This window comes from Hemitrygon akajei, chromosome 14, assembly GCF_048418815.1.
Source record: "Hemitrygon akajei chromosome 14, sHemAka1.3, whole genome shotgun sequence".
Lineage (NCBI taxonomy): Eukaryota > Metazoa > Chordata > Chondrichthyes > Myliobatiformes > Dasyatidae > Hemitrygon > Hemitrygon akajei.
Window position 1 is genome coordinate 21,649,236 of NC_133137.1, and position 144,179 is coordinate 21,793,414.

Here is a 144,179-nt window from a genome sequence, read left to right on the forward strand (position 1 = left end):
GGGCGCTTAGTGCAACCTGAGTTTTGGCCGGTTTAAGCACTGGGCCAGATTGAAAAGTTCAGGGTGTCGCGTCTGGAGGTGAGAGATGGGCCGGCGCTCGGCTCACTGATCCGCAGGGTTTACTCCTCTCTGCACCGAACGGAGGAAATAGCCTGCAACCAATGGGCTCCTGAATCAGCTGCAGAGATGACCAGCTTTGTGTCTGTGGGCTCACTTTCATGAATTCTGAATGCTATTTACTTACTTTCATTGTTTGCACAATTTGTTTTTTTCACTGGGTGTCTGATGGTCCTTTTTTTTAACGTGTCCCAGTGCGTTTCTTTGCTTTGTGGCTGCCTGTGAGGGGACAAATCTCAAAGTTAAATAAAGTGTACAAACTTTGATAATAAATGTAGTTTGCACTTTTTAAACTTTGAGTCAGGGATCAAAAAATTTTAAGTTCTTAGGCTTTGGCTGCATTGGACTGAGCTGATTGTTTATTGCTAAAGGGTCAGAACTGTGGTATGCAACAAGGCTATTTTCAAGTAGCCAGGACATCTTTGAACTACAAGGGGAGAAAGCAGGAAGGTGGTGTTGAGGCCAAGATTTGATCAGCTATGATCTAATTAAACCATGGCGCAGATTGACCCACGCCTGTTCTAATTTCTCATCTTATGTTCCTATGAATGCAGGTAAATTAGAAAGCAGTTACAAACAGGAGGAAATCTGCAGATGCCGGAAATCCAAAGCAACACACACAAAATGCCAGAGGAACTCAGCAGATTGGGGAGTGTCTCTAGAAAAGAGTACAGTCGACGTTTATGGCCGAGACCCTTCATCAGGAATGGAGAATAAAGAAAAGAAATCAGACTAAGAAGGTGAGGGAGGGGAGGAAGAAACACAAGGTAGTACATGATAGGTGAAACTGGGAGGGGGGAAAGAATGAAGTAAAGAGCTGGGAAGTTGATTGGTGAAAGAGATAAAGGACTAGAGAAGGGGGAATCTGATAGGAGAGGACAAAGCCATGGAAGAAAGGAAAGGGGGAGGAGCACCAGAGGGAAGTGATGGACAGGTAAGGAGATAAGGTGAGAGAGGGAAACGGGAATGGGGAATCATGGAGGAGAGAGGGGGGAGCAATTACTGGAAGTTCAAGAAATTGATGTTCACGCTTTCAGGTTGGAGGCTACCCAGACGGAATGAAAGGTGTTGGTCCTCTAACCTGAGTGTGGCCTCGTCGTGGCAGTAGAGGAGGGCACAGACTGACACGTCGGAATGGGAAATGGAATTAAAATGAGTGGCCACCGAGAGGTCGCTCACCTTTGGTCCCCCACCAGACACTCAGCTCTCATCTATGGCTCCAAGTACATGCTACATGCGACAGTGGCCACACCCCAGTACACTGCCTCGACAGGCCGCTTAAACCAGGTGAGTGTAGCCAGTGGCCGCGTACCCTGGCGAGAGAGGGACACACCTGTCCTAGCGTGCGAAGTCAGCTCCGGCGGACTGGGCGGATGAGATCTACAGTGAGATCCAACGGTCAGGAAGGTGGTACTGCAATACTCCATGGAGAGTGAAGGGCAGAAGATTAGTTTTCTGTTCCTTGTTTGTACCACCGGACCCGGACTCTGAGGTCAAGGGAGTGGAACAACCCCACAGCAAAGGCTTTTCCACTTTTAAAAACACTGCTGGGTAACCAGCACCACCTGACCCTAGCAATCTAACTCAGGCCCAACGGGATCTGACTATATGTGATGGGTCAGGTTGGGTTTAAATCCTTGGGCCAGTTTGAATTTGGGTTGGTTGCGGTCATGTGAAGCTCAGGTTGAATTTGCATTTTGTATCAGAGTAGATGCCTAAGGCTCATCTCGTATTTTGTGATCCATAGTTGCCTTCTGAAGGTCACTGAGACTCAGTAAAAGCAAAAAGACAAATGCTATCTCCGCTTTTGTCAGAGGAAAACTGGTGCTGTGTGGACCGGTTTGCAAGGAAAACGGACTTTTTCGTGGCTGCAGAGTGTCGTTGAATGCACATATCTGACTCTATAGGCACTCCATATCTACTCTGTCATCACCTGAACCAAAAAGGATGTCAGGCCCTCGAGTGTAGCTGGTGTTCGACCACAGGCAGCACATCGCGTACGTCAAAGTGTGATATCTTCAGGCAATCACATATTTGCTGCTCTTCTCTCGATTTCAATCACCACAGTAAAAGAACTGCAGATGGCGGAAACCTGAAACTAAAGTAGAAAGTGCAAGAGTCGCTTAGCAGGAAGGGTGCTTTCTGTGAAGTGAGGGAGAACTAACACTTCAGATGCTGCCTGATTGTCTGCTCTGCTGAGTGTTTTGTGAGAACTGTGGTAGTTATTGAGAAAGGCAAAATTCTTGGCCATGAGAAATCTGACACCTTGTGGTTCTAAAACAATCATTTAGGAGAGGGGAGCGGCTTTATGACTGAGTCAGTTTAAAGCATTGCATAGTTTATATCCTTGCTATCACAAGAAAACATCTGGCCATTAATCATCAAAGTTTATCACACTCCCAGGCCACTAATCCTAAAAGTCAGGCTGTGAGGCTGGTGGGACCCCACAGAAACTCCCTGGAACAGTGGCTTCCAGAATCGTGACCGCACTATTCTGAGCTTCCGTGTCAGAAAGCTGAGATGGTAAGGCAAAGCAGCTATTGTACATGGGATCAGAATCAGAATCAGGTTTAATATCACCGGCATATGCTATGAAATCTGTTAACTTTGTGGCAGTACATGATAAATATAGGAAAAAAGACTAAATTACAGTAGATGTATACAGTATATATGTATATTAAATAGTTAAGTTAAAATAAGTAGTGCAAAAACAAATAAATTTAAAAAAAGTAGTGAGTTAGTGTTTATGTGTTCAATGTCCATTTAGAAATCAAGTGGCAGAGGGGAGTTCCTGAATCACCTTGAATGTGTGTCTTCAGACTTCTGTATCTCCTTCCTGACAGTAACGATGAGAAGAGGGCACGTCCTGGGTGGTGGAGGTCCTTTATTTCATTTTAAAATCTTTTTTTATTAACTATTATTGAAGATGAACAAAAAATACATTAAGTCAATATGTCATTATATACAATAAGGAATTAAATTAGCAAATAACTGATTAATGAAGCTAAGCAATGTAGCAATAATAATAAGAAAAAATAAAGTGTTAAGAATTTTCTTTTGAAAGAAAAAGAAGGAAAAAAAAGAACCCCTACTAACTAAAAACAAACAACCCCCCCCCCCCCCCATTGGGAGCACAACCCCAGAGCTATACGTCATACAAGCTTCCATTTAAAAAAAACATCAATCTGCCAACTGAAATCCATTTAAAGAAAAATCAGAAGGAAACCATATTAATTAACTCAAATCAGATGATAATAGCAGACGAATGAACCCCACCTTTTCTCAAAATCAAATTGAGGATCAAAAGTTCGACCTGATTTTCTCCAAACTATCTGAGAAAACCATTGGGTGGTGGAGGTCCTTTATAATGGATGCCACTCTCTTGAAGCACTGCTCCTTGAAAATGTCTTGGATACTACGGAGGCCAGTACCCATGACTAAGACTGCATTATAGTTGGCTCCACAGATTCTCTGTTGGAAAGGGTGGACTGCCAGCTGTTGGCCATGTTAGATGAACTGATGGGGATGCCTACAGATTCTCTATTGAAAAGGGTGATCTGCCAGCCACCGGCCATGCTAGTGTCAAATTCTTCTGGATATTCATTAACATTAAAGGAAGGCATCTCTGTGCATCATATTTACTTATATAAGATTCAATGTTTCCATTTAATATCAGAGAATGTCTTCTTCTTTGGCTGTCCATCAATTTCGATGTTGACTGAGGCCTGGGCAAAGTTGTATGGAAGATTGGCAGTTGCCCATGCTGTAAGTCTCCCCTTTCCACGCCACCGATGTTGTCCAAGGGAAGGGCAAGGGCCAATACAGCTTGGCACCAGTGTCGTCGCAGAGCAATGTGTGGTTAAGTGCCTTGCTCAAGGACATAACACACTGCCTCAGCTGAGGCTTGAACTAGCGACCTTCAGATCACTAGACCGACGCCTTAGCCACTTGGGCCATGCGCCAACAGAGAATGTATACAGTATACAACCTGAAATTCTTACTCTTCACAGATATCCGCAAAATAGAAGAAAACCCTAAAGGATGAATAACAGAAATATGTTAGAACCCCCAAAGCCCCCCCTCCCCCTCCCATGCACAAGCAACAGCAAAGCGTCAACCCTCCCCCTCACCCACTTGTTCCAGCAGGAAGTAGCAGCCCCCCCCAGCCCACCACCCACCATGCAAGTTATAGAAAAAGCCCCCAGAGAGACAATGAAGTAGATCCATCAAAAACTGCGGTCCATAACCCAGCACTTTGGCATGCCACAGACCCTTTCTTACCAACGAGGGAGGGTGAGCTATCATGCCTTTCATATCAAGAGGGGAGACCAACAGCGTGCTGTTTATGATGTTACCCATCAATCGTCTGTTTCTTAGCCTATAGAAGTCATCATCTGAATTCTCGAGGAAATCTGCAGATGCTGGAAATTCAAGCAACAACAACACACAAAATGCTGATGGAACACAGCAGGCCAGGCAGCATCTATAGGAGAAGCACTGTCGACGTTTAGGGCCGAGACCCTTCGTCAGGACTAACCGAAAGGAAAGATAGTAAGAGATTTGAAAGTAGTGGGGGGAGGGGGAAATGCGAAATGATAGGAGAAGACCAGAGGGGGTGGGATGAAGCTAAGAGCTGGAAAGGTGATTGGCAAAAATGATACAGAGCTGGAGAAGGGAAAGGATCATGGGATGGGAGGCCTCGGGAGAAAGAAAGGGGGAGGGGAGCACCAGAGGGAGATGGAGAACAGGCAAACAACTAAATATGTCAGGGATGGGGTAAGAAGGGGAGGAGGGGCATTAACAGAAGTTAGAGAAGTCAATGTTCATGCCATTAAGTTGGAGGCTACCCAGCCGGTATATAAGGTGTTGTTCCTCCAACCTGAGTTTGGATTCATTTTGACAGTAGAGGAGGCCATGGGTAGACACTTCACCTGTGAGTCGGCTGGTGTGGTATACTGCGTCCGGTGCTCCTGGTGTGGCCTTTTATATATTGGTGAGACCCAACGCAGACTGGGAGACCGTTTCACTGAACACCTACGCTCTGTCCGCCAGAAAAAACAGGATCTCCCAGTGGCCGCACATTTTAATTCCACGTCCCATTCCCATTCTGATATGTCTATCCATGGCCTCCTCTACTGTCAAAATGAATCCAAACTCAGGTTGGAGGAATAACACCTTATATACCGGCTGGGTAGCCTCCAACCTGATGGCATGAACATTGACTTCTCTAACTTCCGCAATGTTTTAACATTCAGTGCCCTAGCAGTTCCTTTATAATCCCATTTTTGTCCAAAATAGGCCTCACTCCTCCATGGATTACCTTCTCCTATTTACATGCTGTTGGAATCAGAATCAGGTTTGTTATCACCTGCATGTGTTGTGAAATTTGTTAACTTAGCAGCAACAGTACAATGCAATACATGATAATATAGAAAGAAAAAAAATCAATTTTATATTAAATTGAATAAAATAGTGCAAAAACGAAGTAATATATATTAAAAAAGTGATGTAGTGTTTATAGGTTCAATGTCCATTCAGAAATTGGATGGCAAAGATGAAGAAGCTGTTCCTGAATCATTGAGTGTGTACCTTTAGGCTCCTGTACCTCCTACTTGATGGTAGCCATGTCCTAGGTGATAGGTGTCCTTAATAATGGATGCTGCCTTTCTGAAGCACCACTCCTTGAAGATGTCCTGGGTACTTTGTAGGCTAGTATCCAAGATGGAGCCGACTAAATTTACAACCCTCTGCGGCTTCTTTCGGTTCTTTGTCATAGCCACCCACCCTCCACCCCCCCCCCCCCCACACCAGACAGTGATTCAGCCTGTCAGAATGCTCTCCACGGTACAACTATAGAAGTTTTCAAGTGTTTTAGGTGAATCTCTTCGGTAAAACCGAATCTCTTCAAACTCCTAATGAAATATAACCGCTGTCTTGCCTTGTTTATAGCTGCATCGATATGTTGGGACCAGGTTAGATCCTCAGAGATCTTGACACCCAGGAACTTGAAATTGCTCACTCTCTCCACTTCTGATCCCTCTATGAGGATCAGTTCATGAACTGTCATTCATTCTTTGGAGCACTCCTCTGTTTTCACGGATGTTTGCAAAGAAAAAGAATTTCAGCATGTATATTGTATACATTTCTCTGACATTAAATGCACCTATTAACCTACTGACCTATTGAATGGAGGAGACCCTCCTGTAGGTGATCTGATAGCAGAGTAGAATTGCACGGCAGGTGATCCACTAGTCTCTCCAATTCCCTTTCACTAAACCTCCTCACCCTCATCAAGCCAGCCTTGTGGAAGTAAACAACACTCTCCAGTGACTGGAAGAGTGCTGGTGGTGTTTGACATTTGTGACTGTAGGGACCAGCAACATGATCACAACTGTGTGCCTATGTGCTGTCACCTGTCAGAAGCACACTGGTGCTTTTCTGTAGTACTTACTGTTTCTGAAGCAGTGTAACATTACAGAAGGAAGCCTGGTAACACTGCCTTTAAATAGAATTCTGCAATATTATAACCTTCCAAAGTTTTAAAGCACCATCAGAGAGACATGCAATACCAATTTAATGGCAAAAAAGAGTACAAATGAAGTTCTAGCCCTGAGTGTCAAATTTTGTTTAATACAAATTCTTGTGAACGTTGTCAGGCATTTTGCTACGCTTAATATCACTGCTGAATATGTTGTGAAATTTGTTGTCTTTGCAGCAGCAGAACAATGCAATACATAATAATAGAGAAAAACTGTGAATTACAGGAATACACACACACACACACACACACACACTAGTTAAATTAAATAAGTAATGCAAAAATAGAAATAAAAAAAGTAGTGAGGTAGTGTTCATGGTCTTAATGTCCATTCAGAAATTGGACAGTAGAGGGGAAGAAGCTGTTCCTGAATCACTGAATGTATGTCTTCAGGCTTCTGTACCTCCTTCCTGATGGTAGCAGTGAGATGAGGATATGTCCCGGGTGATGGGGTCCATAACGATGGATGCCACCTTTTGAGGCATCACTCCTTGAAGATATCCTGGATACTACAGAGGCTAGTGCCCTTGATGGAGCAGACTGAGTTTACAACTCTCTGCAGCTTATTTCGATCCTGTGCAGTAGCTCCCCCCCACCCCCCAGCTCCCGTATCAGACGGTGATGCAGCCAATCAGAATGCTTCCCGCAGTACATCTGTAGAAATGTGCAAGTGTTTTTGGTGGTGCTTAAAGGCTATTTAATTGCAGGCTGTTTTATATTTGATCAAAAACTCACACTTGCACAATACCTTTAGTTTAAAGAAAGACCTATGGTGTTCACAACTATGTGTGAAGAGTCCAACCATTTCTAAAGTAACTTTTATTTGTTTCAAATCTTAATAAGTGACTACATTCCAAAAAAAACCAGATGCTGCCAATGTTGTAAATCTGAAATGAAAAAAAAAGGTAACAAATGCTAAGCAGACCAAGCCATACCTGTGGGAGAGAAACAAAGTTCATGTCTCTTTTTTCCCCTATGGATGCTGCCTGATTTGCTGAGCAATTCTATCATTTTTTTTTTATTTAAATGGTTGTATTTGTGTGAAAATAATTAATAATATTGAGGTTTGGAAGTTAGAGCATTCAGGGTGTTTAAGAGAACAAATTTCTACCAATCATAACATTGTATTGCTGAAGAACCGTTCGTGCTTTAGACAGTTCAAAAAGACACCAATCTATTACGTTTAAGGTTTTGTTCCTCTTGCCTTGCATGAAAGAGTACTAGCCAAAAATGTGCTTACAATGCCCTGTTTTCAGAGAGGTGACTTGTGAAAGGGATTAATGGTGATTTATTGGTTCAATTTGCCAGCAACACTTGAAGTATGGACAATATTTAATGTAGTTAAGCATGACGGTCAACATCTGTGCAGTAAGTTCCCACAAATCGTAACTACTGTAGCTTGGGAATAAATTTCTGGAATCACAACCGTGTCACAATGTCACATAAGTTTAGAGCAAATTTCTCTAAAAATAGCAGTCTCCTGACAATAGAACACTTTGTGAAGGTCCATAATGTGTTCCTTCTAACCCAGGCCTTATACTTGCTCCTTGTTATTGCCCAAAACGACCTAACTTTTGGAAGCCCCATAGAATAAGTTAGGCTGCGGGCATCACTGCTGCAGCTGTTCTATCAAGTGAGTGTTGGGTCGTCTGCCAACATTTCCACCTCCAATCTGCCGGGTGACTTTTTTGACAACTTTAAAGGCTTCTAATAATGAAGAGCTTTTCAGAATAACAAAACAATTTACAAAGTACATTTATTATTAAAATGTACAACCTTGAGATTTGTCTCTTTACAGGCAGCCACACAACAAGAAACCCGAAAGAACCCATGAAAGAAAAGACCAGCAACCATCCAACGTGCAGAGAGAGAAAAAAAACACAAATCATGCAAACAGTAAAAGTGAGCAAATAGCATTTAGAATGAAAATGCGTCCGCAGGCATGAAGCCCGGAGCAGGCCACAGCCTGAGTGCAGTGAAGGGCGGAGTAAAGGTCGTGGAGCAGCAAGCTGAACCCTCGCCTCTGGTCCAGACACCCTGTCTTTTCAATCTATCTTGCTCAGTGCTTGGATTGATCAAACATCACTCCTCATACAGGTGGAAAGGCCCGGAACCTGGCTCTCCTCCGCCTCCAATTTTGCTCTGCTCACCTCTACTTCACCTCACACTATGAGCAGAGAGTACTGCAGCACAACTTATCTCATGCCCCATGCTGCACAGAACATCGCATATCTTTTGTGAAAGAAGGCTCCAAGCCAAGGGTGTACAGCGCAAGCTCACGATCAAGCATACTTCCTTCAGCCAATGATTGGTGTGTCAAGGTCGACCTGGATGGGAAAGGCAGTTTCCCAGAGCAAATAGCTTTCACCACATTGTGTCCAGATATAATCGTCTGGTCTGACACCAGTACAGAAGTGGTTATTGGTGAACTCACAGTCCCCTGGGAAGACAACATCGATGAAGCCCATGAGTGCAAGTTAACCAAGAATGCAGAATTAAGTTCAGAGTGCAGAGACAGAGGTGAAAGGTCTCATGCTATCCATTCGAAGTAGGTTGCCGTGGCTTTATTGCGTTCACTTTCCAGAAGTGGCTGCGTGACCTTGTCTTCACCAGAAAAGAGGTCAAGTCAACCAGCAGGGCTGTAGCTGAGGTAGCAGAGACAGGATCATCATGGGTGTGGACCAAGTACGTCCAGAGGGTCAGATAGTCGGACAGTGTATCCATCTTTTGCAAACCCTTCAGTAGCTGCATAGACACCTGAAGAGTAGACTATCTGTTGGATGGAAGCGACCAACAACTCTGATAGAGGCAGATGCCAAGTTGTTAAGCTCATCAGTGGGAGGTGGTGCTTTAGCACTGCTGGCCCACCACCTCGAGGGAGTCTTGATCATAAGCGGGCCGAAGCTCCTGAAGACAGGTGGCTGATCAACTGATGATCCCACTGGAGATAGCACAGGACAGTTAACATCTTAACAGCATATATACATATAACACTAATTAAAACATGAATTTTAAATAAATTACTTGCATAAACCTTTCCGGTTCAGTTGGTCAATAGGGTTGATCTACATAGCTGGCACAAAGATAAGGGGTCACACGGAAGAGTACCAGCTCCCCGAGCTCTGAGCTGTCTCTAGACTTACTGCACCCGTGCCTTCCTGATTTCCTCACCACAATGTACAGGCGTGGAAGTCAGGAACACGCTGACCGATAGTGCTATCGACTAACATCTTCCGGTGTAACCACGAGCTGCAGTTCAGAATCAGGCTTAATATCACCAGCACACATCGTGAAATTTGGTAACTTTGCGGCAGCAGTACAATGCAATATATAATAATGGAGAAAAGTACTGAATTGCAGTAAGTATATGTGTGTGTGTGTGTGTGTGTGCGTGCGTGCGCGCGTGTGCGTGCGTGTGTGTGTGTATATATATATATATATATATATATATATATATAGTTAAATTATATAAGTAGTAGAAAATAGAAATTAAAAAAAAGTAGTGAGGTAGTGTTCATGGGTTCAATGTCCATTCGGAAATCTGATGGCACAGGGGAAAAAGCTGTTCCTGAATTGTTGAGTGTGTGCCTTTGGGCTTCTGTACCTCCTTCCTGAAGGAGGCAATGAGAATAGGGCAGGACCTGGGTGATGGTGGTCTTTAATGATTTACACCACCTTTTTGAGGCATCATTCCTTGAAGGCGACCTGGATACTACGGCGTCTAGTTCTCACGATGGAGCTGACTAAGCATAATCCTCACTAATACTTTATTGGTCAATTTTTATTCAGAGAAGTTCATTTTCAACTACAATTCAGGTACAATTGGTCGATGCTAAACCTGCATTCTCTTTCATTTGGGATCTGTCACGACAGAAAATTCCAGGATTTGTAACATAACCTTATGTAGTTCTGTGATTCTTGCAGGGAAAGCTAAGAACAAATCACCAGATGGCTTGAACAGAGAAAGATATAAATTATGCAGTGAAAATTCTGTAAATTGTTTATTCACTGAAAGTAAAGCCAGATTAAAATCCACAGTTCATGATTACATGATGTAAGAGGCGGAGACATTTATCCATTGTAATTCAATGAACTAATTTTGTTCAATAATTCAGATAAGTCTTTCAAACAGCAGTGCATTATTGTGATTGATGTCTCAACATATTAGATTTGTAAGCTATTTAATTTTATATCTTTAAAGCCTTTTATGTATCCTCAACTCTCCCCTTACAGAATAAGGGAAACGTGCCCAAGCTGATTAATATCTAAGAACCTATGGCAGAATACCCTTTCCACAACAAAAGAAATCTTAATAACAGCTGAAAGGATAATTCGTCCTGTGAGCTCTGACAAACCACACGTTGAGGGTTAGCCATCCACACTCACCAGTGCTGTAAATCCCACTGGACAGCAAGCCTGAATGCAAAGCTAGTCCAAATGTCCAAATCTCCTGCCTTCTGATTCAGAGCAACCGATGAGTTAATGGCGTGCTAGATGTCTGCACTTTTTAATTATAAAAAAAAAGTCAACCGCCTACCAACTACCAAAGAAAAAAGCTGATGGATGATAATGGATAATTAGAAAAAAAAACATATTCGCTTAAGAAGAGAAGATAAAAATATACACAAAAGTCTGTGCACTGTTAAACTTTATAAATTGGAAAAGTAATTTAGGAAAGGTCCCCAGATATCGTAAAAAGATTGTTTCGAATTTAAGACTGAGCAGCGGATCTTTTCTAAATTTAAATAAGACATAATATCACGTAGCCATTGAAGATGTGTAGGAGGGGTAGACTCCTTCCATTTAAGCAAGATGCTCTCCTTGCTAAAAGAGAGGTAAAAACTAAAACCTGTGGGTTAGGAGTATTTAAAGTTATATCTTCATTTGCAATAATACCAAACAAGGCAGTAAGGGGATTTGGGTCACTACACTTAAGGTGCTGTTTGGAAGATCAGTTCTTTGTTATCAGAATCAGGTTTAATATCATTGGCACATGTTGTGAAAGTTGTTGACTTTGCAGCACCAGTACAATGTAATACATAGCAATAGAGAAAAAAACTGTGAAGTACAGTAAGCAAATATTGATATCAAATAGTTAAATAAGTAGTACAAATACAGAAATAAAAATGTAGTGAGGTAGTGTTCACATGTTCAATGTCAATTCAGAAATAGGATGGCAACGGGGAAGAAGCTGTTCCTGAATCGTTGGGTGTGTGCCTTCTGGCTTCTGTACCTCCTCCCTGATGGTAGCAAAGGGAGCAAGACATGATCTCGGTGATGGGGGTCCTTGATGAAGGCCTTAGATTGCGGTTCTACCTCCCAATAATACATCTTCAGCATCCCAGTCTCCTTTTGTTAATTCAGCAAATCTATATAATTTCCTTCCAAGATTGCCATTTCTGCTTGGAGTTGAGGAAACAACCAGTTGAGAAGTATTAACCTGAAATTGATCTCAGTGAATGACCTCGAGAAGTAAACTCGCACATGGCTCGAGCAAACTCGATTTCTTGGGCAACAAACAAATTGCTCAGTCAAGCTGCATCTGGAGAGGGAACTAGGCAGACACTGCTTTGGTTTGAGGCCCTTCATCTGGATTGAATCTGCTTGTTGCCGCAGATTACGGCATCTGCATTCTGGGTATCTCCATGCTCTGTTTCTCATCTAGGTGTCCAGTTTTCTGTGTTGTCCCTGATTATCAGCTCTCCACATTTGCAATTAAAATGCAGTGAAAATGAGCTGCCAGTCCATAAGACTAATTACAGGATAGGCATTCCTCAGATTTTACCTCCTTTTTTGCATCAGACAAGTTTTGTACTCAATGCAGACTGAGTGCAGATGAACAGTCTGCCCAATTCTCTCATCAGATGCTGCCTGGCCCATTGGTTTAGAAAGACCAGAGATTAAAATACCTTGGTGTTTACAATGTGGAACCATACTGCTTGAGAATGAGAGTTTTAAGGGAAATATTGCCAAGTATATCTATGGAAAAATTCACGTGTACAATACTATGCAGAAGTATATAGAACTAGGGTACCTAAGATTTTTGCACAGTGCCGTATTTATCAATGTGGAGCAGAGACTGAGTTTGTAAACCTCGCGTGAGCAAAGAATATTGGGAATGGTGAGGCTGGAGTGCCACGGGAGGGTTGTGGGACAGGTGGCAGAGAAGGAGTGCCAGGGGACGGGGAGTGGGTGCGTGGTGATGTGGATGCAGACACAATCAGCTCTGAGACACCAGGCAAGGTCATTTGATTCCAAACAATTGGTTTATTAGTCATTACAGAATGTCTTTCTGGTCCTTCCTGCTCCCTGCCCCCTTCCCACTCCCTGTCCAAACTAGAGACTCATATCAGAATCAGGTTATCATCACTCACATACGTCATGAAATTTGTTTTTTTTTTGTTGTGGCAGCAGTACAGTGCAATACATAAACTTACTACAGTACTGTTCAAAAGTCTTAAGCACACTAGCTACATATATGTGCCTAAGACTTTTGCACAGTACTGTACTTGCCAGCATGCTCTGCTCCATTAGATTTGTAGATTCATGGAATCATACTGCATTGAAACAAGCTTTTGGCTCATCATGTTCGTATTGACCAATTAGAATCAGAGCAAACACGAGGAAATCTGCAGATGCTGGAAATTCAAACAACAACACACACAAAATGCTGGTGAAACACAGCAGGCCAGGCAGCATCTATAGGGAGAAGCGCTGTCGATGTTTCGGGCCGAGACCCTTCGTCAGGACTAACCGAAAGGAAAGATAGTAAGAGATTTGAAAGTAGTTGGGGGGGGGGAGGGGAAAATGCAAAATGATAGGAGAAGACTGGAGGGGGTGGGATGAAGCTAAGAGCTGGAAAGGTGATTGGTGAAAGTGATACAGAGCTGGAGAAGGGAAAAGATCATGGAACGGGAGGCCTCAGGAGAAAGAAAGGAGGGAGGGGAGCACCAGAGGGAGATGGAGAACAGGCAAACAACTAAATATGTCAGGGATGGGGTAAGAAGGAGAGGAGGGGCATTAACAGGTTAGAGAAGTCCGGCTGGGTAGCCTCCAACCAGATAGCATAAACATTGACTTCTCTAACTTCTGTTAATGTCCCTCCTCCCCCCTCCCCTATAGATGCTGCCTGGTCTGCTGTGTTCCACCAGCATTTTGTGTGTGTTGTAATTAGAATCAGAATCGGGTTTACTATCACTGACGTAAGTTGTGAAATCTGTTGTTCTGTGACAGCAGTACAGTGTAAGACATAAAAATGACTATAAACTCCAATAAGTATGTAAATAATACCGGGCAAACGAGGAATAGTGAGGTAGTGTTCATGGACCATTCAGGAATCTGATGGCAGAGGGGAAAAAACTGTTCCTAAAATGTTGAATGTGAGTCTTCCAGCTCCTGTGCCTCCTCCCCGTTAGCAGTAACAAGATGAAGGCTTGTCTTGGATGGAGATGGAGGCATGGCCCCTTGAAGATGTCCTCAACTGTGGGGAAGCTTGTGCCCAAGATGGATCTGGCAGAGCCTACAGCCTTCTGGGACCTCTTTCGATCCTGCCCATTGGAGCCTTTGTACTAGGCAGGGATACAACCAGTCAGAATGCTCTTCACTTTGCATTTGTAGAAATTTTGGAAGTCTTTAGTGACGTACCATAAGAGGTTCAGACATAGGAGCAGAAATAGGCCATTCAGCCCATTGAGTCTGTACTGCCATTTGGTCACGGCTGATTTATTTCCCCTCTCAACCCCATTCTCCTACCTTCGATGCCTGTACTAATCAAGAACCTATTGACCTCTGCTTTAAATATACCCAATGACTTTGTCTCAACAGATTCACCACTCTCAGGCTAAGGAAATCCCTCCTCATACCAAAAATACCAAATCTCCTCAAACTCCTAATGAAGTATCACCACGGGCATGCTTTCTTCGTGAACGTATCAATGTCTTGGGCCCACAGGTAGATTCAGTGGTGACCAAGTCATAATTAATCTTGTTTCCAACTCTTGGCCCATAGTCATCTATTCTCAGTTATCTATCAAGACACTTCATAAATGCTGTGAGTGATTTTGCTTCCAGCACTCCCTCACGCAGTGTATCCCTGGTATTCACCACTCCCTCAGATCTTCTCAGAATCTTTTACCCCCTACCCTAATTCCACGTCCTCTAGTTTTGATATTGGGAATAGTTTCCTGTTGTCTGCCCTATCCATAAGCCCATAACATTACATACCTGAATCACATCTCCTCCTAACCTTGCTCCAGGGACACAGATCCGAGTTCTCCAATCTCTCCATAAAACTGAAATGCATCATTCCAGGCAATGTTCTGTACCCGCTAGAGTACATTCTTTCTAAGCTGTGATGACCAGCACTGCCGGAAGTACTCCAGGTGAGGCACCACCACCTTTTATTAAGTTAGACCACATCCTCACTGATCTTGTATTCAACTCTTGTTAATACAAATAATCCTCCACCCAGTGTCTTGGGCAATATTTAACCCATCATCAAGGGAGCATAAATTAAATCATTCTTTGGCTTGCTGTTATTTGTGGTATTTTGATCACATTAGGATGCACAAGCTCTTTATTTCCAATTTTAAGCCTAATTTGCATGTTTTCTATACTTGCAACTTCTCCCGTTTTCTCACACTCCTTGTGATTACTTCAGCTAATCACACTTATTTTTCTCTCTTTCCATTATGATCTTCAAGACAGTTTAAAGATCATTTAATTGGACTCTACCCCACCTGATGTATGGGGTGTCTACGGAGGGGAAGCACCTCTGGTGAAGGGGCTTGTCATGTCCATTCCGGGGGAGCTCACTCACCTTTGGCCCCTACTGGACACTCAGCTCTCACCTGGTAGCTGTTTGCTCATGACAGCGGCCACACCGCTTCAACAGGTGGGCTAAACCAGGTGAGGGTAGATGGCAGCCTCATACCCCAGTGAGACAGGGACACGTCCATCCTAGCATGCAAAGCCAGCTCTGGCGGACAGGGCGGGTGAAATCTACAGAGACATCCAACAGCCAGAGGGTGGTATTACAACTCTCCTTGGAGAGAGAAGGCATGACGGGGCATGGAAGGCCATCCACTGCAACCAAGGAAGACACCAGTTTGTGACACTGGTTCGTACCAATGGACCCATAATTCCGGGGTCGAGAGAGTGGAACTCACCCAGTGCAATAGCTTTTCCACTTTAAAAACTCTCCCGCACAGATTTCCATCAAACAGAATTAGGCCAATTGGCCCATCAAGTCTGCTCTGCTATTTCATCATGGCTGATCCATTTTTCTTCTCAGCCCCAATCTCCTGCCTTTGCCATTTATCCCTTCGTTCACTGATGAATCAAGAATCTATCAACCTTTCCCTTAAATATACGTAAAGAATTGGCCTCCACCTTTAGGGAATCCTGTCTCTTTGTACCTCAGTTTTTTTGAATTTTCTCTCCAGTTAGAAAACAGTCTACCTTTTTATTTCTTCTACCAAAGTGCCTGACCATACACTTCCCGACACTATTCCATCTGCAACTTCTTTGTCCATTCTCCTATCGTAGGCCATTTAGTTGATAAGTCTCTGGATATTTTTCATAGATATATGTGAACAAGAATAGTCTAACAGTAAATTATTTCTTGTTGGGGATCTCACATGGTCTGTAGCACCAATTCATCAATGATTAACCACTTCTGACACTATTGAGGGACAGTGCAGAGCACACCAAGACGCCAGCATGCAGGGTACTCAACTGAACTTTATTGATAACGCTGCTTGTACAATATGTGAACTCCTCCCATGTGGGAGTGGCTAACTGAGTGTCATACCACTGCAAACATTGATTTCTCCTTCCAGTAATTTTATTTCCCTCCCTTTTCCTCTTCTACTATTCACCACTCTCATCTCTTACCTCTTCTCCTCACCTGCCTAGCTTCTCCCACTGGTACCCCCTCCTTCTTCCCTTTCTCCCGTGGTCCACTCTCCTCTCCCATCAGATTCCTTCATCTTCAACCCTTTACCTTTCCCACCATCCTGGCTTCACCTATCACCATCTACCAAGTCCTCTTTCCCCTCCTCCCACATTTTTATTCTGGCGTCTTCCCCCTTCTTTTCCAGTCCTGAAGAAGAGTCTTGGCCTGAATCATCGATGATTTATTCATTTGCATCGATGCTGCCTAACCTGCTGAGTTCCTCCAGTATTTTCTAAGTGTCCCTGTGGATTTCCGGCATTTGTAGAATCTCTTCTGCTTAGATTAGACCAGATTAAGGTTTATCCTCCTGAGACAGGAAAATGATCTTGGGGATTACAGAGAAGGGGAGAAGAAAGAGAGAGCAAGTCACAGTGACTTTAAGACTAATTCTGCGATATGATATGGCTGACGACTAACTAGAGAGATTCAAATTCAAAGGGACCAGGCAAGTAAGTTTAGTGGACAGCATGGTGTTCTGGGACTTTAGTGATATAAATTACCGGAGGGTTTAAAGTCCAAGAGAATGACTGCAGGTTTATAGATAACTGGGGTGGATAATGACACAACCACAAGACAGCAAACTGAGCAGTCCAGTCCCTAGAGTGTATGAGAAGATGAATGAGGAGGATTAACAAAGAGCAACATACCAGTATACGCAACCTAAAATATTAATGAGCTCACCACCAACAAAACTGTGGAAGATAAATGTCCACCTGATCCTTGAATGACAAAACAATCTGGAGGGAACTGCAGGGGGATGGAATTATTGAGGTTATTTTGAAGGATGATATGGTACAATGATTGGATCTTTATTTCAGGAAGTATACAAATGCTGAATTTATCTCAAACAATTTAATAAAAGCCCAGTGATGTAATGAGAGAATTCTGGCCAGGATTCACTGCCTGATTTTCGCAGCAGTTTAGACTTGAGAAAAGATTGAATTCTCCATTCAAAATTCACTTATGGTTAATGGGTCTGACATAACAATCAGATAATATCCCTGTGTGGGTTATTATTATATAATCAAATTATGATTAGACACTAATCTGAATTTTTCAAAAGGGTAAACTCAATAAGTGCTTCCTTTGGAAATTGGATTCATTAAAATATATTATTTTTGTTGCATAGACTGCTGAGGACTGGCCCTGCGGTGTTCGGTCCAGCATCTCTCAGGGTCCTTGGTGAGGTGGCTGCTCTTTGTTGCAGAACATCACTTTTATTGGAGATATCCACTGCCATTGGAGTGGTGACTGGTTGAGGGCCTGGGGGAGAAGGAGGCTGATATACATTTGAGAAAAATAAACCAGGAAATTATAGGCCGGTGAGCCTGACATCAGTAGTGGATAAGTTGTTAGAAAGTATTCAAAGGACCAGATATATGAGTAATTGGATAGATTGATTAAGGGTAGTCAGAATGGCTTTGTGCGTGGTAGATCATGTCCAACCCATCCTATACAGGTTTTTGAGGAAGTTACCAGGAAAATTGATGAAGGCAAGTCAGTGGATGTAATTGACAAGGCCTTTGACGAGGTCCTGCATGGGAGGTTGGTCAAGGAGGATCGGTTGCTGGGCATTCAAGATGAGGTGGTATTTTGGATTAGGCATTGGCTTTGTGGGGGAAGCCAGGGAGCGGTGGATGGTTGCGCCTCTGAGTGGAGTGCCGCAGGGATCCATTGCTGTGTCCATTGTTGTTTGTCATCCAGATCCACGATCTGGATGATAATGTGGCTAACTAGAACAGCAAATTTACAAATAACGCCAAGATTGGGGGTGTAGTGGACAGTGGGGAAGGCTATCATGGATTTCAGCAGGAAATTGGGCTGAAAAATGGTGGATGGAATTTAATGCAGACAAGTGCTAAGTGTCGCACTTGGTAGGGCCAGCCGGGGTAGGTCTTACACATTTAACAGTAGAGCGCTGAGGAATGTGGTAGAATAAAGAGATCTGGGAATACACGTCCAAAATTCCTTGAAAGTGGTGTCAGGGGTAGATAGGGTCATAGAGAAAGCTTTTGGCACATTGGCCTTCATAAATCATTGTATTGAGTACAGGAGGTGGGATGTTATGTTGAAGTTGTATAAGACACTGGTGAGGCCTAATTTGGAGTATTGTATTGTGTGCAGATTTGGTCACCTACCTACAGGAAATATGTAAATAAGGTTGCAAGAGTACAGAGAAAATCTACAAGGATGTTGCTGGGTCTGGAAATCTGAGTTACAGGTGCTCCCCCCCCTTTACAAAGGTAGAGCGTTCCTACGAAACCTTTCTTAAGCCGAAATGGCATAAAGTGGCGAACCATTAATTTATATGGGAAAAATTTTCGTAAAAGCGAAAATCCTCTTTGTAATGTGAGAACAGGTTACTAATGTAGGTTTTTTGTAAAAGCGAAGTGACGTAAAGTGAACATTCGTAGAGCGGGGGATACCTGTATAAGGAAAACTTAAGTAGGTTAGGACTTTATTCCTTGGAGTATAGATGACAGAGGAGATTTGATGGAAATGTACAAAATTCTGATAGGGTAAAATGCAAGCAGGCTTTTTCCTCTGCGGTTGTGTGGGACTACACCTTGAGGCCAAAGTTTAAGGGTGAAGGGTGAAAAGTTTAAGAGGAACGTGATGATAAATTTCACTCAGAGGGTTGTGAATGTGTGGAATGAGTTACCAGCACAGCTGGTGCATGCAAACTTGATTTCAACGTTTAAACGAAGTTTGGATAGGTACATGGATGGTAGGAGTATGGTCCTGGTGAGGAGCTACTCTCATGGTCCGAATGAGAGTAGGTAGCTTAAATAGTTCAGCATGATTAGGAGGGCTGCAGGGGTTGTTTCTGTGTTGTACTTTTCTATGACTCTCTAAGGAAGAATGGAGAATGAGGAAAGGAGGGGGGAAAGCTATTTAGTTCCTTCCTTGCTGGCTGACTCATAGACCTGTCACCCTCCTACTGGGCATGACAGCATCCATGGCCACAAAGAAGAAGGAAAACCTCAAGTATTTTAAACAATAAAACGGAAAGGTAATCAAAGCATGTCATATAACATAGAAACCAGCCAATCACTCTGGAATAATTCTCTACATCTGCTTTCCAAGTACCTCTGCCTGCCCTGGTGCCCTTACACCACGCGTCACCAGGAATCGAAGCGTGGCTGGTCCCAACGAGTAGACTTTCGGTGAGTAAGAGCGCTGTCACCCTTCGGACAGACAGCTCCAGAATTTGAAGTGTGCAGCAGGGATGTGGGTGGGCTGGTTTATGGGCAACAATAAAAGCAACGATTGTGAGTGTGGGACTGACAAGTTTGCAGATGACACAGAAGATAGTGGTGGTGTTGTACGCAGTGAGGAGGGCCGTCTTTGGCCTTAGAATGATATTGATCAGTTGGCAAGAAATTAGTATGGACATACATGATGGCTGGTTCAGATACAATAGGCTCAACAGCCTTTTTCTTTGCTGGATGACTGTGCTATGATTAAATCAAATAAACGTTGCTGGACCTACCAAATTTTCCAATATTTTTAGCTTTTATATTACAGTTAAACATAGTTCAGATTATGGATGGGTTTGATAAATAAGAAGAGTAAGAAGTTCCAGTTATCCATAAAATTTGTTCGTTTGTTCTGCTCCATGTCAAATGACGTGGGCGATCATGGTCTTTCAGTGACCATGATTGTTCTTGCAGAACTGGTTTGCCATTGCCTTCTTCTGGGCAGTGTCTTTACAAGATGGGTGACCCCAGCCAGTGTCAATACTCCTCAGAGATTGTCTGCCCTGGCATCAACGGTCGCATAACCAGGATTTGAGATATGTACCAGCTGCTCATATGATCATCCAGCACCTGCTCCCATAGCTTCATGTGACCCTGATCTGGGGGTGGGGGGGTGGGGTAAGCAGGAGCTGCACCTTGCCCAAGGGTGACCTGCAGGCTAGCAGACAAAAGGAGAGCCTTACATCTCCTTTGGCAAAGACGTGTCTCCAGCCACCCACCCACCCAAACTTGAAGTAGTTTAATCAATTGGTCCCTGAGGGATACATCCTAGGTGCTGAGGGAAGGAAGGATAAAAATTGCAGAGATATTAGCCATATTCTTACAGGTATTCCTTGATACGTTTATGGCTGTCTGAGGACTGGAGAATTGTAAATGTTGCACTGTTGTCAAAAAAAGTGCAAAAATACATGCAGCAATGACGTTAATCTGTTTCATCCTAACGGTGGAGAAATGCTTTGAAATAATTATGGGGCAGAATGAGCATTGAATGGACAAAGGTGGATTGATTGGGAAAGCTGATATTTTTGATGAACTTGGTAGTTTTTTTGAAGAGGGCAGGTGACCAGGGTAATGCAGAGGATACAGACTTTAAAGAAGCATTTGCTAAATTGCAACATGGTAGGCTTATTATGAAGAATTAATAATAACGGGACATCAACTGTGTTTTGCAGAAGTGGATTTACAGTATGTATGAGTCTGTGCTAGAGCCATAACTATTCAAATTGTTAAAACTAGCATTGATGTCAGCCTAGGAACCCACATATACAAATCGCTGATGACACAAGGACTGGGAGTATTGTAACTATTATGAACAGTAGTGTTAAATAAGAGATATCAACTGATTAAGTGAATGGAGAAAACTGCGGCCAATTGATTTCAATGTGGGCTTAAGAAGGACAGAACATTGTACTTTCTAAATGGTGTATGGCTTGATGCACTAAATATCAAAGAGATTTAGGGTTCAATGTGTCAGTACCTCCAGTTGAACTCTCTTTTTGTGTGACTTCCCCCCGAGCTGTCAGTCTCTGGTTTTGTATTGCCATGTGCTCCTGTCCCCGCTCCTGCTCTACCCCGACCCCTGTATCACTGAGTAATACAGGGATTTGTTACTCTGTACTGTCAGGACGCTGGAGCAGGGATCCAATCGCAAACCCAGTACAGTGCACACAGTGATATTAATTGAGTAACAAATCCTGAGGTGCAAACAAAGTGGGCATCAAAGTTCAGGCAGAAATCAAAACATCCAGAGGAATCCAAAGACCTGAATCAGGATATGGGCAGAGTTGAGATATATATATATATATATATATACAGACAGACACAAATGCTGAAAAGACTCAAGAAGATTCACTGGCACAATCTGGCAACAAACAGGTGAAAACATAGGACTGAAATACACTGAGCGATAGATAGATAGATAGATAGATAGATACTTTATTCATCCCCATGGGGAAATTCAACTTTTTTCCAATGTCCCATACACTTGTTGTAGCAAAACTAATTACATACAATACTTAACTCAGTAAAAAATATGATATGCATCTAAATCACTATCTCAAAAAGCATTAATAATAGCTTTTAAAAAGTTCTTAAGTCCTGGCGGTTGAATTGTAAAGCCTAATGGCATTGGGGAGTATTGACCTCTTCATCCTGTCTGAGGAGCATTGCATCGATAGTAACCTGTCGCTGAAACTGCTTCTCTGTCTCTGGATGGTGCTATGTAGAGGATGTTCAGAGTTTTCCATAATTGACCGTAGCCTACTCAGCGCCCTTCGCTCAGCTACCGATGTTAAACTCTCCAGTACTTTGCCCACGACAGAGCCCGCCTTCCTTACCAGCTTATTAAGATGTGAGGCGTCCCTCTTCTTAATGCTTCCTCCCCAACACGCCACCACGAAGAAGAGGGCGCTCTCCACAACTGACCTATAGAACACCTATAGAACATCTTCAGCATCTCACTACAGACATTGGTGGAGCACAATGAGACACAGGTGGCAGCAATACAGGTAATAATGAGAAACAGATGAGAGACGGAGTACTCAGTGATACAGGGGCCGGAGTAGAGCAGGAGTGGGGACAGGAGCACACGGCAATACAACACCACAGACTGACAGCTCGGGACAAACACTCAAAAAGACAGAGTTCGACTGGAGGTACTGACACAATGTACATAAATAATTACACTTACATAGAGAAGTAGTCAAAATAATTAAAGGGGGTAAAAGAATACTGTTCTTCAAATCTTGAGGTCCAGAGTACTTGTTACATTACGGTGATAAAGACTCCTGGAGTGCCAGGGGCATTTCTGTATGGGAAGTATAGGTTGATCTTCATGGGAAAATCAGATATATTTACCAGAATGACACCTGTTTAAATGTGAAGAAAATCTGCAAAAACGATGCAGCAAACTACGTGCTGGAGGAACGCAGTGGGCTGAGTAGCATCTGTGGGAGGAAACAAATTGAGTCCTGATGGACGGTTCTGCTCTACGGGGCAGCCTGTGCTTTTAGCTTTGAATTACTGCTTTCTATTTACATTAAGAACTGAAGACTGGTTCCTGTTTGAATTAATTTCTGCTATATTCACAAACTCCCTGACAAGCCCTTCCTTTGATTTTCGGGTAGTATGGATAATAAATAAGAACTTGGGTGTAAAGTTAGTGAAGACTATTGCTTGCAGAGGATGGTGTAAACTTAGAACCCTGTAAAACACAATTAATGCCAATCCATTGTTAATTTTAAACCTGAATATTTTCCGAACTAAACACGAGTATGTGAAGGCAAAAAAAACAAGCCTGTGGAATTATTTCACAGAGCAGTCAACATACTAAATAGTGAAATGTCTCCAGGGGCTAATTAGCCTAATCCTCTCGCAGTATTCTTAACTTAGAGCTCTCTGTAGTCTTTACATTGGTAATTTAGTTTCTCTGTTAAAATTTGCATATACATTAGATTAGTATTTTCACATCCACAATATTTACAGCGATGGATAATTTGAAATTCTATCTGACCATTCGGTGACATCCTGGGTACTGTTCCCATACACACCAAGGACATCTGCAACACACAGTAGTACTTAAATTTAACAAAATGTTGTAATGATACATAAAGGAAGGTTTTGAAAGCTGCAGTTTCTTTAGTGCTGCACTATCAAACTCTACTTATAATGAGATCCCGTAGTCTCTCCACAGAAACAAGTTCTCTTGCACACTGATTCTTCAACCTTTTGGTTACCATGGTCACTGTGGAATGGAAGGCACAGATGGTCACATCATAATGGCCCAATAATGATGGCAACAATGAAATTTAATATCTTCAAACCTTGAGAGGAAAAGAACTTCTACTTGTGAGATCTTTCAACTTTATTTCTCTCCCTTTATAACAGGGTTTAAGTAAGTCTTTCCAATGTGATTAGAATGTTTGTCATAATTTTATCTTCCAGACTTCTGAAAGAATGTTTTGTTGATAAGCTGAGACTACGTGGTTCAGACCAGTAGATGATAAGTAAATAACAGCTGAGTTAGTCTTTTTATGTGAATTGATAAGGTGAAGATGTAAATGAAATGAAATGTTGTCTGCACAAAGATTATTTGCCCCTCACACATAATGGCTTTTCTGATGGTTATCGCATTGCGCAATGACAAAGACAGTCATTGTTATGTGGTTCCACTGGACTTCAACTGAGTGTTTGCTAACAATGAGAGTCCTGTAAACTTGCATGTCACTCAACCTGGGAAAAGAATTGCATTGGACTGTTAGCACCGATCTTGTCCATTGTAGAGTGAATTGCATGGTTCAACGACCCCTTCTTCACATTCTCAGTTTTGGACTCCACATTTAGAAAAATCTTTTCCATGTAACTTCACTTGCTAGATCTCCTCACTCCCTTAATTGCTGTATTCCTTGTATTAAACACAGCCGCCTCTATTTTTTTTTGTTTTCCAAACTTTATTTATTCTGGCTTCCAAATTGTCTCCCTGACTTTCTGTTTTCCATTTCCAACTATTCTTTTCTCTTTTCTAATAGTCGAGAATTGAGAGCTTGGGACCTGGTTTAATTGATCACTATGATAATGATTTGTGCAGTTGACCATTTGTGTTTTTTTTTGTGACAAGATGTTATCTGTGAATTACACATTGAATGGTAAATAGGTACAGTTTTTTTTTCAAGAAAGTAATAACCCCACGATGATGTCATGTCATTGACAGTGCCCCATCTGTTGTACAAGCAAGAATGTCACTAAAGTGGAATGTAGTCCTCTTTAAAAAAAATTGCTCAACAACCAAAAATGTTAATTCCCCCTTCATATTTGTTTCTATTCCCCTTGCAAATAACAACTCTTGAACCAGGCTTTCATCTTTTATGAACTGAACATAAATAAGATGTGCTGCTTAGTAAATATTCATAGCTTGGAAAAGTTGACTCGTCCAACTGCAGAGCAAATTCTGCTATGCTGAATATGCTGCACAATGTGTCTCAGACATTTCATTTATTCATCTTTGAACAGATTTGTCACTGAGTGGAATCATTTAATTATTTGGTCTGGTGACTTATGTGAAACCATACTCAGAACCTCTCTTTTTGCTGACAGAGTCAGTTATTCTCCAATTTTATGGGCCTTCCAGATTTAACAATGAGTGATGAAATGTTGTATGAAGCACGGAAAACAATTTTGTTGTGAAGTGCTGGCAAATATGCTTTGAAATGCTTTCCGTTTCTGAAAGTTTTCAAGAATTGACTGAAGATAAGCCAAGTTCTCGTTTGCTTTATCAGAGTATATTCCCTTTAAGTGTCCAAGGAGTCTTCAAATGTGGTCAAGACCATTCGTAAAGGCAGTTTCTGAACTTTACCCCGTTGAACAAATTCCGATTACCGAATTCACAGGATTAGAGAATGGGAATCGTTTTAGCTAACTTTACTACAGTAGTGAATGGCAATAATGCATGGGTGAGGGCCAGAAATAATACAATTTCTTCAGTTCAGGTTTCTCACAATATGCCAAAAATGGAAGTGTCACATTGCTTTTCAACAACTATAATACGATTCAAACGAAGTCTAAGAGAGTGGTGGGTCAGCAAGAGATGAGGTGATTATGTAATCATTGTAATCAATTCTGAGGCGCTGAGGATCAAATGCTTATAATAAGCGATTCTTTTCTCAAATTGAGTTGTAATCCCTTAGCTGCCCCCTTTTGCTACCGAGCCCCCCCCACCGCCCCCTTTTTCTTTATTGTTCCCTTCGAAACCCCCACCGCCCCATGGGGGGCAATATTGCCCACTTTGGGAACCACTGATATAGAGCCATTGAGTGATAGAGCACAGAAACTTTTCCTTTGGCCCAACTCATCCACGTGGACCGAGATACCCACTTACGCTAGTCAATCTTGCATTTATTTGTCCTTAAATCCCTTGAAACCTTTCCTATTCACATTCCTGTCGAAGTGCCCTTTAGAAGTTATTATATTTCTGTCTAAACCACTTCTTCTGGCAGGTGATTCCATAAACACACCACCCTCTGCATGCGTAAGTTGGCCCTCAGATATCTTTTTAAATCCTTCTCACCTGAGGAAGGATTTCTAGCTTTTGATGTACTTCCTTGGGAAAGAAGTCCATGTGCATTCATGCTATCTATACCCCTCATGGTTCTATATGCCTCTATGACATTCCATCTCAGTCTCCTACGCTCCAAGGGACAAACTCCTGAGGAGGGGTCTCAGCCTGAAGGGTCAACTGTTTATTCATTTCCATAGATGTTGCCTGATATGCTGAGTTCTTCCAGCATTTTGTGCATGCTGCTTTGGATTTCCAGCCTTCTGCAGACTTCCTTGTGTTTATAATAAAGTCTCAGTCTGCCAAAACTCTGTCTGTAGTTCAGGCCCTCAAGTCCTGGCAAGAATCTCATACTCTCCTTCTGGTTCAATGACGTCTTTCCCATAACAGGGAAAACAAAACTCCAGGTGCATCCTCATCAATATCTTGTGCAATGTCCCAGTATACCAAACACCTTCTTCACCATCCTGTTTACCTATGATGTCACCTTCAGGGAACTATATAATTAAGTCCCACTGTAACACAACACTCCACAGGCCCCTACCATTCTCTGTGAAATATTCCTTCCAGAACAGACTTAGAGAACTGAGAGGCCCACTCTGATATAACCTTTTATTCTTCTATAATTGAGACGTGTTTTAAATAATTATTCTGTGCAGCTGTAAAATTAACTCATCTTCTGTGAAGAAATAGTGAAAATAAGAATCAAAATCTGTCTAGCATATGTTAGTCTTTTGTTAGTTAGCAGGTTACCAGCTTTCGAATTATTCACCAGTAAAATGCATTGAAGTCCTGATACTCATGATGTTCAATGTATCTGTCACAATACCCTATAAAATGACACAAATGTTTATTGTTATATAAGCGGTGTTTCCAAGGTACTATTGAAATATTGATTGTTTGGTAACATGTCAGTATTTTATAATGTCCTAAAGCTGGGTTGGATGTTACCTGTGAAAACAAGCATATCACCTTACATTCAATCCAGACATAGAGAACTTGCTCCAAAGAAATAGAGATCTGTGACAATGAACAGATCAAAGAGGTAACCTACTGTACAACTCGTTCAGATGGGTTTCTGAAAGGGCTGAGGTGGCTGTAGTGATAAAGGGCACAAGAAGGAGATTCCTGACAGAGGTCTGCTGGTGAATTAAGTCCACGAATGGTGTGGGAATGGAGGTGACTGTTATGTTTTGTAACTTAAAAAGCATTAAGGAAGACAAGGGAGTCCGGGAATGCGGGTCTAACTTTGCGCTAATTGAGGAGCGCACGTATCGTGTGTGATGGTGTATGCAGTCTGCGTATTTATACATATAACCGTAATGAATTACTTTAATGAACGAGAATGCCTAATCAAGCAAGATTAATCAAATATTATTGAAATATTAAATGCACAACAGCGATGGCATACACAAGGACTGAGTTTTGTGGGTGGAAGGGGGTAAGATGGGGGATAAGGAGACGTATGGGATAAATTATAGAGATGGGAAATGACAAGGCTGTAGTGCAATTTAAAGTAAAATAATTAAAAATTTGATGATTGAGGAGCTTGGAGCTGAACTATAGAACAAAGAAAGATAGGAGCACCAGATGACTGGAACTGCAACAAGTCTGCAAAAAGAGTGCATGTTTTAGTACCTACGTAGGTAAAGATAAGGACTAGCAAAGGTTAGTGTGGCTGACATACAGACTTAACCGGGAGATCTGACAGAGAAAGGAAACAAACATTTCATACCTGCATTTGTAGAAGAAGCCATTGAACATCTCCCTTCTCCCTTGGAGAGCAAAGGATTTGGGGGAATGAGTTGATAGGAATTGGCAATAGGAAAATGTCTGCGGAAATTAACGGAACTGATAAACCCCGAAGGATGGTCACCCTGCATCCTAGGCAGCCAAGTACACAGTGGTTTATCGAGTGGCCACAGCATTTCCTACAGACTGGAGGGTAACAAATGGAACCATGCTGTTAAAGAAATCGAAACAATGTGACTTATAGAGCACTTGGCTTGACATGTATACTGGGAAACATATGGTGTAATTATAAAGCAAGTGATAATAGGGGTACTTGGATAATAAAAGGATTAGGGAGTGTCACCTTGGATTTATGAATGAACACCCTTGGAGAGAATAAGCCTATAGAAAGGGCAACACTGAGGCAGTAAAAACAGGTAAAACTGTTTCAGTGGAGAAGCTGAGGTGGGGGGTGGAGAAATTTAAGGTCAGGATTGAGTTACAGGTTGTGATCAAAGTGAAGGCACCATGAACTAGCAGCCTGAGAGTAGATTCAAAGAGGAGGTCACAAAACCTCTGTTCTTAATATTTAAATATAGAATATAGGTCATAGAGCAGTAAGGCACAGGCCATTCAGCCCACGATATTGTGATCACCTTTTAACCTACTCCAAGATCAATCTAACCCTTTCTTTTCAACGAATCATCCATTTTTCTGCCACCAATGTGCTTATCTCAGAGTCTCTCAACTGTCCCTCATGTGCCTGGCTCCACCACTCATCCCCGGTAGTGAGTTCAGTGATGGCTATCTTTTTTTCCCCAGAAGTTACGAAGCTAGGAAAAGGTTATGAAGTTAGGAAAACGGTCCTCTTAATATCAAAATTGAGGAAAGGCCAATAGAAATCTCGCATCCTTTTCTGTTGACACTTCCATTGCATGACGGTGAACTGTATTAGTGCTATCGCTCGCAATTAAAAACAAATTCAATAAAAGTTTGCTGGGCAGTGTTCTAATTAAAAAACAAAAGAATTTATTGAGGTACAGTGCCGAATAGGCTATCCCGGCCCCTTGAGTTGTGCCACCCAGCAACCCCCCGACTTAACCCTAGCCTAATCACAGGACAGTTTACAATTTACAACCGACCACCCAGTACGTCTTTGGACTGTGGGAGGAAACCGGAGCACCTGGAGGAAACCTACACAGTCACAGGGAGAATGTACAAACTCCTCACAGGTGGCATTGAGAATTGAACCCAGGTCACTGGTACTGTAAAGTGTTGTGCTAACCCCTATGCTACTGTATATCGGCAAATTTTGATTTACTGACATACATGACCAATAAATTCAAAAAACTAGACAAAATTAAGAGGGCCTAATAGCCCTTTCCCCAGGCTTTGGTGTGGACAGTTGAAGTGGTTGGTGGAGATTTACTCAAAGAGTCCTGATAAAAGGTCTTGACCTGAAACAGTAACTCTTTATTCCTCTCATAGATGTTGCCTGACCTGCTGAGTTCCTCCAGCATTTTGTATGTTGTTGCTTAATCAGAGGCACTTCCAATGAAGAGGCATGGGTCCAGGTATATACTTGTGGTAGTTTGGGAACTGGCAAGGTAGTTAGTGGGGTTTGATGGGGTTTATCCAAAGATAAACAGTGGTGGATGAGTTGAGGGTTTATGAGCTCAGTTACGGTGGCTAAGACTGAAGGAAAAATGCACCTCCCAGTCTACACACAGATTAAACATGAGAAAATCTGCAGATGCCGGAAATCCAAAGCAACACTCACACAAAATGCCAGAGGAACTCAGCAGGTCAGGCAGCATCTGTGGACCTGAATAAACAGTTGCCATTTTGGGCCGAGATCCTTCTTCAGCACTGAGAAGGAAGGGGGAGGACGGCAGAATTAAAAAGTGGGGGGGGGGGGGGGGGTGGAAGGTGATAGGTGAAGCCAGGTGGGTGGAAAAGGTCAAGGGCTGGAGTAGAAGGAATCTGATAAGAGAGGAGAGAGGGCCATAGGAGAAAGAGAGGAAGGAGGGGTCCCAGGGGAAGTGATAAGCAGGTGAGAAGTGGTAAAAGGTCAGACTGGCAGATTGAGGAAGTGGGTGGGGGAGAAATCGATTTTCATGCCATCAGGTTGGAGGTTACCCAGATAAGGTGTTGCACCTCCACCCTGAGGGTGGCGCAAGAGGAGGACATGGACTGGCGTGTCGGAATGGGAAGGCGGCAGGAAGATGGGCTGAGTGCAAAACACACAGAGCTGAGGAGGCGCTGCCCGCACACACAGTTCCTATTGCCTCTTTTCACCTGATAGGTTTCCTGGGCTTCAGAAAAAGTTTTTTTAAAAAAGCCTAGCAAGCTGTTGGTCGCAAGACATAAATGACAAACCCAGTTCCTGCAACTGAACTGATAGCCTCACCTTGCCTTTGGTAAAACCAAATTAGTTTAAAGTGGGTTGGGTTCCGTTTCAAATACTTGGAACTTTAACCTTTTGTCCAAACCTAACACACCCAGTTAAAATTCAGTTTGATATTGTACAAAGTGTAGTTAGGCAAATTCTTTAGCTGAGTTTTTAGAGCCGTAGTAAGACACAGCATAGAAACAGGCCCTTTGGCCATTCTGGTCCATGCCGAACCATTTGAGCAGCCTACTCCCATCGATCCACACCGAGACCAAAACCCTCCATATCCCTCCCATCCACGTACCTATCCAAACTTCTCTTAAATGTTGAAATTGAGCTCACAGGAACCACTTGTGCTGGCAGCTCGTTCCACACTCTCATGGCCCTCTGAGTGAAGACATTTCCCCTCATGTTCTCCTTAAACATTTCACCTTTCACCCTTAACCCATGACCTCTGGTTGTCCCACTCAGTCTCAGTGGGAAAAACCTGCTTGCACTTAAGCTATCTGCACCCTTTATAATTTTGTTTACCTTTATCAAATCTTCCCTCAATCTTCTATGTTCTAAGGAATAAAGTCCTAACCTATTCAATCTTTCTTTATTACTCAGGTCCTCCAGACCTGGCAACATCCTTGTAAATTTTCTCTGTACTCTTTCAACCTCATTTATATCTGTCCTGTAGGTAGGTGACCAAAGCTACACACAATATTCCAAATTAAGCCTCACCAATGTCTTATACAACTTCAACATAACATCCCATCTCCTGTACTCAATACATTGATTGATGAGGACCACTCTGCCAAAAGCTTTCTTTATGACCCTATGTACATGTGACGCCACTTTCTACGAATTATGGACCAATATTCCCTTTGTTCCACAGTACCCTACTGTTCACTACGTAAAATTTAAAAGCTAAGAAGTTCCAGAAGTACAGCTCTAGTGTGCACAACAGCAAAGTATTTGAATTAAGTACAGAAGAGGAAGGAAATCCAACTCAGGATTTGCCTAAGGGATAATTTTGCTTTTCTGTTTTAGTACCATAAGCAGCATGCAGGCAGCTGAAAGTTTGCTGTTGGACACCGAGACAGAAACAGAAGCGATAGCAACCACGGTCAAAGACAGACTTTTGTATCAGCTACGCAATTTGGAAGGCGACCAGAGGGCTTATCGTGAAGAGTCTGAACGTACCATCACAAGGCAATTGTAAGTTCTTCTTCAATTTCACGCAAGAGAGAGGAATTCATGATGCATTGAAAGCGAGGTAACCGATGTTTAAAGTTAGCATTGACAGAGTGCAACTGTTTAACAATGCTGACAGAATTAGTTCTCACTAGGGATGATGATGGCGCTGTTACAGTCTGTTGCATTTCCATGGTAACAGGTATCATGACTAATACTACCATCTGACAGCACTGAATGAGGACGTGATCATTCAGGAGAATATGGGCAAAGAGCAACTTACACAGCGCTGCAGCAAAATCAAAACTAAAGTCGAGGTTTGTAGGGCAGGTATAAGACTTAGGAGCAGAATTAGGCCTTTTGGCCCATCGAGTCTGCTCCCCCATTCCATCATGGCTGATTTATGAATATACTCAACCCCATTTGGGTGGTGGGGCAGAGACAGATCTCTCCCAAAGGAGGTGTTAGGTCCTCCTTCCCTCCACTAGCCTGCAGGTCACCCTTGGGCAAAGTGTAGCAGCTGCTTAGCCACACCCCTCCCCCCCATTCAGGGTCACATAAAGCCATGGGAGCAGGTGTTTGATGGTCATATGAGCAGCTGGTACATATCACTAGTTCTGGTTATGCGACCACTGACGTCAGGCAGGGAATCTCTGAAGAGTTTTGATAATGGCTGGGGTCACCCGTCTTGTAAAGACACTGCCCAGAAGAAGGTAATTGCAAACCAGTTCTGTAGGAAAAATTGCCAAGGACAGTCATGGTCATGGAAACACTATGACCGCCCACGTCTGATGACACAGCACATAATGAATGAATGAACAAACGAACGCCTTCTCCCTGTAATCTTTGCCACCCTTACTAATCAACTTTCACTTAAAATACACCTAATGACTTGGCCTTCACAGCCATCTGTGGCAATGAATTCCACAGATTCATCACCCTCGGGCTAAGGAAATTCCTCCCCATCTCTGTTCTAAAGGGTTGGCCCTGTTTTCTGAGGCAGTGTCCTCTGGGCCTAGACTCAAGATGGCTTCTCGGCCTAACACCGACATCTCTACAAGGTGCATGCTGTTCCTTCAGGGAACATCTGCATCAAAGTATATATATGTCACCATATACTACCTTGAGATTCATTTTCTTGCAGGCATTTACAAGAGAATAGAGACATAGAGAATTTATGAAAAGCTATCAATAAACAAAGATTGACAAACTATTCTTCCTCATAACCTCATTCCACTCCTGAAGAACTTCCAATTCCATCCAGGAAGGAAGCAAATCAAATAAGAGGGAAGAGAGAGAAGTTTTATGACAAGGCTAATGTTATGTTTGTTCTTAATAAAGACAAACAGCCTGGGTAAAAACGATAACACATATTTATTCGCAGGACACTCCTGAAGTCATGGCTTCAGCTTGACACGAGCGCACGCCACCAGCTCACCAATGCCACTTCCGGTTCCGGGTGAACCGCCCACATTGCACACTGGAAGCTGAAGTTCTTTATTGAGGACACACATAATATCGCGGTTAATTCATATGCTGTAATGCTGGAGCATCCAGCTGCCAACTGGCAGTACTACCAGAATCCTGGGCACTCCCTTTTCTTACAGGGCATGGATGACCAGGCCTGATGGTCAGCCAGGCCAGTGACCCTTCCCCCCACCCCCACACACGTGTCCACTTACCAGAATAAGAAGAAGGTCTTCACCGAGCTGCAGGGAGCAAAGAGCGTCCATTGCCAGAGATCCAACTTCCACTGAGAATTTTCAGTGTGGCAGGGGACTTCCTGCTGAGTGATTCTGATTTCCAGTCTGCAGTATCTGGATCAGTCTGGGACTTGGAAAGGGGCTTGAATGGTGGAGAGCTAAATAACTCCCTCTCCCTTTCCCTCTCCCTCTCCCTCCCCCTCTCTCTCCCTCCCTCCCTCTCCCTCTCCTTCTCTCCCCCTTTCCCTCCCTCCCTTTCCCTCTCCCTCTCCTTCTCCCTCTCCTTCTCTATCTCTCTTCCTCTCTCCCATTCTCCCTCTCCCTCCCTCTCCATCCCCTTCTCTCTCTCCCTCTCCCCTTTCCCTCTCCCCTTTCCCTCTCCCCTTTCCCTCTCCCCTTTCCCCCTCCCCTTTCCCCCTCCCCTTTCCCCCTCCCCTATCTCTTTTCCTCTCTCCCCCTTTCCCTCTCCCCCTTTCCCCCTCTCCCCCTTTCTCCCTCTCTCCCTCTCTCCCTCTCTCCCTCTCTCCCTCTCCCCCTCTCCCCCCTCTCCCCCTCTCCCTCCCCCAATCTCTTTCTGTCATGCCCTGCCTGACCGGCTCAACTTATCCCCTTGCTCTGCATTTTGCAACTTCCACATTCTTTTGTCCGCTCTCACCCTCTAACTGGTTCCACTCACCCCTTAGTCGGATAGCATCATTGACAGCTTATCCCCATGGCTATCCCGGTGCAGCCCCAACAGAAGCATCCCCTCCCCCTCCCCAAAACTCCCTGCCGGAACAGCACACACACAAATGCTGGAGGAACTCAGCAGATCAGGCAGCATCTATGGAGAGGAATAAAGAGTCGATGTTTCCTGTTGCAGCTTTACCAGCTTCCTTTGTCTCCCTAATCTGATGAAAGGCTTCCAATGTGAACATTCTCTCTGTTTCTCTTCCCTGAATTGCTGAGTATTACTCATCGTTCTCTGAATCTTTTTTAGAACATAAAATTGCCGTCCAAAAAGGTTTTTGTTGCAATTACCACTCTGTATGAGGGAGTTGCATTTACCTGAATCAAAAGTAATACCTTACTCATCGAGCTGTTAATATCACGTTTCAGAATGAAACAGCATCGCGCAGAAAAGGACCAGCTGACGGCGAATGGAATATAAAGCTGACAACATTGCCTGGCTGGTATCTTCTGACCGATGTTCTAACCAAAGTGTGCTAACTTTAAAAGCAAAGATGAAAATGGCCGAGCTTCATTTGTCAAATGTACATCGAAACGTACGGTGAAATGCGCCAGCGGCCCACACAGCCCGAGGCTGCGATGGGGGCAGGGTGCAGGTATCACCGTGCTTCCAGCACCAACGTAGCATGCCCGCAATTTACTGACAGCGTGTTTCTAGAATGTGGCCGGAAACCCGAGCACCCAGAGTGGTCAGGGAGAGCTTACGGACAGCGGTGGGAATGAAACCCTAATGGCTGATGCTCTAAGGTGTTGCCCAAGCTGCTGCACAACTGCACCGCTTGGCTTCCATTAAATGCTTCAGTGCAGTGCTTCCACTGAATACGCAGAGCCAGGTCAGGCTGTGTATGAGAAAGGGTTTAAGTCCTCAGGCTCTAGGTGGAACAGGCAGGTTTGCAAGTTTCAAGGATCAAGAACATTTCTTTGACAACAGAAACATGCACAGGCATGCTCCGCTGTATTAACGCCCTGCATTTCCAGTTATCCAGCCAGGCCTCTTCACTCGGTCGAAAGCGGGGGTGGAGGTGGGTTGCTCCCCCGGGCGTTGCCGCAGGTGCCCTCTGCCTCACGCACCCTCCGAGTTCCCTTCCTCCACAGCGAGGCTTCGATTGGCTGCGTGCGGCCAAAGCCTCTGTTTTCACTACCCTGGTGGTGCCGTACCCTGTGGATCGAGTGCTTTATGTTGTTACTATGGTGACACCTCCGTCACCAGACAGGGCATTTGGAATGAATACTTCTTGGGGATTGAAGCCCAGGGCGTTCAGACAGACACTACATTGCTTCTGGGAGGGGACCGATCTTAATGGCTTCCCTTAAGCACATGCAGCCTGGTACGTGGGCATGTGAGTGATATTACAGTGACAAACACATACTTTTTTTAGCATTTCTCTTTGCAGATCTTTCCAGTACCAGGTATTGTTTTTTTTGAATAGGCGCTGCAAGTCTAAACTCATTCCCCACACAGCTGCAAAGTACAGAAGGTGAGGCGGATTGTGCCTGTTTTAATAACCAGAGTGGTGAAAATATACTCGGTGGCCCCTTTATTAGGTACCTCCTGTATCCAATAAAGTGGCCACTGAGTGTACGTTCGCGGTCTTCTGCTGCTGTAGCCCATTCACTTCAACGTTCAATGTGTTGCACAGTCAGAGATGCTCTTCTGCACACCACGGTTCTAACGCGTGCCTGTTTGAGTTACCTTCGCTTTCCTGACAGTTTGAACCAGTCTGGCCATTCTCCTCTGACCTCTTTTATTAACAGGACATTATCGCCCACAGAACTACGTTCACTGGATGTTTTTTGTACTTCACATCATTCTCTGTGAACTCTAGAGACTGTTGAGTGTGAAAGACCCAGGAGATCAGCAATTTCTGAGATACTCACACCACCCAGTCTGGCACCAACTATCATTCCATGGTCAAAGTCGCTTAGACAACATTTCTACCCCATTCTGATGTTTGGTCTGAATAACAACTGAGACTACATCCACACTACGCTGGATAAATCCATAACCGAAGCTTTTTCTCTTCGTTTCTACCCTCCGTCCACACTAAAACGGCGTTTTCATCTCCTGAAACCAGAGCTTTTCAGAAACACTTTCCAGGGTGGGTATTTTTGAAAACGCTGCTCAGGCAGATCCGTGTGGACAGCGTAACTGGAGACTTTTGAAAACGCTGTCAGACGGCAGCGCGCTATTTCTTTGTTTTCTTGAACACAACCGAACAATTTCAGAACAGACGGCAACGAGACTGAAGCCAGAAGAGTTAGGAATGTACTCACCAAATACCTTGACCCATAACTTACTGAATAAATAAGTATACTCACTTTGCTGTTTTCTGTCCTTGCTCGTATGAAGGTGGTTTACCTATTTATGCAAGTACTTCTCTGATAATAGATGTGTAACAGCCTAATGTAACATTGTATGGAAATACAAGATAATACTGATGCAGACATGCTTTATACATTTAACAAAGTGCTTTATTAATACAACAGAGTTAGTCAGTTTTTCAATGTTCGTCGTCAGCTGGGTCAATCTGTCCATGAACTCCCTGTCGGTTGCCTCTGTATGCTCCAGTATTTGTTATTTTTTACTTTTAAGTTCTTCTGCGTGAAAGCCAACAGCTGCCCATCGTTTAAAGTTTTTCTAGTCTGTAACTACACAAACACGCACTTTTACGGTGAGATTCGACACCAAACATGTCGCTTGTTTTCGGTAGATGTGTCCTGCGCATGCGCAGCAGGAGGAGATTCGCCGAAATCTCCGTTTCAATGTGGATAGAGATATTTTCAAAAACGCATAGTGTGGATGCCTATCGTTTTTACACAAAACTGGCGTTTTCAAAATTATCCGGTCTAGTGTGGATGTAGCCTGAATCTCCTGATCATGACTGCATGCTTTATGCATTGAGTTGCTGCCACATGATTGACTGATTAGATATTTGTTTTATTGAGCTGGTCCTAGAGTCATAGAACACTACAACACAGAAACAAGCCCTTCGGCCCATCTAATCTGTGCCGAACCATTAATCTGTCCAGTCCCATCAAACTGCACCCAGACCAATACCCCTCCCATCCACGTACCTGTCCAAATTTCTCATAAAAGTTGAAATCGACCTGCATCCACCACTTGTGCTGGCAGCTCATTCCACACTCTCACCACCCTCTGAGTGAGGAAGTTCCCTGTTATGTTCCCCTTAAACATTTCACCTTTCACCCTTAACCCATTATCTCTAGTTGTTGTCTCACCCAACCTCAGTGGAAAAAGCCTGCTTGCATTTACCCTATGTACACCCCTCATAATTCTGTATACCATTATCAAATCTCCCCTCAGTCTTCTATGTTCTAGGAAATAAAGTCCTAACCTATTTAACCTTTCCTTATATCTCAGGTCCTCCCGTCCTGGCAACATCCTCGTAAATTTTCTCTGTACTCTATTAACTTTATTTACATCTTTCCTGTAGGTAGGTGACCAAAGCTCCAAACAATATCCAAATTAGGCCTCATCAACATCCTGTACAATGTCAACATAACATCCCATCTCTACTTTGATACATTGATTTACAAAGGCCAATGTACCAAAACCTTTCTTTACAACCCTATCTACCTGTGACACCACTTTCAAGGAATTATGTATCAGTATTCCCCGATCCCTCTGTTCTACCCACTCCTCAGTGCCCTACTGCCTACCATGTAAGATCTACCCTGTTTGGTCCTACCAAAGTGCAACACCTCACACTTGTCTGCATTAAATTCCATCTGTCATTTTTCACCATTTTTCTAGCTGGTCCAGATCCTGCTGCAAGCTTTGGTAGTCTTCCTCGCTGTCCACTGCACCTCAATCTTGGTGTCATCTGCAAATTTGCTGATCCAGTTTATCACACTATCACCCAGATCATTGATATAGATGACAAACAACAGCAGACCCAGCACCAGCCTGCGGCACACCACTAGCAACAGGACTCCAGCCAGAGAAGCAGTTTCTTCTGCGAATTCAATATCTAATCCAGTTTACGACTTCATCTTGAATGCCAAGCGACTGAACCTTCTTGACTAACCTCCCATACGAACTTTGTCAAGTGCCTTTCTAAAGTCCATGTGGACAACATCCACTGCCTTGCTTTCATCAACCTTACTGGTAACTTCCTTGAAAAACTCGATAAGATTTGTTTGACAATTGATCAACAAGGCCATATTGACTAACACTAATCAGTCCCTGTCTATCCAAATCCTTACATAGCCAGTCCCTTAGAACACCTTCCAAGAATCTTCCCACTCCTGAAGTCGGGCTCACTGGTCTATCGTTTCCTGGCTTATTCTAGTGGGGTGGTGCTGCAGCAACAACCTGCCACTCAAAGTTAGTCAGACAGAAGAGCTGATTGTGGACTTCAGGAAGGGTAAGACAAAGGAAAACATACCAATCCTCATAGAGGGATCAGAAGTGGAGAGAGTGAGCAGTTTCAAGTTCCTGGTTGTCAAGATCTCTGAGGAGGTAACCTGGTCCCTACATATTGATGTAGTTATAAAGAAGGCAAGACAGTGGCTATACTTCATTCGGAGTTTGAAGAGATTTGGTAAATATGCTCAAAAACTCCTATAGATGTACCATGGAGAGCATTCTAACAGGCTGCATCATGGTCTGGTATGGTGTGGGGGGGGGGGGAGGGGGTTACTGCACAGGACCGAAAGAAGTTGCAGAAGGTTGTAAATCTAGTCAGCTTCATCTTGGGTACTAGCCTACAAAGTACCCAGGACATCTTCAGGGAGCAGTGTCTCAGAAAGGCAGCGTCCATTATTAAGGACCTCCAGCACCCAGGCCATGCCCTTTTCTCACTGTTACCATCAGGGAGGAGGTACAGAAGCCTGAAGGCACACACTCAGTGATTCAGGAACTGCTTCTTCCCCTCTGACATCTGATTCCTGAATGGACATAGAATCTTTGGACACTACCTCACTTTTTAAAATAGACAGTATTTCTATTTTTTGCTTGTTTTTTAATCTATTCTATATACATATACTGTTATTTATTTATTTATTCTCTGCTAGATTATGTATTGCATTGAACTGCTGCTAAGTTAACAAATTTCATGTCACGTGCCGGTGATGATAAACCTGATTCTGATTCTGATTAGAGCCTTTCTTAAGCAATGGAAGAACATTAGCTATCCTCCAATCCTCTGGCACTTCACTCATAGCTAAGGATGTGTTAATTATTTCTGCACTAGGTGCCCACAGGTTATGAGGGAACACCTTGTCAGGCCTTGGGGAGTTATCCACCCTAATTTGCCTCAAGACAGCAAATACCTCCTCCTCTGTAATCTGCAGAGGGACCATGACCTCACTGCTGCCTTGCCTCACGTCTGAAGACTCTGTGTCCATCTCCCAAGTAGATACACATGCAAAAAATCCGGTTAAGATCGCATTGGCTTCGCACGTGGATTACTACTCTGACCTGCCAGAGAACATTTTTTTTTTTCCTTTGCTGTCCTTTTGTTCTTGATATACCTGTAGAATCCCTTCGGAATATTCTTCACCTTGTCTGCTAGTGAACCTCGTGCCTTCTTTTAGCCTTCCCGATTTCCTTCTTAAGTGTTCTTGCATTCCTTATACTCCTCGAATACCCATCATGGGCACTAGCCTCACCAGTGTCCTGGACATCTTCAAAAAGGCAGAATCCATCATGAAGGACCCCCATCACCCAGGTCATGCTCTCATTCTCATTGTTGCCGTCAGGGAGGAGGTACAGGAGCCTGAAGGCTCACACTCAGTGATTCAGCCACAGCTTCTTCCCCTCTGCCAGCAGATTACTGAATACACATCGAACCTATGAACACTACCTCACTACTTACTTAATTTAACTATATATGTACACTCCTTACTGTAATTTACATGTTTCTATTATTATTATTATTATTATACAGTATTGCAATGTACTGCTGCTGCATGACAACAAATTTCATAACATATGCCAGTGATATTAAACCCGATTCTGATTCTGATTCTCATTCTCATTTGTTCCTGCTTTCCTATTCTGTTTTCTTAACCAGGGTCTCAATATCTCTTGAAAACCAAGGTTCTCTAAACTTGCTATCCCTGTCTTTTATTCTGCAGGAACTTTCAAGTTCTGTACTCCCAAAATTCAAGTACACTCTAGTCAGAAAACGACCTGAACCAACCCACTCTCGGCAGATCCTTCCTGGTACCTTCAAAATTATCCGTTGTCCAACTTAGAATCTCAACGCAAGGACCAGACCCCATCCTTTCCCATAATTACCTTGAAACGAATGGCATTATGATCACCAGAAGAAAAGCCTTCCCCTACACAAACTTATGTCACCTGCCCTGTTTCACTTAACCTATCATGCACCCTCCCACTTAACAATGCTGTTGAATGGATCCAAGATGTCCCTGATCCTGGCATCCTGGAGGCAAGATACCTTCTGGGAATCTCGTTCTCATCCACAGAACCTTTTTTTCTGTTTCCCTAACACTACAACTCACCTCTTCTCTCCGCTTTTCTTCTGAGCCACAATGCCAGAGACCTGACTACTGTGGCTTTCGTCTGCTCGATCAATTCCCCCCATACCTGTTGCTGAGGGGAATGGCCACAGGGGTACCTATCCCCTTTCCCCCTCCTGATGGTCACCCAGTTACCTGTGCCCTGCACTTTGGGTACAACTACCTCCCTGAATGTCCTATCAACCCCCTCAACCTCCCAACTAATTCAGTGTTCACCCAGTTCCTGCTCCAACTCCTTAACAAGGTCTGCCAGAAGCTACAGCTGGATACACTTCTTGCAGATGTGGTTGCCAGGGACACTGGAGGTCTCCCTGCCTTCCCACCTCCCACAAGAGGAGTATTCCAGTATCCTGCCTGGCATCCCCACTGATCTAAACGTGCAAAATGGAAAAAAAGATCGAATAAATAACGAAAAGAAAATCTGCTTAGGACCTACACCTCTCCTCGCCAAAGTCTTGATAAATCAACTCCATCTCTCTCCCTCTGCAACCCCCTGGGGAACGTACCTATGTACCTAACAAAGTGGTCACTGAGTGTAGGAAAAGTATATAATCACTTTGCAATCCTTTGGCTGTATATCATATGGTATCAATAAGACAAGTAACAAATAAAACAGCAACACTGGTAGTATAAATTGGTGAAGTAAGAGCAAATAATTTTGACTCTGATTTCTCATACTGCATGTTAAAGCTGCAATTTCAGACAAAGTTGTAATTAATCTAGAATATTGATCTTTTGCTAAGGAAGTATGTTATTCATTTAGCTTTAAGCTGAACTGAGATAAATTAGTCATGGCTCATACTCCCTGCTATTTTTAATCATACAGCAGAATCCAATTATATACTGTATTTCTGTTTTCGATTACTGACATGCAGTACTATCTAGTGTGACTACATATAATCCAAAGGGGGTAATTTGTATCGGTATCTCATGTTTATTCTGGGTTTCTTGAGCTGTTCCTAGGCATTCAGTTAGTTAACTTGAAATGGATCTTATCTAACAAGCTGCCGATTTGGATTGCCTTTGGCTTTTCAGGGCAGCAGGGAAAGAAGTAAAGAACGGATAGCATTTATGAACATTTTTCCTTTGCTATTTAGATCTCTGCAAATAAAGGAGACAGAATATTTAGACTATAAGACACATCAATATATTAGGCCACTCGGCCCATCGAGTCTGCTCCACCATTCCAGTGGTCCCTAGTTCCCATAGAAGATAAAAGCGTCATTGGAGTGGTAAATTTAAATGAGTAAAGTTTGGTTTTGGAACTATAGAATAGGAAAATGTAAGAGCAGTGGAAAGTCAGCTGCCTTTATTCACAGTAGTATTTTGTTAGTTACGGTTCCAATTTGCATTTGGATTTTTATGCATTAAAACGCTCTGGTTTCCATGATTTAAGGTTACAAGGATTAATGATAAGGTGATGACATTAATTTGCTTCAAGTAGTAAGTGAATTGGTAATAAGAGAACGTACGTTTCAGATCTATGTCAAAGATGTGGGCGTGCATCACATTATACTGAGAGTGGTCACAAGCATTGTTCATCAGATCTTGTAGGGGAATAAAATATGATGAAGTACCAATGACAGGAAAACACTGAAATACTCAGCAGATCACCTAGTATTATGGATTGTTGGCTAAATGAAGAAAGATTGCAAATTGTCAAAGTAGAGAGGGACCTCGGTGCTTTTCTGCATGAATGGTCAGCTCAGAAAGTGGTAAGTGAGGAAATGGCACATTGGCTTCGATTGCATGGTTTGGGGCTGGAAATAGGGAAGTAATGTTGGGAGCAGGTTTTGGGCCCCACACCTAAGAAAGGATGTGCTGACATTGGAGAGGGTTCAAAAGAGGTTCACAAAAAATGATTCTGGGATTGAAAGGCTGGTCATATGAGGAGTGTTTGATGGTTTGATGGCTTTGGACCTCTACTCACTGGAATTCAGAGGATGATGGGGGATCTCAATGAAATCTGTCGAATGTTGAGAGTCCTTGATAGAGTAGATCTAGTGATATGGTGAGGGAGACTAGGACCAGAGGACACAGCCTCAGGATGGAGGGACATTCATTTAGAATGGAGAAAAAGAGGTCAAAGAGTGGCAAATCTGTGGAATTTGTGGCCACCCGTGGCTGTTGATGCCAAGCCAGTGGGTATATTTAAGGCTAAGGTTGATAGGTTCTTGATTAATCGGCATGAAGGGATATGGGGAGAAGGCAGGCGATTGGGACTAAGACAGAAATGAATCGGGCATGATGGAATGGCGGAGCAGACTTGATGGGCCAAATGGACTAATTCTGCTCCTATATCTTATGGTTTTATGGTAAGTGTGAAGGGTATTGATGTGGTTACAGTCTGGATCCCATTATTAAAAAAAATATAGGGGGGGACGTCACATGATGACGTAGGATCGAGACGTGGAAATCCAGCTAAAAACCAGTAAAATAACGTTTAAGTGAAGAAAAGTTAGTAAATACTTTTTAAAAACTACTTATAAACTATTCAGGATCGTCTTAAGATATGCCTCCTAAACAGAAGCAGAAGAAAACTACTACTTTGAAGACAACACAAGTTGGAAAAGAATCGAGGCCGGTCGCTATGAAAGAGCCCTGGGCTCAACTGCATTTTGCCTCCGGCGATACAGAGCAGGAAACTGCGGCAACATCAACCGTTTCCAAAAAAAAAAGAGCAACAGGAATTGCGCATGCATGAAGGAAGGGGCATGTGCAAACACGAGCAACCCAAACTACAATTCCCAGCTACGATCGGAACTGAAAGTGAAAGTGAAGATGAGGTGGAATCAGATTCTCTGGATAAATCAGATGAAGATGAAGAGACAAACAAAGAAGAGCAACAGGAAGAGGTTGGAGGTGATGGAGACATAAGAAAAACTTTGGTGCAAATAATGCATGAATTAAAAGCATTAAAAGTAATAAAAAAGATATTAAAAATATGAAGATTATGTTTGATAAAATGATGAAAAGACAGGACAAAATGGACAAGAAAATTAAAAACTTGGAAGAAACAATGGGAGACACCATTGATAGAGTGAATAAAATGGAAGGTAATATTTCTGCCTGGACATCAGAAAGAAAACAGTTGTTGGAAAAAGTGGATGTGCTTGAAAATTTTAGCAGATGAAACAATATTAAGATTGTTGGACTTAAAGAAGGTATAGAGGGAGAGGATCCAATAAATTTTTTTCAAAAATGGATCCCGGAAATTTTGGAAATGGAAGAAGGAACCCAGTTAATTGAAATTGAAAGGGCTCACAGAGCCTTAAGATCAAGACCTCAAGTTGATCAAAACCCACGATCAATTTTGATAAAATGCTTAAGATATCAAGATAAAGAAAAGATCCTGAAGGCGGCTGCCCAACGTGCCAGAAAGAGAAATGGGCCATTGATGATAGAAGGGAAAAATGTTCTTTTCTATCCTGATATAAGTTATGACCTTTTGAAGAGAAAGAAGGAATTTAACCCAGCGAAAAAAGTTTTATGGGAAAAAGGCTATAAATTTATATTGTGCCACTCGGCAACCCTGATAATTTTTTTGGATGACGGAAAAAGAAGATTTTTTACTGATTATCGGGATGCAGAAGAATTCGCACAAGAACTCCCAAATATTCGCTAATTACAGTCAAAGATTTAAAGGTGAAACAGATTAAAGATGAAGATAGGGACAGTGAATGGAACTGATGGAATTTTAAGGATAGAAGAATATTTAAATATATTCTTAATTATATGATACAGGGGGAGAAAGGTTAAAATTTCAGAAATATTAATCGAGAGTAATGATATTATTTTTTCTTCTCTTATATATTCTTTTTTATGTTACGGGGGAGCTGGGGGAACTTCGGATCGATTGCTATGGGATTCACGTGTGTAATCATGGCGATTGCCATCACCCGTACAACGGAGGGGGGTAATGTTGTGTTTTTTTTCATTCACAACATTAGTAGGGGGGTATTTTGTTATTTTTTTCTTTATAATCTATTTTTCTTTTATCTTTCTTTCTTTGCCTGGACAATCGGGGGGGAGACACATAGCAACATGAAGAATTTAAAAAAGATTCCCCAAGGTACTACGAAAGTTGAAAGATTATGTATTATTATAGATTGGAGTAACCCTATTAAAAATAATGACTAATTTACTGAATTTTTAAAGTTTTAATGTTAATGGGCTTAATGGACTGGTGAAAAGAAAAAGAATTTTAACATATATTAAGAAAATGAAAATAGATATAGCTTTTTTTACAAGAAACACACTTAACAGAGATAGAACATCAGAAATTAAAGAGAGATTGGGTCGGAAATGTTATCGCAGCTTCATTTAACTCAAAGGCGAGGGGAGTTGCAATTTTGGTTAATAAAACTTTACCAATTAAAATACAAAATGTATTAATTGATTCTGCGAGGAGATATGTAATTATACATTGTCAAATTTTTTCAGAACTATGGACTCTTATGAACATTTATGCACCAAATGAAAATGATGTAAAATTTATACAAGAGGCCTTTTTGAATTTGGCTGACGCATATGACAAAATATTAATAGGTGGAGATTTTAATTTTTGTTTAGACCCAGTTTTAGATAGATCAACAAAGGTTGTTACAAAATCAAAAGTAGCAAAATTAACTTTATCATTGATGAAAGATTTAAATTTGATTGATATATGGAGAAGAATTAATCCAAAAGAAAGAGATTATTCATTTTATTCAAATAGACATAAAACTTATTCAAGGATAGATTTTTTTCTATTATCAACGAATATTCAAGACAGAGTGAAAAATATGGAATATAAAGCAAGAATATTGTCAGATCATTCCCCCTTGATAATGACAATGATAATGATGGATAAAGAGGAATCGATTTACAGATGGAGATTTAATTCAATATTATTAAAATGTCAAGATTTTTGTGATTTCATGAAAAAGCAGATTCAGTTTTTTTTAGATACAAATTTACATTCAGTTGATGATAAATTTATAGTATGGGAAGCAATGAAGGCATATTTGAGAGGTCAGATAATGTTATACTTCTAAAATTAAGAAGGAATATATGGTAGAAACAGATCAATTGGAGAAAGAGATTACAAAATTAGAAAAAGAATCTTAAAGATATATGACAGAAGAAAAAAGAAGACAACTTGTTAACAAGAAGTTACAATATAATACACTTCAGACATACCGAACAGAAAAAGCAATTATGAGAACTAAACAGAGATATTACGAACTAGGTGAAAGATCACACAAGATTCTTGCTTGGCAGTTAAAAACAGACCAGACTTCCAAAACGATAAATGTAATTAGAACAAGTGTAAATAAAATTATTTATAAACCTTTAGAAATTAATGAAATTTTTAAGAATTTTTATTCTGAACTGTATCAATCAGAATCACGAAATGATAATGTTGAGATAGAAAGGTTTTTATCACAAATAACTCTTCCAAAATTGAATTCGGGAGAACAGAAGGGATTAGATATGCCTTTTACATTAAAAGAGGTCGAAGAAGCTCTAGGATCACTTCAGAGTAATAAATCCCCAGGATAAGATGGTTTTCCGCCCGAATTTTACAAAAGTTTAAAGATTTACTAATTCCTCCTTTTATGGAGTTAATATACCAAGCGGAAAGAACGCATAAACTTCCAGAATCTTTTTCGACAGCTATTTTAATAGTATTACCAAAAAAAGATAGAGATCTTTTAAAGCCAACATCATATAGACCTATTTCTTTGTTGAACACTGACTATAAAATAATAGCAAAAATTTTATCTAATAGATTATCTAAATACTTACCAAAATTTATACATATGGATCAAACAGGATTTATCAAAAATAGACAATCGGCAGATAATGTAACTCGGTTACTTAGTATAATTCATCTGGCACAAAAGAGGGAGGAAATGAGTGTGGCAGTTGCTTTAGATGCAGAAAAAGCATTTGATAGATTGGAATGGGATTTCTTATTTAAGGTATTGGAAAAGTATGGGTTAGGAAAATCTTTTATAAAATGGATTAAAACCTTAAATACTAATCCCAAAGCTGAAGTAATGACAAATGGTCAAATTTCAACATCATTTCAGTTAACAAGGTCAACTAGACAAGGTTGTCCATTATCACCTGTTTTATTTGTGTTGGCGATAGAACCATTAGCTGAATTAATTAGAACAGACCCAGATATTATGGGTTTCAGAGATAACCAGGAGGAATATAAGATTAATTTATTTGCTGACGATGTTTTGCTTTATTTAACAAACCCATTGTATTCGCTGCGTAAATTATCTTCTAGATTGGAAGAATATGGGAAAATATCAGGCTACAAAATAAATTGGGATAAAAGTGAAATTCTACCCCTTACTAAAGGAGATTATAGTCAATGTCAATTAATAACTCAATTTAGATGGCCGATAAATGGTATAAAATATTTAGATATAAGAGTTGATAATGATATAAAGAATTTATATAAATTAAATTATTTACCATTATTGAAAAAATTCAAGAAGATCTTGATAAATGGATGATGTTACCAATAACATTAGTAGGCAGAGTAAATGCTGTAAAAATGAATGTATTCTCTAGATTACAATATTTATTCCAAACACTACCAATACAATTACCGCAGAAGTTTTTTAAAGAGTTAAATAAATGTGTGAGGAAGTTCCTTTGGAAAGGTAAGAGGTCAAGAATATCATTGGAAAAATTGACATGGAAATTTGACCTAGGAGGGTTACAACTTCCAAACTTTAAAAATTATTATAAAGCAAATCAACTTAGATTTATTGCATCTTTTTTTGATGAAGATAAACCGGCATGGATTAGAATAGAACTAGATAAAATAGGAGAAAATATACCAGAAGATTTTATATATAAGTGGGAATCTAAATGGATACAGGAAAAGAAAGAATCTCCTATATTAAAACATTTGATTGATTTATGGAATAAGATAAATGTTGATGATGAGATAAAGAAATCTTTATTAGCAAAGAGACCTTTAATTCAAAATAAACTTATTCCTTTTACAATGGATAACCAACTTTTATTCAACTGGTTTCAGAAAGGGATTAGATATATAGGAGATTGTTTTGAAGGAAGTATATTAATGTCATTTGATCAATTAAAGAATAACTATAAAATATCAAGCAACACTCTTTTTTGTTATTTCCAATTAAGGGCTTATTTAAGAGATAAATTGGGTCAAACAATGTTATTGCCGAAGCCTAATGAAATAGAAATTTTAATTCAAAAAGGAAAAATTAAAAAAAATTATTTCTTGTATGTATAGTTTGATTCAAAAGCAGGCAATTAAACAAGGAATTCATAAGTCAAGACAAAAATGGGAAACTGATTTGAATATTAAAATTGAAGAAACAAATTGGTCAAGACTATGTCTTGACAGTATGACAAATACAACAAATGTCCGGCTAAGACTAGTGCAATATAATTTTTTACATCAATTATATATTACGCCACAAAAAATAAATAAATTAAACCCAAATTTATCTGATCAATGCTTCTGATGTAATCAAGAAATTGGTACTTTTTTACACTCTACTTGGTCTTGTTTTAAAATTCAACCTTTTTGGACAAATTTAAGAGTTTTACTGGAACAAATTATTGGAATACAACTTCCACATAATCCAACATTATTTTTACTAGGCGATATTGAAAGGATAAAATCGAAATCCAAATTGAATAAATATCAGAAAGAATTCATAAAAATTGCATTGGCAGTAGCCAAAAAGGCTATTGCAGTTACTTGGAAATCGGATTCATACTTAAGTATAGATCATTGGAAGAATGAAATTTTTAGCTGCAATCCACTTAAAAAATACTTATAATTTAAGAGATAAATATGAAATATTTCTGAAAATTTGGCACCCTTATTTACAAAAGATAGGATTAAATACATAGGTGCTCTGAAGATAAAATTATTGGTTATCTGGGGAAAGAAATAAATATACATATTAAAGCTATTATGAACTCCATGGAGCATGTGGGGATCTTCTGATATCCAGGCATTCATTCTTTCTTTCTTTCTTTCTTTTTTCTTCTCTTATTTTTCTATAGGGATATGTTAGGGGGGTGGGGTTAAGGGGAGGGGGGAAGGGTTGATAATTTTTTTTCTTTCTGTAACCTATTTGAAAATTCAATAAACATTAAAAAAAATACTAGCACTAGAGGAGATCCAACAGAGATTCATTAGGTTACCTCCTGGGGTGAGAGAGTTGTCCACCATCAGTGTCTCAAGAAATCAGAACTAAATTCTTTGTAGCTTAGAAGAATGAGGTATAATCTTATTGAAACACTTAGGATCCTAAGGAACCATAACAAGGTAGATGCTGAGATTTGTCCACTACTTGGAGCATCTCAGACAAGGTGACATACTTACCCAATGGTCATTTAAAATTGAGGCATGTAGAAGCTTCTTCTCAGAAATAGGGAATTTCTGGAATATATGTATTTAATGAGGAAGTAGATGAATATTTTAGGGAATTAAGGCTACAAAGATCTGGCACAGAGGAGGAGATGAGACCCAATATTGGTCATTATGATATATTGAATGGGTAGGCTTCAGAGGCTTAGTAGCCTACTCCTTGAGAGAGAAGCAGGGAGGAGGTAGTTTCAAGTAATTAGAACTGGGAAAATTTAAAAGTGATAAGTGAGAAGTTGCTGGGGATGTTAAATGGGTTATTCTACTCTCTTCCCCTCCAATTTCTTTGCAATTTTTAGCTAATTTCATCTCTAAAACTTTTCCCATTTCCCTAGAAAGATCATAAACACTGGAGCATTCACATTCTCGCGCCTGATGGCCGTGGATATCTAGTGTTTCCTGCTTGTTATTTCAGATCTCCAACACCTACATTATTTTGATTTAGGTTGTCATTCAATGATTTTACAAAATCAGTAAAGAAAAACTTGTATTTAAATTATCACTGGGTTACCCGCATTTTTGAAATTGGGGGCCAGTGTTGAAGTATTTCCCTGAATGTGATTTTTAGTTAAGTTTTACCTATTATTTTCTGTTCTGAGAAGCTGGTGGCAGACTGTCTCCTTGAACTGATGCAGTTTAGGAGGGCAGCCCACAAGGACCAATAAGACTGACTTACTGCCCATTACGCCCCTAGTCTTTAGGGTAGAAATGACGGTCCTCCATCTCTGTCCATACCAACACACACAGGTATAGAAGGATTCTTCATTGCTGTTTCCATAACAATTTTGTTTTACCAGTCAGGGTGGTTAGCCTCGAGCTGAACCCCCCAAACCTGGAGGACTGGTGGACCACTCTTAGTCTGGTCTCTACCCTTTGACCTGTTTGGCATGGTTGACCCTACCAAGAGCCAAAGCACAAGGCCCTGACTCCAGCCAACATAGCTCTCTGGGCCATTGAGGCATGCAAGCCTCTAAACCATGACAAGGTCGTGGTCCTCTAGGAAGATGGCAATAATGGATGATCAATAAATACTGCATTTGCCACAGACATCTGTGCCCATTGTATAGATAAATAAAAAATAATCTCTGGAAATGGATGCCTTACAATGTTTATTTCTGAGCAGAAAATATAACAGATTAAAAAAATCTTTATATGCACTTGAGTGATTTTAACTTCAGACATGTTAAAAGAATCATGGACTTTAAGATGGAATTTAAACAGGAATCATTGTACTATATATAGAATTTTATTGCAACAATTAAAATTCCATCTCTCAATAAAGCCATCCAAGGACTGTAGGGAACAGAAAACAAGAAATACTCAGCCAGAAAGCAACCTGTCCCGGAGAAATGGGCTGAACACGTTGGAAATCTGACTTTGCATTTTTGTATACTGCACTGTAGACCAGAAACTTGGGAAACCTTTCTAAATCAGCTTTGTTTTGGGGCCTCAAAGGACTACAGCAGCAAATAAATTCCCAAAGGAGATTGTGCTCCACATTAATCAGAAAAAGCAACTCCTGGGTTAAAGACTGTGGCCATACTGTGAAGTTTTGCACCAGCAAGATCCAAAGCTTTCTCTAAAACCATTTTTTGCTCTGTGTATAGGCAAAATGTAAGGCTGCTATTTGAAAAGAGGAAAGAATTTTGTCCCGTGTACAAGCAAAATGTAAGGCTGCTCTGAAAAAAAGAGGAATAATACTTTCAAGTTTAGTTTCGGTCTCTAAAATGACTGTAGTATTGTCATACTCCTGAATCCATTTAGTAGAACAGTAAACTTACATTTTTATGTAGCATAAACAACTGTCAATTAGCAGGATGCTTGGCATAGAACTGCAAGTTTATAGGTTTAAGATTGATTCTAGAGACTTATACCTGTACCTCGTGTATCTCCTCCTTGAGTAAAGGGCATTGCGAAATGAATATTACACTTTTATTTTGGGTATAAAACTGTATTAGCTGCACTGCAATCCTTCATAATAATTCTGATGTGCATTATTTGAATAGGCTTCTGTTAGGGACTGGTTGGCTCTGATCCCCCTGTATCAGAATCGGCAAATGTTGTGAAATTTGTTGTCATGCGGCTGCAGCACATTGCAATATATAATAATAAAACTGTAAATTACAGTAAGTAAATAAATAGTGCAAAAGAAAAAAGGTAGTGAGGTAGTGTTCATGGGCTCAATGTCCATTCACAAATCAGATGGTAGAGGGGAAGAAGCTGTTCCTGAATCACTGAGTGTGTGCCTTAAGGCTCCTGTACCTCCTCCCTGATGATAGCAATGAGAGGAGGGCACGTCCTGGGTGATGGGATCCTTGATGATGGATGCCGCCTTTTAGAGACGTTGCTCCTTGAAGATGTCCTGGATGCCGGGGAGGCCAGTGCCCATGATGGAGCTGACTGAGTTCACAACTTTCTGCAGCTTCTTTCAATCCTGTTCAGTAGCTTGTCCATACCAGACGGTGATGCGGCCAGTTAAAATGTTCTCTATAGTACATCTGTATAAATTTGGGAGTGTGTTTGGAGACGTACTAAATCTCTTCCAGTGAAATATAGCTACTGTAGTGCCTTCTTTGTAAGTGCATCGATATTCTGGGCTGAAGATAGATCCTCAGAGATATTGACACCTAGGAACTTGAAATTGCTCACTCTCTGCACTTCTGATCTCTCAACTTATCCTTTTCAAAATCTACAATCAATTCTTTGGTCTTACTGACACTGAGTGCAAGGTTGTTGCTGCAACACCACTCAACCAGCTGATCTGCCTCACTCCTGTACGCCTTCTCATCACCATCTGAAGTTCTGCCAACGACATTAGCATTGTCAGAAAATTATAGATGGCGTTTCAGCTGTGCCTAGCCACACAGTCATGGGTGTAGAGAGTAGAGCAGTGGGCTAATCACACATCCCTGAGGTGTTTCACTGTTGATTATCAGTGAGGTGGAGATGTTATTTCTGGTCCGCACAGCCGGAGTGAGGAAGATGAGGATCCAGTGCAGGGGGAGATACAGACATCCAGGTTTTGGAGCTTTTGGTCAGATTTTGTTAAACACTGAGCTGTAGTCAATGAACATTGACATAAGTATTAGTATTGTCCAGGTGAATCCAAAGCTACATGAAGGGCCAATAACATCATATCTGCTGTAGACCTATTGTGGCGATAGGCAAACTGCAGTGGGTTGAGGCCCTTGCTTAGGCAGGAGTTGATTCCAGGCATAACCAACCTCTCTGAGCACTTCTTCACCGTAGATGTGACTGCCACTGGATGCTAGTCGTCAAGGCAGCTCACACTACTTTTCTTGGGCACTGGTATGAAAGTTGCCCTTTTGAAGCAGGTGGGAACTTCCGACTGTAGCAATGAGAGAATGATGTTGTTAATATCATTACCATTAATTTCAAAATGTATTTGGAACGTGAAAGTACAGACACGAGATACAGCGTGGCATATCAAAAAAGAGGATCGAACGGGTGCTAAATTTAAACTTGAGATACAGAGTCTGAGCTTTTCAGCTTTTGTGGACATGTCATAGTTTGCAGTCGGTGTTGTGAATTGGGGCAGAACACTGGATCAGCAGGAACATGCTTGGATGACACTCACCAGTTTAGAGTCATAGAGACATAGGGAGATAGAGCACAGAAACACCACTCAGTCTCATGAGCTCAATTTGCACTATTCCTACCCTAACTCATCTTAATCCCACAATATTCCCAGTAACTCCCTCTGCCCACACTGACAACCCACATCTAGGTTCTCCCGACTCTTCAAGCAATCCCCCGATCCAACCCTAGCCTAATCACGGGACGATTTACAATGACCAATTAACCTACCAACCGGTACGTCTTTGGACTGTGGGAGGACACCAAGGCACCCGGAGGAAACCAATACAGTCATGGGGAGAACGTACAAACTCCTTCCAGGCAGCGGCGGGAATTGAACCTGGGTTGCCTGTACGGTAAAGCGCTGTGCTAACCACTACGCCACCATGTCCAATTAACCCACAGGTTATATACAGGCCTTATGGTGAGAGTTGGTCAACTTGATTACCAACGTGCATGTTTTTGGGATGGAATGTGGTTAGTGGTGCAGCCAGAGGAAACACTCATGTGAACTCCACACAGACAGCACTGGAAGGGTTTGGCTTGAACCCAGGACACTGGAGCAGTGAGACAGTGGCTCCACTGGTTCTGTCACTTGTCTTCCAATTTATTATAAAAACTGGATGTTGTTGCCTTGGTCACAATTAGGAGATACTCTGCAAGTGCAGGAAATCTAAGTGACACGCACAAAATGCTGGAGGAACTCAGCAGCCCAGGCTGCATCTATGGAAAAGAGAAGGGTCCTGCCAAAGAGTTTTAGCATGAAATGTCGACTGTACTCTTTTCCACAGATGCTGCCTGACCTGCTGAGTTCCTCCAGCGTTTTGTGTGTGTTGTTGCCTTGGCCTAAATCTTTGTTCAATAACAAAAAAAATCCCTGATTTTGCCAAACAACAATAAGAATGGAAAAAAAAACCTAGAACTCAAACAAAACTACAAAACTCCCACAAGAAGTGGTGGATACGGCCCAGTCCATCATGGGTAAAGCACCCACCCACCCCCAAACCATTGAGCACATCTATATGAAGTGTTGTCGCAGAAAAGCATTATCATCAGTGAGCCCCACCTCCCAAAACATTCGCTCTTCTCACTGCTGCCATCAGGAAGAAGGTACAGGAGTTTCAGGACTCACACCACCAGGTTCAGGAAGTTATTACCCTTCAACCATCAGGTTCTCGAATCAAAGGGGATTACTTCACTTAATTTCACTTGCCCCATCACTGAAATATCCCCACAGCCTATAGACTCACTTCCAAGGGCCCTTCTCTATATTTATTGCTTATTAATTTATTATTATTATTATTTATTTCTGTATTTAGTTTGTGTCTTTTGCACATGGGTTGAATGCCCGAGTTGGTGCTGTCTTTCATTGATTCTTTTACGGTTATTATTCTAATTTGGATTTATTGAGTATGCCCTCAAGAAAATGAATCTCAGGGCTGTGGTGACACACATGTACTTTGATAATAAGTTTACTTTGAACTTTGAAAACTAATAACAAGATAAATCCAAATGGATTATGATGTCATGAGCTTTCTGGTATTGTCTAGTATTTGCTAGTATTGTCTCATAAACTGATCTATCAATTAAATCTCAGTCTGAACTTTCTAGGCATATTTCTGTAACTTTTAGATAAAAGTGCTATTAGAGAGGGAAATCATGGAAATCATCTATGCAGGAGTAAGGTTAAATGTCATGACCTTACGGAGGTATATAAAATCATGAAGTAGGTGGGGTGAAAGCCTGCTTTTCCCCCCAGGGTAGGGGAAACCAGGGGACATAGTTTTCTGGTGAGAGGTGAAAGATTTAAAAGGGATCTGAGAAGCAATTCCTTCATTCTGTGAGGGGTACGTTTGCTATGTGGAATGAGCTGCCAGGTTTAGCAATAGAAGCAGGTACAGTATCAGTAACCAAAAGATAGTTGGATAAGTACACAGATTGGAGGAATTTAGAGGAATAGGGGTCAAAAGTGGGAAAATGGGATGAAAAAACAAGAGAAAATCTGCAGATGCTGGAAATCCAAGCAACACACACAGAGTGCTGGAAGAACTCAGCAGGCCAGGCAACAGCTATGGAAAAGAGTAATGTCAACATGTCAGGCTGAGACCCTTCAGCAGGACAAGGTTATGAGCTTGGATGAGGCAACTCAATCAGCATGGATAGGATGGGCCAAAGGGCCTGTTTCCCATTTGTATTATTTCATGACTTTGTGACTCTAAATCAAGGGGAGCCTGTGCTCCACCGTTAGTTACTGAGATGATGACACACTACTGATCTTCAAAGGTTCAAAGTGCATTTATTATCAATGAATGCATAAAGTATACAATCCTGAGATTTGTTTGCTTACAGGCAGTCACAAAGATCCTGAAAGAACCCAGTTAAAAGAAATTAAGACTCTATCTCAGTTTAATTTCAGATGGGTGTCAGTTGGAATGAAGTATCTAGGGGTCAAACTCAGTCAGAATTTGGATGAAATAATTACTTTAAATTATGATTCATTACTGAGTAGGATAAGAAATAATCTGGATGAGTGGGGGGTCACTGCGACTGTCACTCTGGGGTTAAGTCAATGTAGTTAAAATGGTCATAGCACCTCAGTTTAACTATCTTTCTATGATGCCTCCTTTAAATATTTCAGATTTGATCTACAAGCAATACAACAAAATTATTAGTGACTTTCTATGGGATAAGAAGAAGCCCAGAATTAAAATGAGTAAGATGTGTATGTCCAGGGACATGGGTGGGCTCAGTCTACCGGACATCAGGGCATATAAATTATCCTTCGAAATGACCAAGTTAGCTAAACATTGGGACAGGGCTGATGTTGATTGAGATTGGGTAGTTATAGAACGGAGCCTGGCTGCACCACATTCTCCCCTTAACATTCTCTCACGACATGTGGAAAACAAGACTAATCTAAATACTATACTATTTCACTCAAAGAGTGTGTGGAGTACAATTCATAAAGCTTGTAAAATGTCACATTTAAATCAGTTATACTCCTCGTTCTGGAATAACCTTGCGATACATATTGGGAAAAGAATGGTGTACTGGAAAGAATGGAAGATTAAAGGTGTAAATACAGTAGGTGATCTCTATGAGAATGAGATTTTTATGTCATATGTGGATTTACAGAGGAAATATAACTTTGTAGATAAAGGGAATTTCTGGAAGTATTTACAAATAAGACATTGCGTTAGTAGCATATTCAAGAATGGTGGCCCACAAAGTAACCCTTTAACTGAATACTTTACACTACCACAGGAAGTTTATAAAGCATCAGTGTTTTATAAAATGTTCAAGCACTCTGTTGGTGAACCGTGTAACAATCTCAAAGCAGTATGGCAGAAGGATCTTGGAAGTGATATTGAAGATAATGAGTGGTCAAATATTTTATCAAATGTGGGTAGACATATTAGGGAAGCGAGAGGGAAATTTATTCAGTATAAGATAGTACACAGATATTATTGGACACCAACTAGACTCTACAAAATGGCGATTGTTGATAATCATATATGGTGGAAATGTAAAAATGAGGTGGGCACATATTTTCACATGATTTGGGAGTGTTCCATGATTTGTCCATTTTGGGGTAAAGTTCTTGATTTGTTGGGGAATTGGTCGAGTTCTACACTGCTCTTGTCTCCTGGGTGATAGGACAATGATACATAATGTAAACAATGACAGATTTACTATTTTAAAGGTGGGTCTCATCACAGCTGCAAGAATTCTATTGCAAAACTGGAAAAAACCTAGATGTCCCACTGTGAGGGAATGGACTGAGGAAATGGTTAAGATTTCATCATATGAATGCATGTTGGGAAGAATTAACAGTGAGGGAAAAGTGCAAGACACATGGGATCAATTTTGGCTGTATGCTAATTTAAACTTAAATTAGAAGTTTTTTTCTGTTTCTTAGATTTATATGTTTTACTATCATGGGATGGCTGTATAAATATGCTGTACTGTATCTGCTCTATGATATGCTGTGCTGCTTTGTAAAATAAGAATAAATAATAATAAAATTTTGAATTACAAAAAAAGAAATTAAGACTCCCACACAGAGAGAGAGAAAAAAACCAAATCATGCAAACAATAGAAGCAAGCAACAACAACAGCATTCTGAACCAAATTGAGACCTTAGATCCAACTCCCCAGAGAAGCCTGGAGTAGGCCCAAAGCCTCGGTATTCAGTTCATCATTATTAGCAGGGCAAGTTGCCACAATTTTCACAGACACAAAGCACAGCAGTCAGGGGGCAGTCTTATAGACTTAGCGTCGTGAAGAGAGGAGCCCACAGAATATCTGGGCCAGCGTTTAAATTGTCCAAACCTCACACTGGGAACTGGGCCCTGCCATGGTGAGTTGCTCTGGGCCGAGAATTCACTGCTAAGGAAGCAGTTCTCAACCTCTCCAAATCAGCTCAGCGCCTTGCCTGACCCCTGACGCCCTGCCATTCTGGGCTGTTGTTTAGATTGTCCAAACTGCGTATTGCACTTCACATTAGGCCCCAGGCTTTGCTGCGGTTGCAAATTGTTCTGTGTTTAGAACGTGTCACCCAGTGATTTGATTCGGGCCTGGATTTAGCTGCTGAAGAAGCTGTATTTGACCTCTCCAAATGGACTTGGCGCTTAGAGCCATCTACCCTCACACCTGAGTAAATCGGACGGGCATCGGAACTCCCCCATCTTGTCTTTTCCTCTCCGAATTGTCCTCTCCAATCAGCACGGCTCCCGCTCCAAGCACGTTGATTTTGCAGCACCCTCTCGAATTAGCTTTGCCCTCACTCGCCTCGTCATTGTTTGCGGTGTAGTTTACCATAATTTACTTCAAAAAAAAAACTGCTGTTAGTAATGTTTTTGATCAAATTCCTTTGCTTTTGAACCACAAGTAAGCTGTTGCAAGTCTTCAGTAACGCCATCTTAAACCGTAATGTTCCAAGAGCTGGAGCAGAATGGTGGCGTTTCCTTTGCTGTGCACGACAGCTTTGAAAAGGATTAATTTATCTTTTTACACAAGGGAAAATGGCATGGTGTTGTGCGGTTAGCTACATAATCAGGGTTCAATTCTCTCCACTGTCTGTGAGGAGGTTGTGTGTTCTCCCCGTGACTGCGTGTGTTTCCTCTAGGTGCACCAGTCTCCTCCCACAGTCCAAAGACGTACCGGTTAGTAGGTTCATTGGTCTTATGGGTGTTATTGCACAGCACAGGTTCATTGGGGAAATGGACTTCAGTAATAATTAAACATACTTGCCATGAAATGGGTCAGGTCTCACATATACAAATGTACCTGTATATAACACAATGCAGTCAGTGCAGAAGACCCACGTAAGGGACCAGCGGCTTGTATTACTCCTGGCTGGTAAAATGAAGCCCTTCTTTCCGAAATTACCTTCAGACTTTTTTTTATGTAATTAGTTTTGCTAAAACAAGTGTATGGGACATTGGAAAAAATGTTGAATTTCCCCATGGGGATGAATAAAGTATCTATCTATCTATCTATCTATGTTTTCTTTTACAGACGAGAGCTAAATCAATTGCAGCATGACCACAACACTCTAGTGACAAACCTGGCCCTTGTCACATCGTCTCAGAGGGTACAGAAGGACATTAACGATTCAGCGCTGATAAGGACATTGATTCAAAGCAAAGAGGAGTATGACTGCCTTGCTGAGCAGGAGAAGAATCTAATTGCTAGGCTTGATGCTCAGGTACATTTCTAGGATGTGGAAGGAATGTCTCAAGGTTTAGAAACGATGCCAAAATAGCGGATCCTTTATGGGTGAAGCAGAATTAATTACAAGCTTCCTTTAGTTGATTCTGGACATCATTTAGTGGTGAATATTGGCAGCTTGGGTTGAGGCATTTGATGTTGCGATATTTGCCGAGCTAATAGGCTAAAGGTCAAGGTCAAGTTTATTATCATTTCACTATATACATGTATACTGTCAAATGAGACAACTTTTCTCCAAACCGGGGTGTAAAGAACTGTAATGCGCAATGCACATAATAACCTTTGAAAGTAAGGATGACACTCCAGATGGATTACACATAAACAAGCTGAAGTGCAATTAAATATTGTGAGCTACAGAACAGGTTAACCAGTGACACTTTGAAAGCGATGGGGAAGGGTAGTCGATCAGGACCAAGGCAAACGGGTGGGGGGTAGCTCTATAAACGCGAGCACTCCCAGAGAGAAACACCAATAACTGCGCACTGAGGATGTCACCTTGACTGGCGCTGAAACGTATGCAGGCTAATTGCCAAACTCGGTATAAACACCCCAACATCAAATTACATTGGATCTTTGATGCAAGGTGCCTTGAATGAAGTGGAGAGGCATAAAAATGTTTCTAGAGGTCTTATTTGGAAACAGAAGACATTGGAAATAAGTGGCAGATCAGGCGTCGAATGAAGGCGAAACCTACATACACCTTTCAAGTGAGACTATTTTTAAAGAGGTGAAGATTTTTATAGGGTGGCGGGGGAAAAAATACCAAAGGAAGTGTAGGGCACTCCGTCCCTCTGATAGCACGCAGGTCACCCTTGGGCAAGGTGTAGCACCTGCTTAGCCCTTCCGAACAGGGTCATGTGAAGGCATGGGAGCTGGTGGTAATGGTCGTATGAGCTGCTGGTGCACATCACAAGTCCTGGTTATGCAACCACTGACGCCAGGCAGACAGTTTCTGAAGAGCATTGATAATGGCTGGGGCCACCCGTCTTGTAAAGACACTGCCCAGAAGAAGGCGATGGCAAACCACTTCTGTAGAAAAATTTGCCAAGAACAATGATGGTCGCCTATGTCATATGACACACGATGGTGATGAAGATTTTTATAGAAGTAAATTGAACTTTACTTTAGAAATAGTGAATTATTTATTACAGTTAAAGCAGGAAGGATTTTATTAACTTCTTATTGTGTATTGCTGACTTAAAGAAAATAAAAAATACATAAAAGTGACCAAATTCTGCTGAATTTCCAGTATTGGTCAAACCAATATATTAAGGGAACACAGTACAGGGTGCTTTACGGTACATTATGAGACATAAAAACAAATTGAAACATCTACGAGTTTGTAATAAGGAAAAGAATTGCAAATGTAACTGTAGGGCCCTTATAGACTGAGCTGGGAGAGATTATTTGGAGGACTAAGGATACAAATATTTTAGCTACAAGTCTGGATGAGCTGCACGGCTGGAAGAAATGATCAGTCGTAAGGAAACTGGAGAAAGTAATGCAACTGAAAGCCAATGAGTTCCTGCGCCCAGATGATTAGTGCCTAACGGTTTCGAAGGAGATAATGGAGGCATTCTCTGTCATCTTCAACAGACCCACATCTGCTAAAATGATTTCCACAGATAAACAAAAGGGGGCAAAGAAGGTCAGCCAGCCAAGACTGAGATGAGAAGAGATCTCTTCACTTGGAGCAGGGGCTTCCCAACCAGGATCATGGTAAGGCTCCGTGACATTAGAAAGGTTGCGAACCCCTGGCCTAGAGAGAAATGAACGCTTATGGAAGTTCATCCAAAACAGAGACTGATAAATTTTTAGATTTTAAGGGAACCAAAGGATTTAGGGTTAGTTTAGGGAAATAGCACAGGGTACAACATCAGTCATGGTCGTCTTGAATAGGGAATGAGTACAAGGGTCAGAATCGTCTCCTTGTTTTTCATAGGTCTGTCATTATAAAACAACATGTGGCCTAACCACTTTTTAACCTGTTGACAGCAAACGTAACTAGCTATTTCACTTGTTACTTTGGAACAATTGCGGCCAGTCAGCGTTCGCAAGAATAGGCTGAGAATTTAAATAGTGCACCTTCAAACGTTCTATCAGGTTTGTTCTATCCCGTTGAAAGTTGGATCACCCAGAGAAGAGAAAATCCACGCACGTCTCCAGGTATCCTGTTGTTTGGAAGTGCATCTCCCTGCGTTGTGTCACTGGTGTCTTATGCACCTGCAAAAGCAAAGAACTTGGGGAAGAACGTCAACCTGAAAGGTTCACATTTTCTCTGGTGGTGTGTGAATAGCTGGCTGTCTCCAGCATTTCCTCTTTTTACTTACAGTATGTCTTTCCCTGACTGCTTTGCTCCTGAAGGTCAAGGTTGAGGTAATGGCCACTCTCAGCTTCCTGACCTTGGTCATCCCAGGCTGCTGCTGATCACAGGTTGCTGCTCACAGCTGCCTTAGGAAGTTCACCCAAGGTCCATCTTGAAGAAGAGGAGCTCCCCTGAGTTTGCCCCCAGCCTGTTGGTGCAGGCAGGGTGGGCAGGGTACTGGTCTGCACTGAAATCTTCCCCAAAGTGCAGCTGTCCCCAGGTGTCTTGCACCAGGCAAGATCTCACTTACAATATATTCATTATTAAAGAGATTGCGTCACAAATTTTCTTTAAAAAGTCTGCTTTCAGGCCGCTGAGATAAGCAGAGGGAGAGAGGGGTGCCTGCGGCTCACAGTTAGCGGGTTTCCCCCCAGTTCTGGCGCCCTGGGTTGCTTCTGCTCAGCTCAGTTGTGAGACCCACGCTTGGGACTTTAAACCAGCTCTTCCTTGGTTTAAAGTAAGTCAATGGTGCTTCAGTGCCATTTAGTTTTAGTGAGGGTTGAAAATCTGCAGATGCTGGAAATCCAGAGCAACGCACACGAAATGCTGGAGGAACTCAGCAGGCCGGGCAGCATCTATGGAAATGAGTACAGTCGACATTTCAGCCTGAAACGTCTGTATCCACAGATGCAGCCTGGCCTGCTGAGTTCCTCCAGCATTTTGTGTGTGTTGTCCCTCTCTATTTCTGTTTATCTATATTCGTTTAAGGATTGCAGTGTAGGCTTGATTTTAATCTCTTATCTGCTGATTTGAAAACGATACCTGAAAGTTTAGCCTTCTTGTTGTCTATGGGAAGTTGCCCTGGACACGGCTTATTGCTTGGCAATAGTAGCACGACTTAAATCTGGTACTAACAAACACTGGTGTTCGAAGATGCATCCCACCATTAACATGCACCGTTCTATAGTGCCTTACACTGAGATAATCCATTTAGTGGTCTAATACGTGCACATAAGCTGCATTTCATTCATATGTCTGGTTGCCATCTTCCATGTTCAGCAATATGAAAGAAAATATTTCATTTCTCACCCATTATATCTACCGAAAATGCACTTATTCTGTGGAAGTGTTTGCAGCCTGGCACGCAACGCATTGATATAGAAACAAGTTAAGATGCTTTAGTGCAGTTGCATATGAGATTCTTGTTATGGTGCAGATAAAAGAAGAAGAAGAAAAAATTATTAAGCACAAGATGTCCATCGGCGGCATTGGGAAAGTTCAACAACGGCGAAGACATTTGCAGAAACAGATACAAACTTTGGAGAGTCAACTAAACCTGGTAAGCTTTAGTTATGATAAACACTTGTTGTTGTAAGAGCTTCAATGTTTTAAGAAATTGTAACTTGGCTACAAGCAATCCTTGTATCTGAACATTAGATGATGCTGATGATGGCTGGTTGTGATATAACTTTGCCTTGTTTCAATTGACTTTATTACTTACACCCTTCATATACATGAGGAATAAAAATCTTTACATCTCCGTCCAAATGTGCAATGTGCAATTTATAGTAATTTGTAATAGTATGTACAACAGGATAGTCAATATAACATAGAAATACAGTTGTGTCAGCATGAATTAATCAGTCTGATGGCCTGCTGGATCATCAGGCCCGAAGCCTGTTGGTCCTGGCTTTTATGCTGTGGTACCATTTCCCAGAAGCAGCTGGAACAGTTTGTGGTTGGAGTGACTTGAGTTCCCAATGATTCTTTGGGTCCTCTTTATACACCTGTCTTTGTAAATGTCCTAAATAGTGGGAAGTTTACTTCTACAGGTGCACTGGGCTGTCCGCACCACTCTCTGCAGAGACCTGTGATTGAGGGAAGTACAGTTCCCATACCAGGCAGTGACACAGCCAGTCAGGATGCTGTCGCCGCGTCGCTAAGCGATGTCTTGCGTAGACAGTGTTCACCGGCCGCTGGTACTTTTGAGGGCGTCCAGTGCCCCTTCGTAGGTCGGCAGGTCCCTGATAAGTGAGTAAACTTTCGGGGTGACCCTCGAAAGGAGAATTCTGTGCATAATAGCGGGCTCAGTCGCACGAACCTCCTCCAAGTATGATTGGAAGCATGCAAGCCAGAGTTCAAAGGCAAGAGCTGCTTCTGAGTTTTGAGGGTCCAAGTCTAATTTTTCCGGACGTAAAATATTCTCCATGTTTTAAAACTTCCAGTCAATAAAATTGATGCACCATCAATAACTCTCTGAGACGTGAGGCGAGATATCGGCTTTTATTGACTGGAAGAAAGAACAAGCAGCAATTGACCACCATGCTACATGGTCTCAGGCCCCAATCGCCTTTATACCGGGGTCTGTGGGAGGAGCCACAGGAGCAGTCAGCAGGGGGGGGAGTGTCCAGACAGGTATATGTAGTTCACCACAGCCGGTATGTACAGACCATGTGAGATCCTCGGTGATGTGTATCCCGAGGAACTTAAAGTTGTTCACCCCTTCAATCCCAGATCCATTGATGTCAATAGAGGTTAGCCTATAGGGAAGAAAACTGAGTCAATACTTCAATGAAACTGTGTCACATCTTTCCTGATGTGTCATATTTTGCCGGAGATTCTGGATAGATACTTGTGAGTCTCTGGTTTGACTCAACAAGAAGCAACCTAACAGAAAAGGAGGAGGGAAGAGCATGGAGCTGGCTGGTTTAAATATCGATGGGAGCGAATCCAATTTTGCTGCACATGTGTGGACCCTGCATTACAAGGGCTGCATACGATGGGTTATATTGCAATTATCCAAAATGCAAGACTGCATGGTCTGCGCAAGGGTCAAGAAATGCAAGTTGAAATATGATGTTTCTTTTCACTTACAATTTGCAAGAGCACAACTTTTATTTCATGTCTCAGGTATTTTTGGTAGCATTTTACAAGATCTATAAGGATGAATTGAAGTTAACATGTATTAATCCTGCAAGTGGGAGAGAGCTGCAGCCTTTGAAGCTGTAATCCTCTGAAGACCGACACTCCTTGGACTTCTGAAAAACTATGAAAAATGACTGGGCACTTAGATCTTTACAGCAGCTGCAGGTATCTGACTGGTCAAAACATAGAAACCGGCTTGACGGGCGTCTGGCCTGGATGTGTTCATCTTTTTCATCTGGGAATGTTTGCTCTGTGGTAAAATGTAGGTACTTGTCAAACCAACATGGAGTGAGATGGAGAATAGCAAGTAAAGTCGTAAAAGGTGTCTAACAAATCTTTGCACTCAACAAACTGCTTTAACATTGCAAAAACAATCCTTCCTATTGCACTTAAGTACCTTATTCCACCAATGAATGGCACTTGTTGCTTTTAAATAAATAGAAATGAAAAATTGTGTTACATGAAGACTGAAACCTTGGTGAGGCTGGTCCAAGAGGTGGGAACAACTACCGCAGCCCACCAGTTTTAGTGGGGGACTGATACTATGGAGTGGTGCTACTTACACTGCTTTAAGTTGTCAGGTTTCCATTGTTTCTGCATTGTTGTCCTCAGCCCTAGTAACAAAGACATTTTATTGGCAGTGTTGGAAGGAAATTGAAATTAACTGAACCACAAACAAGCTTTGGCAGGCTGAGATACGATCTTGTTCAGCATGTTTACATACACGAGGTAACTTGGCTGGCTGTGGAAAGTGAATGGGCAAGAATACAGGTTGCAGAATCAAAATGTTAAAAATATCTATTCATGCTTTAAATTTATTGTCCTGCCTGGGTCATCTGTATAATGTTGTACAGTATCCTTCCAGAGCAATCGTTCATTCTTTATTAGTACATTTTGTCATGTGAAACTGCTTGATGTGCAAACTTAACCACAAGAGATTCTGCAGATGCTGGAAATCCAGAGCAACACACACAAAATGCTAGAGGGACTCTAGATGCTATTTGGTTGCTTTTATTGTTTGCATGATTTCTTTCTCTCTCTCTCTCTCTCTCTCTCTCTCTCCCCACTCCCCCCCTCCCCTCTCCCCTCTCCTCTCTCCCCTATCTCTCTCCCCCCTCCCCTCTCTCTCTCCTCCCCCACACAAACACGTTGGGTGTTTGTCAGTCTTTTTTCTATGGCTTCTTTCAGGTTTCTTTGTTTACTGCCTGCCTGTGAGGAGACGAATCTCAAGATTGTATAATGTGTACAAACTCTGATGATAAATGTACTTTGAAGTCAGGCAGCATCTAGGGAAGGGGATAAGCAGTCGATATCTTGGGCTGAGACCCTTCATCAGGACTGCAAAGGAAGGGGAAAGAAGGCAAAATACGAAAGTGGGAGAGGGAGTACAAGCTGGGAGGTGATAGGTGAAACGAGGTGAGGAGGAAGGTGGGTAGGTTGAAGTGAGAAGCTGGGAGGTGATAGGTGAAACGAGGTGAGGAGGAAGGTGGGTAGGTTGAAGTGAGAAGCTGGGAGGTGATAGGTGAAACGAGGTGAGGAAGAAGGTGGGTAGGTTGAAGTGAGAAGCTGGGAGGTGGTAGGTGAAACGAGGTGAGGAGGAAGGTGGGTAGGTTGAAGTGAGAAGCTGGGAGGTGGTAGGTGAAACGAGGTGAGGAGGAAGGTGGGTAGGTTGAAGTGAGAAGCTGGGAGGTGGTAGGTGAAACGAGGTGAGGAGGAAGGTGGGTAGGTTGAAGTGAGAAGCAGGGAGGTGATAGGTGAAACGAGGTGAGGAGGAAGGTGGGTAGGTTGAAGTGAGAAGCTGGGAGGTGGTAGGTGTAATGAGGTGAGGAGGAAGGTGGGTAGGTTGAAGTGAGAAGCTGGGAGGTGATAGGTGAAACGAGGTGAGGAGGAAGGTGGGTAGGTTGAAGTGAGAAGCTGGGGGGTGGTAGGTGAAACGAGGTGAGGAGGAAGGTGGGTAGGTTGAAGTGAGAAGCTGGGAGGTGATAGGTGAAACGAGGTGATGAGGAAGGTGGGTAGGTTGAAGTGAGAAGCTGGGAGGTGATAGGTGAAACGAGGTGATGAGGAAGGTGGGTAGGTTGAAGTGAGAAGCTGGGAGGTGATAGGTGAAACGAGGTGATGAGGAAGGTGGGTAGGTTGAAGTGAGAAGCTGGGAGGTGATAGGTGAAACGAGGTGATGAGGAAGGTGGGTAGGTTGAAGTGAGAAGCAGGGAGGTGATAGGTGAAACGAGGTGAGGAGGAAGGTGGGTAGGTTGAAGTGAGAAGCTGGGAGGTGGTAGGTGTAATGAGGTGAGGAGGAAGGTGGGTAGGTTGAAGTGAGAAGCTGGGAGGTGATAGGTGAAACGAGGTGAGGAGGAAGGTGGGTAGGTTGAAGTGAGAAGCTGGGAGGTGATAGGTGAAACGAGGTGAGGAGGAAGGTGGGTAGGTTGAAGTGAGAAGCTGGGAGGTGATAGGTGAAACGAGGTGAGGAGGAAGGTGGGTAGGTTGAAGTGAGAAGCTGGGAGGTGATAGGTGAAACGAGGTGAGGAGGAAGGTGGGTAGGTTGAAGTGAGAAGCTGGGAGGTGGTAGGTGAAACGAGGTGAAGAGAAAGGTGGGTAGGTTGAAGTGAGAAGCTGGGGGGTGGTAGGTGAAACGAGGTGAGGAGGAAGGTGGGTAGGTTGAAGTGAGAAGCTGGGAGGTGGTAGGTGAAACGAGGTGAGGAGGAAGGTGGGTAGGTTGAAGTGAGAAGCTGGCAGGTGATAGGTGAAACGAGGTGAGGAGGAAGGTGGGTAGGTTGAAGTGAGAAGCTGGGAGGTGGTAGGTGAAACGAGGTGAGGAGGAAGGTGGGTAGGTTGAAGTGAGAAGCTGGGGGGTGGTAGGTGGACAAGATAAAGAGCTGAGACGAGGGAATCTGACGGAAGAGGACAGTGGACCATGGGCAAAAGGGAAGGAGGAAGGACACCAGAGGGAGGTGTTGGGCAGGTGAGGAGAGGAGGTTTTAAACAAATCATTTATTCCTGAGTGTGTATTGCAACATGCAAAATGTCAATATTTGATGAAATGTGCAACAAAAGCCCTGCATTCAAAATCATTGAAACTATGTTCCCCTATTCAAAGGAGAGCAGAGGATTCTCCTTACAGCAACCATGGATTGCAGAATACTTTGAGGGCATTTGGATGGGTATGAATACCAAACTATCATTTTGATATTCCCGATGACAAACTTTATGCGCCCAGGGGCTCACTCTAAGTGTCTTTTCCCAGTAAAACTCTTATTTCTTCCTTGAGGTCCTGCTCTACGTCACGTTGTTCCTAACTTTTTCACCTCCAGGAATGTTCTCTGTGTTCTGTGTTCTATGTTTCTATGATATTTCTTTATCCTCCACACAATGACTCTTGAAATTGTCTAAAGCAGGGGTTCCCATCCTGGGGTCCATGGACCCCTTGCTTAATGGTATTGGCCCGTGGCATAAAAAAGGTTGGGAACCCCTGGTCAAAAGGATCTGTCCTTCCTCATCTGTGCATTATTGCATAAAATTATCCACTGATAGGGATCGAGCCTTCATGTAGACAGCTGGCATCACCTCACCATTGACCACTACCTGATTGCAGGATCTTGTTCCTGTGCAGGTTTTTCTCCAGGAGAAGTGTAGACCATGCTCCTTATTTTATTCCCTTTCTGAGCCTCGCAGTGCAGCTGAGGGATCCTCGGCGAGGTCAGGCGATTTCGTGAACTGAGAACCCGACTTCCAAATTTCTATTTATCTCCAAATCACCTTACTTCCACTCGGATAAACATTGCCACCCTCCACTCCCAGTCAGTTATACTGCAACTGTTGTCAAAACTCTCATCAGTGGTTTTGGTTCTAACATGCCGGGGTCGTCCATAATCCTGCACCACCCTCACGTCGAAACCTTTAACGATCTGCCACTTTAGCTGAGTTCACCCCTCACTTGCCCTCCCTAACCTGCCTTTGACTTGCCAGTACATTGATCTTAACATCCTCGGACTCACCTTTCTCCCTCCTCTTAAATTAGGAAATGCCTGAAGTGTTTTAGAAATCAGGTTTATTGCCACTGACATATATCACGAAATGTGTTGTTTGCGGCAGCAGTACAGCCCAATACATAATATAAGTTACAACAAGAAATATATATTAAAATATTAAATGAGAAACATTCCCATAGGCACATGAATGTGAGGGAGACGGAGGGGTACGGACATTGCACAGGTAGGAGGGTGTTGTTGATTTGCTTTTTAGCTGGTTCAGCACAACATTGTGGGCTGAATGGCCTGTTCCTGTGCTGTACTGATCTATGTAAATAAGTGGTGCAAAAACAAGAGCAAAAGTAGTGAGGAAGTGTCCGTGGGCTCATGGACTGTTCAGAAATCTGATGGCAGAGGGAAAGAAACTGTTCCTCGAACATTGAGCTTGTGTCTTCGAGCTTCTTTGCTCCCTATAGGTCAGTTGTGGAGAGCGCCCTCTTCTTTGTGGTGGCGTGTTGGGGAGGCAGCATTAAGAAGAGGGACGCCTCACGTCTTAATAAGCTGGTAAGGAAGGCGGGCTCTGTTGTGGGCAAAGTACTGGAGAGTATAACATCGGTAGCAGAGCGAAGGGCGCTGAGTAGGCTACGGTCAATTATGGAAAACCCTGAACATCCTCTACATAGCACCATCCAGAGACAGAGAAGCAGTTTCAGCGACAGGTTGCTATCGATGCAATGCTCCTCAGACAGGATGAAGAGATCAATACTCCCCAATGCCATTCGGCTTTACAATTCAACCGCCAGGAGTAAGATATGTTAAAGTGCCGGGGTTAGGACTCAATGTATTTAAGTAAACTACTTAAGAACTTTTTAAAAGCTATTATTAATGCTTTTTGAGAGGGTGATTTTAGATGCATATCATATTTTTACTGAGTTAAGTATTGTATGTAATTAGTTTTGCTACAATAAGTGTATGGGACATTGGAAAAAAATGTTGAATTTCCCCATGGGGATGAATAAAGTATCTATCTATCTATCTATATCATCTAGATTTCCAGCTTAGTCATTATCCTCTTACCCCACCACCTCTACCAGGCCTCCCCCTCTGTGCCAAATAAATCATTCACTGTTTCTTCCACAAGCTGCTTCCTCTGCCCATTCTGATCTTGAAACTCCCATTTTCCACCAAGTAATCCATCAAGTCCCCCCACCACTGCAAAACAGAGCAACAGACACAGAACGCCGCAGGAACTCAGCACTCAGCAGGTCAGGCAGCATCTGGGGTGGGGGGGACGGGGTTGCGGGGAATAAACAGTCCACGCGGCAGGCTGTGGTCCCTAATCAGGAAGGGAAGGGGGTAGAAGCCAGAGTAAGAAGGTGGGAGGTGGGATGGGGAAGGTGTAGAGAGAAGTAAAATAACTTTTGTATGATGGCCAGAGATGTGATATCAAAAACAGGCTGTTATTACTGAGCACCTGTTCCAGCTCTGACTCATCTTTGCTCTTTCATTAGAATTAAGCCTATACAGTGTGCGTAAACATAGAATGAGAAAGAACCATTAGTCTTATAACTGTACAAACGTTAACCACTTCAAAAATTATTTGCTCAAGTTTAGCTGTTGTTAAATGCGGTGAAGGCACGCAGAGGAAGGAACCACCACAGGAATCCCGTCAGTGCTCATTTCCACATTTCCTTAGTCGTCACAGCCCTGATAAAGGAGGTCATCCTGAAACGTTGACTGACCCACTGAGTTCCTCCTGCATTCTGGATATCATGCTCAATTTCCTGAATGATCCCTTTGCAATAATTATTTCAGAAAGCGTCTAATACTTTGACGAACTTCCATAGATGTGTAGTGGAGAGTGTATTGACTGGCTGGTATGGAAACACCAATACCCCTGTACAGAAAATCCTACAGAAAGTAGTGGATATGGCCCAGGCCAACATGGGTGAAGCCCTTCACACCACTGAGCACATTTATAAGGAGCGTTGTTGTAACAAGGAGCAGCATCCATCATCAGGGACCCCCACCAGCCAGGACATGCTCTCTTCTCGCTGCTGCCATCAGGAAGAAGGTACAGGAGCCTCAGGACTCACACCACCAGGTTCAGGAACATTTATTACCCCTCAACCATCAGGCTCTTGAATAAAAGGGGATAACTACACTCACTTGCCCCATCATTGAAATGTTCCTACAACCCGTGCTCAGTTCTGGTCGCCTCACTACACGAAGGACGTGGAAACCATAGAAAGGGTGCAGAGGAGACGTACAAGGATGTTGCCTGGAGGGGGAGCATGCCTTATGAGAATAGGCTGAGTGAACCTGGCCTTTTCTCCTTGGAGCGATGAAGGATGAGAGGTGATCTGATAGAGGTGTATAAGATGATGAGAGGCATTGATCGTGTGAATAGTCAGAGGCTTTTTCCCAGGGCTGGAATGGCTAGCACAAGAGGGCACAGTTTTAAGGTGCTTGGAAGTAGGTACAAAAAAGATGTCAGAGGTCAGTTTTTTATGCAGAGAGTGGTGAGTGCGTGGAATGGGCTGATGGTGACGGTGGTGGAGGTGGATAAGATAGGGTCTTTTAAGAGACTCCTGGACAGGTATATGGAGCTCAGAAAAATAGAGGGCTATGGGTAACCCCGAGGTAATTTCTAAGGGAAGGACATGTTCGGCATAGCATTGTGGGCCGAAGGGCCTGTATTGTGCTGTAGGTTTTCTATGTTTCTAACCAAAGATCTCACTGTAAGGACTCTTTATCTCAAGTTCTCATATTTATCGCTATTTATTTATATTTGCGTTTGTGCAGTTTGTTGTCTTCTGCACTCTGGTTGATCTTTCATTGATCCTGTTATAGTTACTATTCTATAGATCTGCTGAGTATGCCCATAGGAATTGAACCTCAGGGTTGTACAGTATATGGTGACATATATGTACTTTGATAATAGGATTTACTTTGAACTTTGTACTTTGTAATATTTCTTGACAAATTCTTTTTCAGGCGACCATGAAATTTAACTCTATATTGGCTGAAAACTGCAAACTCCGTGAAGAAATGAATAGCCTGAGAGCTAACAAAGATATTTACACAAAACTATATAACAAACTCAGTGCAAAATTACAGGAACAAAAGAAGATAATGAGAGATATTGTTGAGGATTCTATACAAGCTTATGACCAACGGTGAGCAATCATTTCATTAGTACTGTATTAAGAAGGTAAATGGAAGCAAATTGACATGTTGAAATCTTTGGAATTAAGTGGTTTATTAATTATCTGTGCTTTTCATGTAAAATGGATCAGTTCATTCTTTCAAGCACCAAGATAAAGATTTTCACAAAATTTAGGAAGTTTTTACAGCCACATCAATTCTGAAGTAGCAGGTTTAGCCAGCACTGCCAACCTGAGTTACAGTACTGTCGCAAAGGCTGCTGGCAGGACCGATTCCAGTTTCGGAGGAACTGCAGGACTCTGTCACAGTGAGCGCTGGCCACGAGTCAACCCAGGAGCGGAGCAGTGGCAGACTCCCAATTAAGAGGCGGAAGCACGAAGTTATATATCGGAATATCAGCAGAGTATTGGAGGAACCACCAGATCATCCTTCACAAAAACACAAGGACTCTGCTCCAACGCTAAATGAGAGTCCCCTTTAAATGATCATAGGATGCGGGAAACCCGCGCCAGTCACAATTGACCTGACAAGATTAAACTGAAAGCACTAGGGCTTAACGGCTCTAATTAAGATAGTAATTAGTAAATACAGGCACCAGAGAAACCTCGAATTCCAACGTGGTCTATGACAAGCCATGGAACTCATGACGATTACTGTGTCTTCTGCTCTCAGCTTTCAGTCAGGAATAAAAGGTGAAAGTTCAACGTTGCTGGTTCATTGCTTCGGAGAATATAACAAACAGAAAAGGATACCCAAAGTATGGGTAAAGAGATATAACTTATTTCAACATTTTACTAGCATGTTTGGCCTTGCCTTTCTGTGTAAAGGAGGATACACCTTGCCTTGAAAGGAATGACTGAACTGATTACTGAGTTTGATAAGTTCGGGCGGAGTTTAGGAAAATGTCAGGTGACGTTCTTAAAACATAAGCTACTCTAAGGAGGCCTTGAACTATTGGAGTCTTGAGGAGGTCTCTCTGATGGGACAGTTTAGGAGTTGGGACCACTTTCTCAGGAGGCGAGTGATGAGGTGGGATTTGTTCCTTCGGGCTGTTGAGACATTAGGATTGTGCCTGGCTGAGGCAGGTGATGTCTTAGGTCCCACACCTCAAGTTTCAAGAACAATTGTTACCCCTCAACCATCAGGCTCCTGAACCAAAGTGGATAAACTTCACTCACTTCAATAATGAACTGATTCCACAACCAGCGGCCTCACTTTCATGGGCTCTACAACTCGTGTTCCCAATATTATCTATTTATGTATTTATTTATTATTACTTTCTTTTCATATCTGTACAGTTTGTTGCCTTTTGCTCATTTGCTGTTTATCTGACTGATTCTGTGCAGTTTTTCATTGATCCTATTGTGTCTCCTTGGATTTACTGTCAATGCCCGCAGGAAAATGGATCTCAGGGTTATATATGTATACCTTGATAATAAATTGACTTTGAACTTTGAAGAGTGATGGGAAGGAGATGGAAGTGGAGTTAGGGATGATGATTAGCTGGATCATGATTGTGCTGAAGGGTCGCTCCACCTTCCTGAGTTTGGTTGCCCTGGTTATTTTCACAAGTGTCAATTGCAGAAACATACCTTTATTTTTTTTCATTTTGAATCTGTCCGTGTTTCCAGAGCACAATGAATAATGAATCTTCTCCCCAGCTTCATCCTATACGTACTTAATTCAGACACCAACTGTTTTGTTCTTTATATTCATACATACCGTGGGTTACTAATAAAGAACCATGTTCTGGAAGAAATAGAACTTTTATTTAACAACAACCACAACGTGTTTACAATACCATGTTTCTTGATCTTTCTTTCATCCCTGCACCTGCTCAGAACACCCTCCAATCACGTTTTACACGTCATATCACCACATCTTCCTGTCCTTAAAAAAAAAACAATTAGCAACATTGGACCAGAGCAAATGCATAATTTAACATGTCTCTATCAGTCTCTCTGGGGGTTTATGAACATGAGTAAACCTTCTAAGTGGTTCATACAGTTCTTGTGTTTCGTTGTTATTTCCATGTTTTGTCTGGTCTGCATCAGGTAACTAATACTCTGAAGTTGGCTCTTTCTTGAGGTCTTTGCAATTTCTCCCTCCTCTGTTTGGACCATGTATGATCGGGGTTGTACTTCTTCAAGTACTGTAGCTTTCTGTGTCCACGTGTTCAGTTTGTCGTGTATCCTTACTTCATCTCCTTGGTGCAGTTCAGGTAATGGACCAGAACATCTGTCAAAGTATGTTTTCTGCTTTGCTTTGTGTTCATCTTTCCACCTTTTCCCTTGTTGACCTCCCTCTGTTCTCAGAAGGCTCTCATCCATTGGCAGATTAGACCTGAAACAACACCCAATCAAGAGCTGAGCAGGTGAAAATCCACATTCAAGTGGAGGACTGCGATAGGCTAACAATGCTTTATAAAAATCATCTCCACTATCTTTTGCTTTGTGCATCAGTTTCTTGATAATTCCTACTGACTTCTCAACTAATCCATTGGACTGAGGGGAAAATGGACTAGATGTTGTAAGAACAAAGCTCCATTCCTGAGCAAAATGTCTCATGCATTCACCATTGAATTGTGGACCATTGTCTGTGAACACTTCATCAGGTACACCATGTCTGGATAAAAACTAATTTCATGCATGTAATTACATTCTCTGCTGTTGTTCTGCTCAGACCACACACTTCAGGATACAGTGAGTAGTAATCTGTTATTAATAGATAATCTTTGTTGTCAGTTACAAAAAGATCAATGCCTACCTTCTGATAAGGTTCCTGAGGACTAGGATATGGATGCAGTGGCTCCTTAGGGTTGCTAGGTTGGTATTTAAGGCATATTTGACAAGAAGACACCATTCTGCAATTTCTTGATTCATCCTGATTCATCACTTCCCGCGCCCTTCTCTTACACTTTTCAATACCTCGGTGGCCTTCATGAATTTTCCCAAGCATTTCTTTTCGGAGACAGACAGACAGACAGACATATTTTATTGATCCCGAAGGAAATTGGGTTTTAGGAATCACAATTCTGCTACCTTTGTACAATATCTCATCCACAACAGGAAGTTCTGATCTGTGGTTCCAATAGTCTTGAACTTCTGAGGAACAGTCATGCTTATTATCTGGCCATCCATCCATCACCGCTTGTATTTCCTGACTGAGAATTTTGTCTTTCTCTGTCTCAAGACGTAGCAGTTCCAACTTTTCGGGAGCAACAGGTGCAGTCTCTATGATCATATCAACAAATACCTGAACATCAACAGCGTCCCTGTGACTGTCTTTTGTTGTTGGATCCACAGCTCTGGAAAGTGTGTCAGCCGTGTACATGAATTTTTCGGGTGTGTATGACACATTCAATACATACCTTTGCAATTTGATCATCATTCGCTGAATTCACAAAGGACAGTCACTTAAAGGTTTGTGGAACAATGCAATCAGAGGCTTGTGATCAGTTTCAACATCAATAGATTGCCCTGACACAAACTGATGAAATCCCTCACAAGCAAATGTAATGCTGAGCAATTCTTTTTCAATTTGGGCATACCTTGTTTCTGGATCAGATAATGAACGAGATGCATATGTCACTGGTAGCCATTTCTGATCATGTTTCTGGAGTAGTACTGCCCCTAAGCCTGCTTGAGATGCATCACATGAGATTTTGGTGGGTCTCTCAGCCTCATAGAATTTCAACACAGGTTCTTTGGTGAGCACTTTCTTGAGATTTTGCCATGCCTTCTCCTGCTCATGGTTCCAGCTCCATTCGTTTCTCTTTTCTGTTTACTGCCTCAACAGAGCAAGCTGTTCTGAAAGATTGGGTATGAGTTTTCCTATGCAGTTGACCATTCCCATGAACCTTTGAACATCCTTTTTACATTGCGGTCTTGGCATGTTCTCAATAGCAGGAACTTTCAATGGATCAGAATGCATACCCTCATTGCTGATGATATCACCCACAAAGGTAAGTTCAGTCACTTCTGGCTGACATTTGTCTTTATTCAACTTCAGGTTTCCTTGCATGTTGCCTCAAAGACTTGTTTGAGTCTGGAGTCATGCTCTTGTTTAGATGATCCTCAAACAATAATATTGTCCATGGAAGTACCCACGCCCTCAATGTGCTCGTATAACATGTGAATGGTTTTATGGTACACTTTAAAAGCTGATGCAATTCCAAATGGAAGTTGAAGAAAACAGTATCTGGCAAAAGGAGTGTTAAAGGTACACAACTTTGAACTTGGTTCATCTAGTTTAAGTTGCCAGAATCCAGAGGATGCATCTAATTTACTAAAGTATTTTGCATTAGCAAACTGTGACATTATTTCTTCACAAGTAGACAATTTGAAATGCTCTCTTTTAATGCTTTGATTCAAGTCTCTTGGATCTAAGCAAATCCTCAGTTTTCCATTTTCCTTATCAACAGTGACAAGTGAATTGATCCATTCATTCGGTCCATCAATTTGTTTTATGACTCCTAATTGTTCCATTTTGTCAAGCTCTGTTTTCAGTTGATGACGTAATGCAAAAGGCACTTTTCTACATGGATGTTCTACGGGTGGCACTGTGTTGTCAATTTTAATCGTGTGCTCTCCTGGAAGACAACCAAGCCCTTTGAACAAGTTCTCATACTCTTTCATCAAGTCACTTTATTCTGACTCTAATGTCACTGTCCAGGACCAAGTCTCTTTTCACCAAATTCAGTCTCTCACAGGCAGATAAACCCAGTATTGACTGTACATTCCTTGGCACCACCACAAATGAAAGCGTGTGCACCATATTTTTGTGTGATACTTTTGCCACACATGCTCCTTTAACTGGAATGTCTACACCTGAATACCCAGTCACTTTTATATTTGTCTGATGTAACTTTGGTCTTGGCTTTAATGCATTAAACTCAGATTCTGCAAGAATATTTATGTGTGCTCCAGTATCAAGTTTAAAAGAATATTGTTTCAGTTCACTTGCAATGGCATAGTCCAGTCATTCTTACTTAGTTTATTTTCACAAAGCACATCGATATAAAACTCCTCACGTTCATTTTCAAGCACTGCATTTACTTGTTTTATTTTCATTCTACTTCTGCAACAGCGTGAAAAATGATTACTCTTATCGCAGTTGTTGCACATTTTCCCATACGCTGAACGCAATTTTGGCCGATGCTGCTGCCCACAGCGATCACATAGCTTTTTTCTCTCAGATGACGTCTTGCTCTCTGACGGTTTTGTTGTCGTATTATTATTTTTTCTAATATGTTCACACTTCCTCACAGTATCTACGTTGCAGCTTTCAATGAAAAGTTCTTTAGCCGGTGATGTCACGGTTTCCAAAGCTTTGCAGAGCATCAAAGCTTTTTCCAAGTCTAAGTCTTGTTCCCGTAACAGTCTTTCTCTCAGACCATTATCCAGAATGCCACAAACAATTCTGTCTTTAATGAGAGAGTCTGTCAGTTCTCCAAACTCACATGTTTTACTCTGGTGTCTCAACTCAGTAACGTATTGATCAATAGTTTCACCAGGTCTCTGTGTACATGTAAAAAATCTGCGCCGCTCGTTCGTCACATTGCATTTCGGTATACAAAATGCTTCAACTTTGTCCATCATCAATTTTAACTTTAAATTACCTCCACTTTCAAAAATAAAATGATAATATACCTCAATTGCGTCGTCATCTATTATGTGGAGTAGAAGCGCACCTTTCGTTTTTTCCGGTTTTCGATTGGCATCGATCGTCGATAAATATAATTCAAAATGTTGCTTAAATTTTCTCCAGTTCTCAGCTACATTCCCAGGCGACTGAAATGTTGATGGAGGCTGCAAACCTTCCATTTGTAAAACTGTTAGCAAACACCAAAACAGTTCAAACTCTTTTTTCAGAAAATTATCTTCAATTCTCCCGTGTTAGGAAACATATTATTCTTCCAGACTGACTTCTGACACCTTGTTGTGTTCTTTATATTCATACGTACCACAAGTTACTAATAAAGAACCATGTTCTGGAAGAAATAGAACTTTTATTTAACAACAACCACAACGTGTTTATAATACCATGTTTCTCGATGTTTACTAGTAACCCACAGTACGTGTGAATATAAAGAACACAACACCAACTACCCTGATAAATAAAGAGCCTTAAATGGAATTACTTTGCCCCAGTTTTTAAACCTCTGATCTCTATAACATTGTAAGATTTTACAGCAGAATCAGGCCTTTTGGCCCATTGAGTCTGCTCTGCCATTTCATCATGCCTGATCCATGTACTCTGTCAGCCCTAATCTCCTGCCTTCTCCCTGAGTCCCTTCATGCTCTGACTAATCAAGAATCTATCAACCTCTGCCTTAAATATATCTGATGACCTGGCCTCCACAGCCGTCTATGGCAACGAATTCCACAGATTCACCAGTCTCTGGCTAAAGAATTCCTCCTCATCTCCATTCTAAAAGGACACCCCTCCATTCTGAGGCTGTGTACTCTGTTCTTAGACTCCCCCACCATAGGGAACATCCTCTCCACATCCACTCTATCGAGGCCCTTCAACATTCGATAGGTTTCAATGAGGTCACCCCTCATTCTACTGAATTCCAGTGAGTAGAGGCCCAGGGCCATCAAGCGCTCCTCTTAAGACAAGCCTTTCAACCCCGGAATCATTCTTGTGAATCTCCTTTGAGCCCTCTCCATTGCCAGCACATCCTTTCTTAGATAAGGGGCCCAAAACTGCTCACAACACTCCAAGTGAGGCCTCACCAATGCTTTATAAAGTCTCAAACATTACATCCTTGCTTTTATGTTCTAGTCGTCTCGAGATGAATACTAACATTGCATTTGCCTTCCTCACCGCCGACTCACCCTGCAAATTAACCTTTAAGAAGATTACCTCTCCACTGTTGCCTCTCACTGGAGTGCACCTTTTGCTGGAACCAGCTTGTACCTGGCCGTTTGTTGGACTCTGTCTGTGGTCAGCATGGAAAATAGTTTTGAAAAACATTGGGCACGAGCCACCTGGTTTCTAGCTCCTGTTCGGAAAATGCCACCAGCAGTGTCTCCACATAATCCTCCAATTTCACCGGAACTTCATCAAGGTCTATGTCTCCTCTCCGTACTGAGGCACCTATCATGTCAACACAAGCTGGCAGACCTTGTTGCTCATGTGCCCATCAGCCCGTCACCAGTTTCCCAGACAGACATTCTGTATGGGAATACATGACCAGGTGGACAGAGGAAAAAGTTCAAGGCTTGAAGCCTCCTTAAAGAAATGTAATATCCCTATCAACTACTGGCAATCGCTGACTGATGGCTATTTGACATTCAGACAAAACAATTGGGGTAGCTATTGAGAATCTCGTCATGATATCCTGTGTAAGCAGTGGAAGCTGTGGACCACTCATTAAGATCCACCCAATTGGTCCATCAGCCACCTCCTGCCCCACCATGGAAGAGTCTGCAGTTCTAACAGTGGCCTCACGAGACACCCAGAACCCACAAAACCAGAGGGGTAGAAGGTTATCTTGGATCCTGAGGGACTGTCTAAGATGAAGAGCACTTTGATATGTGACTGATTTGCAGCTTTAGACCAAGGGCACTCAACCACTCTTCTTCTGAGTTCTGTCCGCCAGTTGGAACCGATCGAGGGAAATCTGTGCCTTGTGCAGTTCAGTTGCCCACCAAGTATTCCCACAGTTGCACTTACAACTGCACCACTAGGAGGAGCTGGAACGTAGCGATACCGAAGATGATTCCTGTTCTAAACTGACTGCAAAAGGTGACCAATTATTTTCTTCTGTCCGTCTACTGTCTGAAGTCAGGAACCAGGTTACTTTGCCAGCTGTAAAATTTAGAATTTCTCTGATGTAACAGTGGGAACCCTTTATAGAAACAGTCTTTTTTTTTGCAGGTCAAAATCTTTTGCCTTCTTTTTTGAAAGGAAGTTATTCAGAGCTCACCAAATCAGAGACGCAGCCTTGCCCCTGTTGACATGATACCAATTGAAAGGGGGGGATCTCCTTGCCAGGTATTCTGTGCTGAAGCTGTGGTAAAAGACTGCTACAACAGCAGTGCCGATTAAAGTTTGGCCAATGCATTATTATTCAATAACTCACAATCTGCATAATTTTTTAGTGTTTCGGAGGTTCCAAAGATAAATGGATCTTTTTCCTTCCCAGGATGGAGGCAGAGACTAGGATAAATGCTGTGAAAGAAAAAAGTGCAAAAGACTTCCTCCTGTACAACACAGAAATAAAGGAACTAATGCGTATTATTGATCACGAGACAAAACTTAAGGAATTCATGCTGATTAAATTCCGACAATTTTCAAAAGAAGGTAGACTATTTCATAGCCTATAAAGTTGAAAAATGTTATATGCTGAAGGGAGTATAATATCCAATATCTGAGACAGTAGAGCACTGCTTCTAATCCTTGTCTAAACTCTTTGCTAATTTTGCTTATGGATAGTGAGAATTGTGGACAGAAATGACGCAGAACTTCTTTAACCAGAGGGTGGTGAACCTGTTAACTAAAGTGTGGTGAACCTGTTAACTAGAGGGTGGTGAACCTGTTAACTAGGGGGTGGTCCACCTGTTAACTAGGGGGTGGTGAACCTGTTAACTAAAGTGTGGTGAACCTGTTAACTAGAGGGTGGTGAACCTGTTAACTAGGGGGTGGTCCACCTGTTAACTAGGGGGTGGTCCACCTGTTAACTAGGGGGTGGTGAACCTGTTAACTAGAGGGTGGTGTACCTGTTAACTAGGGGGTGGTGTACCTGTTAACTAGGGGGTGGTGAACCTGTTAACTAGAGGGTGGTGTACCTGTTAACTAGAGGGTGGTGTACCTGTTAACTAGGGGGTGGTGTACCTGTTAACTAGGGGGTGGTGAACCTGTTAACTAGAGGGTGGTGTACCTGTTAACTAGGGGGTGGTGAACCTGTTAACTAGGGGGTGGTCCACCTGTTAACTAGGGGGTGGTCCACCTGTTAACTAGGGGGTGGTGAACCTGTTAACTAGAGGGTGGTGTACCTGTTAACTAGGGGGTGGTGAACCTGTTAACTAGGGGGTGGTCCACCTGTTAACTAGGGGGTGGTCCACCTGTTAACTAGGGGGTGGTGAACCTGTTAACTAAAGTGTGGTGAACCTGTTAACTAGAGGGTGGTGAACCTGTTAACTAGGGGGTGGTCCACCTGTTAACTAGGGGGTGGTGAACCTGTTAACTAGAGGGTGGTGTACTTGTTAACTAGGGGGTGGTGTACCTGTTAACTAGGGGGTGGTGAACCTGTTAACTAGAGGGTGGTGTACCTGTTAACTAGGGGGTGGTGTACCTGTTAACTAGGGGGTGGTGAACCTGTTAACTAGAGGGTGGTGTACCTGTTAACTAGAGGGTGGTGTACCTGTTAACTAGGGGGTGGTGAACCTGTTAACTAGGGGGTGGTCCACCTGTTAACTAGGGGGTGGTGAACCTGTTAACTAGAGGGTGGTGTACCTGTTAACTAGGGGGTGGTGTACCTGTTAACTAGGGGGTGGTGAACCTGTTAACTAGAGGGTGGTGTACCTGTTAACTAGGGGGTGGTGTACCTGTTAACTAGGGGGTGGTGAACCTGTTAACTAGAGGGTGGTGTACCTGTTAACTAGAGGGTGGTGTACCTGTTAACTAGGGGGTGGTGCACCTGTGGAATACATTACAACAGACAACGTTGGGTGTATTTATGTTGGAGGTTGATAGGTTCTCAATTAGTGAGAGCATCAAAGGTTATGGGGAGAAGGCAGGAAAGTAGGGTTGAGAGTGGAAATAAATCTCATCCTCTATATGTGCTAAACATTCGTTGATACAGTTTAAAGTAGTGCATAGGGCCCATATGTCTAAGGATAAATTAGCTTGTTATTATTCTCATATAAGTCCAGTGTGTGATAGATGCCATTCTGAGACAGCCTCTTTAACCCATATGTTTTGGTCATGTTCCTCTTTGAAAAAATATTGGGAAGATATCTTTGACATTATTTCAACTGTTTTGAATATTGATTTACAACCTCATCCTATTACTGCAATTTTTAGTTTATCAATGATAGAACCACATCACTTAACCTCTTCAGCGCCTCGGATGATTGTATTTCTTACATTAATGGCTAAAAGATCTATTTTGCTGAATTGGAAAGAGATGAATCCTCCCACCACATTTCACTGGTTCTCTCAAACTATGTTATGTTTAAACTTAGAAAAAAATCAAAAAATCCATCCATTAAATTTGAAAAGACTTGGAGGCCTTTTATTCAATATTTTCATATGATGTGATTTGATCTTTTTCCAAACCTATTCTCTTGTTTTAATATATGCAGGGAGGTTCGGAGTTAATGACACTAATGGTTCTTTCTTTTTTTGATGTTACAAACAGCCCACGTTCTTTTCTTTTTCTTAGTTTTTGGTTCGTATTGTTAGTTTTATTTTGGGGATATATATATATATTTTTTATTTTTTTTATTTTTGGATATGTTAATCCTTTCTTCTATGTATACTATATTTGTACTTGAACAATTTTGAGAGGTTTATTACCTTTGTATTAACTGAATATATATTTATATATGTTAACCATTAACAATGTAATCCCAATAATTGTGTAGCAATATTATGTTATATCCATTATTTTGATATTAATAAAAAGATTGAAAAAGAAAGAGTGGAAATAAATCAGCCATATTTGAATGAAGGAGCAGACTTGATGGGCCAAATGGCCTAATTCCATGTTTTATAGTGATATGGTGTAATCCTGGCTGGACCTCTTTGTCCTGAGTAAGTAGTGGTGCATTTTCTCCAATAAAGCTACAGTCCTGAATGCAAAATGTGAAAACACAATAGAGTTGGGAATGCCAGAGCGCAGACGGCGTTATGCTGTAAACACCGTGTCTGTGTCGGGGAGCTGTAGCTTGGAAGTGAGGTTGATGGCAATGGTGGCACAAGTGGCAGCAGTCGTGGAAGCCTGGAAACAGAAAGCGCTGGCAGAACTCAGCCAGTCAGTCAGTCAGCGTCTACGGAGGGAAACGGACAGTTGATGTTTTGGGTCAAGATGCTTCAAGAGGGTTGGAAAGGAAATGGGGAGATGACCAGTACAGAAGGGTGGATGCAAGAGCTGGCAAAAGGGGATACAGGTGAGGGGGTGAAGGTCAGATTAGGGAGGGGTGGAGTGGGAACGGCACCAGGCGCAGGGAGGTGATAGGCGGTAGTGGCGAGGGACTGACGATGAAGAAATATGATAGGACAGGACCATGGAGCATGTGATAGATGTGGGGAGTGCGTTGGTGATGGGCAGATGGAGAGCGTCGGGAGAGGGAAGAGATAAGTTTGAGAATTCGCCGTTCATGCTCCTAGACTGTAGACTGCCCAAGCAGAATACAAAATGCTGATCACAGTTTCCAGATGACTTCAGTGCCCTTATCCATCTCACTGCTCGGGATAGCCAGAGAGGGAAGTGGTGCTAAAGTAATCTCTGTACGTCCTTGTAGGTTGCAAACAATAACACCAAAATGTGCGAAAGATGCAGAGGTGAATACTGAATCTACAATTAAAGCACGATAAAGTATGTTTTTTTAAGCATCTTCCTAATGTATGCTTAAATTTGATTCTTTGCATGTAGATTGTAGGTCTAGCTGGTGAGCTACTTTGTAACCTTGTTTGCACGTCCGATTGTTTGCATGAGGAGAGCTTTTTTTAGTGTGTGAACGATGTCACAGGTCACAGTGCTGAAGCTAGAGTAACACACACACATACAAAATGCTGGAGAAACTCAGCAGGTCAGGCTGCAGCCGTGGAAAGGAGTAAACAGACCATGTCTCTCTTGTGTTAATGATGGAGTTATACCTTCTATTGAACTTATTGGTTACTGTTCTATTTGTTTTGTTTCAGGATTATAATTTGTGAGCGTTCCAACCAGGGTTTGCATAGGTGATGCTGAGCAGGTGGACCTCCAACCTGCATCTGGCTGATCTTCTACAGTCATCTGGGAGTGCTAGCCACTGACACTTGTTACTAGAAATAGAAATGTTTAGTTCCCTAAACACTTAACTAATACCTTTGACTGCAAAATAATTACACACTGAAGCAGGTGATGTAGAAGTCCTTATTCAGTACAAGAAGTGGGCATCATTCTGGAGACAGTCCCATAAACCCAAAGGAACATCACATTTTTATACACTTGAGATCAACGATAACAGTAGCTGATACAATGACACTGTTTACTTCAATATTTTGGGTTGACATTGCTTCCTTTGAATTACATATCTACAGTGACAGACACTTCTGAATGTTCAAACACCTTTGTCACAAAGTAATTCACACAAATAGTCTAAAAGCTGATGGAGGCAGAGAACCAGACACCCAAAATCAATGTTCTCAGGGCTCCCCCCGAGTACACAGATATCCCAAGGTGCACTAAAACTCAACTGTGCACTGATGATGGCTTCTCAATTGGAGCCAAAACATCTGCAAGTGTTTTGCCAAGCTCGGTGATCAACCCAGCTTCCAAACACAAAGACTATTGATTGCCTATACCCGTGACCATGTTTGATATGCTAAATGACAGCTTCAGTCTGGTCTGCCAGCTTGAACTCAGTCACAATGGTATTAATAACAGCCTTGCTGTGTAGTTTGATGCAGGCCAATTTTCACAACCCCATTGTCTTAACTGATGCCTATACAATCTCTTAGCCTGTGGGCCAGTTTAACTGCTTGCAATTTCCAATAAAAACTGAAGAATGGATCTCGCTTGAATTAATATCTGCTTAATTCACATAACTCCAGGATAACTGACAAAACAAAAGTAAGCTGGGATATCTACTCAGAAATGAAAATTCACATTTGTGCAAATGGATCTCAAAAGATAACTGCACAAATGAAAACTATAATTAAAATCATTTTTTACTGCATTTTTAGATCAATCTCCGGATAAGGTTAGTAAGAAAACTGCTCAAGAAATTGAATATGAGGCATATGAAGAAGTGTTTAACCAACTTAAATATCTGACTGGCAGAGACGGACTTTACAATTTGGGCAATGAGTTTATCGCCAAGGAAGAGAAAAATTATGCCCTGTTTAATTTTATAAATGAAATTAATATTCAATTGGAACACATGCAAGAGAAGATCCAGAATATTAAGGTTTGTAAAGTTGCAAAAGATACAGAAGAAAGCACCTCTGTCCAGGGTTCCTTTGTCAGATCTAAGATTGAACATTATTAGCAATTACAGATTTTATTTTGGTAATTGCTTTAACATATTTTTGTTCCACAGAGATATTGCAGTTGTATGTGATCCAGAGTTTGTAAGTTGCATCATGATGGATTATTTGTGCAAAAAGACTTGTTAAGTGGTAAACTTTATGCTTGCTGAAGAGAAGCTTCAAAGTTCTAAAGTTCAAAGTAAAATTTATTATCAGACTACATACATGTCACCACATACAACCCTGAGATTCTTCTTATATAACCATATAACAATTACAGCACGGAAACAGGCCATCTCAGCCCTTCTAGTCCGTGCTGAGCGCTTACTCTCATCTAGTCTCTCTGGCCCGTACTCAGCCCATAACCTTCCATTCCTTTCCTGTCCATATACCTATCCAATTTCTTTTTAAATGACAATATCGAACTTGCCTCTACCACTTCTACTGGAAGCTCATTCCACACAGCTATCACTCTCTGAGTAAAGAAGTTCCCCCTCATGTTACCCCTAAACTTTTGCCCCCTAACTCTCAACTCATGTCCTCTTGTTTGAATTTCCCTTACTCTCAATGAAAAAAGCCTATCCACATCAAAATCCTCCTCATAATTTTAAATATCTCTATCAAGTCCCCCCTCAACCTTCTATACTCCAAAGAATAAAGACCTAACTTGTTCAACCTTTCTCTGTAACTTCCTGCAGACGTCCTTAGCAGATCTATAGAACAGTAACTGCAAACAAGATCAATGAACAACAAACTGTGCAAATGCAAATATAAATAAATAACATGTATGAAATAACATGAAATGGAAGAGAATGGAATAACAAGATAGAAAGTCCTTCTAGTGAGATCTTTGGTTGTGGGAACACCAGAAATAGAATGAGTGTAGTTATCCCCTTTTGTTCAAGAGCCTGATGATTATGGGTTAGTAACTGTTCTTGAACCTGATGGTGCAAGTCCCGAGTCACTTGTACCTTCTACCTGCTGGCAGCAGTGCGAAGAGAGCATGGCCTGGGTGGAGAGGAAATGATGGAAGCTTGGTAAAAGATCACCATTTAACACTGAGACGGATATAATTCTGGATTTGGTAGGTTAGGTGTGGGAGCAGCATTTAAGTTCCAATCAAGTTCCAATCCCGATCCCATCCAAATTCTATCAGCATTTGTTTTAAAATTGAACCTCTAGTCCACAGAATGGAAAACACACAAAACAAGTAGCTTGATACAAAGCTTTCCATGGCAGAGTAGGTGTTGTAATGTGAACAATGTCACCGGAGAGAGACCGAAGCTCGTGGATATAGAAGTGTTTTATTCAACAAAATGAGCAGCAGGTATCCTATAGAGACTCTTTAGGGAGGAAGAGGCCCGTTCGACCCAATATTGCATGACACTTTATACGCTAAAGATCAAAGGACAATTCTATATTTTCAATGACCTTCAGTGCTTCCTCAGGATTACGTATAGTTTACACGCCTCCTTTTTTGCACCCAGGCACCCAAAATGAATGTTAATCAGCATTTTCTGGTTTTTCTATCCACTGCTGTCCACAGCCTCAGGAAACTATTGTCCAGGGATGCATTTTAAATTTAATCTACAATCCGTGTTCAGGTCTATAGATTGGTTGTTGAAGTTAATATTTGCTATATACCCTAACTCCAGAATATGCCCTAACCGATGTAAGGTTTGATATTTGGTCTTGTTGAATGCAATAGATCTTTGTTGTTATTTAAGCTCAGTTCTACTGATCACCCTTCATAATTTCTTGTGAAAGAAGATGTTACAGCAGAAACCTGAAGATTATGACTGAGAAGCACATTTATGTACGTTCATTTCAATACCATTGAACAGTGGGCGCCACAGTAGCGTAGTGGTTAGGGCAACACTATTACAGGTCAGGGCGTTCCGGAGTTTCCGGCTCCATCCATAAGGAGTTTGTACGTTCTCCCCCCCGGGTGCCCCAGTTTCCTCCCACAGTCCAAAGACGCACCGGTTAGTAGGTTCATTGGTCATTGTAAATTGTCCTGTGATTAGGCTGGTGTTAGATAGGTGGGTTGCTGGGCTGGGCCCAAAGGGCCTTTTTCACATTGTGTCTCTAAATTAAATAGAGATCTAGAAATCTGTCACAGATTGAAGTCTGCAAGTTTCCTTTCAGTTTCTCCATGCCTCTGAGAACTGATGCAGAGAGACTCACTGATCTCCAATGGCGTCTGCTTCTGATACTTTAATTTATGTTATACATTACACTTGTACAATAGGGACACTCCAACAGGAACAGGCCTGTACAGATTGGAACTTAAAGGGGCATTGCCTGCTCAGCAGACCTGCCGGTAGAGTCTTCCTTGGTCACGAAACAGAGCACCATACAGTCCCAGCTCCAACACCGCCAGCACAAACCTTCCCGGCCTTCTCCTGGTCACGACCCCGTGTAAGACACCTGGAATGATGCTGTCTGATTTCAGGCAATACATTTTACTGTCTCCCTACTGTTAGTAAGGATTAATTTAAAGGCATGTTGAATAGACAAGAAGAATTGTGCAATCAAGACCTACAAACTGAAAAGTATTAAACTAGTATTACACTGCCAATGGTCAGTTCAACTCCTTTATGATCTCAGTATCCCCATATTGAGAATTGCTTTCCAAGCAACTGATTATAATGTCACCCATCACTCTAAATGATGATCCTCCCCAATGCAATAACTTAACTGCTGAAGCACAGTTGATGCACTCCCTCCCTCTTCTTCCTAGAGAACGTGCAGTGACCCACGAAACAGGCACAGGAACAGTGCCTTTGAGGGCAGTAAGCTTCAGTTACAAATAACAGCAGGGCCTCAAAGCATCTGATTGCCCGGCATGTTGCAATCATCCTGCTTCCCCGGGCATCCAAGAATTTCTGAGCCACAGAACCAAATGAGACTGTATTTTCTCAGATCCTGATTTCTGGGCCTAGGGGTGCTTTCTATTAGTGAATCCACCAATAATTTTGCATTTTTAAATGCGCAGGATGAAATATTACAAATCCAAAGCCAGCGCAAGCAAAGCGAGGAAGAAATGCACAAGGTCATAATGGAGATAGAGGCAAGTATGTTCTATTTCAGAATGTCATTAAAACATATTGAGATGTTTAATTCATTAACAGGCTTTGGACGTTATAGACAAGACCAACATACTGATCAACCATATTGGTTAGCTCCCCCACCACCTCCTGTCTTTATTACACTGCACAGTGAACACTTTAAACCACTTTTTACAATGCTACTTATGTTGTAAGTAATGCTGGTATTTATGTATTTATGCATGTTTTATTCCATATCCATACTTTAACCTCTCACTTGATATATTATATATTCTTTATAGTAATTGGATGTTGCTTTTCGTTGCATGTTCTGCCCTGACCACCACTCCACAGCAAATTCCTAATGCATGTAACTGCATCTGGTGAATAAAGTTGATCCTTCATCTCCACTTGCCTTGAAGGTGTTGGTTGACAGCCTTCATGAGCAAGTTGGGAAACACGCGCAAAAAAAATCACTTATGGTAACCATACCTCCACAGTATTTTAATGAACGGTATAGAAATGGGCTCTCACGACCAGACTATGTAACAGTTTCTTCCCCCAAGCTATCAGACTCCTCAATACCTGAAGCCTGGACTGACACCTTGCCCTACTGTCCTGTTTATTATTTATTGTAATGCCTGCACTGATTTTGTACACTTTATGCAGTCCAGTGTAAGTCTGTAGTCTAGTATAGCTTTCTCTGTGTTTTTTTAAATTACGTAGTTCAGTCTAGTTTTTTGTACTGTGTCATGTAACACCATGGTCCTGAAAAATGTTGTCTCATTTTTACTATGCACTGTACCAGCAGTTATGGTCGAAATGACAGTAAAAGTTGACTTGACTTGAGAAAGCACGTGAGACTGAGAAGAAAGAACATTTACTAGGAATGGAGAGAGAGAGAGAGGAAACTAGCTCTGTTGTTCGCAGGGCAAACAGAAGTTGGCAGTTTGCGTTTAATTATATTATGTGAGCTCCTTCAGATCCTGTTGCTGAGAATGAAAACCAGATTCTACCTTATTGTTTCATTGATTCATTGACAAGTAAACTGAAAATATATTCAAAGCGCATTTATTATCAAGGCGTGTGTGCAGTATCCGGCCCTGAGATCTGTCTTCCCGCAGACAGCCGCGAAGCAAAGAAACACCATGGCACCCGTTCAACCACCCAGTGTGCAAAAGAAAAGAACAAATCGCGCAAACGGCAAAAAAACAAGCGTAAAACACACAAAATATTAAACGTCAAACCGCAGAGTCCATGAAGCAGCCTAGGGATGTTCAGTTTAGTGTCATTCATTGACTGTGGGCTGCAGAACCAGCCTGCCCCGAACCAAAATTGCACAAAATAGCAATAAAAAAGGGGTAACTAGAAACTAGAAACACATACAACATGAATTGCAGAGTCCTTTTTCCTGACTGCATATTTTCCATTTTCTACAGCACGTCCTTGAAAGTACAATCCAACAGACGAATAAGTATGAAAAGATATACAAACACAGGAGTAAAACCTTGGATCAACTGAAATCCAGCGTAGAATCCATTGCCAAGAAAATAAACTGTGACTTAATGCCTATCGAACAGAAACTGTGTGGTCACGAGGGCATCTTAAATTTCAACGCTCTGGATTACTTAGGTGAGTGTTCCTGATCAGAACACGAGGTTTGACTGGAATACTGGGAACAATATTCCAGACACGTCTCATCCAAGGAAGTGACAATGGTATGAGGGCAGCAGGGGAAATGTCTGGTTAAGGAGAACAAAGTCTGAATTGACTCACAGCAGATGTACATCAGAAATGTTAACTTTAAATTTAAAAGAAAACTGAGTAAATTTAGATATTTAAATGCAAACGTTAAAGTGTCCTTGCAATGTGCATTCTATGAATCCCTGATGACTTCCTTAACTGGACAATGGAAATTTTACCAAAAAATTGCTTGTCTTCTTGGTTTAATTTTGTCTCCTGGAATGAATACTTACACTGCATATGTATTCCACTGTTTGTTTTTATTATAATAGTGCCAGTAACATTGCAAATTCATTTTGCCATCGCTTTCTGTAACTGCCGATGATGAGAGGGCCATCCCAATAAAGGAGTACCGTGACTTACCTGTTGGCATGATAAATCTACACTGTGCCAGCCAATATCGTGGAAAATGCTGCACTTGTTCAGACGAGTGCAGCTCCGACAACACTCAAGAAGTCGACACCACCCAGGAAAAGGCAACCCATGTGATTGGCTCCTCCGTTTGGACATCAAGTTTGCTCTGCTGTTTGATCGTGGGTGATCTATTATCTCACTCAACCCCATTCTCCGGCCTTCTCTTCATAACATTTGACCCTGTTGCTAATCAAGAATGTATCGACCTTTGCTCTAGTGACTTGGCCTTCTCAGCCATCTGTGGCAATGAATTCCACAGATTCACCACCGCCTACTAAAGAAATTCCTCCTAATCTCTGTTCCAAAGGGATATCCTTTTATTCTGAAGCAGTGTGCTCTAGTCCTGGACTCTCCCATGACTGGAAACATCCTCTCCATCGGCACCTCCATACTGGATGGTGAAACAACCTGTAAGAATGCTCTCTATCTGTACAAATTTGCTCGAGTCTTTGGTGATATACCAAACCAACTCCGAATGAAGTATTGCTGCTGTAATCGTAATTGCATCAATACGTTGGGTCCACTGTGGATTCTCCGAGGTATTGACACCCAGGAGCTTGAAACCGGCTCACCCTTTCCACTGCCAAGCCCTCGTTGAGCAAGAACAAATTTCATGACATACGTCAGTGATGGTAAACCTGATTTTGTAACTTGCTGTAACCAGAATCAATGCAAGCTTCTTCCAGTCTATTACAAGACTTGTACATTCTTGTAGTTGACCCTGGTGAGAAAATTTTACTTTATTTTCTGTTCTGGAACATTGCCTGGGCTCACAGGGGTCTGTGCATTCTGCATTTCTTTATCTGCTGGATGTAAGAATGCAGTACAAATAAGCAGTTATTAATAACCAAGGACACGGTTAAAATCCTGGGTACTTGTCACTTGGTAGTTCCTAATGTCAGCAATAGAACCTTGAAGAAGCTGGGTTTCCCTAGCAGGCTCCGTGTGAATTTAATCCATCTGAAAGAGGCAGGTTTTATTAACTGGTTTCCCTCCAGGCAGGCAGAAGCACATACCAGAAAGGTAAGCTCTCGACAGGAAAGACGTGATTTACCTCTTCCCTGCGGGGAGTGCTAAACTGAAACATTAACCCTAGTGCCCACCACACCGGCGAGAAGTCGAAACATGCAAAAAGCCTTGAGCATCTGCTATGGTTTCTGTTTTTAACGTAATTTTTATTTTGCATGCATTGTTTTATCTTCCTCAATGCCTTTCAAAATCAATTGCTTTTGTAATTATTAAAGAGGTGTACAATATAGAGGTATACAAAATTATGAGGAGTATGGATAGTGTAAATCAGAATGAATCAGCTCTGTTATCATTGGCACATGTTGTGAAAGTTGTTGACTTTGCAGCACCAGTACAATGTAATACATAGCAATAGAGAAAAAAACTGTGAATTACAGTGTGTATATATATATATACTGCAATTTACTATATATATATAGTTGCCTATAAAAAGTATTCAATCACAGTGGATTTAATTTGCCTTTTTGACACTGATCAACAGAAAAGGACTCTTTCGTGTCAAAGTTAAAACAGATCTCTACAAAGTGATCTAAATGAAATACAAATATAAAATACAAAATAATTGATTGCATAAGTATTCATCCCTTTCAAGACAGTATATAGTAGACGCATTGTTGGCAGAAACTACAGCCTTGAGTCGGTGTGGATAGGTCTCTATCAGCTTTTCACATCTGGACGCTGCAATTTTTCCCCATACTTCCTTACAAAACTGCTCAGGCTGTCAGACTGCATGGGGATCATGATTAACAGCCCTTTTAAAGTCCAGCCACAAATTCTCAGCTGGATTGAGGTCTGGATTCTGACTTGGCCACTCCAGGACATTATCTTTGCTGTCTAAAAGCCATTCCTGCATAGTTTTGGCTTTATGCTTGGGGTCATTTTCTTGCTGGAAAACAAAGCTTCTTCCAAGTCACAGTTCTCTTGCAGACTGCACTGGGTTTTCCTCCAGGATTTCCCTGTATTTTGCCGATTCATTTTATCCTCTACCTTCACAAGCCTTCCAGGGCCTGCTGCAGTGAAGCATCCCCACAGCATGATGCAGCCACCACCATGCTTCACGGTAGGGATGGTGTGTTTTTCATGATGTGCATTGTTTGCTTATGTCAAACATAGTGTTTAGTCTCATGACCAAAAAGCTCAATTTTGGTTTTATCAGACCATAGAACCATCTTCCAGCTGAATTCAGAGTTACCCACATGCTTTCTGGCAAACTCTAGCTGAGATTTCATGTGAGGTTTTTACAACAGTGGCTCTCTCTTTGCCACTCTCCTGCAACTGGTGAAGTACTTGGACAACAGTTTTTACATGTGCAGTCTCTCCCACTCAGCCACTGAAGCTTGTAACTCCTCCAGAGTTGTCATAGGCCTCCCTCACTAGTCCCTCTTGCATGGTCACTCAGCGATATTCAGTGACTTGGAAATGTTCTTGTATCCATCTCCTGACTCTTTCTTTTCAATAACCTTTTTGCAGAGTTGCTTGGAGTGTTCTTTTGTCTTTATGGTGTAGTTTTTGCCAGGATACTGACTCACCAGCAGTTGGACCTTCCAGATACTGGTGTATTTTTACTGCTCCGTCCATCGTCATCGATGAAGACCTCGACACCATTTGATGGTGTCAAGACTAGCACTTGATTTGGATTTAAGTGAGGGAGAGTTGCGCAGTGTCAGCCTCACGCTCTCTTCCCAATTCCCATCTGGATCCAGTGGCAAGACAAGAGCCGAGACGGCTGGGGATGGGACTAGGCGCAGTGGATGATCAGGACGTCTTCTGTGTCTCATTGTGCTCTACGCGTTCCACGACGCTTGCAGAGATCGCCTTCTTGACCGTTGGACCTTCCATTGGTCTCATCCGCTCAATCCGCCGGAGTCTATCTTCACATGACAACTCCCTATCTCGCAGAGGGTTTGAGACCCGTGGGCTACCCTCACCTGGTTTAGCCGGCTTGTCGAAGCCGTTGCCTGGGGTGTGGCCACTGTCTCGTGCAAACAGCTACAGGGAGCCACAGGTGAGAGCTGAGTGCCAGGTGGGGACAAAGGTGGACAAACCACCTGAAAAGGATGTGACATGTTTCCCCACCAGAGATGCTACCCCTCCCTGACACCCTACATACCCCAAACTACAATCAATTGAAACACCTTGACTGTAGACAGGCCTCCAAAAACAGATCTCCATTTAACTAATTATGTGACTTCTAAAACCAAATGGCTGACACCAGTGATGATTTGGTCTGTCATATTAAGGGGGTGGGGGTGAATGCTTACGCAATCAATTTTGTGTTTTATATTTGTAATTAATTTAGATCACCTTGTAGAGATCTGTTTTAACTTTGACATGAAAGAGTCTTTCTGATAATTAATGTCAAAAAAGCCAAATTAAATCCATTGTGATTCAATGTTGTAAAACAATAAAACATGAAAACTTCCAGGGGGTGGGGGGAATGAATACTTTTTATAGGCACTGTATATTAAATAATTAAATTGAATAAGTAGTGCAAAAATGGAAATTAAAAAAGTCAGGTTGTGTTCAAGGGTTCAATGTCCGTTCAGAAATTGGAAGGCTGAGGGGAAGATGCTGTTGCTGAATCAGACTTTTCCCACTGATGGAGGGTAACACCAAAACCAGAGGTCACAGGTTAAGGGTGAAACCTGAAATGCTTAAAGGGAACATCGGGGGGGGGGGGGGAAGCTATTTCACCCAGAGGGTGGTTAAAGTGTGGGACGAGCTGCCTGAAGAAATGGTAGATGTGGTTTCGATTAAAACATTCAAGACAAATTTAGATGGGGTACATGGATGAGAAGGGGATGGAGGGCTATGATCCGGGTGCAGGTCAATGGGATTAGGCAGAATAATAGTTCAGCATGGTTTAGATGGGCCAAAGGGCCTGTTTTTGTGCTGTAGTGCTCTATGACTTCATGCAAAGAATGGCATCAATAAACACTGTTTTACTTTGGAAAACACAGGTGGAAGCAAAGGACTCCAAGCACTTTAAGGACTCTTTATCTTGTTATTTCATGCTCTCGTTATTTGGTGTTATTTATTTATATTTGCATTTGCAGAGTTTGTTGTCTTCTATGCTCTACTTGATCATTCATTCATCTTTTTATAGTTACTGTTCTATACATTTTCTGAGTATGCAAGAAGAATCTCATATGGTGACATATACGTACTGTTACGTAACCCCGTAACCAGGTAACTTACCAGCAAAGATAATGGGATCAGCTGAGTCGGTTGCTACTATTTTCAAACGTTTTATTCAAAAAAGGGCACAAGCGTATGGTTAATACAAAACATTCAGATCATATACATCGTCAAAACTCAATCTAAAACACCGGTGTAATAATAATCAATCAGAAATAAGCTCTATAGTTGTCTAGGGGTAATACTGAGTCCAATTGAAATATAAAGAGTCACTCAGAAGTTTGCAGGCTTTTCCTTTTTGGGAACCGCTGGGGTTTTCACGTTGTAGAGAGAGAGAGATGATTTAGAAAGGATAAACACTTGCCCGTTGTCTTTGCAGAGCAAAGCCTTGGAATCAGGGGAGCAGGCTTCCCCGTTGTTAGTTAAAAGCAGTCTTTCGTTGGTTCTAGCCACAGATTCAAAATTTGGAATCTAACGCACGTGGCTTCCTTCAAAATGGCTTCCCGCTCCCACGGGAATCGGTATCGTGCTTCCTTGGTGCGTCTGAGGGTTTCCCCCCCTCAGACCCTCCTTTATACTTCTTCACGGGATCGCAGGTGTCAATCAGGTTGCAGGTAATGCGATCTCTCTCTCAACCAGCCCACTTTGCCCGAGGGCTTTTCACGTGGTCTCCATGAGACAATAGTCAATGTCGCCTTTATTCTGCTTCTCGGGAGAAAGTGGTCTTCCGCACGTCTTTCTCTCTCTCTCCCATTTTCCTGTGTCTATTCAGCACGTCTCTTTCTCTCTTGGGTCAGTTGACCCCCCCTTGACTAGGGCTCTTGCGATTCTCACAAAGGAGGGGGCCGAGGGCATAACAGTACTTTGATTATAAAATTTACTTTGAACTTTGAGAATTAGCTAAAATAAGCATGAAGAATTGACCTGCAGAAATCCTTGCAGTCCTTCGTTCAAACTACAACGGGAAAGAAAGAACTGCGTTGAAATAGTGATCATCATACCCTCAGGACATCCAAAGGATCCTTCCTGAAAAACAAATGCTTTTTGGCAGCAAGTGCAGCAGTTTGCACCAGTGGGGTCACTAATGCAGCACCGAGACAAACAAGAAGAATTAGTTTATTGCAGAGAACTTTACTGAGGTTAAACATTCAAGCTGAAATCTCTGATCTTAATGAGAAGACTATTCCTGTATTCTCACTTGATGTCTGCATATGCATGAATCCAGAGAGAAAGAGAGAGAGAGAGAGAGACAATGCTGATTCATATTCATTTTGGGGGTCTGGAGTGTGGACGTGAAGATGGAGGTGTTTGAAAATTATATGTAATTCACAGGAAGCATTTTAATACATTGTCTGTCCTGGCCTTTAATATATTCGAACTTTAAAAGTATCAATGACATGTTTAAGTTCATTCTCAGCCTTGGGTTTATCCAGTTACATCAGCATTGATCCCTTCACCATCTCTCCCATCCCTGATTGGTGGCCATGCTCTTAGCTATTTGGATGATTCCCACTAGAATTGCTCTCCTAAATGCCCCAATGGCCCTTGTTCCCAATGTCCCTATTGTAGAGGCTCCTCAAACAAGCCAATGCCAAGTGTGGGAGTTATCCTGTATCACATGGCCTCTGATCCAATCCAATAATAATGATCAAAAAGTCAAAGAAATGTATTCGACACTTTATTAGCAACTAGCAAAACATACACACGCTGACATTTGTTTTACAGGTGCAATTGAAAGAAAGGCAATCGAGCTGCTACAACGCCACATGTTGACAGTCCAGTTTGCTGAAATGGAGAAGGAAACTCCGCCACTCAGTCTCGCAAGCAGTGGAACAAATACTCCAAAAGTGAATATCTTGTTAGCTGGTATGGAACTGACCAAGTACACGAAACCCATAAAAATCATTCCTCCGGTAATAAATGATGACATTGAAGTTGAGACGGAGAATGAAACCGGTAACTAAACATGAGCTCACAGTTTTCACTGTTCCACTTAATGCCGTTTAATGGTGTGTAATAAAGTCTGGCTCATTCCTTTTGTCCGCAGATACAGAACTTTTATTTCCCATGAATTATGATCAGCTACATGAGTTGGTTTTACATGAACTGGAAGGCGGAAAATAGGGATGGAGGACATGAAGTCTGAAAATTCAGCGGGGATCCTGTGTAACTGGGGTTGAGACGTAAATAATTTTTTTTTAAGCAAACGACAATAAATTTATACCTGTTTTTCATTACTATCTTGTCATTCCTATGTGTTACCTTTAGAAACTTTTGTATGTGTCTTATTGACTTCTTAGTAGGTTCACCCTGTACCGTCACTGGGTTAGTTCCTTCAGGGCGGCACAGGTAGCACAAGTACAGGGTTCAATTCCCACTGCTGCCTGTAAGGAGTCGGGACGTTCACCCCGTGATTGAGTGGGTCTCCTCCCACAGTCCAAAGACCCACCAGTTGGTAAGTTAATTGATCTTTGTAAATTGTCTCATGAGTAGGCGAGGGTTAAATCAGGGGATCGCTGGGCAGTGTGGCTCGAAGGGCTGGAAGGGGCTACTCCGCGATGTATCTCGATAAATAAATATTTTCCATCTCTTAAAGCAGGGGTTCCATCCCTTTGTTTAGAGGGGGCACCCCAAATCTTCCTCCCCTCAGGAACATTCAAACAGTGCACAGTCTGTCAAACCAGACCCAGTCTAAGAAACACTCTCAAAATGCTGGAGGAACTCGGCAGGTCAGGAAACATCCACAGAAATGAATAAACAGCCGATGTTTCAGGCCGAGACCCGAAGGAAGGGGGAGGACGCCAGAATACAAAGGTGGGGGTTAGGGGAAGGAGGCTGGGGAAGGAAGGTGATGGATGAAGCCAGGTGGGTGGGAAAGGTAAAGGGCTGGAGAGGAAGGAATCTGATAGGAGAGGAGAGTGGACCATGGGAGAACAGGAAGGAGGAGGGGCAGGGGGGAGGTGATAGGCAGGTGAGATGAGGTAAAAGGCCAGAGTGGGGAATGGAGGAAGAAGGGAGGGGAGGGAAATTTTTTACTGGAAGGTGAAATCAATATTAATGTCATCAGGTTGGAGGCCACCCAGGTGGAATATATTGTACCTCCACCCTGAGGCACAATTCAAGAAATCCAACCATCCTTAAGTCCCAGGTCAGAGGCCACTATACTTCTAAGACCAAGAACTAGCCAGCTGTTTAAACACTAACATTTAATGTTTCAGTGAAAGCAACTGAATAATTTAAAACAATACACCATTTACCATTTACTGCACACCATTAAACTGAATAATTTAAAGCCAGCTTTAGATTTTAGTCGGCTGTACACTGCTGTAAGTGCTTTTCCCTCTGCCTCTTTGTGCTGTCTGTCTCTCCTCTACACTTTCACCCTCGAAGTATGGCCTCGACCCGAAACATTGACCTTCCCCCTGCTTCCACAGATGCTGCTTTGACCCACTGAACTCCCCCAGCAATTTGTTCTTGCGCCACATTACAGCACCTGCAGTTTCTTGTGTCTGACACTGGGTGGCACTGCAATCCTTCTCCTTGCAATCATCAATAAAACTATCCAGAAAATATTTAATCTCTTTTCCAAATAAATGGAGTTTCTATCATGCACAAATAAGATAAAAGGATTATTCTGGCGTTATAAAAAGATGGATAGTAGATAATTAAAATGAGCACCAGTCTTCAGGAAATAAAATCTGTACACAATTTGATAAAACATTAATTTTAAGGGGACTAGATTCTCTCCAGAAGATCTGCTGCGTTGAATAAAGACTTCTATATCTCCCAGCTACAGCTTCTTTGTGGCTTAGTTCAGTCAATCAAAAAGAAATGGACTAAAAATAATCATAATTTTCAACAATAAAATTACACCTGGCATCAAATCATCCCTTAATAATTTGTAGATATTATTCAGGGACAGTTACTACCCCTCAACCATCAGGGTCTTGAACCAAAGGAGATAACTTCACTCAACTTCACTTGCTCCATCATTGAAATGCTCCCACAGCTTCTGGGCTCACTTTTAAGGACTCTTCATCTCATGTTCGCAATGCCTATTATTTATTGTCATTTCTTTTCTTTCTGACACATTGGTTCAGGTTGGTGCGGACTTTTGTTGATTTTGTTAGGGTTGTTGTTCTATGGATTTATTGAGTGTGCCCACAAGAAAGTAAACCTTAGGGTTGTAAATAATGACATATATGTACTTTGATAATAAATTTACACTGAACTTTTGAGAATCCAGGGGGAATTAGCGGGATTGCGGAGAGTGTGAAATGAATAGGATTTGTGTAAGTGGATGATTGATGGTCAGCACAGACTCAATGGGCCAAAGGGCCTGTTGCCCTGCTGTATCGTTCTATTACATTAATACATTTACTGTTAATCTATTTCACAAAGAATGGGCATTGGTGCTGTTCACTTTTGGACAATGGTTGCTTGTCAGTCTTTGTTATTTAAAGCAACGCACACAAAATGGTGGATGAACTCAGCAGGTCAGGCAGCATCTGTGGAAACGAATAAAGAATCAACACTTTGGGCTGAGACCCTTCCTCGGGACTGGAAAGGAAAGAGGAGAAGTCAGAATAAGAAGATGGGTGTGTTATTTATAGTTTTTTTCACATTCCATCATATTATTTATTTTCCTGTGAATGCCTGCAAGAAAGGTAGTATATGGTGATATACAGTAAACTTTGATAATAAATTTACTTTGAACTTCGAATTTTTGTTAGACTTGTGGAGCCGTTCACTGTTGGAGATTTGGCAGAGGTCCCTACGAACAAAAGCTGGGGTTTTGAGCATGTGCAGCATATAATTTCAGGGACTGCTGTGCACTTTACTTCACGGAAACATGGCTTACTCCCGCCATTTCAGAGGCAGCCCGATGGCTTCACCATTCTCTGCAAAGACAGGCCAGTTGTGCGTTTTAAAGGCAGATGAGGAGGAGTAGGCCTTATGATTAACTCGTCACGCCGCACAGGTGTGGTGGTTCTGTCTCAGTTCTGCTCATCCGACCTGGAACATCTAGTGGTCAAGTGTCATCCATTTTATCTGCTGAGGGAGCTTTCTGCTGCCGTCCTGGGAGCGGTGTACATTCCACCTCAGTCCAACGTCAGGCAGACACAGGAGGAGCTGAGCAATATGATCAGCAGTCATGAAATACCGCCCCTTAGAGCCTTCCCTACCACTGTGGGGGATTTCAACCAGGCCAGCTTGAAGAAGTCTTTGACCAACTACCGCCAACATATCATTTGTGGAACCAGAGGAGCCAACACGCACGACCACTGTTACAGCACCATCAAGAAGGCTTACTATGCCAGCACTGTGGAAAGTCCAATCACCCGGCTGTATCTCTACTCCTGGTGTACAGGCAGAGACTAAAGACCACGGCACCAGTGGTGAGGACCCAGAAAGTATAGTAAAGGGAGACATGGGAGCGCTTATAGGACTGCTCTGAGCCGACGGACTGGATAATATTCAGGAATTCATCTTCAGTTCTGAATGAGAATGCCACAGTTGTCACCAACTTCATCGAGATCTGTGTGAATGAGTATGTACCTTCGAGAACATCCCGGCATAACCAAACTAAAAGCTGTGGATTACAATATTCCCTCTAGTTATTTTTATATCTGCGCGGACCAGGACATTTTTACGCCACCTGAAAACTGTGCGGCACTTTAATAGAGCGTGATGTGAAAGAAAATGGCGGCTGCAAGACAACAAAGGCCTCGTGCGTGGGGGCTTCTCGGTTACCGTGCGGCCGCACATCTGTGCAGCTTAGAGGGAACAGTGGTGAACCAGGAGATTTATCGTCTGATGAGGGCTAGATCTGTGGCATTCAATTCCAGTGATCCAGATCTATACAAGTCCAGGTATGATCATCAGAAGAGCAATAAAACAATTCTGATTGAAGCTAGAGACTAAATCAGGTGCAGGTCAGTTCTGGCAGGGTTCTCAGACCAATACTCTCTACAAGGTGAAACCTAACATCACGAATAGCTGTGATGCTTCACTCCCAGACGAGCTCAACACTTCTCATGGACAGTATGATAGGCAGAATAAAACTACATCTGTGCGATTCTGTGCAACATCTGGTGACCCTGTGATCTCTGCCTCGGTCGCTCAGGTCAGAACATTTTTCATGAGGATGAACTCTTGCAAGGCGTCAGGCCCTGTTGATGTACCTGGTAGGGCTCTGGAAATCTGTGCCGACCAACTGACGGGGGTGTTCAAGGACAGTCTCAAGCTCTCAGAGCTGTAGTCAGAGGTGCCCACTCGCTCCAAGGGGTGAAATCATACCAGTGCCCAAGAAGGGCAGGGTGAGCTGCCCAGTGGCACTCACATCTACTGTGGTGAAGTGCTTTGAGAGGTTGACCAGTTCAAAAGTCAACCCCTGCCTAAGCAAGGATCTGGACCCATTGTAATTTGCTTAGGCCTACAGTTGGTGCAGTCTCACTGGCTCTCCACTCAGCCTTGGATCATCTGGACAATAGCCATACCTACGTCAGGCTGCTGTTTATTGATAACAAAGGTGTAGTGGTTCAATTCCTGCTGCTGCCTGTAAGGAGCTTGTACGTTCTCCCCATGACTGCGTGGGTTTCCTCCGGGTGCCCTGGTGTTCTCCCACAGTCCAAAGACGTACTGATTGGTAGGTTAATTGCTGGTTGTAAATTGTCCCGTGATTAGGCTAGGGTTAAATCGGGGGATTGTAGAACGATGCGGCTCGAAAGGTCTATTCCCCGCTGTATCTCAGTAAGCATATAACTGAACCATCATACCCCAATATTACTCAACGTTCCAAAACCTGGGCCTCTATACCTCCTCTGCAAATGGATCCTTGACACAACCAGTGCAGGTCGGAAATAACATCTCCCCACCCACTGACAATCAAAGGGCACTGGCGTCCGTCGTGGGTACTAGCCTCCCCAGCATCGTGGTCATCTTCAAAATGTGATGTGCCATGAGGCTGGCATCTACCATTAAGCACCCCATTGCCCCTTTCTCATTGCTACCTTCAAGGAGCAGGTACAGAAGCCCGAAGACACACCTCAACTCTTCTTTCCCACCACCATCAGAATTCTGAATGGGCCCACGCACTTATCTCACTTTTTTGCTCTGCTTATTTAATTTATGTATATATTTGTTACTGCAATTTATATTTATTATTATGTACTGCTGTCATAAAACAACATAGTTCATGATGTATGCCAGTGATATTAAACCTGATTAGGATTTCCCAGCAAATGGCGCGTGCCTGAGAAGAAGATGGAGGTTTGAACTATGAGTGTGTTGGTTAGGATTTGCTTTACCCAAAACACTTGACGAGCCCTGGAAATGAATTCTCAAATGTTTATTTTCAGGCATTTATATGAATGCTACAATAGTACTTTTGGCCATTGCATGCTATTGGTTACCATAGACATTAAGTTTCCTGATCGATCGGTATCCCGCAATATGAAGTATTTTTTACCTGAGCCTTCTAAGAAGTCTATAATCTGTCACCTTTATTCTCCATCCGTCTCCCACTTTGACCTGTCTGTCTGGAGCCTCTTGCACAGTTCCAACAATGCCCAATGCAAACCTGAGAAACAACCACTGATCTTGCATCTTGCATCCTTTAGGAATCAGTATCAGATTCAATAATTGTTGGCAACTTGGTTTTTTTTTCTCAGTAGAAACAAACAGCCTGCTGGAGGAACTCTGCGGTTGATCGGCATCTGTGGGGTGGACGGAATTGTTGATGTTTTGGAAATCTTGCTTCCATACTCCTGATGGAGAGTTCGATCTGAAATGTCAGCAGCTCTCTTACCTCCACGGGGTAGCACAGTAGCCAAGTGGTTAGCACAATGCTTTAAGGTACAGGTGACCTGGGTTCAACTCCTGCCGTGGCCTGTAAGGAGTTTGTGCGTTCTCCCTGTGACCCCGGGGTTTCCTCCGGGTGCTCTGGCTTCGTCCCCCAGTCCAAAGGCTTACAGGTTCGTAGGTTAGTTGCTCATTGTAAATTGTCCCATGATTAGGCTAGGATTACATTGGCAGATTGCTGGGCACCGCGGCTCGAAGGGCTGAAAGGGCCTATTCCACGTTGTGTCTCAATAAGTAAGTAGACAAACGTTGCTTGTCTTGCTGAGTTCTTCCAGTAGAATGATCTGCAGTCTATGGGGCCCTGCCTTCTTTTTCTGCTTGTTTTAGAACTGGTCAGTTTTGCTCTAATCCGTACCATCACTCAGGTTTTCTCTCGACAAAGGTGCAACCTGATCTGCTGTCATTTCGAGTGTGCAACTTCCGGTTCCTCGTCTCAATAACAGTTGTGCCCCGATATTTTACATCTGTAACGAGTCCCGTTGTTTATTCTTTCTTTCTTGCACTCTCTCTGTCAATGAGATGCTCCGTAAACAGCAGAATCACCTCAATAAATCTCTCCCCACCCTATACGAGCCACTCCCTTCATTTTATCAATCTCTCTCCTGCCCTCTTTAGGGCATAAAAATAAGTTGCTTTCTTACGTAGCCAGCTCTGAAGAAGAGTCTTTGACTTGCAACCTTAACTCTGTTTCTCTCCACATGAGCGCTGCGTGACTTTCCAATTGTTTCCAGAACTTTCTGCTTTTGTTCCACGACACCTGAAAGGTGTTCATTTTAGTTTAATGTAATTTATTTCCTATCTCAAAACTATGGATGATTTTTAAAACTTTAAAGCCAGTGGTGGCAAAGAATTTGAAGGAAACTTAAGAAGTTGGTTCATATGTAGCCAGGTGACCATTGAATATCATTTTTTTATTGTTAGAGTGCACTTACGTATTCACCTTGGTCATGCTAAAATAGCTGCCTATGCCTTTAAGAGAAAACAGTGATGTAATTTTGCATGGGTTGAGTCGTACGGAGAGTTGCCATGTTCTAGAAAGGACGACACTCGAATGCTTTTCCCAGGTTTGGTGAGGAAAGATTTTCGCCAGTAAACTGATCGGCGCTGGATTGCGTGATTGCGAAGTTCCTTAAACGGCCTACTAGCGTGAGCAAGGAGAACTCATTTCAAGATCTAGACTGTATGTGTTTGGAAGTTAAGCACGTGTCTGCCAAATAATTGCTACTTCTGTATTGGTGTTGTATATTTTGTTTTAGTTATTTTCATACTGCATACGTAACAAGGGTGTGGTCAGAAGTTAAACTTCAGGATTGAAGGACGTCCTTTTGGAACTGAGATGCGGAGAAACTACTTTAGTCGGAGGGTGGTAAATCTGTGGAATTTGTTGCCACGAGCGGCTGTGGAGGCCAAGTCATTGGGTGTATTAAAAGCAGAGATAGATAGGTTCTTGATTAGCCAGGGCATCAAAGGGTATGGGGAGAAAGCAGGGGAGTGGGGATGACTGGAAGAATTGGATCAGCTCATGATTGAATGGCGGAGCAGACTCGATGGGCTGAATGGCCTACTTCCGCTCCTATATCTTTTGTGGTCTAAACTGAGATTGTAATAGCAGGAAGTGTTTTTAAAAAAAATTATATTGTCGTTTTTATTTCGATACCCTCTTTCTGCTATAAGATATCTAAAACAGATAAAGGAATTTAAGACTCAAAATAAGTGTTTGTTGTCTTGCGTGTGTGTTTTTCCCCAGGCTACAAAACATATAATTCAAATTTCTTTGCCTTCTCCTTTTCAGGGAATTTTGTGGGAACTATTTCTTCCCTGACGCCATTGCCCATTGACAGCACACACTCTGATACCGTGCGTAGATGTAGCAGGCACAGAATGCCATACTTGGACCCGCGAGTTTCTACATGCAAGTGAAAGATTCAACACAGTCACCATCAGGTGCCAACCTGTTTTGGGATGAAGCTCGGCATCCATTCCCAACGTAGGTCCTGACGCAGGGATTGTGCCTGAAACGTCAGCAGTTCCCTCGCCACCACAGATGTTAAATCTGAATCCGAATCAGGTTTATTATCACTGGCATAAGTCACGAGATTTGTCGTTCTGTGGCAGCAGTACTTTGAAATACAGAATAACAAAAAACTGTAAATTCCAGTAAGTATGCGTATATACCTACAAAGTTCAATTAAATAAGTAGCGCAAAGAGAGGAAAAGGTAGTGAGGGAGTGTTCATGTGTTCAGTGTCCATTCAGAAATCAGATGGCAGAGGGAAAGAAGCTGTTCCTGAATTGTTGAGAGTGTACCTTCAGACTCTCTGATGGTAGCAGTGAGAAGAGTTCTTCCGAAGGCTTGTTGTTTGCTCTCAGGAGGCAGTAACATTTTGGAGTGGTCATTAATTAGAGATTTAAGTTATATTAGGTGACAGGTACAGAAGTACCAAGAGCGGAGAGAACAAAGGATTATTGAAATCATTATTAAAGCATTGGATCATCACCTAACTAATAATTGGAAATCAAGTTCATGGACTCACAAACCGCAATCCTGTTCTGGACTGATGTAGCCATTGGAACTGTTCCCTCACTAAAAGCAGCCAGTATTCCTCACCTGCCTACCACCTGCTTCACTAAAATGAAAAGCAACACATACCAAGTGCTGAGGGAACTCAGCAGGTCAGGCTGTATCCATGGAAATGAATAAACAGAGGTTGTTTCCGGCCGAACCCCTTTATCAGGACTGGACAGAGAAGACCACCAGGATAAAAAGCTGGGGGGAGGGAAAGGAAGGTAGGTAGAAGGTGGTAGGTGAAGCCAAGTGGGTAGGAAATGTATTGGGCTGAGGGAAGGCATCTGATAGGAAAGGAGAGTGAATGTAGCTGGGCTTTTTGATTCAAAGACACACTTGGCAATTTATGAAAATGTATAGTACTTTTGTTTTTTTTTGCAATATCTTCCGGCTGTTCATTTTTTGCTGCTTTTTTGAAAAAAAAGTAACTTTTTTTTTTACACAGCAAGGTTTTCACCAGCTGCTGTTTCAGCAGCCATAATATTTAGCTTGAGAACGCCAAAGGGCTTCACGCAGGCAGTGATTGATGTGAATGATGAAGAAAAGCTGGCGCAGAGGGAACAAAGGCAGGTGATGCCATACCTCAGGCACTGAATCTCATTCTGCCTTTGGAGATGAATTTTGTGCAACAACCTTAACAGAACTTCCATCTCTGCCACATCTTTAATGTAATAAATTGTCCGCAACTATTTCATCGGAGTATTATCAAGCAAAGGGGGACTCCACGTCTGGAGTGGAGATACAGAGCTGATGAAAAAGGCCCAAAAGGCTTCAGAAAGGATTAATGAAGGAACTCCAGAGCTCGGAAACTCAGAAGCTGCGGGTCTGCGGTCAGTGGTGTAGCAATCAATCCATTCTAAATTTAAGAAAGCAGACTGGGACGAGGAAGTAATTGGAAGTGTGGAAGTGGGCAGGGGAAGGGGTGATCAGGGTGGGAACTGAGAATTAGGAAGGAGATCATGAAGGATATTGAAAATGGTCAATATTTTAAAATAGGTGTGTTGTTAATCACAGGGACCAATGTGGATGTGCAAGCCTGGGGTGATTCAGAGGGTTCAAAGGTCCATTTTATTATCAAAGTATGTATGCGGAATACAACTCTGAGATCCGTCTTCTCCAGCTAACCATGAAATACAAAAAAACCATGAAAGTCTTTGGAAGAAAAGACCTCACCCCCCAACACACACACACAAAAGAGAAAAAGAAACAAAACTTGCAAACCCCAAACCCCACAACCTCTCCCTCATACAAAAAACTAACAGATCGCCCACCTGGAAGATGATAGCTAGAACATCAAACCCCAAGCTCCAACCCCCTCCCTCACATATCAGAGTAGCGCCAATAACAAAAAAGCTCTAAACCCCTCTCTCGCACAGAAAAGATTAACAAATCCCCCACATGGAAAACCACCAACAAGGAAATGAGACCCCAAATCCCTAGCCCCCTACCTCAAAACTAACGTATCACCCACCCGGACATTAAGCCCCCAAATCCACAGCCTGCCAAATGGCAACAAGAAAGTAAATGCAGAAAACTGAAGGAGATTATTATAAACTACAGCCCACACCAACAATCGCGTTAAATCTCAGAATTTCAAGAACATCCTCTGTCAGCATCAAGGAGAGCGACCGCTGTCCCGCGACCTCTGTGAAGAGCGATCACTAACCCGGCCTCCTCAGCATTTGCCTCGGTGTTTCATTTTCCTTGACGCTTTGATTGGTGAGAAATGGAGTCAATCATGGTTCCACATCGTATCTCTGGTCTAGTCGAGGCAACTAATGCTTGCGGTCCTCTCTTGCAATTTTCCTGGGGACAGCAGAGCGCTAGGTCACTCGATCGAACTCCAAACCGTAAATCGCAGGGCTCCAACAGTTTCTGAGGCACAATAATGATAAAAGGAATAAGGAGAAGATGTAGAAAAAGTGAAATGATTGACTATCCGCAAGGTGTTGCCCGAGGAATTGTTCACTGGCGCCATCTTGACCGGAAGATGGTGGAGAGCGGCTTGGAGATATTTCAAATGATTGAAGTTCGAAGTAAATTTAGTATCAAATATGTACATGTACATCACCATATACTCAGCTGATATCCATTTTCTTGCAGGCATTCATAGTAGAACAAAGAAATACAATAAAATCAATTAAAAATTCATACAAATACTGACAATCAATAATAATAAAACAGATATATAAATGAATAGATAGTGTGGTTGACTGCGGGTTTCTGCGGCATTCGTGGTCTCAGGGTCTGGACTAGATAGATAGATAGAGAGATAGATAGATAGATAGATACTTTATTCATCCCCATGGGGAAATTCAACTTTTTTCCAATGTCCCATACACTTGTTGTAGCAAAACTAATTACATACAATACTTAACTCAGTAAAAAATATGATATGCATCTAAATCACTATCTCAAAAAGCATTAATAATAGCTTTTAAAAGGTTCTTAAGTCCTGGCGGTTGAATTGTAAAGCCTAATGGCATTGGGGAGTATTGACCTCTTCATCCTGTCTGAGGAGCATTGCATCGATAGTAACCTGTCGCTGAAACTGCTTCTCTGTCTCTGGATGGTGCTATGTAGAGGATGTTCAGAGTTTTCCATAATTGACCGTAGCCTACTCAGCGCCCTTCGCTCAGCTACCGATGTTAAACTCTCCAGTACTTTGCCCACGACAGAGCCCGCCTTCCTTACCAGCTTATTAAGACGTGAGGCGTCCCTCTTCTTAATGCTTCCTCCCCAACACGCCACCACAAAGAAGAGGGCGCTCTCCACAACTGACCTATAGAACATCTTCAGCATCTCACTACAGACATTGAATGACGCCAACCTTCTAAGGAAGTACAGTCGACTCTGTGCCTTCCCGCACAAGGCATCTGTGTTGGCAGTCCAGTCTAGCTTCTCGTCTAACTGTACTCCCAGATACTTGTAGGTCTTAACCTGCTCCACACATTCTCCATTAATGATCACTGGCTCCATATGAGGCCTAGATCTCCTAAAGTCCACCACCATCTCCTTGGTCTTGGTGATATTGAGACGCAGGTAGTTTGAGTTGCACCATATCACAAAGTCCTGTATCAGTTTCCTATACTCCTCCTCCTGTCCATTCCTGACACACCCCACTATGTTTTTTGGCTGATCTTTACTGATATCTGACGTTCACTTGCTGTCTTGTATGTGCAATGTGTGCTTGGTGCTGTGTGTGCCTGTTGGTACTGTGTGTGCCTGTTGGTGCTGTGTGTGCCTGTTGGTACTGTGTGTGCCTGTTGGTACTGTGTGTGCCTGTTGGTGCTGTGTGTGCCTGTTGGTACTGTGTGTGCCTGTTGGTGCTGTGTGTGCCTGTTGGTACTGTGTGTGCCTGTTGGTGCTGTGTGTGCCTGTTGGTACTGTGTGTGCCTGTTGGTACTGTGTTTTGTACCTTGGCCCTGGAGTAGCACCGTTTCATTTGGCTGTATCCATGGGTACTCGCGTATAACAAATAAACTGGGAGCTGAATTGAATAAAGGCGCCCTGTCCGTGCAGTGGTTGGTGCGACGCTATTACAGCCTGGGACCTTGGAGTGCAGAGTTCAGCTCCATCATTGCCCGTAAGGGGTCTGCACGTCCTCCTTGTGGAATGTGTGGGTTTCCGCAGGGTGCTCCGGTTTCCTCCCACAGTCCGAATACGTACCAGTTAGTAGGTTAATTGGTCTTTGTAAATTATCCCATGATTAGGCTCGGGGTAAATTGAAGGTTGCTGGGTAGTGCAGCTCAGAGGGCTGGAAGGGCCTGTTTCACGATGTGTCACAACAAACAAATAAATAAACAAACAGATGGATGGATAAACAAATAGATAACTGAATGAATAAATAGATAGGTAAATGGATGAATGAATGAACAGATAGGTAGATAGATAAAAGAATGAATAAAATAGATGGATGAATGAATGAATAAATAAATAAATAGATAACTAGATGGATGAATGTTACTGAGAACATGAGCTGTATAGTCCATGAAATTAAGTACCTAGGTTGTGAAATCAGTTCAGAGTTGAGATGAGCTGAGTTATGCACACTAGTTCAGGACCCTGTTGGGTGAAGAGTTTGCTCCTGAACCTAGTGATATGGTACCAAAGGCTCCTGTGTGTTCTTCCTGATTGCGACAGCAAGACGAAAGAGCCTCAATGGAAGTCTTCTTCTATGCTTCTTCAGAGAGGCAGGCTTGACATTGTTGTTTCATCCAAGCCCGATTTTCCACAAGCACCGCCTTGTGTAAGATAATCCATCATTAAACTTTCATGCACCAGGAACCTTCCACGTCGCGAATGTCACTTAATCAAATCAATCTTCAGTCCTGCGGTAGATAAAACCAGTGGAAGAAGTCATTTTGTCTCAAGAAAGCTTTTCACCGCTCTTCTCATGAAAACACAAGTCAAAACGCACGTCACAGTTTCTGAGCAAAAAGCTTCCCAGAAGGGTTGGGTTTCTTTTGGTGGTGTAACATACAACTATCATATTCACAAGTAAGAAAGCCTTTCGTTGCTTTAACCCCCAGTTTGTATCAGTCCAGTAATGGTCCTCTGGAGTTCTGTATTAATGTTGCAGGTTTGTACCGGTACATCACTTTGAATCAGAAGATGATAGGTTCATATCCAGAGACTTGGAACAGCGCCTAAGGAAACGACTTAAGAGGGGGTACACTCAGGGGTGCTGTCCGTCAGATGGGATTTTAACAGAAGCTGCTAGTGCACATTCAGGTGAATGTAAAAGCTATGGATCCCATGGTCGGGATCCCACAAGTCAGGTCGGCAAATGTTGTGAACAAAGACCTGTGAGGACAGTGGCTGCCCCCACCCCCACCCCCAGGTCAGTGAGTCCCTCATGGGGTCAATGGGATTGGAGGCTTGAGGGCCAGTGGCCCCAGTGAGCCATTGAATCCAGAGTTCAAAATCAGGATTTTGGGGTTCTTGTCATTGGGGAGTGCAGAATTTGAGACCTGGAGTTCAAGGTGCAGTCATCAGTGAGTCCAGAGTGTTACGAACCCCGTAACTGGGTCACTTACCAGCAAAGATAGAGAGGTCCGTTGAAGTCTGATGGTACTATTTTTAACAGTATTTATTGGTAAAAATACACAAAAATAATATCAATGCAAACATACAGATAATATATGTTGTCAATACTAAATTTAAAAGTGTGGATATAATAATAATCAATAAGAAATAGCTCTATCGTTGTCTAGGGGATAATATATTGTCCGATGGAAATATAAAAGTCACTCAGTTCATACAGGCTTCAGCCTTTGGGGACCGCTGGGTTTGCAATTGTTGGAGAGAGAGAGAGATTTTAGAAACTTGCCAGCTTTTCCTTTTTATGATGTTGATCCTTTGAAATTTCGTTGGTGGCCTCTTCTTTAGCTAAGCCGTTCTTCCGTGGTAAGGCCCCAATCCCGGGCAACGGGAAAGGACGCACGAGAGCCCCCCACCGGCTGTCGCTATTAAACGCTGTCACGGGATTTCTAGCGTTTCTCCTGGTGCGTCTGAAGGGGTTGTTCCCCAGACCCTCTTTTATCCTTACTCACGGGGTCTCAGATGTCAATCAGGTTGGGATGATGCAATCCCTCAACCAGCCCACTCTGGTCATTGAGGGGCTTCAATGAATAGTACAGTACTCAATACACAATTCCATATCCAAGAGACAATATCAATGGTTCCGCCTTTCTGGGGCCAGGACACATTCCAAACCTATGTATTCTGGACGTCTCTCTCTCATTTCCTGGGTCCCAGACCCAAATTAATAGCGATCTTGCGATTCTCGAAAAGGAGGGGGCTACTTTGTACCCTTCGGCCCCTCAGAGTTGTGGCACGTTCGTAACAAGAGTATGAGGCCTGAAGCTCGGGATGCAAGTACATGGTTCGTATTTTGCATGGAGGACAGCGACCAGTGGCGTTCTGCAGGGATCTGTTCTGGGACCCCTCCTGTTTGTGAGTTTTATTAATGATCTGGGTGGGGAAGTAGAAGGATGGGTTGTAAGTTTGCGGATGACACAGAAGTTGGGGGTGTTGTGGATATGCTGGAGTGTTGTCAGAGGTTACAGAGGAACATTGATAGCATGCTGAACTGGACTGAGAAGTGGCGGATGGAGTTCAACCCAGAGAAGTCCAGAACAGTTAGCGGAGAGGTTGTGGAGGCAGATGTTGGTAAGGCCTCAGACACAGTTAGGAATCAAAAGGTTAAGCATAGTGGGACTAGTGTCCTGAGCTGCCTGTATTTCAATGCAGTAAGTATCATAGGAAAGGCGGAAGATGAGGTAGCTGGTTTACAAACACGGGCAATGTGTAGTGAGGAGAGGCTGTTGACAGTGCAGTCAGCAGGATGAGTTGCAATGTGAAAGGTGGACAAAATCAAAAAGGGTGAATACAGGACTGAAGATGTTGTATTTGAATGTGAGCAGTACATGGAGTAAGGTGGCTGAACTTGCAGCACAGTTGTAGATTGGCAGGTATGATGTTGAGGGCATCACTGAGTCATGGCTGAAAGAAGATTATAGCCGGGCGCTTAATGTCCAAGGATACACATTTTATCAAAAGGACAGGCGAGAAGGCAGAGGGGGTGGCATTTCTCTGTTGGTTAAAAAAAATGAAATCAAATCATTAGAAAGAGGTGACATAGGGTCAGAAGATGTTGAATCTTTGCAGATGGAGCTAAGGAACTGCAAGGGTAAAAAGACCCTGATTGGAGTTGTATACAGACCCCCCCCCCCAAACAGTACTGAGGATGTGGTCTACAAGTTACGATGAGAGATAGAAAATGCAGACAAAAGGGCCATGTTACAATAGTCATGAGGGATTTCAATATGCAGGTAGATTGGGCAAATCAAGTTGGTGCTGGATTCCAGGAGGGGGAATTTCTACACTGCCTATGAAATGGCTTTTTAGAGCATCTTATGGTTGAGCCCACTAGAGGATCAACTATTCTGGATTGGGTGTTGTGCAATGAACCAGTATTGATTAGAGAGATTAAGGTGAAAGAATCCTTAGAGGAAAGTGATCATAATATGATCAAATTCACCCTGAAATTTGAGAAGGAGAAGCTAAAAGTCAGATGTATCAGTATTACAGTGGAGTAAAGAGAATTACAGAGGCATGAGAGAGGAGTTGGTCAAAATTGATTGGAAAGAACACTGGCAGGGATGATGGCAGAGCAGCAATGGCTGGAATTTCTGGAAGCAATTCAGAAGGCACAGGATATATACAACCCAAAGAGGAAGAAGTATTCTAAAGGAAAGATGACAGGAGAAGTCAAAGCCAACATAAAAGCCAAAGAGAGAGCGCATACAAAAGCTTTTAAAAACCAACAGGAGGCAACTAAGAAAGTAATTGAGAAGGTAAAGAGGGAATATGAAAGTAAGCTAGCAAATAATATTAAAGAGGATACGAAAAGTCAGAAATTTCCATCAGCACGGGAGTAATCAAAGTTGTGACAGAGGGGCAGGAAGAATGTGTATCTCTGTAGTTCTGTGAAGGGTCTAATAAATACTGTGAAAGTCAGAGAGAGAGACCGCAATTACAGTAAAATGGGGCTAACAGAAAAATAGAATTGTGAGTCACCTTGAAAAGCAGCAAAAAAAGATGTCTAGATTTCTTTGGATGGCATGTTAGTGTCCAGTAGAGTCCAGTGATTAATTACATCATATTCCCTTTCTTGTGCACATCTGTGGCACTGAACTCTTAACCGGTCATGGGCTTTCAACTAATTTCTTTTTCAATCTTTTTATTATTATTAATATCAACATAATAAGATTAATACATAGATAGTGGGATTACAAACTTACAAATTTAAACTGAACATGAAAGGATACACAAGCAATAGTTACAATATAATTAAGTCTTCCCAAATCATGAATGATACAAATATCATATAAACAAAGCAAAACTAGGTATATCATAATATATGTTAAAAAAAAAGAAAAGAGAAAAAGAAAAAAAAATTACCCCTAGAAAAACTAATCTAACAACCTAATAACTAATAAAGAGAAAAAAAAGAAGGAAAAAAAGAGAAAAAATAATGAATAATGGGCTGTTTATAGTATCTATATAAAAAAATACAAAATCATCAGTGTCACCAACTCCGATCCTCTCAACATATGTATAATCAAAACCGGAAAAACGAATAGGTTTGGAACAGGGTCAAATTACATCATATGAAAATATTGAATAAATGGTCTCCATGTCTTTTCAAATTTAATAAAAGGGTCAAATACAACACTTCTAATTTTCTCCAAATTTAGACATAACATAGTTTGAGAAAGCCAATGAAATACGGTAGGGGGATTAATTTCTTTCCAATTCAACAAAATAGATCTTCTAGCCATTAATGTTAGAAATGCAATCATTCGGCAAGCAGAAGAAGATAAATGGATTGAGTCCATCATTGGTAAACCAAAAATTGCAGTAATAGGATGAGGTTGTAAATCAATGTTCAATACCGTGGAAATAATATCAAAAATGTCTTTCCAATACTTTTTCAAAAGCGGACATGACTAAAACATATGAATTAAAGACGCATCTCAGAATGACATCTGTTACATATAGGATTTATACAGGAATAAAAACGAGCCAATTTATCCTTGGACATATGAGCCCTGTGCACAACTTTAAACTGTATTAATGAATGTTTAGCACATATAGATGATAAATTGACTAATTGAAGAATTTTATCCCAATTCTCAATAGGGATAGTAAGGTTAAGTTCCCTTTCCCAATCATTTTTAATCTTATAGAAGGGCTCTGAACGTATTTTCATAATTATATTGTAGAGTTTTGATATTACACCTTTCTGAGAAGGATTTAGTTCTAACAAATTCTCCAAAATACCCTAAGACTCAAGATTTGGAAAGGTAGGAAGTACAGTGTTTAAGAAATTCCTAATCTGTAAATATCTAAAAAAATGAAACCTAGGCAAATTATATTTATTAGATAATTGTTCAAAAGACATAAAACAATGATCCAAAAATAAATCGGAAAATCGTAGTAATCCTTTAGTCTTCCAAGCTGAATAAGCTTGGTCTATAATAGAAGGATGAAAAAAGAAATTGGATACAATAGGAATAGTTAAAACAAATTGATTCAATCCAAAAAATTTCCGAAATTGAAACCATATACGTAAAGTATGTTTAACTATCGGATTGTCAATTCGTTTCTGCAATTTAGAAAGAGCAAAGGGAAGAGAAGACCCTAAAATAGAACCCAATGAAAATCCTTGTACAGATTTAGTTTCCAGGTTTACCCAATGAGGGCTAAAAGATAAATCCCAATCCTTTAACCAACATATCAAATATCGGATATTAATTGCCCAATAATAAAATCTAAAATTAGGCAATGCCAAACCACCTTCCTTCCTTGCCTTCTGTAAATATGTTTTACCTTATCTAGGATTTTTATTCTGCCATATATATGAGGAAATTTTTGAATCAACATTAGCAAAAAAAGATTTCGGAATAAAAATTGGTACCGCTTGAAATATATATAAAAACTTGGGTAAAATAATCATCTTAATAGCATTAATCCGACCTATCAGAGATAAAGATAATGGTGACCATTTAGTGAACAAACATTTAATCTGATCAATTAAGGGTAAAAAATTAACCTTAAATAACTCCTTATAATTTTTTGTAATTTTAATCCCTAAGTATATAAAATAGTCATTAACTAATTTAAAAGGTAAATTTCCATAAATTGGAACCTGTCTATTTAAAGGAAACAATTCACTCTTATTAAGATTTAATTTATACCCGGAAAAATTACTAAATTGAGCCAACAATGATATAACTGCAGGAATGGATTTCTCAGGATCAGAAATATATAATAATAAATCATCTACGTATGATGATAACTTATGTATATCCATCCCACGAGTAATGCCAGAAATGTTCGGTGATTCTCTAATAGCAATTGCCAAAGGTTCTAAAGCAATATCAAATAATAATGGACTAAGAGGACAGCCTTGCCTAGTACCCCGAAATAAACGAAAAAAGGGAGATCTTTGATTGTAAGTAAAAACCGAGACTACTGGAGTATGATATATCAGCTTAATCCAGGTGTTATGAACCCCGTAACTGGGTCACTTACCAGCAAAGATAGAGAGGTCTGTTGAAGTCTGATGGTACTATTTTTAACAGTATTTATTGGTAAAAATACACAAAAATAATATCAATGCAAACATACAGATACTATACGTCGTCAATACTAGATCTAAAAGTGCGGGTATAATAATAATCAATAAGAAATAGCTCTATCGTTGTCTAGGGGATAATGTATTGTCCGATGGAAATATAAAAGTCACTCAGTTCATTCAGGCTGCAGCTTTTTGGTTGGAGAGAGAGACAGATTTTTGAAACTTGCCAGCTTTCCTTTATCTGATCTTGATCCGTATTCGTCCTTTAGCGAGGCCGTTCCATGGAAGACTTGTCATCCGGGCAAGGATGGACACACACAAGCCCCCACCGATCTCATACGTTTCTCCTGGTGCGTCTAAAGGGGTTGTTTCCCAGACCCTCTTTTATCCTTACTCACGGGGTCTCAGATGTCAATCAGGTTGGGATGATGCAGTCCCTCAACCAGCCCACTCTGGTCATCCCCTGAGGGCTTCAATGAATAGTACAGTGCTCAATACACAATTCCGTCTCCAAGAGACAATGGTTCCGCCTTTCTGGGGCCAGGACATACATTCCAAAACCTGTATATTCTGGACGTCTCTCTCTCATTTCCTGGGTCCCAGACCCGAATTAATAGCGATCTTGCGATTCTCGAAAAGGAGGGGGCTACTTTGTGCCCTTCGGCCCCTCAGAGTTGTGGCACGTTCGTAACACCCCCTTTCTTCAAAGCGTTTTTACCATCGGTAAAAATGAAGTAATACAGAGTCTTACAGGATTTTAGAATCTAACACAATACAAAAGTTTTTTTTTCACTACAGAGTAATACAGTTATACATTCAATTCAGCATCTAAACAGTTAATGATTACATTGTCACTTCCTTTAGTATCTTAACATCTTGTACCTTACTAAAGTCTTGTAGCATCAGACTCCAATTTAATAACCACTTATTTTCATTCCTTTTCTTCAGCAACCAAAAACTAAAGAGTTGTGATCTTAGCTTACGGGTATACTACAAAAGTTCATGCAAATACTAATCTTAATGTTACTTTCAAACTTAACAGTCAGTCTTCCATGGGGGTTGTCTTTATTATTCACATGCTTTGTCGAAATCCCTTAAAACCGGATCCTGCTATATAAAATGGCAGCCCGTCAACCCTCGCCCCTTCTCCAGTTAACTCCCACGTGGTGAGCTTGTGCACCATGGCAAAATAGGCTTTCACCCGCTCCTTTCATAGGAGTTATTTTATCAACAATGTGTTCCAACCTTAGACCATTTTCTGAATTTCCACTGTTATGTATTCAGGCAACAATAAATATATGTGAGTTAGGCAAGGGTTTTTATAACAAATAACACGTTTATTAAACACTGAAAACAAACCCCCCAGAAGTTTCCTTCCTCAGTTGAAGCTAGACTGGACTGCCAACACAGATGCCTTGTGCAGGAAGGCACAGAGGCGACTGTACTTCCTTAGAAGGTTGGCGTCATTCAATGTCTGTAGTGAGATGCTGAAGATGTTCTATAGGTCAGTTGTGGAGAGCGCCCTCTTCTTTGTAGTGGCGTGTTGGGGAGGAAGCATTAAGAAGAGGGACGCCTCACGTCTTAATAAGCTGGTAAGGAAGGCGGGCTCTGTCGTGGGCAAAGTACTGGAGAGTTTAACATCGGTAGCTGAGCGAAGGGCGCTGAGTAGGCTACGGTCAATTATGGATAACTCTGAACATCCTCTACATAGCACCATCCAGAGACAGAGAAGCAGTTTCAGCGACAGGTTACTATCGATGCAATGCTCCTCAGACAGGATGAAGAGGTCAATACTCCCCAATGCCATTAGGCTTTACAATTCAACCGCCAGGACTTAAGAACTTTTTAAAAGCTATTATTAATGCTTTTTGAGATAGTGATTTAGATGCATATCATATTTTTTACTGAGTTAAGTATTGTATGTAATTAGTTTTGCTACAACAAGTGTATGGGACATTGGAAAAAAGTTGAATTTCCAAATGGGGATGAATAAAGTATCTATCTATCTATCTATCTATCTAACGTAACCGTAAATCAGCTGCTGTGCGGCAGCTTAAACAGTTCTTAAAGCGATGCAGCTCAAACAGTTCTTAAAGCGATGTTGCAAAAACAGTTCTTTAAAGTGGTATTGCCAAAAGTTCAAATTGCTCAGTCCATTTAAAAGGAGAGACTTTTTAAGACGATTTAAATTCTCTTTCACGTCGGTTTTCTTCAGTCTCCAAAGTCGAACTCTTCCCACAAAGAATTTTATGAAACGTAACGGCTTAACAGCACTGACCTTTCCTTCCACACTGTCCTCAATCTTTTCTGCTACCCAGCAGAGATTAACACGAGAACAGTCAACGAATTCCTTCCAAATAAGGATCAAATAAGGTCGAACCTGTTTCACCCTCGAAATTCGATTCTCCTCGATCTTTAACTCCTGAACTCCGATCTTCACTCTCCACTGATTCTTAACTAGCAGTATTGTAAAGAAACTGCTGGCAATGACCTTTTAAACTTTAGGCATTAGATAAAACTTCATCTTTCAACTAAACTGCGTCATCACATTAAATCACGCAGTGGCATGAAGTCAACATGGCAAATCCAGCCACGAACTGCCCCACCCCACAGTGAGGGGTCCTCCTCTTATACCCTGTAAAAAAAAAACCTGTCACATGATCTCTACTGGCGGGAAAATGATGTCACTCCACCATCACAAGACCATTACCTCAAGTCCAGTATAGCTTCAACCTCAGTCACGTGACAAGGGTACCACTGTCACGTGTCACGAGTACGTAACACCACACAATTCTTTAAGTTTAAGCAAGTTGCTAGTTTTCTCTTCAGGACCCTTCATGCTATTAGTTCTCAATTTAAGATCTGAAAGTGATCCCCCTTTGTTCAAACAACATTTCGAATTCTGCTGTTTCACACCACACTCTGGAATAACAATAGCGTGTGGGGCACCTTTACCTTCCAACTCAACCTGTAATTGATTCACAGGCACTGCGGTACCAAGCCATTGTCTCTGTAGCCTGGTTGCTGCTTCTGACATCAATCCAGACTTTAAAATTTCTTCATTCAACTTAGGAACTACATTTTTCCCTTTTCCTTCAATAATAAGATTCACATCACCACCTTGTATCTCCTCACTAACTTTTAACACACCTTCAAACACAAACAACTGGGAATTCTCACTTCCCACTATTACCAAGGTTAACCCTTTCTTCACTGAACCAAGTCCATCTGACCCACAAGGACTGCATTCCTTTTCAACTGAATCAAATACCTCAGACTTTTCTGAGCTCCATTACTAGGCTCAGTACCACGTGCATCCACATCTTGGACACACTCAAATGGGCCATTTGCCTCTTCCAGGCTTTCAATACCCGTACCCTTTTCAAATTCTAAATTCCCCTGATCCTCCCAACTACTCTCTGGGCAACTCCCTTCCGGAGTAAACTCAACCCCGCAGGCTGAAATAACCTCATCTGCCAACCCAGCAGACTTCTTCAAGGTAATGGCATCCTTTTAATCTAGGACTGCCCTCATTTCATTATCGGGAACACCTTTAGAATTTTCAACTTCTTCAAACAGTTCTGCCAAACCAGACAGATCATCCATGTCCAACCCTGGACCTTTTAACAGCTCTATCTGTTTCTCATCTTTACATCGTGCCTCTATAAATTTTCTCCTTGCTAAGGGCAGGACTACCTCCTCCCCCTTACTCTCTTTCACTTTACTACTCTCAGTTTTACCACCCTCTAAAGCCTCGTGGTACAGGGTCGGTAAAAACGACTTGGCTAAATCGATACTGGCCGGATTTAAACTGTTCTCGTTCTCAGCTGCCTTTTTCGACATGCTGCGAGTGGTCACGCATGCGAGATAGATCTTGGAATCTAGGGGCGGGACCTCAACACTCACAGGCTGGCTCGTCAGCTTCATTGCTGACCAAACCTTACCACCGGCTAAATCGTTACCAAGAAGGACGTCCGAGTCAGTTCTCGGGAATTCTGATCGCACCCCTATTTCAACTGGTCCAGATACCAGCTCACAATTTATAATGATCCTATGCAAGGGCACAGTTTCTGTTCCTTTTCCTATTCCTTTCAAAGCTACCATTCCCGTCTTGCGACCAAAATCCAGTACCTTACTGCTAATCAATGACAGTTCAGCTCCCGTGTCTCTCCAGATCCGCACTGGAACTGGTGTGTCTCCCTCTCTCACAGACATGGTTCCTTTTGAGATACATTTCTCAGACCCTTCTCGTACTCTGTCTACCTGGGGCTCTCTCGTCGATTTACTGATTACCACAGCACATCCTATAGGGACTGCTGCTTTCCATTTTCCTGTCTCCTTCCTCGGAGCAAGGCACCTAGATGCAATATGTCCCCCCTTTCCACAATTAAAACAGGTCAAGCCAGGAACTCTCCTGCCGTCTTGCCTCCCCTCCCCAATCTTACCACTAGCTCCCGGCGGGACCTCTGCCTCAGCCGGTGGACTTTCTCTATCATTCCCACGGTCTCTCTGGGAACTTTTATTCGAGGAAAACTTTGTCTTGTGGGTTAGGGCATATTCATCTGCGAACCTAGCAAATTCGGAGATGGACTTATTCGGCTTCTCATTCAAATACATCCGGATATCCTCTGAAACACAACCTTTAAATTCCTCAATCAGAATTAACTCCTTGAGACACCAAAAATCCTCTTCCACTATTTCTGCTGCACACCAACGATCCAAGAACACACCCTTCTCATAGGCAAACTCGGTATACATCTGATTCCACCCTTTCTTTAAATTTCTGAACTTTTGTCTATAGGCCTCAGGTACCAATTCGTAACTCCGGAGAATGGCCTCCTTTACTTTGGCATAATTCTCCACCTCTTCCTCTTCCATGGACAACGCTGCATATGCCCGTTGTGCCTTCCCTTTTAACACACATTGTAACAACGCCACCCACTGCTCTTTGGGCCACTTCTGATTCACTGCCACCTTTTCAAAATGCAAGAAATAACTATCAACATCCGTCTCCTCAAACGGAGGTACTAACCTCAACTCCCGACTAACATTAAACCGCTCCTCTTGGTCTGACCCTTGAGCCCTTCGCTCTTGCCTTAACTTCTCCATATCCAAGTCATGTTGCCTCTGTTTCTCCACCTCCCTCTCCTTCTTGGCTCTTTCCTTTTCTTTCTCAGCTCTCTCCCTCTCCTTTTCAGCTGCTTCCAGCTGCTTTAATTTAATTTCATGTTCCAACCTTAATTTCTCCAACTCTAACTGAGCCGTCCCACTAACTGGTACCTTTTCAGGGATATTTTCCAATACCTCAGCTGAAAACACATTCTTCACAATATAATACTGAGTTATGGCCCTCCGCACCTCCCGCTTTTTCATCGACAACCTCACCTCAGCGAGGTTTAGTCCTTTCGCAATATTTATCAAGTCCGACTTTGTGGCCGCCTCTAGCGCCTCCAGAGCCAGGTTTTCTATAAATCCACCCACGTCCATCTTTGCTGGTTTCCTGTCTGGCTACCCGCGCAGCCAGATCCAAGTTTGGACTTACAAGCCCGATTCACTGGCCCCCCAATTTGGTATCAAATCTCGAGACGAGAACCCCAAGTTGTTACAAACCCCGTAACTGGGTCACTTACCAGCAAAGATAGAGAGGTCCGTTGAAGTCTGATGGTACTATTTTTAACAGTATTTATTGGTAAAAATACACAAAAATAATATCAATGCAAACATACAGATACTATACGTCGTCAATACTAGATCTAAAAGCGCGGGTATAATGATAATCAATAAGAAATAGCTCTATTGTTGTCTAGGGGATAATGTATTGTCCGATGGAAATATAAAAGTCACTCAGTTCATTCAGGCTGCAGCTTTTCGGTTGGAGAGAGAGACAGATTTTTGAAACTTGCCAGCTTTCCTTTATCCGATCTTGATCCGTATTTGTCCTTTAGCGAGGCCGTTCTGTGGAAGACTTGTCATCCGGGCAAGGATGGACACACACAAGCCCCCGCCGGTCTCATACGTTTCTTCTGGTGCGTCTAAAGGGGTTGTTCCCCAGACCCTCTTTTATCCTTACTCACGGGGTCTCAGATGTCAATCAGGTTGGGATGATGCAATCCCTCAACCAGCCCACTCTGGTCATTCCCTGAGGGCTTCAATGAATAGTACAGTACTCAATACATAATTCTGTCTCCAAGAGACAATGGCCGTTATCAATGGTTCTGCCTTTCTGGGGCCAGGACACACATTCCAAAACCTGTGTATTCTGGACGTCTCTCTCTCATTTCCTGGGTCCCAGACCCGAATTAATAGCGATCTTGCGATTCTCGAAAAGGAGGGGGCTACTTTGTACCCTTCGGCCCCTCAGAGTTGTGGCACATTCGTAACACAGGAAATGAATGTCGGACTAAAATTAAACTTCTCAAGCACAGTAAATAAGTATGGCCATTCAACTCCATCAAATGCTTTCTCCACATCTAATGAAATGACACATTCTGAGGTGCTACATGAAGGAATATAAACAATATTCAATAATCTCCTAATATTGAAAAAAGAATAGCGATTTTTAATAAAACCAGTTTGAACTTCCGAGATAATTTGAGGTAATACCTTCTCCAGCCTGGACGCCAGTAACTTGGAAAAAAGATCTTGGAATCTACATTCAATAAGGATATTGGTCTATAGGATGCACAGTCAGTAGGGTCTTTATCTTTTTTCAATATTAAAGAAATGGAAGCTCTATAAAAAGATTGTGGCAGTTTACCCAATCTAATTGCTTATTCAAAAACCCTGCATAACCAAGGAGAAAGAGTAGAGGAAAAACACTTTAACAATTCCACTGTATACCCATCTGGACCTGGTGCTTTCCCAGAATTCATAGAAGAAATAACCCCTTTAATTTCTGCATCCGTAATAGGAGTTTCTAATATTGAAAGATCATCTGATGATAATTTTGGAAAATTCAATTTCCCAAGAAAATCATGCATAGTATTATGATCATGAGGGAATTCAGAATGATACAGGGAGGTATAAAAACTAATTTCTTATTTCCTATTTTACAACTGTGATTATTCTTCTGGTGTACTTCAATTGGCTGCCAACAGCTCTGAGACATTCCGAACAAGAAATGAATGGTGGCATACAAAATGCGGGTCCTTCCTTCATCCCTGCTTCTTTCTCTGCAGACACCATTATGAAGTTCAAAGAGGAGGCATACAGTGCATGCAGCTCTTAGAAGTAAAAATGCGATATGGTGCAATGTAATTTCCAAGTATGCTGTCAGAATTTTTGCCAAACTCCATGACTTGTAAACTGTCTTTAAAAGTAACTGTTTGCAGCTTGCAGTAACATTTAATTTGTCCAGTCATAAAACTGTTATTTAGAGATACAGCACAGTGACAGGCCATTCTGCCCAACAGGCCAGTGTTGCCCAATTACACCCATGTGACCAATTAATATACTAACCTAGTGATTCTCAACAGGGGCACTCAACAAGTTTGTGCAATTTAACAGTTGGTAGGTTAAGTACGCCCTCTCAACTTTCTCTACAAATCTACGGAAAACAGGTCGCGCAGTGATACAGCGCTGGCCAGAAGCAAACGGTGAAATAGAAAACCTGCCAACCCCAAGGATCACTGAGGTGTTCAAAGCGACCTCGGCTTCATATGTGTGGTCAAGGACCATCTTTGGAGATTATGAGACCTTATGTGTCAACGAGGCATTGCTAATGGCATATGCATGGTTTATGAAAAATGGAAAAGTTTATGAAGAGATTCTCTTTTGTAAAAAGTTAAAAACAAATATCAATGGAGAACCAATTTACGACAAGCTCAAAATGTATATTGAGGATAAAAATATTCGGATTAGGAACATGATTTACCGTGCACTGGCCGCTGCTTAAAACGTTTCTCTTATCTTTTTGGCATCTTTGATCTTGAGGATGAATTTTTGCTCAAAGTCAACGAGAGCTTGGGAAACAAGATTGAATTTCTACGTGGAGATGTGGCATATCTAGCCCATCTGTATGACAAAATTAACATTCTAAATATGAAACTGCAGGTTGAGAATTTCAATTTAATCCTGGCAAAAAGTGCAGTGTCTACTTTTATCCAAAAATTGAAAATATATAAGCAAAATTTTGGGGGAAGAATGTTCTCACAGTTTCCCTGCATGGAAAGTATGGCACTCTCTTTCACAGACAGTGATTTGCAAGAGTACTGCTTACACCTGCAGCCACTGAAGAAGGATTTTCAGAATCGATTCAAGGATTTGAACAATCTGGAGATTCTGGACAGGGTAATCAAGCCATTTCTTTGCAAGGTGGAAGAACAGGAAGAGAGCTTGCGAGTAGAAATGATTGAAATTCAGAATGATGAAGAAGCAAAAATGCTTTTCAAAAATGTCATCTTTTGTGGTATGTGGCTACACTGTCATATGAAGATTGCTGGTCTTTGGAGAAGAGCTAAACTGCTCTTCATTGCATTTCCATCCTCCTACCGTGTTGAAAGAGGTTTCAGTGCAGTGAACCACATACTCACAAAAACCAGAAACAACTTGGACATTGTTACATGTGGAGACTTCAGGCTTTTGCTGTCACAACTTAAACCAGACATTTCAACTCTTGCTAAAAGCCATCAAGCACAAGGATCACATTGATATCAAAGCTGTTGTACAGCGCACAGGTGCTGTGTAAGCTAGGATTAAAGACAAATAACAATTTAAAGCAGAATCATTTTTCTCATGTTAGCAAATGGTAGACATGTCTTTGCACTATGGGGGCGCCAGAAAGTATATTGTGTCGAAGAGGGGCATTGGTAAGTATGAAGGTGCTTTGGGGAGGGGCACTGGGCTAGAAAAGGTTTGGAAACGCTGACTGTATATCTAAGAAGGAATAGTGAGACTGAACTGTGTTTGGGATAATCCAGTAGGTCACAGTGTGAGCTCGACAGCAGGAGCTTAATGAACGTTTGCAAAGCATTGTCGAAGGCGTTGTCACCATAGAGACGGGAGACACCAACATTTGAGAGGAAACTTGAGCACCTGAAGGAACCACATGCAGTCACAGGGAGAACATGCAAACTCCTCAGGGGCAGCAGCGAAATTGGACCCAGTCACTGGTGCTGCAATAACATGACTTTAATTTTTACACTACTGTGCTATCTCTTCACGTGCGTGCGTGTGCACGCGCACACACACACACACACACACACACACACACACACACACACACACACACACACACACACACACACACACACACACACACACACACACAATAAATTATGAAAAGTTGAAATCTGCTTCCACGCTCAAACTCACCTCCGGCATATAAAGGCTTTGCTGTACCAGATATGTTGAACTGTAGTATTGAAGTAATTCAAGCAATTGCACATTAAAATAGCTGTATATTATTCCTGGAAAAAAAATTGAAAAAGGCACTAAGTGCATTACCAAAAATGGATACTATATCTCCGGCATGATAAGGTGATCCTTACTGAATATTAATAAAGCACCTGTCAGTTTTCAGGGCATTCAACATTGCTCGTTTTGTTGACTGGGCTACTTCTCAGCCAAGAACCGAGGAGAAGGAAGAAGATGGGTTGCTGATAAAAGCGTTATCTCCAAGTTTCCTGGACTATGCGGAAATTGTTTATATGTCTTCCAGTAGCCAGCCAGTGGTGTAGTGGCATCCGCACTGGACTTCAAGGCGAGGGGTCCCGACGGCTCCTTGCACACTTTCCATCCGTGCCGGGTTGAGTGTCAAGCTAGCAACTTAGCCTCGTAACAAACAGGCAAAATGCTAGAGAAATGGCTAGGTTGCCACCCGATGTGCCACAAGGTGCGAAAGGAACAATGAATCGTTTTCACTGCGTGTTACTATACCCTAGTGGCTCGTACATTTTTGTGGCACATTGGCAAAATTGAATCTGCAAAACTCTTTGAACCTCAATATCAAAGTTCAAAGTAAATTTATTATCAAAATACATACAGTCTATGTTACCATAAAGTGCCTTGAGATTCATTTTCTTGCAGGCTTTTACAGGGAAAAAAACAGAAATTTAACAGAATTTTACAATTCTGAGCAAATAAAATTAATACTGGACAAATAAAATTAATACTAAGGAATTGTTAAGAGTCCCAGAAAGTGAGTCTATGGGTCGCAGAATCGGTTCAGACTAACGAAGTTATCTACACCAGGTCAGAAGTTTGCTGGTTGTAGGGTAATAACTGTTCCTGAATCTGGTGGTGTGTGTCCTACCTTCCACCCAATGGTAGTAGTGAGAAGAGGGCACAGCCTGGATGGTGGGGGTCTGTGATGATGGATGCTGCTCGCTTGCACTCAATGGTGAGGATATCTTTGCCTGTGTCCACCACTTCCTATAGACTTTTCTGTTCCTGGGCACTGATGTTTCCATAACAGAATTTGATGCACCCCACTGTGCCACTATAGAAGTTTGTCAAAGTTTTTGGTGACATGCCATTATCTTATCCTTTGCATATTAATACTTGGACTCACATCTTATTACTGAATTAGGAATTAAACAACTAACCTACCCACAAAATCTCTCTTCATGACTTTGAAAGAAAGATTGGCATTCTGTAAGTACATTGATTTCTCGATATATTGGTAAAGCAAGGTACACTTCTCTCCAAAAGAGGAGACTCAGTAGCCAAATTTGCACTGGATTCCATTTTAAGTACATAAATATTTAAAACATAATGTGTTATTTAAAATGTAGTTTAAATATTCAAAACGTAATCTTGGCTATCTGGAGAAGACAAATATCAAGAGTTGTATGTGCATACTTTGACAATGAAACTAACCTTTGAAACTTTGAATTGTTTTTTGGAAGTTTCCTTAAGTGATGATTGAAATCACTATTTTGGCTCTGTGATCTTTGAAATGTTGAAGGTGTTGACAAGAGAAAAAAGTTGCATTTACACAACAACATCTATGACATCGCAGAGCAACTTGTAGAGTCCATGAAGTGCAATCATTGTTATCGGAGGATGCACAGAGGTGGGAGTGTTCACTACTGATCCCCAGCTGGCATATCAAAGTATAAAGCTAAATGAACTAGTCTGGCCATCTCGGAGTAGGATTTGCCCGACAACAGATCAGATATGTTAAAGCAAATGGTGCTGGGTGGGCTGCAATGGCAAAATTCTATTGTGCGAAGAGCCCAATGATCATGCCTGGTAGCTGTGCCTTGCACCCCTTGGACTTGGACGTTGCATGTGTCAGGGCATATTCTGGAGTTATGGTAGAAAACAAGTACTAATTTCAACAGCAACCAGTCCTCAGATCTGAATATGGATTGTAGCTTGGGTTTAAAGTGCAGCTCAGATCAATGGTGTTCTTGGAGCTGCAGGCTGGGATCGATTGCAAACCAAGAAACACTCATTGACCTGAAATGTCTGCATATGCGTGCATGCAGCTCAGAGACAATGGCGATTAGCCTTCATTTTAGAGCATTCATGTGAAGATGTAGGTGTTTGAAAACTATGTGAAATTCGAAGGAAGCATTGTAGATACATTGTAACTATAGAATTGTCCTGCCATTGCCTTTGATCTTTAGCATATAAGAATGTTGTGTAATATTGGGTCAGGGAGCCTTGTTGTCTAAGAAGTCTGCACGTGTGTACATGATGCAAATGGAGACCCAGAACACACTCTGGAAGCACCCAGCATTCAGGTACTCACAGTGCCTTTAGCTCACAGCTGCATGTGGGGACTAATTGAATAGCCAATAAAATTGTGGCCATAAACCGTAGAACTTCAAAGCCTACATTTATTTCTGACTTGCTCATAAGAAGTATTCAAAAATGCTTTACAAATATGACTTTATTTTCTCTTGCCATTTTAGAAGTTCATATAGTTTTTCAGTGAAATTTTATTCCTGTCTCTAACTGCACAAATTACAATGTTTTGTCACAAAATTCCTCTCAAACTTGAACAAATATAAAGGAGGACATACTGCATTTCAAGTAATGACGACAATAGGATTTTTTTTGAGTGTGCTTGTAAAGTGAATGGCTAAGTATGATTTTTACTTAAATTCCCTGGCGGAGGAACAGGCTTCTTTCTCAACCATCTTACTTTTTAACCAAATTTGAAGATAATCTCAGTTCATCTGATTTCAGTATCTCGGATTTTCTATGTTTTCTACTTGTGGTTTTAAAAGACATCGGAAGGCATGGAGTATAACAAAGAGGCTGTTTATTCAAAGAGGAAAGAAAACAAGAAATGTGTAGGAGAGCATGACACAGACAAAGAAAGTTTCTTTATTCCTGGTCTTTCTCTTCTCCATGGGTAATGATATGTACCAGATTCTTGTAGTCCAGGTTACCAGATGCATCAGGTGGGAAAGCTGCAAACATCTGATCAATCTGAAAAAGGACATCACATTTATTGAAATATAAATATCATATTAGCAAAACATCTCAAAACTTATTTGACTCTTGTTACTTCAGATGCATAACTGCTTTAGTACCTCACTCAGACGTCTCTTTACTTGAAGGGGAGAAAATTCTTCAAGGGAATTTCTTCAAGTAAGGATTTTGAGAAAATGGATTAATTGGGAGAAGCGGGTACTTAGGACATGATTAATGTGCTTTATATTTCAGTGACCGTGGAAGAGGTATCAGCCAAAGTGTGTTCCCCCTCCGACTGAAATCACAAGATGTATTGAGGAAGTGTGTACGTAACTAGTATGTATGTACGTTAGTAACTCGCTCATCCCTAGAGAAATCACCTCTGAGTTAGAAAATCAAAATGTTAACTTCTGTGAGAGGGCAGAACTAAAATGGCTGGACTTCTAATGGTTATTTTAGATCTCTAGTGCTTGGACTGAGTGCTATGTAGTAGCGTCACTTGGGATATTGCAGAGACCTACAGAACTGCTCCTTTCACATGAGTAATGAAAGTCGATTGTGGGGAGAACAGAATGAAATTTAATGAAGAAGCATGATCTGAAAATGGCCAATTTCTGCCGAAGCATTTATTTACTTATATGCTAAGGAAAAGTCAATACTATAACTTGAGTAAGGACTGGCAATTTTTCTTCCAGGTTAATTCAGTGGTTGCAAGAACATACCTCTTCCTTAGAGAATCGTTCTGCCTGAGTCATCAACATTTCCTGAATGCTGTAAAAATGGATAAAAATGTTTAAATGAAAGCAAAATACTTTAAGATCTTTAAAAAAAATGTTTAGATGTCAGACTCAAACAATAGGGCCATAAATTGACAAATATGCACTTACTAATCTTTCCTTAAAAGACCTTTGCCTTCAGGATCAAATATTTTGAATGCATTTAAGATTGACTCCTCTGGATCTGTACCTGTAATTATGCAAACAAACATTTTCTTACTCTGGTTTGACAACATAGGTTTACAGAACTGCAGACAGATTACAACATAATTGTGTTGTGGTGAAGAATATTAGTATTCGATTTGATTTAATTTGCTCTCTTTCACTGGAAAGATCAGAAAGCTGCACTCAAACTCTTGCAAAATATTCGCTCTTCCCCTTTCCTTGTCAGTCCTGAAGAAAGGTCTTGGCCTGAAGCATTGACTGTTCATTCATTTCCGTAGAAGCTGAGTTCCTCCATCATTTTGAGTGTGGTGCTTTGGATTTTCATCATCTGCAGAATTTCAGTGCTTATGACTTGCGATGACAACGCAGGATAGTCTCATAGTCACCAGCAGCTATATTTCTTCAGATCTGAATATGGATTGGAGATTGGGTTTAAAATGCAGCATACACAGGCTTCCCCGTGTTTATGATTCACTAGCAAATGCTTGGTTATTGTTCCCACTATTTTAAGACCATAAGACATAGTAACAGACTTAGGCCATTCAGCCCATCGAGTTTGCTCTGCCATTCCATCGTGGCTTTTTCTTCTTTATTTTGGGTTGAGTCAATCACAGTGAAGATTCTCAGTCTAGAGGAGTTGACCAGTACTGACCAGGTTGTCTTCCATTCAGGAAGTAGATGAGTCAAATTATTCCTTAACTTCCTTTTCTTAAATCGTTTGTTCAGGGGATATGGGCGTTGCTGGAAAGGTCAGAATTTACTGCCCCTCTTGAAATGTCTCAAAGAAGCTGATGTGGTTAGTAAAACTCCTGAATAGTGTTTGTAGTTGGTTTGGGAGTTCCAGGATTTTGACCAAAAGGTGATGGGCAGGATGTTTCCAAATCATGTCTGGTGCATCATTTCGAGCTGCTAGATGCTGGTCACCCTTAGATGCTTTACAAGGCTTCACAATATTGGGAGCTTCAAGTGGAACTGTATACATACAATCATCTGTGAAACTCCCCACTTCTCACGTTCTGATGAAGAGAACATCACTGATAAAAGACCTGAAAGTGATTGGGCCTAGGCTGCTGCCCCAAAGGACTTCTGTGGCAGTCTCCTGGGATTTAGATTATTGATCTGCAAAGTTCAACCACTTTGCCTCCATGTGATGAGAATCAATGGAGAGCCTCGTCATCCATAATTCCCAATTGACTTAGAAGGATGCAATTTACAAAATTAGATCAGTTTTTCCTTTTATGGATAGGACACAGTCAGACCATTTTCCAAATATTTGCCAAAGCTGAACTTCACTAATAATTCATGGAATCTACTCAACCAGTCACTTGTCTCATAGTTCACTATTATTCCTGACCAGCTCTGGTTAAACTGCAGAGCTGCAATCTGGTCAGTAGGTTCAAAGTTCAAAAGTTCAAAGTAAGTTTTATTATCGAAGTACATATATGTCACCATATACGACCCTGAGGTTCATTTTCCTGCGGGCATACTCAGCAAATCTATGGAATAGTAACTAGAACAGGATCAATGAAAGATCGACCAGAGCGCAGAAGACAACAAACTGTGCAAATGCAAATATAAATAAATAGCGATAAATAACGAGAACTTGAGATAATGAGGTAAAAAGTCCTTAAAGTGAGATCATTGGTTGTGAGAACATTTCAATGATGGAGCAAGTGAGTGTAGTTATCCCCTTTTATTCAAGAGCCCAATGGTTGTGGCGTAGTAACTGCTCTTGAACCTAGTGGTGTGAGTGCTGATGTTCTTTTGCCTTCTACCTGATGGCAGTAATGAGAAGAGAGCCTGGCCTGGGTGGTGGAGATCCCTGATGATGGATGCTGCTTTCCTATGACAGCGTTTCATGTAGATGGGCTCAATGGTTGGAAGGGCTTTACCCATGATGTACTGGGCCGAATCCACTACCTTCTGTAAGATTTTCTGTTCAAAGGCATTGATGTTTTCCATACCAGGCCATGATACAGCCACTCAATATACTCTCCACCACACACCTATAGAAGTTTGTCAAAGTTTCAGGTGTCATTTCAAATCTCCATAGACTCATAAGGAAGTAGAGGGACTGCCATGTTTTAATTTTGACTGTGGTGCTGACCCACCATGTATCAAGACCCCAAGACTGAAAGCTCATTTTTATGCATTTCAAATGCCACACCAGCTTCAATTGTTTAATGTAACAAGCAATCTACTCCAAGAGGACCACAACCTTGTCACTGGGTTTGGAGGCTTGTGTGCCTTAAAGACATGGAGAGTTATGTTGGCCATAGTCAGGGCTTTATGCTTTGGCTCTTGGTAGGGTCACCCATGCCAAACAGGTCAAAGGGTAGAGGCCAGACTAAGAGTGTTTGAGGTTTCAGCTCAAGGCTGTCAGTTCTGACTGGTGAAACAAAGCTGTTACAGAAACTGCAATGAAGAATCCTTCCTCATCTGAGTGTGACGGTATTCCTGAGTCTCCACCCGGGACTCGCATGTCTGACAGTAGTGAAATCTGAGAGGAAGCTACTGACGTGACGAAGGAAGACCTGAACACTGCCCGAGACAGAGGACCTTCATTGCTGCCCTAAACGCCAGTGGTGTAACGGGCCGTAAACAAAAAGAAGACAAACTATCTGGTGGAGAAGCTCAACATGTTGAGCAGTAGTTGTGAGGGGAAAGAAATTGTTGGTGTTTTGGTTTGAAACATTTCAGTCATTTATGTCTGTCTCATCTGCTTGTACTCCTTAATGAACCTGGAACATTGTCTTCATTTGATGGCAATGATAAATTGAGGGATATCTTGGACCAAGGGAATATTGGGTTCTGCTACCTAGTTTAGTTCTGCTCTGAATATGTCCCACTTGCTGGGAGTCATATGAGAATATTCGACTATGAAGGTGGATCCTCATCGCCACGAGGACTCTGTGGTGGTTGCAGCTGCATCTGGGACAGATAGATTGGCGAGGAAGAGATCAAATGGGGTTTTCATTCGTTTTAGTTTTCTCACTGTCCACTACAGAATCAGTGTGGCAGCAGGACAAGTAATCGGGAGTATAATCCCTGTGTCATGAGCCCTCTGGACTTGTGGGGCAAACTGTAGAGCGTTGGGCTCCGAGGTTTCTAGAACACCTGTATTTGTTAATTATTGTCCGAACTAGACTCATTAAGCCCTTGTGATCTCTGTTTAGTCTTGTCAAGCTTATTTTGACCAGCACAGGTTTTCTGTGTTCTATGATTACGTAAAGTGGATGCCTTATTAGTGCTTATCACGGGGTCCTTGTTTTGAGAATGAGTCATCTCGCGGTGTCACTCAGTCGATGTTCCGTTGGAATGTCTAAGTATAAACTCTTGTTTCTGCCTCTACATGGGATTCTGTCATTCCTCCGTTCCTGGATTCAGTTGTTGCCAGCAAACTGTGGTGCCATGTTTATCATGATAGACAGAGGCCACTTAACCCAGACCGAGACGATCTCTTGGAGTAACCCCATCAGTCCTGTTCTTCCTGCCCACTTACTTGCCTCTCACACACCATCAACTCTTCCCTGGTTCTCCTGCCACCCACACACTGGGTAATTCACCTTCCATTCTGCACATCAGTGCCAAATGGTTTGCCTGGTTTCATTCTTTCTTATGCTGTGTCTTAATCTGGTAAATCTGAACAATTTATAGGAACAAAAGTATGTAGGAAGCAGGATTCTTTTAAACCTGTTCCACTTTTTGTTAAGATCATCATCATCATTATGTGCCATGTCATATGACATCATCATTATGTGCCGTGTTTCATGACGTAGCCAATCATGATCTCCTTGACCATGATTGTTCTTGGCAAATATTTCTGCAGGAGTGGTTTGCCATTGCCTTCTGGGCAGTGTCTTTGCGAGACTGGTGACCCCAGCCAATATCAATGCTCTTCAGAGATTGTCTGCCTGGTGTCAGTGGTTACATAACCAGGACTTGTGATGTGCACCAGCTGCTCGTATGACCATCCACCACCTGCTCCCCTGGCTTCACATAATCCTGATTTGGAGGCTAAGCAGGTGCTACATCTTGTCCAGGGGTGACCTGCAGGCTAGTGGAGGGAAGGAGCACCTTGCACCTCCTTTGGTAGAGATGCATCTCCATCCTACTGCCCCTTAAGACCTTGGCTGATCCAAAGTTGGCCTGAGCGCCACTCTCCTGGTCTTTCCCCACGGTCTTTCTAATCCCTTCACTCTCTGTCTCTGCTGGCTTTCCTGTCCATTCCGTGGGGGATGTCGAGAACATTGGCGAACCCCGCCCCAGCTTTTCTCAGGAGTCTGAGTGGAGGTTGGAGCTGTTCTGTACCGAAGGAGATGATAACCGACTTCTCCTTGGGTGAAGAGCATTGGCGACAACACAGCAGTGCGCCACGGACTGAAAAATGTGGTGTCGATCAGTTACTCCAACCTCTTGGACTAGTTAGGAGGGTAACTTCAGAGTGAGAGGGACCTTCACCTCCCACAGACAGCGGTGTAGGCACAAGCAAATGGCCGAAGCTCCTCCTTGCAGCGAGCGACAGGGCGGACTCAGAAACGTCATGTGCGGAGATGGACAGCAAACGTGAAACCATGGATTCAGAGGTTCCGAACCAAGCTGCTAGTATCATTAATAGCATCTATTTCACCATCCCCTTGTTGAGTAAATGTTCTACATTTATTTCAATTATTCAGTCAATGAAATAATCACATATCGTGCTCCCTTATTTCCCGTAAGATAGAATTCTTATTACATAATCATATGATCCAATTTAAAACCAACAATAAGGGGAAAGAGGAAGCACCTTTGCTTTGAAGGAACCTATCAATATCTGAATCCCTGTCTACAATTTTCTCATAATGGTTCAAATTCTCTAAATCTATCCATGCCACAAACTAATCGCACAAATCAACACCAACGTTGACTTGTAACTGTTTATTTCCCATTGTTAGTTAAAATGTTTCCAATAATCTGTAACTTGCTTTGACGAATAGTTCATTAATATCACTTTATTTCACTCACCCTTAAGCTTCTCACCAAACATGGTAAGAAAAACTGTGAAGTTAATCGGCCCAGAAGACTCTTTAATCATTTCTTCCAGCTCTTCGTTTTTTACATTTAGCCGGCCTGTAGAATAGATTACAAATCATTAATAACATTTTTTTTTCACCTCAGCAGTAGAAATCCATTTGTAATCGTAAAACTAACCCAGAGCGGCGAATGTGTCCCTAAGGTCCTCCTTATCAATGAATCCATCCCTGTTCTGATCCATTATTGTGAAAGCCTGGTATCAAGGCAAAATCAATACAGTATTAAAAACTGGTATCTTTGATTATACCTTATGGTTCAGGTTCAGCAGCGATACATTTAATATAGTGCATCAGTGCCCCATGCCATTCATCATTCCTTGTCTAACTGAGCAGGAGACAACAGACTCCTTGTTTTCTTTGCCAGTGTTAATCATTAGCGTTTAATTGAAGACCACAGTCCCGTAGCAGTGTCTAATTTAAGGTCTGCTCAGCAGTACTGTAGCCCCCCTGCACCGCAGCGCGATGGCAATTGAGTCTACGAGTGTAAATCTCCCCCATTTTGGATGTAACTCTCCCCCCCTCAAGTTGTAAGTACCGTAGCCCCCTGCATCACAGTGTGAGAGTGAAATGGTCTACAAGTGTAACTCTCCCCCGGTTTGTCAGTAACTCTCTCCTGTTTTGTCAGGGAAACAAAGAATGGGGATAATGCTGAGTGTGCAAGTGCTGGGGGAAACGGGTAATTTATCTGCAGTCTCAATTATTGAATAGAATCCTTGTTAACTTCCCTCAATCTACCCTACATAAACTCGAAAGGTCCTCAGAAACTTCGCTGCTGTTGTATAACCTGTACCAACTCCTCCTCCTCGTCCATCACCTTTCTACCTGCGTATTTCCATTGGTGAAGCAATGCTTTGAATTTATACATCTGTTTGCTGGCTCGAGATAGCTGATCCCTCCTACTTCTGTGATCTCCTCCAGCCCGACAGCTCTCCCTAGCTGCCTGTGTTACCCAGAATCAGGTCTCCGAATGAGACTGGAGTGCCACTGTTCCCCCACATGCGGCCTTGCCTGGGTTCTGAATTCATTTTCACAAACGGCGCCCCCTCTCACCCACCTCATCACTTCTTCTCTCTTTTCTACTGAAGGCATTCTTCACAGCCGATCTCTTTAACCAAGCATTTGGTTATCTTTCCTAGGAGCTCTTGTGTAGCTTGGCATCAGATCCTGTGCACTACCTGTGAATACCACCTTGGGACTTTTAACTATATGAAAGATATAATGTAAGTAAAGGACAGAGGGAGAAGTTGCACTTGCAGATCCTTTTGCCATTACACTGTGCTGCTATAACTTTGAGCCACCCTTGAATAAGACACTGCTGTGGGACTGTGGTCTTCAATTAAATGTTGAAGATTAACTATGTTAAAGAAATTTTATAAGTAAAAGTGGAGGATTAATTTGTTCAAAAGTTCAAAGTTTAAGGCAAATTTATTATCCAAGTACATACTATATACGTCACCATATACAACCCTGAGATTCATTTTCTTGTGGGCATACTCCATAAATCTAATATCCATAATAGAATCAATGAAACATTGCACCAACAGGGTGGACAAAGAGTGTACAAAAGACAAAAAAGAAAGAGAAATAACAACAACAACAACAACAACAACAACAACAACAATAATAATAATAATAATAATAATAATAATAATAATAATAATAGTAATAATAATAAATGAGAATAAATATTGAGAACATGAGACAATGAGTCCGTAAAAGTGAGTCCATAGGTTGTGGAAACAGCTCAGTAATGGGGCAAGTGAAGTTGTGTGGTTATCCTCTCTGGTTCAAGAGCCTGGTGGTTAGGAGGCAGCAACTGATGCAGATCCTGAGGCTCCTGTACCTTCTACTTGATGGTAAGAGCAAGTAGGGAGCATGATCTTGGTGGTGGGGGGTCCCTGATGATGCTCCCGGGACAATGCTCCATGTAGATATGCTCAATGATGGGGAGGGATTTACCTGTGACTTTTTGTAGGATCTTCCGTACAAGGGCATTGGTGTTTCCATACCGTGATGATGTCATTCACACTTGTGCTCTTCAGTCATGTTATTATGTACTGCTCACAGCAAGTGCTCCTCTCAATAGTGACTAGCAGAGGCTAATTTTAGCACTTTTATTGCTCCCCAGATAACATCTGTCACCTCTTTACAGACTAGGGATCAACTTGAGACTTCTGCAGTGTCTCGTAACTACCAGTTTAGATTTGATGGACATTTTGACTAGTTTTTTGGGGGTGGGGAGGGGGAGTGAAATGTTAAATCTGTTGTAGAACAAGAAGCAAAATACCAAGGAGAGAAGGAATCTGTAATAAGCAATGAGAAGGGTGGAGCACTCAGATCAGACAGTACTTTGAAAGATTTATATTTCAGGTCAATGACCTTTCATTCCCTCTCTCCTTTAAGCATTGTCAATTGACATTAAATTCTCTGAAGACAGCTGATCCTCTTTGAGAGCATGTTTGTCTGAATATAAACTTGGCAAACCTACCTCCTTGAATTCCTGAATCTGTGACTGATCAAACATTGAAAACACATTGGAGTTGGCTCCCTCAGTCTTCTTCTTTGCCTTCTTGGGTGGCTGAGAAACAAAACGGCATCCTAGTCAGCGGAGAACATGCTCGGACGTGCAACAGCAGAGACACCTGAGGTTCTGCAGACACTGGATGCCTTGAGCAAACACATATAAAGTGCTGGAGGATAAATGCAAGAGGGGCGTGGCCTCTCTCATCCATATGTACTGGTTCTGTCCTAGCTTGGAGAAATTTTGGAAAGATGTCTTCACTACATTATCGTGTATTCTGAATCAGCACCTAGAACCAAACCCCTTAATTGCTTTGTTCGGTTTCTGGGGCGAGACAGATCTACGTCTGAGTTCGACCAAATGCCGAGTATTATCCTTTGCCTCTCTCCTGGCTAGACGCTTGATCCTCCTTAGATGGAGAGATGTTGCCCCGCCCACTCATGCTCAATGGCTTAACGATATTATGGCCTGCTTGGACCTCAAAAAAATTCATTATTCAGTTCTTAATTCGGATCTAAAGTTCCATAAGGTCTGGGGACCTTTTATCGAGTACTTTCATAACCTTCCTCTTGACTAGGGTTTTTGTTTTCTTTTCGGTCCCTTGCTTTCAGCTCCCTTTTTTTTCTGGTAGTAGGCATTATTATCCTCTGTTGCTAAGTGTATTCACAGTCTGGGAGTTTGATTGTCCTGAATTATACTCTCTATATTGTGTTGTTGTTGGTCTGGAGTTGTTTTTTTTTGTGTTGTGGGGCTTGGGGAGGATACTAAGTTTACTTGTCTTCAACTTAGGTGCTTTTTTGTCAAATTCTCTTCCTTTGTAGCATATTGTCATTGTATGCTTAATTTTGCACTGTATTAATGTTCCTCATTGGGATTTGGGGTTTTTAATTTGTAAAATGTATCGAAAAACTAATTAAAATAATTTAAAAATAAAGTGCTGGAGGGGCTCAACAGGTCAGGCAGCCTCTCTGGAGGGAAATAGACAGTCAACGCTCCAGGCCGAGGCCCTTCACCAGGAGAATCCTGACCCGCTGAGTTCCTCTAGCATTCTGCGTGTGTTGCTGATGTGAATGGACTTTATATGGTTTTGCCACTCACTAGGCACTGAGTGTTGTGGGCTTGACGCTCAACTTCTCAAATTTCATTGAGGCCCCAGTCAGAGGTAAATCCTTATTATCCTGTTGGACAGAAATGGATTGAAATGGTGACTTCAGTTCTATGATTTGATCTATCTTCATTGCTTCTAAATCCAGGAACGTGCATAACTCTCATATATCTTGTACAGTCTATTTCACTGTCTCGTCTACAGAAATCTTCAAACCTAACTTACTGACCGCTTGTTACACCACTGGTGTTTAGGGCAGCAATGAAGGCCCCCCCCCCCCCCTCTGTCTGACTGTACAGTCACACACAAATAAAGAAGGATTCTTCATTGCTATTTCTGTAACAACTTTTTTTTTTTGACCTGTCGGGGATGTTAACCCTGGGCTGAACCCCTGAAACTCTGTTAGTTTGGCCTCTACCCTTCGACCTGTCTGGCAAAGGTGACCCTACCAGGAGCCAAAGCACAAGGACCAGACTTTGGGCAACATAGTTCTCCGGGTCATTGAGGCACTCAAGCCTCCAAACCCAGTGACAAGGTTGTGGTCCTCCTGGAGGCCGAACCTAACCAGCAGACCCAAAATCAGAAGAAATTCCGATAAGAAGATTGAACATCTGGAATTTCTGCTTTGTTTACTCCCCCCCCCCAAACTCATCACAGGTGTGACCCGCTCTGTCCTCTCCCACCTCTAAACACTTTCTTAAAAGGAGGTGCAGCGTGTCCAAATTTGGATTAGCAGGAATGATAGGATTCCTGTGCTTGAAGACCATGTAGAAGCATTCTTAGAATATCGTGCATCAGTCAGATACAGAAAGGTCATTCAAAACTTGACCTTACCATTGGCTGAGCGAATCCAACCACTGTTCTAGGTATGACTTATGTCAAGAACGCTAGGATCTGCTTTAGGACGATACACCAGATATTGAACAAGAACCAAGGACACTAATAGTAAGCAAGGGCAACTTGGCAAGGCGCGGCTTGACCCTAAACCAACAGTGATCCAGTCCACTGCACTATGAGCATTATAAGCCAAAAGAGATATAATTTATGGTCATGAATTCAATTGGGGTCTAAAAGACATCTTCATTGTGGGTTTAAACCTCATCACAGTGGAGCCACTTCCATTGAAAACTCTCTCCGACAATCTGTCACAAAGGCTTATTTCAATAACTGATATAAATATTCTATAAAACTTCCAGGGAATGGATATAATGTGAAAATCATTCCTAGAGTTACACAGCAGCCCTGATTCCCTGGGTGGTTCCAATCTGAGCCCGAGTCCCAGTTTGTTACCTCATCTCAGATTATGAAGTCTTATACCCAGTTTAGGAAATGTGTGCGAGTTATTCTTGGTTCTCTTTTCCTCCCCCGGTGTTTATTACCAAGTCGATAATCAATAATATTGCCATTAACTCCTTGATAATGAATAAGAGAGCAGAGAGTTACTAAGTGTCTAGGAATGCACCTTGCTTCCAGAGTAGATGGGTGTAAATCTTTATCACAATGAATCCTTTCCACAGGGCATTCATCTTAAAGTGGTGTAACAGAAATATCCCACTCTTCAGGAAGGGGGATAGTGCTTGTTAAGGCATTTTTAGGGTTAGCACATATAGCAAATAACTTCAGCAACTAAATTCTGCTCCTATATCTTATGGTCCTATAGTCTTACCTTTTATTGTCCATCTGACAGAAGCCGTTCTTGTGTTGGCAATGTGATCAATTCACATCCTTCTTAATCAGAAGTGAACTTAATAGCAGAAAATGTTGGTTGAACCTTCAATGCACCATAATATAACCTTTTCTTAACCACCCACCACTAAGAAATCAGTTCAGCCACTAAATCTGAAAATAGACTGTAGATTAAAGATAAAATGCAGCTCTGAACAATAGGTCCCTAAGAGGCATGAATAGGAGGACCAGACGATGCTGACATTCAGGTGTCTGTGAAGTGGGGGCGAAGCGGGAGGTGGAAAGTTGGTGCGTAGTTCAAAGGAAGCATTGTGGATGCATTGTAAATATGGAATCGTCCTTTGATCTTTAGCATATAAGATGTCGTGCAGCGATAGGTCGAACAGGCCTCTTACTTCAAAAGGGGTCTTAATATGATGGCAGCTGTGTCTCATTTTGTTGAATAAAGAAACTGCTTCGGAGCTAACAGTACTTCCCTCTGGTGACTTCATTTGCACAACAACTGTGCTTCCACTTCTATTGGATCACTTCAGATAAATAATATGAAGCAATTATTTTGTTATGGCCTGAGGGAGAGAACCCACAGGACGTGATGGCTCTATTACTGTATATTTCATTGAAGTCAGAAGCTTTATTCGGCTACAACGAAATCAAAATCAGTGACCTTGTTTATTCCAATAGGATATGTTGTTACTAATGTAGAAACAACTTGCATTTATATATTGCCTTTTGTATCCTCAGGATCTCCCAAATTGCTTTAGACACTGCAGTAATGCAGGAAGCCATAGCAGCAAATTTGCAAACTGTGGTACTCCACTAATGGAAAAGAAAGGAAGTAACCAGATAGTTTGTGTTTTGGTGGTAATGGTGGTTGGTTGGATTGGAGGAAGACATCCCTACATCTTTGAAAAGTGCCTTTGGAATCATAGAGTCTATTTGAGTCAGTCAGGTGAAAACTTGCTTTAACATTTTCTTTTCTTAGCCAGAGAGTGGTGGAATTTGTTGCTGCAGGCGGCCGTGGAAGCCAAGTCACTGGGTATATTTAAGTCAGAGGTCAATAGATTCTTGATTAGTCAGGGCATGAAGGGATACAGGAAGAAGGCAGGAGATTGGGGCTGAGAGGAAAATGGATCAGCCATGATGAAATGGCAGAGCAGACTTAATAGGCCAAATGGCCTAATTCTGATCCTGTATCTTATGGTCTTATCTTACATTGTCCATCTGACAGAAGCCGTCCTTGTGTTGGGCTATGTATTCAATTCCCATCCTTCTTAACCAGAACTGAACTTAATACCGGTAAGTGTTGATTGACCCTTCAATACACCATAATATAACTTCTCCTTAACCACCCACCACTCAGAAATCTCTCTGAGAGCGTACAGTACATGCAGAGAATGTAGAACCAATGGTAGTCTTTCTGTACCGCTATGGTCTTCTGCAAGCCAGGTCTTTATATTTTATAGCACTCTCCACAACCTTACATGATTTATCACTTATTTAATAGGAGCCTACTAAATTCTTTGCCAGAAATGAAAATGGGATGGGTTTGACTGTAAAGTCTTATCAATCCTGCTGCCAACCCCTACTAAAACCAGCAGGTAACCTTGCTCACTTTCCACCCTTTCCTTTCCTAAGGATTCTCTCTTCAGCTGGTGGAAGGGTTGAAGCTTGTGGATAAGCATATTTGTCTAAAGCAATCAAGACTTTTGCTGCTTGACCTGTGAATTTGAGCTGAGAATATCAGCAGCCTGGATGCAGTTTGGCCAACCACTCACTGCTCCAGCAAAGCACTTTTAAAATCACTGAACCAGAGCTGGTTTCCTGCTTGAAGACTTTAACAAGCTGTTGCCATCTCTGTTCTGCACTAACTGAGCTGTAAGCCATTAAATTGGTATAGACTGTGGTTGAAATCTATATCTTGCCCTGTTGTAAATATCAATTTCTTTCTTCTTTGGTTCTAGATGAACTGGGAAACTTGAATCGTTTTATCATTTGCCTCAGGAAACCTGCCATGAACTAACAGTATAGCTGACTATGGAAGCTTTGTGATTAGTTATTAAATCTATCCATTCTATCTTTTGGGCTTAACAATCACATACTTGCAGACATGGACATCATTTGACTAACCTGTGCCTGAGGAAGCTGGCCAGGTTTACCACTGAAACATTGCAGCAGTAACTTTGTGACTGTTAAGGCCAAAGGATAGAATGGATAGAACTATGAACAGGTTGCCATGTTCCAAAAAGTTAATTTCACAAACTAGTTAGCGCCATAATAAATCTTACTTCCAAATTAAAATAAAAGCTACAGAACATGAGCAAGTAGGTGGAAATGCAATTTTAGAAGCATCAAAAACTCTCTTTCTTGACTCCTTAGTTCTTCTTTCCCATTGTTTCTAATGTAATACAATATGGCATTAACACAGATGCTTACCATTGCTGCAGCCTGTGTGATGTCGCTTTCAGGAGGAACACAATGCTCTAGACATCATACTCTCCGCAATATATACTCTTCGTTAAGTGTAAAAATAAATGTATTCCTACTTTGGGCATTATCTAGTAGTCTGTTCCTCAACACCTCCCCTACCATTTCTGAGACTATTTAGTTTCAGACTGTGATCCCTGGTATGATGAGTCTGACTGTGTGTTTGCATGCACTCAAGGTTAAAGAAATGTTATGCGTCAGAACTGATTCTACTTTTAAGATTTTGACCTTAGCCCTCTCTCACTCTTTGTCTTTTACCACGACATGTGCACTTGCTAAATTAGGAGAACAATGCAAGAATGCAAAGCATTGGAATTTCTCAGAAGCTCCAAAATCCCACCTCTGTTGTTTTAGATCCATCATCAAAATGCACCCTTGTCATTTCAATTGCTTATTAAAATAAAGGTCATGTTTATTTCTTTGGTAGTGCAATTTAGAAAGTAATTAAAAGAGATTGCATTTGCTTTCTGTTCATCATAAACATGAGTTGCAAAGTGGATATTACTTTTGAATTTGTTATCTCCAATATTAATTTTTACTTGTGAGATCTAAAGCTACTCTAACAGGATTATTAGATTAGGGGAATTGATACCTGATGAGAAAACTGGATAAAATCATTAGTGGAATATCAGTTTGTGGAAAATAATCTGTCAACTGGGTCCTTGTCAAACAACAGACTGCATTTACATGTTGTCCTGACAAGCAGAAACAGGTCTATCGGAACCTCAAAATAAAGAGGTAATTGATATGGTGAGGTTTCTTATGGTTGTCATAGCCTGGGGAGGAGGTCGTGGAGATAAGATCCCACAACCTATTAAATGCTCCCGTCTCAAACAGCCTCTGACAACCAAGTCCAGCTCCTGGCCTTCACGTGAGGCTTAGCTACTAAGCCTGGTGGAACTGTTTCTACTGACATGAGAAGGGGCATGGGCGGGGTTATTGGTACCTTAAAACCAGTCGCTTCAGGCAGACGGGGCTCGTCAGTCGTGATTGGCAGCTCTTCTAGGAGAAGGAAGACTGATCGCAAACCTCCGCTGCCTGTCGGCTGTACCTCCTCGTGGGGAAGGTTTCGGGAGTAAACCCCGAGTCAGAATCTGGAGCTGGAGTCACTAAGGCAGTCCTACGTTGAGTTTAATGCTGACTGTCAACTCCTGCAACGCCGCTGGTGACAAGCTGTATCCGTCTCCACTGTTTCTTTGGATTCATCAGCTGTGTGGAGAGGGGGAGCTTGTTGCATGGGGAAGAGCCTGCTCTCCGTATCGTACTGCCCTGGCTTGTGTATCACGTAGACAGCTAGGACGCGACTTTCATGGTCAACCCCGGCCAGTGGAGGGCCTCAATGTGGTGAAGTCTGAAAACGGAGAAGTAAACAGAAAAGCATGAATGCAGTTATATTTACAGTTTGATTTTCACAATCATTGATAGTTTGGAGAAGGTTTTTGGATGCAGGGAGAGAGGTAGCTGGACAGGGAATTAGGAGAGTATGAAGTCCCGAATGCTGTTTATTCCCTACTGGATTCATCCACTGTTTGCACACCTGCGTATACTTTATACAATGCTGTGCAAAAGTCCTGGGCACCCTAGATTTCTTAATATGGCCTCCGCAGAGCCCCAATCTCAACACTATTGAGGCTGTCTGGAGAGACAGAGGCAAGCGAGACAGCCAAAGTTTGCAGAAGAACTGTGGCATGTTCTCTGAGATGGTTGGAACAACCTACCAGCTGATTTTCTTATAAAACTGCACGCCAGTGTACCTAAAGGAATTGACGCGGTTTTATAAGGCAAAGAGTGGTCACATCAAATATTGATTTGATTTAGTCTTTCACTGTTTACTGCTCTTTATAGAAAATTTATTGATATTTAGAAACTTCTCATTTCATTATTTTTGAAAGCAACTTCGTTTTACAGAATTTGTTTTTACATATACCTATGACTTTTGCACAGTACTGTATTTTAATCTCTCAAGTCTTTCTCAGTTCTTATGATGGGTCTTTGGCTCAAAACTTTAGCTGGTTTCTCTTTCCGCTGATGCTGCTTGACAGGCTGAGTTCTTCCATCACTTCTACTTTTGTTTCAGCTTCCAGCATCTGCCGATTTATTTGTTGTCTACCTACAAAAAAATCCACTCTAATGCCAAGCACGAAGAAGACAAGAGGCTGCAGATGCTGGGATCTGGAACACAAAACAGAACGCTGAAAGAACCCAGTTGGTTAGACAACATCTGTGGTGGCAAAAGGTGTACGTCAACATCAGGTCAACACCGTGCATTAGGACAGTCCTGATGTAAGCACTCAACCCAAAATGTAGAGGCGATATGATAGCGTAGTGGTTAACACAATGCTTTACAGTACCAGTGACCCTGGTTCCGATCCCACCACAGCCTATCAGCAGTTTGTATGTTCTCCCCCTGACTATTTTTCAATGTACTTGTGACAAATAAAGCTAATTTTTAATTTTAGTATTTCCATTTATGCATGTAACAACAGAGTCAGGTGATACACTGGCATAGATTTTGCAGATTTTCTGTTGCCAGAGCTAATGGCATTTGTTGTCGTTACATTATGAAACTTCCAACATTTTTTGGATTTCCACAAATGCTTAGTTTAACATTGAACCAGCTGCCAAAGATTGAACTTCCTTCCACAGTCCATAAAGTTTACCATGGGGTTGGAAAAACGTTGATGTGGAAAAAAAAACAAAGGTGGCCAGATTTCTGTAAGTTAGCAATGTGAACTGTCCTTTTGCAGCTGACTTCAATGTGAACTTACAGGAAATTATGTGGTAATGTGCTCATTCTGATTTCTTTGCTAAAAGTTTGCTCACACTACCTGATTTCATAAGCAAAGATAGCCATTAGAGACTGATGGCTATTTAATTACGCAGTTTTTCATTCTTCGTAAATTAAATAAACGTTCCTTGAATTTCCAATAAAGTGAATAATTAATGTTCAACCCACAAGAGTAAATTTTGTGCATATTTTACTGTTTTGACTGTTCTAAAGTTTATCTATTATAATGAAAAATGTATATAATGCAATTATACAATTATCTCATTGGCTCTTCACTCAACCCTGGAACATCTGGACAGCAAAGGTGCATTCATCAGGATGCTCTTTATCAACTACAGCTCAGCATTCAATACCATCATCCCCTCAAAATGAATCAATAAGCTTCAAGACCTTGTCCTCAATACCTTCTTATGCAATTGGTTCCTTGATTTCCTCAGTTGTAAACTCCAGTCAGTTCGGATTAGCAACAACATCTCCTCCACGATCTCCATCAGCGCAGGTGCACCACAAGGCTGTGTGCTTAACCCCCTGCTCTACTCACTTTACACTTATGACTGTGAGGCTGAGCACAGCTCCGATGCCACATTCAAGTTTGCTGACGACACCACTGTCGTAGACCAAATCAAAGGCGGTGACAAATCAGCACTTGGGAGGGAGATTGAAATCTGGCTGAACGGTGCCAGAACAACAACATCTCACTCAATGTCAGCAAGACCAAGCAGCTGATTATTGACTTCAGGGAAAGGAAACCTGAGGTCCATGAGCCAGTCCTCATCGGAGGATCAGAGATGGAGAGGGTCAGCAAATTTAAATTCCTCAGTGTTATTATTTCAGAAGATCTGTTCTGGGCCCAGCACGTAAGTGCGATTACAAAGAACACACAGCAGCACCTGTATTTCCTTAGGAGTTTGTGAAGATTTGGCACGATATATAAAATTCTGACAAACTTCTATAGATGTGTAGCAGACAGTATATTGACTGGCCTCATCACAGCCTGGTATGGAAACACCAATGCCCTTGAATGGAAAATCCTTCAAAACATAGTCCAGTCCATCACAGGCAAAGTCCTCCCCACCACTGAGCACACCTACAGGAAACTTTGTCAAAGGAAAGCAGCATCCATCATCAGGAAGAAGCCTTAGGACTCACACCATCAGGTTCAGGAACAGTTATTACTCCTCAAGCATCAAAGTCTTGAACCAAGGGGGATAACTTCACTCAACTTCAGTTTCCCCATCATTAAAACGTTCCCACAACATATGGACTCACTTTCAGGGACTCTTCATCTCATATTCTCGATGTCTATTGCTTATTTATTTATTATTATTTTTTCTTTCTTTTTGTATTTGTACAGTTTGTTGTCTTTTGCACATGGGTTGAACGACCAAGTTGGTGAAGTCTTTCATTGATTCTATTATGATTATTATTCTATTATGGATTTATTGAGTATGACCGCAAGAAAATGAATCTCAGGATTGTAGATGGTGACACATATGTACTTTGATAATAAATTTCCTTTGACTTTGGCTAAATGTGTGTGTACCATTTGATGAATTTCCAACCATAACATATACCCAAATCAAAACAGTACCTGCTCAAAACTATAAGTCCCTTTGTAACACAAGAAAATATACAGAATAATTGATTCCCTTCAACCGAACGTCCCACAACCTGGATAGAAAATTGATATTTAAAGCAAGGTCAGTGTTTTTAAATTACTGTAAACTGATTCCATACGTTTAGAGACAATTTTTGTTAAAATGGCCCTCAGTGGCCACTTTATTAGGTACAGG

The 144,179-nt window shown here is 42.0% G+C and overlaps 2 protein-coding genes and 1 long non-coding RNA gene across 3 annotated transcripts; 2 read left to right on the forward strand and 1 right to left on the reverse strand.

The window, feature by feature from the left end:
- The first annotated feature begins 1,158 nt into the window (after positions 1-1,158).
- Positions 1,159-57,858, forward strand: LOC140738398 (uncharacterized). Its single transcript, XR_012101369.1, has 3 exons — positions 1,159-1,404; positions 31,077-31,244; positions 57,705-57,858. It is a non-coding gene; the product is annotated as an uncharacterized lncRNA (long non-coding RNA).
- Positions 57,859-61,474: 3,616 nt separating this feature from the next.
- On the forward strand, positions 61,475-95,044 carry LOC140738934 (coiled-coil domain-containing protein 63-like). Its single transcript, XM_073066947.1, has 8 exons — positions 61,475-61,561; positions 70,110-70,291; positions 78,436-78,593; positions 83,184-83,407; positions 86,467-86,541; positions 87,958-88,150; positions 94,568-94,798; positions 94,890-95,044. Exons 1-8 carry the CDS (start codon positions 61,475-61,477, stop codon positions 94,964-94,966), a joined length of 1,227 nt encoding a protein of 408 aa, XP_072923048.1. The 3' UTR covers positions 94,967-95,044.
- Positions 95,045-125,617: 30,573 nt separating this feature from the next.
- Positions 125,618-139,656, reverse strand: LOC140738399 (myosin regulatory light chain 2, ventricular/cardiac muscle isoform). The gene is made up of 7 exons (XM_073065640.1): positions 139,548-139,656; positions 134,291-134,380; positions 131,921-131,996; positions 131,735-131,839; positions 126,677-126,755; positions 126,512-126,560; positions 125,618-125,804 (listed from the first exon to the last, which is right to left on the reverse strand). The coding sequence occupies exons 1-7, from the start codon at positions 139,548-139,550 to the stop codon at positions 125,700-125,702; spliced, it is 507 nt and encodes a 168-aa protein (XP_072921741.1). The 5' UTR covers positions 139,551-139,656; the 3' UTR covers positions 125,618-125,699.
- Positions 139,657-144,179: the final 4,523 nt, after the last annotated feature.

What these genes read in the sequence shown, in the direction of transcription:
- LOC140738399 (XM_073065640.1), bottom strand. An exon ending in GTTTGGTGAGAAGCTTAAGG is followed by an intron (nt 126,756 to 131,734) that starts GTGAGTGAAATA and finishes GCATAATTACAG; the next exon opens with GTACAGATCCAGAGGAGTCA. An exon ending in GGTCTTTTAAGGAAAGATTA is followed by an intron (nt 126,561 to 126,676) that starts GTAAGTGCATAT and finishes CCATTTTTACAG; the next exon opens with CATTCAGGAAATGTTGATGA.
- LOC140738934 (XM_073066947.1), top strand. Translation starts at nt 61,475, where the DNA reads ATGTCCATCGGCGGCATTGGGAAAGTTCAACAACGGCGAAGACATTTG. An exon ending in ATACAAGCTTATGACCAACG is followed by an intron (nt 70,292 to 78,435) that starts GTGAGCAATCAT and finishes TTTCCTTCCCAG; the next exon opens with GATGGAGGCAGAGACTAGGA. An exon ending in CAACGCTCTGGATTACTTAG is followed by an intron (nt 88,151 to 94,567) that starts GTGAGTGTTCCT and finishes TTTGTTTTACAG; the next exon opens with GTGCAATTGAAAGAAAGGCA.